Source organism: Clupea harengus, chromosome 5, assembly GCF_900700415.2.
Source record: "Clupea harengus chromosome 5, Ch_v2.0.2, whole genome shotgun sequence".
NCBI lineage: Eukaryota > Metazoa > Chordata > Actinopteri > Clupeiformes > Clupeidae > Clupea > Clupea harengus.
The window spans coordinates 10,199,401-10,313,242 of record NC_045156.1 but is presented as its reverse complement, the minus strand read 5'-3'; the positions used below and the strand labels follow the sequence as shown (position 1 = coordinate 10,313,242).

At 44.7% G+C, this 113,842-nt stretch overlaps 4 protein-coding genes across 10 annotated transcripts; 3 read left to right on the top strand and 1 right to left on the bottom strand.

Moving 5' to 3' along the window:
• Window positions 1–516: 516 nt before the first annotated feature.
• On the top strand, window positions 517–9,295 carry tnfrsf1b (tumor necrosis factor receptor superfamily, member 1B). Of its 3 annotated transcripts, none has more exons than XM_012838539.3 (10): window positions 517–667; window positions 2,972–3,050; window positions 3,319–3,444; window positions 3,665–3,817; window positions 3,908–4,001; window positions 6,155–6,393; window positions 6,570–6,626; window positions 7,179–7,256; window positions 7,688–7,710; window positions 7,963–9,295. In XM_012838539.3, exons 1-10 carry the CDS (start codon window positions 608–610, stop codon window positions 8,401–8,403), a joined length of 1,350 nt encoding a protein of 449 aa, XP_012693993.1. In that variant the 5' UTR covers window positions 517–607; the 3' UTR covers window positions 8,404–9,295. The 3 variants fall into 3 exon arrangements, with proteins under 3 accessions (XP_012693993.1, XP_031423525.1, XP_031423526.1); XM_031567666.2 differs by lacking the exon at window positions 517–667 and adding an exon at window positions 674–1,011; XM_031567665.2 differs by lacking the exon at window positions 6,570–6,626.
• A 2,134-nt stretch (window positions 9,296–11,429) lies between these two features.
• On the top strand, window positions 11,430–72,548 carry trim62.1 (tripartite motif containing 62, tandem duplicate 1). Its single transcript, XM_012838575.3, has 6 exons — window positions 11,430–11,560; window positions 12,256–12,868; window positions 45,342–45,437; window positions 56,853–57,109; window positions 60,409–60,524; window positions 71,057–72,548. Exons 2-6 carry the CDS (start codon window positions 12,461–12,463, stop codon window positions 71,605–71,607), a joined length of 1,428 nt encoding a protein of 475 aa, XP_012694029.1. The 5' UTR covers window positions 11,430–11,560; window positions 12,256–12,460; the 3' UTR covers window positions 71,608–72,548.
• Window positions 72,549–79,215: 6,667 nt separating this feature from the next.
• Window positions 79,216–86,639, bottom strand: LOC116220508. Of its 3 annotated transcripts, none has more exons than XM_031567659.2 (3): window positions 86,150–86,639; window positions 81,313–81,468; window positions 79,216–80,661 (listed from the first exon to the last, which is right to left on the bottom strand). In XM_031567659.2, exons 1-3 carry the CDS (start codon window positions 86,250–86,252, stop codon window positions 79,334–79,336), a joined length of 1,587 nt encoding a protein of 528 aa, XP_031423519.1. In that variant the 5' UTR covers window positions 86,253–86,639; the 3' UTR covers window positions 79,216–79,333. The 3 variants fall into 3 exon arrangements, with proteins under 3 accessions (XP_031423519.1, XP_031423520.1, XP_031423521.1); XM_031567660.2 differs by lacking the exon at window positions 86,150–86,639 and adding an exon at window positions 83,297–85,427; XM_031567661.2 differs by lacking the exon at window positions 86,150–86,639 and adding an exon at window positions 82,839–83,220.
• Window positions 85,077–102,991, top strand: znf362a (zinc finger protein 362a). 3 transcript variants are annotated; one of them, XM_031567663.2, is made up of 9 exons: window positions 85,077–85,163; window positions 89,629–89,693; window positions 91,476–91,722; window positions 94,099–94,221; window positions 96,797–97,082; window positions 97,596–97,820; window positions 99,272–99,350; window positions 100,041–100,199; window positions 102,609–102,991. In XM_031567663.2, exons 2-9 carry the CDS (start codon window positions 89,631–89,633, stop codon window positions 102,723–102,725), a joined length of 1,299 nt encoding a protein of 432 aa, XP_031423523.2. In that variant the 5' UTR covers window positions 85,077–85,163; window positions 89,629–89,630; the 3' UTR covers window positions 102,726–102,991. The 3 variants fall into 3 exon arrangements, with proteins under 3 accessions (XP_031423523.2, XP_031423522.2, XP_031423524.1); XM_031567662.2 differs by having other exon boundaries at window positions 96,755–97,082; XM_031567664.2 differs by lacking the exon at window positions 85,077–85,163 and adding an exon at window positions 85,440–85,865 and having other exon boundaries at window positions 96,755–97,082.
• Window positions 102,992–113,842: the final 10,851 nt, after the last annotated feature.

Below are 113,842 nucleotides of genomic sequence, written 5' to 3'. Positions count from 1 at the left end.
AATACTCTTTTCGGTCATGATATGTCGTATATCATTCAAACACACCATTTGGAAAACTGGATATTCGTTGGAGGTGAACTTTAAGTGCCATCCCAAACAAATTAGCAGTGAGTGGAAGGTTACTAGGCCCTCTATCAGCATGCCTGAGCAATTCTACATAGTTCCATGGTCTCCAAAACGTATATTAGTTAGTCATTTTAATTAAAATTAGTCTGACGTCAGTTTTTTCCGTCGAGGGCATTCTGAACTTTGCCTGTGTATCACACTCTATCCCTTCATTAAGAGTGCCCTCAGCCATAGACATATATACATGTTGTGTTATATGTTGTCCCTCGTCGCACCAACACGAGCAACACTCCAAATTTCGTTGTGTGCGAATACAATGACAATAAAGGCTTTTCTATTCGATTTCTATGCCCTCAGCACCGGCTACTACAAAACAGATTTCACTCCGTTACGAAATGGTAGTGGGGAGGATCTAGCTTGGAAAAGGCTCCTAGATTCGTTTCGGAGGAACCTGTAAGTCGAACACTTCCGGGACTTTGACAGATGACTTGTCTGTGGCTGAATCGAGTGATGGTGTTCTGTTTGTGTTTGCGATTGGAGCATGGCTTTTCAGATCTCGTGCCTGATGTTTCTTGCGGTTTTGCTCCTTGCCGAGAGTGAGGTAGGTGGCCATCCAACTCTAAAGGGAGAGCCAGATTTGCCTACGGGTTAATGTCTTTTATGTAAAGTAGACGAGTAGTTTCAGAACGTTCAGTACAAGTGATACAGCAGCTGTGTATACAGTCATTCCGTGAATACGTGTAATACGTAATTTGTATATAGGCTTACATGTTACGTGGTCCATAAACAAATATAGATGATTAGCTAGACGGGGTGTCAGTGACACATTATAGTCTTGGTGGTCTGTCAACGAGTATTAAGGGGAATCATCGTTTGCTGCTGTAACATCTTGCGGTTATAGTTTCACTTTCTTATTTTTATGAACTATACCAACCATACTTTAAGGTACGTGATGCTGTATTCCCTGCCAGACTTGAGTGGGTACAGAGTTTTGTGGTATGTGCCAAGTACAGAGACAACTTATGTAGGCTTTTTGTTGTGTCATGCTGATATCCCCCATGAGGTTTTATTTTATTTAACGGGTTGTGAATCATGCTGAAACTATTATTCAGATATTTTCAATGACTCATGCAGTGAGACCACAAGAAGCATCCTTGTGAATGATGTATTTGGTTTGACAGCTCTGAAGCAGTTCAAAATATTTAGAAAAACACTGCAAAACTTTAGTTATTATTTGACACACACGTACTTCAACAAATAATGTGCATTCCTGGGTAAGCAAAATTGTGCGTTTAGAGGACAGGAGGCATACCACACCCAGTTGTCACCTATAGAGAACATGGAATGATGAAAAGAGTGCTACCCTAGACAGGTATCATGTGATTGTGCACTCACCTTTAAATAGCTAGATGACTTGTGATGACTGAGCACTTGTATTTTATTAGACCCCGACCTTCTCTTTGCGTTTGTGATGAGACACTTAGTATGATGGCGTAGTGGTTTGAACATGGAGGTGAAACTTTTATGCGGTTCTGGTCTTGATGTTGGTTCACTGATAACAACGTGAAATAATAATTGGGTTTGTTTGATGATCCAAAACCCCTCAAGCAAAGAAGAAAAATAGCCAGGATGGAACAGAATTTTATCATCAGCCTGTGTGTGTGTATGTGTGTGTGTGTGTGTGTGTGTGTGTGTGGGGGGGGGGGGGTAGTAGTATCTCCTCTAGTCTCTTTCTCTGCTTTCACAAATTCGTGTGAGAGTGAAAGGAAGCTCTGCGGGTAAGACAGAAGGCGAGGGCAGGCCAGACCAGGCGCCGCTTGCTCGCTCACTGCAGGCCCGGAAATGTGCGAGTTCCTGGCAGCGGTGTTATCACGACACGCAAGGGGCCACTTACCAGTAACCACACCCAAAGGATTGATGCTCAGCGCTTTCACACGGCCTCCTACATATGGCTCACTGAGGTCAGGTGGACGTGAAATTCAAGTCGTTTGTGGGAAAGGAAGTAGAATGGAGGTGTTTCGGTTTTCAGTGTAGTACATGCCACTGGCCAAAAGATATTTGGGTATATACAGGATTGGAATTATGTTTGCCTAAGCTTTGACCAATCTTGCATTACATAACAAGCGTAATAATACTATTCATTTTTATGACATGCTCATGCATAGTTTCACAGTGAGTCACTTTCTCTTTGGTGTGATGGTTTCCTGGTACCACTGATATAAAACATGGACTTTCTCCAATGCCTGTTCTTAAAGACGCCCTTTTATGCTTTTATATGATTGCAAAGTTACAAGGCCCAGAGTACACGCCAAAGGGAGTAACTCTCTCCAAGAGAAACCCCTTTTCTGAACTGCCTGAAATGCCTTGGAATTCCAGCCTTTCTCATTTGTTACAAGATGATACAATCTTATAGCACATTCCTTATTGCCAAGCTGACCAATCAGAGCACACTGGGCTCCTCTGGAGGTGTGACTTAAAGACACAGGCTCTCTAATAGAGCGTTTTAGACAGAGGGTGAAAAGAGATGTACAGTACATAATGTGTGGTTTTTTTTATTTAAATAATGTGTTTTTGGAACATTGAAGCATGTAAATCTATTCTAGTAAATCTATTCTGTTCTTCCCAAAATAAAATTATGAACACTGAAAATGAGCAATGGCCAAGTCATATGTAGCTCCGTGCAGACAGGGCAGGTCAGAGAAGTGTGAATAAAGCAGAAAGATGATCTCATAGAGAATAGCTGAGGGGTTTTATAGATGGTTTATGCTGACGTAAATATAGCTGGGGAAAAACGTCCATGTTTAAGTTTTTGGTTACATTTTGTGGGTGAAACCATCCACCCACGCCATTGGTCATCAATGAAAGGGGAACTAACATGCCTCTTGTGTCCCTTTGTGGTTTGTAGGGGTATGAAGGATCTTGCGACAATGCCACACATTTTTTTGATACAGACCTGAAGATCTGCTGTGACAAGTGCCGTCCTGGTAGGTCACAGTAAACATACACCTACGTCGTCTACACCGGTGATGACCAAGTGCACTATAATCACATTGGTTTCCTCATGATGATCATGATGGCAACAATGATGATCCTCACATTTAGTAGTGCTCTGTCAAGTATATGCCGTTATATTACAGCACATACTCTTACTTTGTGGTAACTCTTCCTTTGTACCACATATCACCATGCCTACTCTGCTATATGTGTGTGTAACAGATGCTTAGTTGTGACTCCGTGTTGTTGTGGTTACAGGGTTTCATATGAAGGAAAAATGCTCCCAGCTGTCTGCTACGTTCTGTGTGGCTTGTCCTGAAGGACTGTGGTCACAGGGATACAGCTACAATAGCAACTGCCGCAGATGCACTAAGTGTCCGAATGGTAGGTGCTCCCACTCCTGATCCATATAGATGCACTGAGGCGTGTGTGTGTGTATGTGTGTGTGTGTGTGTGTGTGTGTATGTGTGTGTGTGTGTGTGTGTGTGTGTGTGTGTGTGTGTGCATGAAGACATAGACGAGTCAGGGATGAACACTTTTAACCAAAGGGGAGTGTGCGTGTGAGCAATTAAGTAATGAGCACCCATTATCTCCCCTTTGACAGACAAAGGCTTGGAGTTTGGTCAGATATGCTCAAAAACCGAAGATGCGAAGTGTGTCTGCCAGCCTGGAAAGTACTGCAGATTTGAATTCAATGAGTGTAAAGAGTGCAGAACATACAAGTCCTGCCCCAAGGGTCAGGGGGTCATCACAGCAGGTAGGGCACTAAAAAGAAATGTTATTTGCTCTTTATTATTATTAAGGCTCTTTTGGTTTTTGATCATGCTTATTTTTGCTTTCATTTCAGGGACGGCTACTTCAAATGTGAGGTGTGGTCCCTGTCCTCAAGGGACCTTTTCTGATCAGTTGTCTAGCACGCAGGAGTGCAAAGCACACTCAAAGTGAGATATCCATCCACCCTTGACACAACATGACACGCCACGACACACAAACATTGTCAAAAGCATTGTCAGAATCTTCTACTAATCACTAATGCCACCAAACACATGCACATACACAAACACATGCACACTCACACACACAAATACAAACACACTCACACACATGAATACAAACACAGTCACACACACAAACACACGCACAAACACACACACACACAAACACACACACAAACAGACACACACAATCACACACACACAATTACACACACAATCACAAACACACACACAAACACACACACACACACACACACACAATCACACTCACACACACTGCTCAGATGGGGTGGGGGGGTTATTTTACCCATTCAGAATCAAACCAAGCAATTACCCTTTTTCCCCCATGTTGGAGCACTGTCGAGAAATTTAGCGTTCATTTCCTTAAACGTTTGTGCACTCACTGACTAGTTCAACCTTCAGCGGGACTCCATTTTGAAAGGTTAACAAAAACGTCTTGTTGTTTAGTGAGTTCATGTAACTAGTTCACAGCACGACACATCACCTGCTCCCTGCTCATTCTCAGATGCTCCTGCCTCTTCTCTACTCTCCTCATCATGTGCAGCATGTGCTGAAATAAGATTGGTATTTTTAAACACTCTGCGGCAGCCAGTTTTATCGGTCAATCTTTTTCTTTAGCCGTGGGTTTCCTTTCATTTCATGTTTTGATGACAAACTGCCAGAGGGCTGGAGACTTTGCTCTTGTGATGGTGAAAGGTCTCACTACTATTACAGGTTGCACCAGCTGATGACCTAGGTTATTGGACATCTGTAAAGGCTGTGTAAAGTCTAAAGGTAGAGTCGTGCACGTGTAAAAGACGTGTGGGACTCATTTTGATCGCGGAGTGTGGGTGCGGGCTGGAAGAAACTGTATACTGAATACTGTACCTGGAACCCGTAAAGGCCCTCCTTCACACTACAACATGCGCTGTCTGTAGCCTAGTTTTATTGATATTGGGAATTTTATGTGTTTAGTTGTGATGAGTTATACCCTTTCTTTTCCCCAAACACCCCTTATAGCAGGGTTTTTTGGGATTCTGATGAGACATATTTGCTTTTATTTTTTAGCCTACTTCTAACCAGTATGCAATGTAGCTAGAGTGCGCTCTTTTTGTCCCTTGAAGGGCGGCCGTCTGAATGATTCAGAGTCTGGCATTTCAAACAGGTCGTGGAGAGAAATACGTTCTCGTCATCTCCTCTGGTTTCTCCTCTCTCTATAGATGTTGCACAGGTCAGGAGACCTCAGCCCCTTGCTAAGGGCTTATTAGTGTAAGACAACTTGTCTTCTGCTGGTAAACCATTAAAATAATTTCAGAAGACCTCCGGATGATACGTAGTCCTATGTTGTAAATTGATACCTGACACCGCTAACTGTCACTTTCGGCTCTGTCCACAAAACACATCATTGCTGTTTACAAGCACAAATGGTTAATATTAAATATTACTGCTAGCAAGCAAATATAATGTTGGCCATTACAGGTTTGTTTAGGACATTTTCACAGGGCAAATTAAATAAACGTGATTGATGTGGCAGATTCAAGAGGCAAAATAAAGTTGACCAATTTGTGTGGGCTAAGCAGAAATTTGGGTAGCCCTTCTCACCCCTGTCCGCTTCTAGATCGAGCCATACACGCACTCAGCACCTGTCCTTTGGAGTAGTGCTCACCTGTGGTTAAAAGTGTGTCCCTTACTCCTCTCGGTATCTCTTTCTCTCTCACACACACACACACACACACACACACACGCACACTCACATATACCCACACACACACTCACATGTACACACACTCACACACACACACTCACATGTACACACACTCACACACACACCCTCTCCTCCCTCACACCCACAAGTCTCTCACTCCTCCTTTGTATCTTTTCTCTTTATCTAGCTCTGTCTTTTAGTCATTCCCTCTACTTTCTTTCTTACTTGGTCTTATCTTCCTTCCCCTTTTTTGTGTGTCTCACATCAACCTCCCCGACTTCTATCTAGCTGAGTGAAACCTTTAAGTCCTTAGAGCCGGGGTCACCAACCTTTTTGAAACTGAGAGTGTGTTATTGACTTGGCCAAACGAATGAGGCTGCTTTCCTCTTTGAAGGTGTAGATCAGAGGACATCAAGCAGAATGGCAGCTCTAACTCAGACACTGTGTGCAAGACTCCTGTCCCTTCTGATCCGCCATCCGACTCAGCGCCTATACAGAAGCCGACCACCCAGTCAATCTTTGACTTCACATCATCAGCTGTTACACCGACAGCAGACTTTTCCACGACAACAGGAACACCACGTGTAGTCCCACTGCCCTCTAGTGGTAACCAAAGCCCAACTCATCCGATGGGTAAGCCCATGACTCTACCAACTCTACTTCACTCATTAGCTAGTTAGTTCACAGTTTTTTTGTATACAGCATGTGAGCTTACCAACTAACAGCCAACAGTTTTGCCTTACAAACACCAACATGCCACACTGGGCACTGACAGGTTGCTTACTGATATATTTTACACTTTTCTGCAGGTTCTCAGACCCAAAGCACAAAACTACATAATGAAGAGCCTGCATGGCTATGGCCAGGTGTGTTTACCTGTCATGAGCACATATCACCAAATTGAATTTGAGGATGTCGTAACACCTAGCCACTGTCAAAAATATTCCTTTAAAAAAAAAACTGAACATAAAAATCTGCATATCATCGTTCCAACTCATCCCCAGCTGCAATGGCTGACGTACTCACCAGCATGCTTTCTGTCTTGCACATGCATTCACTTTCGAGGAGGTGTACAAACCACACTGCCGCCCTGCACACATAGTCACACTTGCTTTAAGCAACTCATGCCAATCATGTGAAATTTTAAAGAAGAAAAGTTTATCACTGATTTATTGTCAACGATTGTCATTGTTTCAGTGCATGTGACATAGGAAAACAGAAGGTTAGGATGGACAGTGTTGGGAATGAGTCTTCAACTCAAGAATGTCTTTCTCTCTCTCTCTCTCCCTCTCTCTCTGTGGTTTTCATCCTCACATTCTCCATACTCCTTCACATTGTCTCCTCACATCTGTTCATTAACCCCTCATCCGTTCATGTATCCATTAGCCCTCTTGTTCTTGTCTTCCTTTGTATTGCAGTTGCTGTATTCGCTGCAACTTTTGCAGCTGTTGCAGCTGTTGTGATTGTTGTCTATCGGCATCTTAAAAAGAAGAGAGGTGAGTCCTTCACACCACACCTACACCATCAGCCTAATGTGAACCTTTGAAGAGGAGTGCAGTGGAAGGTCCTTCCCCTTTGAGATCCGTGAAGAGTGTGGCCGCTGTCTCAGGCTTAGCTTTCATTCCATCTTATCTGCCAAGCTTGCAGACATGGGCACATGATATCTCACACGTAACCTTTCACTGGCTTAAAACCTCAGATTGTATCACTTGAGACTTCTTAACGTATAACGTCTTTAGGCTTATTTGGAGGGTTTCGATATATGTCACAATCTTGGTAAAGACACATGTGTAAATACCCCATGTATTTTATCAGTGAAAAAAATCAATTCTTTCACACCTTCCCGTGCTTACGAGTCTTTAGAAGTTTTCACATTCTGTGAAATGTGTGTGTGTGTGGTAACAACCTGTTCAATTCTGTCCTTCAGGTTTGTCCGAAAAGAAAGCTAAAGTAAGTTTTGACTAAACCTAAGTTTCGAGTGTTAACAAGCGGAGCCAATATTTATAAACTGAAGTAATCTGGTTACAATGCTTATCACTCTCTCTCTCTCTCTCTCAACCTCTCTCTCTCTCTTCCTTCTTCCTGTGTTTGCCTGTTTCTCTTACTCACTCTCTCTTTTCATCCCTCGCTCCCTCATCTCTGCCTTATCCATCCTTTTGCATCCCTCCTTCTCACATTCCCTCACATCCTCCCCTCCCTCAGGTTGGAAATGGCTATACAATACAAGCTCTCCTCCCTCCTGAGCCCAGCCGTCCAGATCACCAGCTCCTCCTGAGCCACGGTGATGTGACTGACCCCCCCGTCTCTTCGTCAGAGAGACAAACCCCCAGCTCCAGATCCTCATCTAGGCCTAATCCTGGCCCCGCTGGGCTCTCCAGCTGCTACATGAACCAGGGCGACTTCTGTGGGGATCATCCCCAGAGTCCTATCACTCAACAGGTTGTCAATGTCAACGTCAACATCACGGCCTGTGCCGTGCCTGTCAGTCCCACTAGTACTAGCACACCCCGGCCCAACGAACGTCCAGCGGAGTCAGACAGCGAGCTGCCCCTGTCCCAGGAGGAGGTGCACATCTCTTGCCCAGATGAGCAAGGCAAGGACCATCACACGGCTGTCCCAGAGACAGGCGAGTTTGTATGCTAACGGATTGGAACTTGGAAAACAGTGTTCAGTGCCCCAAAGACTTGAGAGTAAATTGAAGAAAGTGGGTCTCCCGGTCTCCGTGAGGGACTCCGAGGGGGCACAGTGAGGTGGTGCTCTGACACGCGTTCCTCAGATAGGAGCTTATTTTGGGGTGGGCCGGACTTGTTCCACAGTATGCAGTTCTGAGAGTTAAGGCCAGTGTTTTAATGCTGTACACGTTTCGATTTAAGGGAATTTTTTTATGTTTTGAATATATTTTTATAAAAAAATGTCTGTCATATCTATTAAACTGGTTTTGTCAGTGATGGCCATTCATCAATTATCTTTTGTACTTTTGGAAAACTACATGTTAGAATACTGCGTACTGTACTGAAATTACTGATTCACCTTTTCACCACATTTTGCATTTTGAATTGTAGTGTGGTGCCACCTAGTGGTGACAATATTTACAAGTCAAACTAAACTTTTTACCTTGGGTTTTCCCTTCACGGTTTTAGGAAACACCCATGCTACTGCTGATGATGCTATACAAAATGTACAAATAATGCCCCTATTATCAGCCACCACTGAATTTAGAATACAATAGAACATATTTACCCTGCACCAAAAAAAGTTCCAACTTTGCTGTGGTGGAAAACAGGTTCTCAGTATTTGAGATAGGTGAACAAATGAGACATTTGGAATTCCAATGTTATGGGCATCACCAATAATCAAAGATAATTTGCAGTTAAAAAAAAAACATTTTAAATGGGTGGAAATGAGCTTTGTGTGATTAGGACCATAAATGATTCTTGATGAGGCTGGACTTCTAGTTATGGATGGATTCTATATACATATGTACGTAGCTGTTTCACATAGATAATTGTACGTAAATAACAATACTTTGAGAACATTTATTTTGTTACATTTGGCTTTTTTGATTTTGAAATGTATTAACTGTATTTTGCACTTTTGTTATCCATGAAAATGATTTAATGTGTATATATTCAATAAGGTCTTTCATCAATGACCTATGTTCTTATATTTTTGTACATGTAAATATAAATGGTGCATTACACATTGCCAAGTGTGATACTTTAAGTTTGATATGACAATGTTTTGGCTACCTGGAATATAAAGTAATACAGTATATAGTAGCACGCAATGAGCACATTCAGGAATAGGCTACTCTCGATCTCATACTCACAATGTTCATTTTACTGCCTTGTTGTGCCGATTAAGGCTCCTAGTGGTTGTGTTATGAAATCAGTCTTGCTCTACTGAAACACCTCAGTCCATGTCTAAAGAGGCGTTTCCTGCAGTTGCAGTTAAAGCTGCTCTTTGCTGCATGTGTATAACAGGCATTTTTAAAACGTGTCATTTCACACGACTTGGAGTGAATGAAAGTCTTGCAAACATGCAATCAATTCTGATTCAATATTAGTTTAGAGCTTCTTGGAGATGAGATGCCAGACAGCACCTTTCATTAGTTTTTGTCATTTGATAATGTTTTAATCTGCACGTGCCAGGAAGGGATCAAAATGATGACCCTTGTGTTGATCGTATTGTACACAGCACAGCGTACTTTTAGGAACAGGGGTGGTTAGTTCACAGAAATCTGTCTAGATGACAGTTACTCTGACTTGCTTTACAAGAAACTAACATCACGTTTCAGGAAAATAATTCTGACTGTCAACCACAACCTACTAACCTCTGTGCTGTTTCCACATGCACACGTACAGTTGTATTGATCTTCCTGATTTGAATGGCTGGGAGTTTTTTTAGCCTCGTTTTATTACTCCTTTATAACTCCGCTCTGATGTGATGAGATGTGATGCATAATGCTGTCTCTCATCTCTCATTGCACCTCTTCATTGAGTGTCATGTTTCATTTTGGCTGACAGCAAGAGAATTGAGGAGATGAAAAGGGACATGTTCAGGCTTGTCTCCCTCACATGATTTGATGTTTGACTTTTGAATTTCTCTTTAGCGTTTAGCTTGCTTTTTATTGGAACTCACACTCACACTCAGCATTACAAGTGGGAACATCAATGAGAAATGACAGTGTGAATTGGAGTTGTCACTTGGATGAGAGTGCAACAATACACACACACACACACACACACACACACACACATAGGTTACCCATGAACATTAGTCCTTCAAAAGAGACTGCATATGTTTATCATTGGAGGAGGACAGTAGTGACAATTACTTCTGACACCGATCTTGGTCTGTGAAAAAAGAAACAACAACCTGAGAGCTTGCGTGGAACAAAGGACCCCTTACACACTTCCAAGCAGTGTTGTTAGGATGTTGGGATTAATGTTGGGCACCTGCTCCATTTTAATCAAATTTTTACAACACTATGGGGCAACTAAAATCGGTGCATTCACATTACCAGTTTATAACAACTATGAACTCCCAAAAGGCCAAACTATGAATATTGGTGTCAAGCGACCAATCACAGTTAATTCTTCACAATTTAAACTATGGACTGTTATAAGTGTGGCCACTTATTATCACACGGTTTCAACCAAAAGTAGCTTTATTCTGCGTTGAACAGGCTCAAAATGAGAGAATCAGTGGAGACCAGGTAGAGAGAGTTATTTAAAAAAAAAAAAAATCACTTTCAAGTTACAAAACATTGGCTACTCTTTGATACGCTACATCATATATCTGACAGAAGTGGCGTGTCTACGAAGGTAGTTGCAAATGTAAGACGGTTTGAGCCACCTAGAAAATCTGAGTCTTACATTAAAGCACATATTGTAAATAAACTCGTATGTGCTTGGGAAATGAGGAAGCCTGCGCGCTTCCATTTATTTTCGTAGGGGGAGCATTTCCCTCCTGCTGATTTGCTGACATGGCAGATTGTTTTCTAAATGTGATATTTGTACTTAATTAATGATAAAAAACGTTAGTTTGACAAATGTGTAGATTTATTGTCACTCTTACCTTGCACCGTGAAGTGCTGCAAAACGCTTAGCGGTTCGTCCCACCTATTGTGTTGGTATATTAGAAATGGTTTATTCCATTGCTGTCTTTCATTCCTTCCTGGATTGACTTGGGCATTGGACAAGCTGAGTTAGTGCAGGTTGCAGGGGTGGCATGAGGAGGAGGCACATAAGTTGACCGAAATGATAATTCTGACAAGGCTCGTCAAGAATTGAAAACGGTAGGGACATTACATTTGACACATTTATTTTTCAACAATGCATGTCAGACTCGGCGTGTGTCTTTTATTATCGCCGGACAGAATAAGTGTTTACATACTAAGCTAACCAGCCTACTAGCTAATTAGTTAGCGAGATATAACATAGGCAGCTAACGATAGCTTGCTAACTGAGTGATGCCTGAGCGATTGTCAAAGCGTATAAATGGCTTTTTAAAGTTGGGCGCTGCGACGTGTGCCAGAGTGTTAACAAGCGTTATAGTCTCTGGCTCAGGCAAACCATTAGGAAAGAATGGACAAACATGGAATTCAAACCCAGAGTTCACATTCAAGTAATTTGGTCATCTAGGCACGGCTTTCCATAAAAGCTCCGCAGTCCCTATGCTGAGCGACAGTCAAGCTAATCATTCGCAAATAAACCATCTGGCTAGCGCGTTAGCGACAGCTTTAACATTAGAATACGTGATGGCAAATATTGCTTTGATAACCATATGATGTCGTAAAAAAGCCGGCTATAAAGTTATTTCATATTGAGCGTATACCTGCTGTGCTGCGCATTGTTTACAAATACACTAAGCCTGAGGTTTCAGATCCATGGATACGTGCGGTCTTGTTTTCTCTCTTTGCTTTTTGTTGAATAACATCAACGCACTTCACTCAATGCAACTAAGGTCTCTGGCTTGATGTGTGTTTCACAGAGAACAGAAGAAGGCAGAACTGAAGGAAGACACCTGGCAGCCGAGGAATTGTCACTGACAAAACTAATCAGTCCAGTCATAAACAAATGCCCCTCCCCCGACCAGTGAAGGTGAATCATTTCTATCAAGCACTTTTACCCCAAGTGAGCCCCAAACCCTTGTTGGTCAGGCATAGTTAAATGCTGCTTCCCCTACATACTTGCAAATGGCTTGCTGTCTGAAAGACGAGCTCCTGTGTTCAATCTGCCTGAGTATCTACCAAGACCCCGTCAGTTTCGGCTGCGAGCACTACTTCTGTCGCAAGTGCATCACGGAGCACTGGAGCAGGCAGGAGCATCACGTCGCCAGAGATTGCCCCGAGTGCCGGAGGACCTTCGCCGACCCGCTGCTCTCCCCGAGCCTCAAGCTCTCCAACATCGTGGAGAGGTACTCGGCCTTCCCACTGGATGCCATCCTCAATGCGCAGAGGAGCACCTACCCCTGCAAGGACCACGAGAAGGTCAAGCTCTTCTGCCTCACCGATAAGAATCTCGTGTGCTTCTTCTGCGATGAGCCTGCCTTACACGAGCAGCACCAGGTGACCACCATTGACGAGGCGTACGAGGAGCTACAGGTAGGCCGGAGTCTCTGTTTGTTACCATGGAACCAAAGGGGATGCTCACAAAACAGTCTCAAAATATGACGCCTTTTTAAGGTGTGTTTCTGTGTGTGTTTCTGTGTGTGTGTGAAACGTGAAACATTTAGTAGGATAATCTGTCAATGGTGTGGTGAGGAGACACACGTCAGTCTTTTAGCGGTCTTGGCCACCTCTGCAAATTCCTCTCTGATTGCTCAGTGGAAGATTTGGAAATCTATTTGTGCCATGGTATATTCTGAAACTGAACCCTTTCTCTTTATGGAGCTGGGATCAGCCATTCATTGAAAATGAAACCTAGTTTCCTAGCACAGCACATTTTAAGCTGAGCAATATATCAGTCAGGCATTTCCTTCCTTGTATGTATTTTATCTAAAGGGTCTGATTCTCTTCTTTGACTGCTGTTGCATTTTGAAAGTCGACTGACAAGGAGTTAGGCTATATTTCAGTGTTCACTGTGCACATATGTATGTATGTATGTATGTATGTATGTATGTAAGAATGAATGAATACAGGAAGAATGGAATGAATTAATAAATGAATGAAGGAATAAATAATAATAATTCATTTTATTTGTAACGCACTCTTCATTCAGAAGAATCTCAGAGTGCCAAATAAATAACTCGTAGTCGCACACACTTTTCATTTCTTCAAAAGGCACCCCACTCCTCACCATGACCTTTGGTGCAGCAGTGCTGTACCAGAGGTGTTGTAGGTGAGGAGACAAATTACTGACGGGAAAATGAAGGGGGAATCAGGGGGAGAATCCGTAATGCTTTATATGCTGGAGTTGTAACTGGAAGTCCTGCCCTGCAACATAAAGAGCCAAACACATTGTTGGATACGGCATAACTGGTGGTTAGACTCACCTGAACGTTCTGTTTATTTCCACCGTTACCACAGCAATAGCCATGCTGTGAAAATTGGTGCGTGCGCAGTGAACAAGTCAACACGAAGAATACAAAAAATCTTATTTGAGTAGGTGGGGGGGAATGTCCACACTGTTTATGACAGATTTAAATGTTTGTTTGACCATCCTATGTGGAGTTCGGGATCTCTCCACATTAATTTTAGATAGGAGCCTGTTGCCAAGATGGCTGCCGAGTGGCGAGACCTGTCTATAAGGACTTTGGCTGCACCCCCATGGCTGTTTCCTGAGCTGGAGCAGGGCTCTCCTCTCCTGCCGCTATCTTAACCAATGCGCTTGTTCAACACAGTGATTGCACTCAGCGCGTACACGTGAGGGCCTGATAACAGACACCACTGACAGCTCATGGAGGGCCATCTTGTTTGTGTATTGTGTGCTTATCTGAAGCATTTACAAGGGGGGCCTGCTTGGACTACCTGAGGTTTCCAATCCCCCCCCCCCCCCTCCCCGGCATCGCAGTTAGTCATTGTGGATAAGGAAATAGTTGGTAGTTTATGGCAAGCTGCATCATCGGCAAGCCCAGTTGTCTCTGTCTTGACATGTAGCTATAGCAACGGAGCAAAGAGCAGGGATTTTCAGTCTACCAACTCTATGTTGAAATGTGTTTACTCTATGGGCAAGTTCAGTTGATCCCCGGAGGTGTATTATGTAAATACAACCCCTATTTCCTCCTGTTGTTGCAAAACAGCCTCTCTTGCAAACTCATTTGCCTCGAACTTTAAGCAGCCACATAATTTGGTACTCACATGTGCACGCGCTTACACACACACACACGCACACATACACGCACACATACACACACGTTTAGTGAGCAAGACCAAAAACAGCTTTTTGAAGTGTGTGTGTGTGTGTAATCCCGATGGAGAATTAATTAGTGCAACACGCTGCAGTTGTCAGGCGATTTGTGTCGCTCTCTTTTCCAGAGGCTCCCCAGGGAGAGATTTATGAACACCCCCCAACCCCCCGTGTCCGCACCTCCACTTGCTGTGTGTTGCACAGACTCTGGGGCCAAGTACGCTGGCCAGCCGGCCGACTCGACTCTTAGCTGTCTCTATGAGACCTGACGGAAAGGCACTCCAGGCTCTCCCTCCAGAAACAAACATTCCCAAGGAGATGGGCATACTCCTGTGCCAAGGGTCTTTGGCGCACACAAGGAGCAGTTTCCCAGGAAATTCCTCAGCCACTCTTCACCGCTAATGGAACGGTTTAGCTCAAGCAAAGTGCCTTGAGCCTGTGGGGGACGCCTGGGGAGATGTGCATCGATTTCGATTTCCGAGAGCAAAAATGTAAGGAAACTTGGATGTCTGAGATTTAAAGAATATTTGTTGCTTTTCTTTGTTGAAGTCTGCATGGCTTTTGAAGTTCTCAGAAGGAGTGTTTCACATTTTTGTGTGGGTTTTTAATTTGTCGCAAGCCTGAAAGACGATGATTAGTACACTCTTGAATTAAACCGCAGATGAGAAATGCCAGCATAACCGAAATAGCCTAATTAGGTCTGCGTTTCCTCCTGCTTTCTCTGAGCACATCAGAAAATCTCCAGTTAAATAATTTAACATTATTTCCTCTCTTTACTTGCCTGTCTCTCTTTTCTTAAAGCGACATGCTTATCCTTTGATTCGTATGAAAAGGCTTCAAATTCGGTGCTTTGAAGAGACTAGTTAAACAGGTAAATGGCGTTCTCTTCAGAAGATTCTTTCTCAAACTAATGATGTTCTTGCCAGAGTCTCCCCACTCTCGGCGTCAGCGCATAATGGTCTACTTCCTGTCAGTCTTCCAGTTGCCTGCAAATACCCTAAGCCTGATGCAATTGCAGGAACCAATCTCGTCTCATTTGTGGTCACGGTGCAGCCAGGTTGGCAGTGAACCTGTCTCAATCTGCTCTCTCTGTGTGGGCATGGGCTGTAGCAGTGCTTATGGAAAATGACTTAAAGTTGCACAGGCCCACATGTCATCAGTATTACACAGCTGGGGCCCACTGAATAAGCCAGGGAGGGGGCCTGTGTGTGTGTATGTGTGTGTGTGTGTGTGTGTGCCAGGGAGGGGGCGTGTGTGTGTGTGCCAGGGAGGGGGCGTGTGTGTGTGCCAGGGAGGGGGCCTGTGTGTGTGTGTTGTGTGTGTGTGTGTGTGTGTGTGCCAGGGAGGGGGCCTATGTGTTTAAAGACGCTTACAAGTGGGTAATAACGCCAGAAAATGGAATGCCATCAGGCTGGGCACTCTAAGGAATCTCTGTTCCAGCCTACTGTGTGAGCGTTATTCGTTTATGTTCTTCCTGATGTGTGTTGTGTGTGTAGTGTTTGTGTGTGTGAGTGAGGGAGAGCGAGAGAGAGCTTGTTCTGCCCATCTAGATGCTTTAACACTCATATGTTGTTTGATGGATAATTATGTGTAGCAGCTTTGCCTTAAGGCCCAGCAGTTCTTTTGGGAGCCCCGATAGCCTTGGACGTGGCTGCGGTCAGCCCGCGGGAAGCTGGCCACTGTTAGTCCAGCCCTTCCTGTTGCAGTGGTTTTGGCTACTTCTCATCAGGGCCTCCGCGGCAGTGTGAGCTCGCCAGGGAACCAGCGTAGATCTCGTCCCCACCGTGAAGCCGACAGACAGCAGCTCCCTGCGGGCTGGTTTGGAGTGATATTCCAACAGGCATTCTCTTTCTCTCTCTCTGTGTCTCTCTCTGTCTCTCTCTCTCTCTGTGTCTCTCTCTGTCTCTCTTTCTCTCTGTGTCTCTCTCTGTCTCTCCCCTCTCTGTGTATTTCTGTCTCCCTCATATTCTCTCTCTCTTCCTCCATCTCTCTCTCTTCTTTCTCTCTTTGTCTGTCTCATGCTCATCGATCAGCTGTCTTTTTCTTGCTCCCTTGCTCTCTGTACCTGGCACACCCTTCAATCTACCCCCCCCCCCCCCCCTCTGCCTCTGCATCTCTTCCTCTCTGTTTGTTCCTGGCCTCTGCAGTCCTCTTCCCCTCCCCCCTCCATCCTGTCTTGTGTGTCTGTCTGTCAGTAATGACACCTTCTGAGACCCTGCACCTTGTCTCCCCACAGCCTGGCATGATGCGGTAATACAACCAGCTGTCAGGTGAGGAGGGGAAAAACAGCCACAGCAGAGCTCCATTCCTGCTTCATGGCCTGTAAAACAGCATCTTTGGGAAAACATGATCAATTATTCAGCAGTTTAATGCCCAATTCAGGTCATTTAATTCCTACTCGTTTTATTAATCCATGAGGTTGTTATTCTGGATCCCCCCACACCCCTCCCCCCTAAACACACACACCTACTTGCGCGCACACACACACATTTACAAGCACGTGTCAACATGTGCACATACAGAGCCAGGACAGTGGAATTGTCAATAACTCCACATTCACAGAAGGGTGGGGGTTAATTTGGGACTCTAAAAGCTGCATCCAGCTCCCACCACGCTGGGCATCCCAGCATGCTCGGCCGTGCCCAGTAAACAGTGGCTGATGGCAGCCGGTGCATGCAGAGAAGGCAGGATTTTGCCTGTTGCTGTTGCTGCTGCCTCAGGCCTGGTGGACTGGATCTGTTTGTGTAATCTCCTTAACTTTGCATGTCACTCCTGTGACCTCTGCTCCAGGATCTTGGCATTAATGGCAGAGAGCTTGCTAGGCTCTTCTGCCAACCCCGTTTTCCCTCTGCAGGTACTCACATGGGAGTGTGTGTGTGTGTGTTGAGCATTTCTAACCTTGAGCGTATGTGTATATGCCAAGACACAAACACATGCCTACACACACATATATACACATACAATCATACATAAGCTCTACACTCAAACTCTCAAAACACAGACCAGACCCCACACACACACACACACACAAACAAGTGAGTCATTCAAGTGTGTATCATTGCCAGATATGCATGCACACACACACACACACACACCATTAAATCTGAAGTATACTTCCGCGAGATTTTGTTGTAGATTCACACAACGTAAACATTCATACACGGTGATTTAGTGAGTGAGCTTGTGCGCTGAGAGACGTGTCTGCAACAGCCACATTTGTATACTTTGACACGAATGCGCACATACGCTCTGTTTGCGCAAACGCAGATGTTTTGAAGTATACTTAAGCCCTTAGACCACACACACACACACACTCACCGTATAGCCTCCCTCCATGTTTATGCATAAACACTGTGAAGGGGTAGGTGATGGCAAGAGGATTTGTGTATCCTGACTCCGGGACGCGTACGCGTGCGTGTGCTTGGGGGTGCGTGCGTTTACATTTACATTTACATTTAGCAGACGCTTTTATCCAAAGCGACTTACAATGTATACACATTTTATATTTACACTGATGGCACACTGCACATCAGGAGCAATTAGGGGTTCAGTGTCTTGCTCAAGGACGCTTCGACAGGGAATCGAACTAGCAACCTTTTGATTACTAACCGACTTCTCTACCTCCTGTACCACTGTCGCCCCCGTGCGTGCGTGTGCTTGGGGGTGCGTGCGTGCGTGTGCTTGGGGGTGCGTGCGTGTGCTTGGGGGTGCGTGCGTGCGCTTGGGGGTGCGTGCGTGCGTGTGCTTGGGGGTACGTGCGTGTGCTTGGGGGTGCGTGCGTGTGCTTGGGGGTGCGTGCGTGTGTGTGCTTGGGGGTGCGTGCGTGCGTGCGCTTGGGGGTGCATGCGCTTGGGGGTGCGTGCGTGCGCTTGGGGGTGCGTGCGTGCGTATGTGTGCTTGGGGGTGCGTGCGTGTGCTTGGGGGTGCGTGCGTGTGCTTGGGGGTGCGTGCGTGCGTGTGCTTGGGGGTGCGTGCGTGCGTGTGCTTGGGGGGTGCGTGCGTGCGTGCGTGTGCTTGGGGGTGCGTGCGTGTGCTTGGGGGTACGTGCGTGCGTGTGCTTGGGGGTGCGTGCGTGTGCTTGGGGGTGCTGGGCGAAGGGATTTTTGTACAGAAGGAACTAATGCACTCCAGAGTCCACAGGGAGATGGGTCTTTTTCTTAGCATCCATCAGCATGTCTAGACTTAGCTGATCATGCCTGTTGCTATCCAGCCTGTAGGATTCAGCCAGTCAGTCAGCCAGCCAGCCAGTGGCCTGAGCACTCATGCGCTCTCGCGTGTAAAGAGATTATTTCCTGCACCGTTTCATCACAACATAGGTTACAGGTTTAGAAGCCTGGGATGCATTTAGCCTGGGGATCCTGCAGCCTGGCGTAGACGCTCCGAATCCTCTGCCTGATGCAGTGATTTCCACTGGCTTTGGCTTTCAGTTGTTGTTATTGGTGTGTGGAATTATTTTGAGCAAGAATATGAATGCAATAAAGAACATTTTCCTGAGTTACAGTTCTTTAAAAAAATCAGTGATCAACTATGGCTATAGACATAAAGGTGAGGACAGGATTGGACAACTTTTTGTGAGCAGGGATGATTGACAGGATCTTTTATTTCAGTTCATGAAACATGGGACCAAGACCTGCCGTGTTGTGTTTAGTTTGTTCAGTGTAAAATGGTGTTCAGAGCACAGACGGATCCTAACCTTTTTTTTTGTACAGCACAGACAGTATTTGTGCTTTCATGAAAAGAAAATGTTTTCTTTCTCATGTTTCTGATGTTGACATTTTAACTAGCAGATGTAGCAATTCCCCTGCCTGTTGCGTGGCCCAATAGGAGCCAACCTGTGTCTGAACAGCCCGCTCGGCTCTCCCTTCATCGGCTCCAGTTGCGGCCAGCACGTGCTAGGCTACCTGCTGCTGTGTCTCCGCTCATTCCAGTGTCCTTGCACCGCCACCGAAGCCAATTGATACTCCGCAGTATCAGGGGGACAAGCACAGTTGCAATTGGATTCAAGGTTGTTGCGCCCTGCTGTTATTTTCCATCGCTGGTGCTTGGTGACAGCCCAGGTCTAGCAGACCAGAGGGGTGGTGTGCTTCGTTCCATGCTGAGTTCTAGTGTTCTAGTGTTCTAGTTCTAGCAGCCCAGGGAAGGGGTTCTGACTGAGGACGAGGTCATTGGGATCCAATCTGTCTCATGGCTGCATGAGCTAGGAGCGGGGGCAAGTAGGGAAAAGAGACCTCGACTGATTAAAAAAAAAAATGTGTTGAGTCGCCTGCTCGCCCCAGGAATCTGTTTCTGCTCCATTTGTCATTAGATAGTGCCTTAAAACCCCCCTTAGCTCCCCTCCAAAAAAAAGACTGCTTTGCGGCAGGGAATTATTAATTTTTTTGTTAAATTAATGTCCTCCACAAAGCAGCAGGCGACGCTTGAAACTAGCCGAGACGAGACGACAGCCCTTCTGATCTTTCAGGGCTGGCTCTTCATCACACAGACCCGCTGAGCAGATCTTGGTGTTCCTCTCGAGTGGAATCCTCTGCCTGTAGTGATGTTGGATTTTCTTGTCATAAACATTCACTTGTATAGAGGCCTTTGAAAATAGATTTGCAGTTAGTGAACAGTACAGTAGAGAACAAGTGCATAAATGCTTGTGATCCCTCTGAATAGGGCCCACGAGATTATTGAGTATTTCAGCATGAGGATTGTCGTGTGTGTGCATGCGTGTGTGGGTGTACGTGTGTGTGTGTGTCTTTGTGTAAGGGAGAAAGAGGGACCTAAGTGCACACACACACACACACACACACACGTACACCCACACACGTACGCACACAAACGACAATCCTCATGCTGCTGTGTGTGTGTGTGTGCACTAAGTGTGTGTGCACTTAGGTCCCTCTTTCTCCCTTACACAAAGACACACACACACACGTACACCCACACACGCATGCACACACACGACAATCCTCATGCTGAAATACTCAATAATCTCGTGGGCCCTATTCAGAGGGATCACAAGCATTTATGCACTTGTTCTCTACTGTACTGTTCACTAACTGCAAATCTATTTTCTATATTCCCTTACACAAAGACACACACACACACACACAACCTGCCCTTGGAGCAGTGCTCACCTGTGGTTAAAAGTGTCTCCCTTACTTCTCTCTCTCTCTCTCTCACACTCACACACACACACACACACACACACACACACACATGCACACACACACACACACACACACACACACACACACACACACTGTCTCTGCCTAGGGCTGCAGTCCTGACTCAGGCACTTTCAAGGGCAGCCGTGGCAGCTAACGCCTCTCCTGTGGCCTGGCCTCCCTCGCAGTCCTCTCTCCTCCCTCACACTCGTTCACCCACCGAAGTCTCTCGCTCCTTGCAAGTCCTCTCTCCTCCCTCACACTCGTTCTTCTCCCTGTCTTCCTGTCTTGTTCTCATTGTCCTTCTCTGATCTATTAGCCACATAACGGTGATTAGCAGGCGGCGCTACATGGCGTGGCGGTAAAAGGCTGCGTTCCCCCATTTTAGGAAATTTTAGGAAATGGCACTTTTGGTGCAACCCTGGTAGGCACTACACAAAGCTGGGTAAATTGAGGGCAGAAAAGGCTGCTTCAAAGCAACTTCTCTAATCACAAGGTGTGTGGGTGTGTGTGTGTGTGTGTGTGTGTGTGTGTGTGTGTGTGTGTGTGTGTGTGTGTGTGTGTGTGTGTGTGTGTGTGTGTGTGTGTGTGAGAGAGAGAGAGTGTGTGAACTACACCCATGGCTGTACCTTTGCCCCTGTCTTTATCAAGTCAGCGAGATTGCTGCTAGTGGAACAGGATGTGATGGGTTGTAAATGGAGATATTAACGTAGCAGAGGTCATAGTGTTTATTTTTTTGTTCTTCTTCATCTTTGTCATCTTCTGCGGCTGCTTCTTCTTCTCCTCTTCCTCCTCACTTTTTTTCACCAATGTTTGGGCGACGATCATATACTTAGATTTCCCCAATCCACGTGAAACTTGGTATGGTTGTAGGGCCACATGGCTGATGCAGATTGTATGGATTGTGTCCTAGGTAGGCGTACATTTATAATTGCATTACCTTGAGGCTAAACGTATTAATTCAAACGATGCTTTTATCAACAGGGAATTACAGTTGGTCAGAATGTGCACTCCCTGGCTGTCGAACCATTGACCATTAGCACCTTAATGTGCCAGTTGAGCTGAAGGAACACCAGGGATTTTTCTACCATCCATATCTCCTTATTTCTCTCTGACCTGCAAACACCTGTTTCTTTCAGGAGTTTTGCAGATGGAGAATGATTCATGTAAATTGGGCAAATCTAGGCAACAGCATTTTCAGTTGTTGTTCAGGCAAAGTGACATTTAGGTCAGGCAGTTAGTGTTACTAATGGAAAAACAAATCAATGTGAAGAGAAAATGTGTGGCCACACAATACATCACATGACTGTAAAGTGGGATCAACTCGGATAAACCAAGTGTTGCCAAACGTACTAAATGCTAGAGAAACCATTGTGATCGTTTGTCATTTTTGACCCATGTGACAATGAAGTTTGAAGTTCTGTTGGTGTTTTATATTTGGCATCTCGTAACCTTAGTGTCAGATGTGTAAACAACTTTATAGGTCGACGGTTTACTTTGTATTGACTAGTAATAAACGTGAAATGATCAACGATAAAACATTTATAATCAATAGTAAAGCATTGTCTGCACCGCATTCCAGATAGTGTCTTTAATGGTGCCCATCAAGAAGTTGCCCTGAATGCAGTCATCCGCAGACTTGTCTGATGCCTCTCAGATCAAAAGAAAGCCTCCGACTTAAGCACCGTCATAAATCCCAGTCTGTTAATATGGCTGCAGTCATCGGCAACATTAAATAAACACAGGAATTCAGAGCCTGCACTTCGTTCAACTGCGAGGCAGCAAAAACTCAACTCTGACACTCTATTTGTGGCCAGACACATCTCACACCCCACCCCCCTCCAAACCCCCATAATAAATCCTCTGAGTGTTTGTCTCCCGTATGCGGCTGTGTCGGATGAGGGTGTGTGTCTTCCTCAGTCCTTGAGGTAATGGAACTGCGGGGCCTGAGATTGTATTTTCTCTTTGACGCTTCCAATCCTCTGCTGTAAATCTGTGACTATGAATATTATGTCTGCCGCGTGTAGCGCTGCATAAGAAATCTGCCCCCCCCCCCTTTCCCCAAGGTAGCTGAACGCCATCGCAGTCTGAGGCCCCGTGATGAATCTCCCTCTGTGAACATGTCTTCAGCTTCCCCGCAGCGTGCGTTGGAATATAGTCTTGCCTGGGAGTATTTTGGCTGGCAAGTGCTGTAGGCCAATGAGATAGGTACGGTGGAATGGTGCCTCTCTTCAGTCTTAAGATGCCGGAGTAATAGGGCCAATGATTTTCCGTTTAAAAAAAAATGCATTTTCCGTTTCACATTTGGTGAATTCCGTTTTTTTTTCCGTTTCAGCTCATTTTGTTCACCCTGAGGTAGATTGATGGCTTAAAATGAGTGAATAACATGTGCCCTTCTTAGATTGTTGTTTGCCAGCCATCAACAGAACAGAAGACTAAACATTTTTTGTTTTAAATGCGATTGGGAAGACGAGCGCGTGAATGTGACTGAATGTGGCTTTAGCGGAGATCTGTGGGTCAACCGTTGAAAAGGGGGGCGTGGCCGGAGCAGAGTTTAGCGCAGACGTGACATTTTCTCAGTGGTTTTGTTCTTTAATTAATGTTTGTTCATCGTTGCAATCGTTGTTGTGTTTATTTGAAAGAAATATAGCCTTGCAGCCCAAAATACAGGGGAATTTGGGCGATTTGTATGAACAAAATGATGTTTCCGTTTCAAAGGTGCAATTCCGTTTCAAAGTGTTCATTCCGCGAATTCCGTCCGTTTTCCGTTATCGCGGAAAATCATTGGCCCTAGAGTAACAGCAGTGAACCTGTTATCGTGAATTTGTCTTGGCTCATAAGCAGGTCTGTGCCATCACTTGGAGCCACGTGAATCACCATGAATCACTGTGCCAGTGATTATCAGCCGCATGCCTGACAACATGAAGCAAATGCTGCATTGTCTTGAGCTCCACACAGCAGAATTGCTACTGATGGGCTTGTGACCTACAGCCAATCCATCTTGTCAGCCAATCTTGGATCCCGTCATGTCAAAGTGGCTGGATCATGGCACTGCCTGTGCAGTAATACAAACAACAGCACACCTCTGCAGTATCTGAGATTCTGTATTTGTGACTTTTAGATCCTTAAGCTTCGCAGTTGAAGCTACATTTTTGTTGGCCATGTGTCACCTTGCTGTAAATGTGTTGTTTTTTTTCTTTCTAAGGACATAATGCACAAGCTAATCTCTGCAGAAATGACATTTCAATCATCCTCGCAGCCTTGGAGCACAGGTGTTTGTAGCTTACGTGGCTCGGCTGAGAGCGAGGCTTGATCCATTCGTACCACGAAATACCCTCTGAATCTACAGCAAATGCAGGTCCATACAGGAAACGCTGCATCTGCCCGCCACCCAAGCCTTGGGGAAGCCAACCCAGCTGAGATGAGTCTGTATTTCACAGCCGCTGCGTGTTCAGCTGAGAGGGGTAAGGCTGCGGAGCTTAAGCTGGTCTTTGAGCCGACGTGTTTGGCACACGGGTGCTGGTGTGTGTGTGTGTGTGTGTGTGTGTGTGTGTGTGTGTGTGTGTGTGTGTCTGTGTTAGACCCGGTCCGAGTGCCTCACGAAGGGGACGGTTCTGCCGCAGCGCTGGCCAACTCGCAGGCTCACGCTGGGAATTAACTGAGCGCTGGAGCACTGGGGGAGCGGATTTGTGTGTCATCTCGGGCTAAGGAAAAGTAGAAGGTGCTGGCCAGGAAAAGTTAAGTCTGTAAATATGGGACTTACGCTGAGCCCTAAGCCCCCCCGGCCTCCTCTGGGCACTACGTGATGGGATCATGGCCGTCCAAGCAGAGGTTTAGCTAGGCTGGCCGGGTTTGGCTGTTTCATTTTGAGCCATCTCGCGTCCTGGGCAGGCAGTGAGGGCCTTTAGATCTCCTCTGTGCCCTTACACACACACACACACACACACACACACACACACACACACACACACACACAGCCACTAATGGCCCATCTGTTCTTGTTTGCTTTGTTTTCATGACAACGACTGCACAAAGTGGCTGCGCACTAATTGATCCCAAAAATCAGATGAGGAGGCTTAAACCTTCACCTCCTGCCTGGTTATTATGGTCTGTTCAATACTGCACGTGTGTGTTTGTCTGTGTGTGCGTTTTGTCTTTATCTCATGCATACGGGCACATGAACTCACAGAATACACATAAAATACAGTACATACTGTATACACGCAGAGATCACTCCTAACTTCTAGTCAAGTTTCAGTGTCAATAAATGGATTGTAGCTAGCTAGATGTCAACCCTCCCCTGCCGTAGAGAAGCTAGTCAGCCCGGGCCATGGAACCACTGCGGCCCTACTGCTAAAGTGGACCTGAGCCAATGAGCACCCCTAATTATCAAGTCCTCTGGCCCGTCCTCTGTCGTTTGGATGCTCTGCGCCTGTTTCCACACACACACACACACACACACACACACACACACACCTGCTGCAGCTCTTTCACAGTTAGCATGGTGGCGTGGGGTGTGTGTGTGTGTGTGTGTGTGTGTGTGTGTGTGTGTGTGTGTGTGTGTGTGTGTAGGGGGTAGCTCACACGGCTGGCTTTGGGACAGCGGCTCCTCTCCTCCGATTAGACAGGGTATTAGCGCAGATTAGCATCCATTGTTCTGTGGCCGAGCCCCAGAGCCCAGAGTGGGGCAGTAAGCTGGGCTAATTCTCCCACGCCACCGAGCGCTACGCTATGCTACGCCGCAGCGCAGGGCAGCACAGGGCCCATGGCAGAGCCAGAGGCTCATGCGCGGTTAGCGATTAGTGATTAGCTCTGTGTGATTTAATTAGACGTCCTGTTGATCAGAGGCTTCATTAGCACTCTCCTTCCCTGGAGGGACACGACGCTGACGCGATCAGGACTGATTTGAGAGTGGTAACCCAAAAAACTGAGTCACACACACACACAGGCTGTCTTTCTCTCTCCTTATCTGTGTCTTTGTTCTTCTCTCCGTGTATCAGTCCGTGGGTCTATGTCTTGTCAATTTCTGATTTATCTATCTCTCTCTCTCTCTGTCTGGGCTTAGAGTTTTAAAGGATGGCTCATCGCCATGGCAATCATACCACATCAGTCATCAGTCAGCTAACAGGCCAGAGAACCCTCATACGCACCTTAAGAAACTGGTCTCAATCTACCATTCGGGACCCTTGTACACACACATACACACACAAACACACGCACATACACACACACTCACACACACATACACACACAAAATACCACACTGAACTCCTACTTAATAATATGAATAACAATTTATTTGTTTTTCATACATAGAATGCAGCAAAGTGCTTTCTCATCAGAAGGAAAAACAGAACAATAGTGAAACGATAGAGCCAAGGGTAGATGACTCAATCCATGAGATATAAAACAGAGTATCAGCTCTGCAATTTAAAGAATTCAAAGATAAAATGCTTGGATAACATGAATAAAAACCAAATTAAAAGAATAATATGAAAGAGAATGTGTGTGTGTGTGTGTGTGAGAGAGAAACATCTAGTAGGATAATCTGTCAGTGGTCTATTAAGGAGCCACCTCTGCAAATTCCACTCTGATTGCTTAGTGGAAGATTTGGAAATCTATTTGTGCCATGGTATATTCTGAAACTGAAACTTTTCCCTTTATGGAGCTGGGATCAGCCATTCATTGAAAATTAAACCTAGTTTCCGAGCCCAGAACCAGTTTGGCATGTCAGCAACATGTCAGTCAGGCGTTTCCCTCTTTGTGTGTGTTTGTGTGTGTGTGTGTGTGTGTGTGAAAATGTCCAGAGAGTCCACCGCTGTAATACATTTTGATAGGGGGTTCTATAGTTTGGGGGCATAGTGGATAAAAGCAGCTTCCCCAGTCATGTCCTTGGGGACCTCAGGAACGTTTAAAAGACTTGCCGAAGAGAACCCCTGGGGCTCGTGACGAGACAGAACGACAGAAAATCAGTAATATAAGAGCGGGCTAAACCATTAAGAGCTTTATATACAAGTAGAAGGGTTTTAAAGTCAGTTCTAAAAGATACAGGGAGTCAGTGCAGTGCTGCTAAAACAGCGGTAATATGCTCTCTCTTCCTTGTTTTTGCTAAAAGTCGAGCAGCAGTTCTGAATTAGCTGTAGCTTTCCAAAACACTTTTTTGGAAGACCAGAGCAATAGTTCAGTCTACTCATAATAAATTGGCTTTGGGGTCAACTAAAAGTACTTCTGTTTTATCTTCGTTCAGCTTCAGAACATTTCTGTTCATTCATTGAGTGATTTGCAGACAAGCTGGTAGTCAGAAAGCACAGTGAATTCATGTCATTTGGCGTCTATATTCTTGGACACACACACACACACACACACACACACACACACACACACGGTGAACTCTCCCTGCCTGTGGGAGTGCAGTGCTAGGCTTCTTCTCTCAAACGGTGGGCATTTATCCACTATGAATTATTGAGCACCGGCAGGTCTGTGTCGGAGTCTCCTAGAACACTGCAGCCCTGGAACTCCCGTAGGAGGGATTCCACACTCCACATGAAATCTTCCACTCCCACTCTTTTTTTAGAACGGTGAATACTTTGGTCAAGGTCATCAGGATTTTTTTCTGAAGAAAAACCTTCAGCTCTTGATGCTGAGCAGTCCTTTTAAAATTGGTTTTCAGTTTCAACACTAAAGAAACCTTTTTTTTAACAGATTTTTTGAAGAAACTTTTGTCTGACAAAGACTCTTCACAATAAAGATTTCTTAATTTGTAAAAAGTAAATATCTTTAGCCATTAGCTTTTCTTTTAAAAAGAACTTATTTGAAGAACTTATTTGTGGGAGTACACTTGCAGATGTAGCCAGGCAAGGTGTAGGTGGTGTGTTTCTCACTGAATTGCTGCCTGCAGGAGCCGTAGCCGAATTAAAGCTTTTGCGTCGACAAGTCACTCCCCCAGACCTTCTGTGGTGTGCTCATACTCATGAGAATGTTCTGGAATGTGAGTCGCTCCACATGGAACATGAGGGTAGTTGCTAAGTGATCGCTCTCGGTGATGGGAATTTGTTGTTTGTGTGATTGTATTAATGCTGCTGGCAAACTTGTCTGTGTCTGTGTTTGTGTGTGTGTGCACGCGTCTGTGTGTCTTTGTGTGTGTACACACACCGGAAGGGAATTTCAGTGGTTATGTCTCAATCTGCGGATGGGATAATTGACTCCCAAGATTGATGGGGGAAAAGCAGGGAGTTGTGTTGAACATCGTGGCTATTGATTTGTTTGGATGAGGCGGAGATGGAACTGAATCAGACTGGGGTGTGTTGATTCCTCATAGTTCTGCTCCACTGCTCTCACAGAGCATCTTCCGCTACTGTGTGTGTGTGTGTGTGTGTGTGTGTGTACACCCACACAGGCAAAGACACTCTGGGCCAGTCTACCAGTGACCAATCATAAAGATTCTGCCCCAAACCAATCAGACCAAGGCCAGTGTTCTCTGTCTTTCTCTCCCTCTGCCTCTCTTAACAACCTCTCCATCTCTCTCTCTCTCTCTCTCTCTCTCTCTCTCTCTCTCTCTCTCTCTCTCTCTCTCTCTCTCTTTCTCTCCCTCTGCCTCTCTTAACAACCTCTCCATCTCTCTCTCTCTCTCTCTCTCTCTCCCCTCCCTCCCTCTTTTAACCACCTCTCCATCTCTCTCTGTCTCTCTACCTCCTCTCCCTCTCTCTCGCTCTCTCATCACTGATGTTTGCCATCTCTCTTCTTCTCTCTGTCTTGTTTGCCATCTTTATTTTACCGCATTCTCTCCGTCTCCTTGTTGTTGTCTCTGTCTTAAGCCCCTTTCACATACGAAATCCTTAACAATGCCAGATGAAAACAATCCAAAATGGAAAACGTTTTCAATCACAGCAAAGGTCCGTGTGTCTTGTCATTCATTCCCGCATGAAACAACATGTTGCTGAATACGAGGCAAGAACATCCACGAGACGCGAGGCAGTCGGCACTCTCAACAAAGATTTACAGTATGGTGACTAAAATAGAGCATTACTTCATGGCACAGTCATGGTGAGGGTCTCATGCCAGGTAACCTAGCTATCCTTGCTATCTAACGCTAGCTGCTTAGGGAGCCATCTCAACAGTTGGCAGTTGCTAGGGTGTGCTAATATGAACTAATTCATTAAACTTTTGTATATGGAGGCCAAGCTGAGTTTCTACCATTTCTTATTCTAATTGTATATGCTAAATTAATAAAACAATGAGATTTTTAAGCTAGAAACTAACAAGCCAGATAGCTAGCTTTAATTTAATTTAATTAAAGTTTGTTTAAAAGTTCAGTTTGCTGGCTAGGTAGCATTCTAGAATAGCAACTAGGCAACCTTGCAACAGACATAGCCTTAAACAAAGTTTAAGTTCTCAAAATCAGCTCATCAGTAAAAGACAAATGGCTCCACATAGACATTAAACAATCCTGAGAGAAAAAATGGGACATCGATGGGCCAATGATATCAGCGTAGTGGAGGCGGGGGGACCCCCTCCTGCTTGTCCCACTGCCATGGTTTTTGTACACCTACACCCCGCATGTCCACGCAAATACATGCACGTACAAGTACACGCACGCACAAGTACACTCACACACACACACACACACACACACGCACGCGCTCACACACACACACACACACACACACACACAGTGTTACAGGTTAGAGTGTGACAGGGCTGCAAAGGGACTTTCCTGTGTTCACTTGTAGGCCATGCTCCATAGACAGCAGATAAGTTGCTGGTGAGAAGATAATATCAGACTTTTCCAGAAGTGTGTGTGTGTGTGTGTGTGTGTGTGTGTGTGTGTGTGTGTGTGTGTGTGTGTGTGTGTGTGTGTGTGTGTGTCCATTTTCTCTCTCCATCTCTCCCAATCACTCACACACACACACACACACACACACAGAGTCTTTAGTAGGTCAGACAAAGTAGTAATACTGGCAAGCAATTAGATCGGAAAGCTGCCGAGAGAGTGAGAGAGAGAGAGAAAATGGGAGAGAGAGTTATTTGCAGCTGCAGCAAACCCAGCAAGCCAAGAGGCACCAAACAAACAGTGTCTGTAAGGTCTGTAGGCCCCAGATGCAGGGACTTGCGCTTAACATGTCTTTGTGTGTGTCTGTGTTGGTGGCTGATTTAATGTGTGGTTAGATATATGCAATTGGATGTATGTGATTGTACTTTGTGCGTTTGTAAAGGTATATGTATTGTCAGCCGTGTGTGTGTGTGTGTGGTTCATCCCATGATGCCCATCACTGTGTCTGTACAGCGAGCATTCATTTATAGGAAACAAAACTGTAACAAGTTTCCGCTTAATAATGAACAGCTGGATCCATTGTCACCTCCTGTGTGTTTGTGTGTGTGTGTTGTCTGAGTGTGTATGTGTGTGGGTGCATGCGTGTCTGTGTATTGTGTGTTTAACATGAGTGTGTGTGAGATCTCTGATGTGCTGAAGCTCCATATGGAGTCTCCACATCCTCACACCACAGGCTTGTTTTTGAAACCAGGGGTGTGCTGCTGACTATCTGCGCTTTTATTTAATCCTAAGGAGCTTTTTAAAGATGACATGCTCATACATTACAATTTTTTTTCCTCCCATAATCCCGCATTCAGAGAGAGTGTGTGTGTGTGTGTGTGTCTGTGTGTCTGTGTGTCTGTGTGTCTGTGTGTCTGTGTGAGTGTGTGTGAGTGAGTGTGTGTGAGTGAGTGAGTGTGTGTGAGTGAGTGAGTGTGTGTGTGGACGCGCGCGTGTGTGTGTGTGTGTGTGTGTGTGTGGGGGCTCGTGTGTGTGTGTGGGCGCGCGTGTGTGTTTTATTATTTATTTATTTAATTTATAACTATTTTTTTTCCCCCTTTCGCTTCTCCCAAAGGGGTCAGATTTGACACTGTGCTCTGCGTGGCTTTACACTAAATTTAGCACTGTCTGGGGCCGGGGGGGCAAAGCCACACACATTATAATCTGCTCCAGCGTGGCGTCTGAGCCCCAGCAGCCTCAGAGCGCCTGCTTCATGGGGGGCTGCCATGGCTTTGGCTCTTTATTTTGGAGAGAGAGGGAGGTTGGGGAGAGAGAGGGAGGTTTGGGAGAGAGAGGGGTTGGGGAGGGGTGGTTGGTGGGAGTTGGCAGATGTGCCACTGTGAGTGCATAGACAGATAGCAGAAGGCTGAGGTCCATCACATCGGCAGCAGTGTGTGATTGAATTGGATTGGAATGGTGATGAGGATGGTGATGGTGTTGATGATGGTAACAATGATTGTGATAATGATGATGATGGTGTTCATAGTGGAGGTGATGGTGCTGTTATGTTGAGTCATGTTGACATGTGGGCAGTTGTGCTTCTGGGTACCAGAAGAAGCCTAATAAGAATAAGTTAAACACACAAAAGTGTCCCTGCATAGCTACATATCATTATACTGTATCAATACACCTATTTTAAATCTGTGTATCCATTTTTCATCCATGTGGTGATTTTTTTAATCATCAAAAATCACATTAGAATAGCTGAATTGATTATTTAAAAAAAAAAAAAATCTCCTAATGGGTCCCCATCCTAGATCAGTGTAGGATCCATGCCTCTGAGTCAGCAGCTAGTTGGCCTGAGTCCCATACACCGGATTGACAGGCACTGATTTGTGAGAGGCGAGATAGGGGATTAGCCAATCTGAAATTCCATACTGTTATGCTATAATACCATAGACCGTGATGCCATGAAACCCAAAGGTGGAAGGGAACAGAGTAAATCCACTTCCAAAATAAAATGGCCAGTGCTTCAGGGGTCCTGAGTCATAAAGAGGAGGAGGAGGAAGATGATGAGGAAGAGTAGGTGGATGCTGACAGCAGTACCAGTGGTGATGGTGGTTGTCAGTGGGTCGGCCTCCAGAGTCAGGAGGAGGAGGATGGTGATGAAGGTGAGCATGAGTATGACCGCTTCATGGCCAGTCAGAGCAGCGGGTGGGCGGGTTGGCTAATGGACGGATGGGTGAGTGTGGGCTGATGGGTGAGGTGCTGATGGTGCAGAGCCCTCCGCAGAACACCACACACGCCACAGAACACCACATGCTGTGCTACCCCTGCCTGCACACCTCTTGTAGGTCACCTCTCTCTCTCTCTGTCTCTCTCTCCCTCTCTGTCTCTTTCTCTCTTTCTCTCTCTGTCTCTCTCGCTCTCTCTCGCTCTCTCTCTCTCTCCCATTTGCTCTCTCTTTCTCTCTCTGTCTCTCTCTCTCCCTCCCCCTCTTCATCTCTCCCAGTAAGTTGCTGAGGATGCCTGTTCTTTCTGCAGCCTCTGCTGTGAGGTGAGAGGTGATCAGCAAGGACACCTCACATCCTCTCTTCTGCTCTCTCCCTCTTTCTGTCTGTCTCTCTCTCTTTCTGTCTGTCTCTCTCTGTCTGTCTGTCTTTCTCCCGCTCCCTCTCCCATCTCCCCTTTCTCCATTTCCCCCTCCCTTCCTAACTAACCACTCAAATGCCACGGCTCAGTCCTTTTGCCCTCCTTCAGCAGTCGCCTGATTTCGCCTTTGAAAATCAGCGACTGGCAGTCAGCTTAGAGAGGCAGAGCCAGAGGCAGACATCCCGGCTCCCTGCAGGTCTGGCCCTGGCCGTGGACGCAGGCTCAGGCAAGGTGCTGGGGCTTGGCTCTGGACGCAGGCTCAGGCAAGGTGCTGGGGCTTGGCTGTGGACGCAGACTCAGGCAAGGTGCTGGGGCTTGGCTGGGAGGCAGAGCCAGCGCTCCCCTGGCTTCTCCAGGCCGTTTGGCAGGACTACATGACCTCTGCAGACCGGCGCGCCGCGTCGGCCATGTTGCTCCGCATGTTAATTAGTCAGAGCAGGACGCGACAGTGAGCCTTGGGGAGCAGAGTTAACAGCCCGCACTGGACACATACACAGTTCTAGACACACACACACACACACACACACACACACACACTCTTATTCATTCTTTATTTCCTTTTTCCTTCTCTCTCTCTCTCCCTCCTCCTCAGTGTTGTGTGTGTGTGTGTGTGTGTGTGTGTGTGTGTGTGTGTGTGGTGTGTGTGTGTGTGTGTGTGTGTGTGTGTGTGTGTGTGGTGTGTGTGTGTGTGTGTGGTGTGTGTGTGTGTGTGTGTGTGTGTGTGTGTGTGTGTGTGTGTGTGTGTGTGTGTGTGTGTGTGTGTGTGTGTGTGTGTGTGTGTGTGTGCATGCCTCTGAACTGTAATTGGATGGTGCAGGCTGGTGCTCTGCTGTGCTGGGCTCGTAGCATTCATCATGTCCATGACTTGTCCTACATTCCCTCCTTGGCTTGGGAGCATCTTTCTGACGCATCCTCTGAGGCTGTAAACCCTCATACTCTCATACAGAACTGAGCATCTTCTCATGTCATCTCTTCTCCTCCTCTCCTCTCCTCTCCTCTCTTCTCTTCTCTTCTCTTCTCCTCCTCTCCTCTCCTCTCTTCTCCTCCTCTCCTCTGTGCTTTCATTGTTTTCTCCACTGTCCTTTCCTCCCTCTCCTCTCCCCCCCCCACACACACTCCATCTCTCTCCTCCTTTCACCTTCTTATTTTCTCCCTCATTATTCTCATCAGTCTCTTCACCTCTACTCTCCTTATGTCCTTATGTCCACCCTCCTCTCCTCTGATTGTTTCCTTTCATCTCCTTTCCTCTACCTCTCCTCCCCTCCTATTCTCTCTCTCTCTCTCCTCTCCTCCTTTCCTCTCCCCTGCTTATTACCTTCTCTTTCCTCTCCTCCTCTCCATGCCTGTTGTTTTTCCACTGCCCCCCCCCCCCCCCTCTTCATCCAGTCCCCAGACGCTCCATCTGTATTTGCCCTCAGGTGTGTGTGGAAATGAATACCGATTGATTTCTATGGTGTCCATAAATGAATACCGATTGATTTCTATGGTGTCCATTAGCGCTAACTCCGTGGTAGCTCACCTGTGGAGTTGGTTAGAGCCCGCAGAACTCTCTGCTGCTTTTCTTTAAATCATTTACCCCTTCCTCTGGGAAACGGAGATCAATCAGGGCTGTGCTTCGGCAGTAGGGGGTGGACGGGGCCTGCAGAGCGATGTAGCCCACTAATGTAGTCTCTTCCAGGGGCTAGACATGAAATGAAAAGCCTCTCGCGTGTGGGAACGTTGTTTGCGTCGATCATTTTCTTATCTAATTGAAGAGACGGGAATGTTTGTTTTATTATGCTCTTCTGTGTGGCATCCTGTTTTTCACCCCTCATCTCGTCAGCCCCCCCCCCCACCCCTTCCTCTGCTCTTCTCTCTTATCTCTCTATTTCTCTCTCTCGCTCTGCTTTTCTTTTCTCTCTTGTATCCTCTCATCCGGCCATTTCTTCTTCTGAGAGAGTGCTATTTCTAGTGTTGAGATATGTTTTTTTCCTTGTAACGTGTGTGTGTGTGTGTGTGTGTGGTGTGTGTAGTGGGGTTGAGTGTGTGTTGTCTGCTGTTGATCTGTTTGAGGAGACTGATAATCCTGAGTGCTGGGTGAGAGCTTACAAGAGTCTGCTGTAGCAGTCACTTCTAATCTCCCAATCACACAACCAATCACTGCCAGCAGTTGAACACTTGCACACACACAAACGCACGCGCCAAAACACACAAACGCATGCAAATACACGCACACGCTTGCATGCACATGCTGTAGATACACACACACACACACACACACACACACACACACATTCTCACACAGAAATGGTGACATTGGTCTGTTCCTCTGCAAGTGTTCCATCATTCTGTACTCGTCACCAGTTATTTCCACACAGTCATCAAGTCACTTCTCATATTGCTCTCTTTCTCTCTGCTACACACACTCTCTCTCTCTCTGTCTCTCTGTCTCTCTCTCTCTCTCTGTCTCCCTCTCTTTCTCTCTTTCTGTAGCTCTCTCTCTTTTTCTATTTGAAAGTTTCATTTCCACCTCTTGTTCCCCTGACTGAGTTGTGCGTGTTCGTGTGTGAGTGTGTGTGTGTGTGTGTGTGTGTGTGTGTGCGTTTGCATATTTTTAGCCGGTAGCGGATCGGACACATCGCTTCTGAATAATAGAGCCGAGGGACGCCGCAATGCCTCCAGCTCTCACTGTCAGCTCCTCTGTCACATCAGCGGCCTGTTTAACCCAGCCTGAAAGATGGACAGAGAGAGAGAGAGAGAGAGAAACAGATAGAGAAGGCAGGGACAGAGGAAAGAAGAGGGGACCAAGAAATGGAGAAGGAAAGTAAGGGTAAAGGGACAGACAGAAAGCAAAAGATAAAGAGATGACGAGAGAGTAAGAGGGAGAGAGAGAGAGACGGATATCCAGAGACAGAAATAGAGGGGAGTAAAGACAGTCGGAGAAAGAGGAAGAAAACAGGACAAACAGATGGAGAGCGAGAGAGACATGAAGAGAGAGAGAGAGATGATGAGTGCAGGAGAAAGAGAGGATGAGTCATGTCCTCATGAAGGACAGAGAGGGCTGACCTCTGTCAGGATGCCTTCCCTCGGAGTGGCATTGTGTGCCCCGGCAGCCTGCAGCCTACACACCCACGCCACTGAGGAGATCACACACACACACACACACACACACACACACGCGCCACTGAGGAGATCACTGGAGCTGTTTTCCTGTTTCGGACACACACACACACACACACACACACACACACACACACACACACACACACACACACACACACACACACACACACATAATCTATCATACCGCTCTCGCACACACTCTTTCTTTTACACACAGCTACATTTGCACAATGGATTTGATTTGCATCTATCTGTATGGACACAGACACACAGGCAAAGGAGCACTGCGGTAGGCTTGTTGCAGAGCCTCGCTGCTGTAGCTGTCTACCAGTCTCCTCCCAGTCAGTGTGTCCTGCTCCATCTCCTGTGTGTCCTGCTCCATCTCCTGTGTGTCCTGCTCCATCTCCTGTGTGTCCTGCTCCATCTCCTGTGTGTCCTGCTCCATCTCCTGTCCCTCAGGGTGTCCTGCTCTATCTCCTGTCCCTCAGGGTGTCCTGCTCCATTTCCTGTCCCTCAGTGTGTCCTGCTCCATCTCCTGTTTGTCCTGCTCCATCTCCTGTCCCTCAGGGTGTCCTGCTCCATCTCCTGTCCCTCAGTGTGTCCCAGACGAACTGTCCTGCTCCCTCTCTACCTGTCTGCAAGCTCTCCTGCTTTCTACCTCAGTCCACAGCAGTTCCTGCAGCTTGTACACCATTTCCCATCTGCTTCTGTGTGCATCTGTGTGTGTGTGTGTGTGTGTGTGTGTGTGTGTGTTTGTGTGTGTGAGACACAAGGGACAAGTTCAAGCTTCAGGGGACGTGCGTGCGTGCGTGCGTGCGTGCGTGCGTGCGTGCGTGCGTGCGTGCGTGCGTGCGTGCGTGCGTGCGTGCGTGCGTGCGTGCGTGCGTGCGTGCGTGCGCGTCCGTTCTTGATGTCAGCATAAGTGTTTATTTATTCATTCACTTATTTATTAATTTGCCCAGACAGTGTGTCCTGGCATAGAAGAGTCCGACCCCCTGTGGACTTCCACTGGTAGAACCAGAGTTCACTTCGCCCTGCCCGATTGGATGCCTGTGGGAGAGTTGGCAGTGTGAGGTCATCAGATGTAGTCGGCTTGGCGTGTACCCTGGCTACACACCAAGGCTTGGTTGATTGCTGACACGGCTTTTGTACCCAATCACCATATACACACACACACACACACACCTACACACCTACACACACGCCTATGCTAGTAAAGCACCGCAGTGCCTGGATGTCCATGAGAAACCGAAGGCATATGCTCAGGTTCACAGTTTTACAATGGTGAATTACAGTGGTGGGGTGGGGGGAGGCAGATCATACTTTACCTTGTAATTGTCGACCCATAACAAAAGGTGGTTATGGGGAATTCCTAAACATTGTGCCTATGTGTCACGCAACACCAAAAAATTCCTCTCTTTGCTTTTTTGTTATTTTATTATTTCAAGTGGATAATGTTCCCTCTCCTTCGTCGTAACCGAACACCTGCGCGATTTAGGGGTGACGTCTTCATAGCCGCAGGGGTGGGGCTTTTGATGAAGTCACAATGGCTGCCTTTAACTGCCTTTAAAAAGGAGCAGAGCTCCATTCAGAGACCAGTAATGAAATCCACAAGCAGGGTTTAATTTCGTTTCATTTTCTTTTCTTTTTTTTCCCCCTCCTCCCATCCGCCATTAGCCGTGGAATGGAGCTCCTTTAACACAAGGCTCTCTGTGAGCACGAGAGAGTGGCCTAGTGGAGATTGCAGCTGGAAGGGAAGCGAACGATTACTTGGGATTGCATTCCTCGAGCTTCGGCCAACACTGACTGAGCAATGCCCCAGCGTACCCCGGAGTCGCTCGACCTTTTGGCCTCTCTGAAGAACAAACACAGCAGGAGCGAAGAGAGTGGAGACGAGCTCGCTCGCGAGGACCTGTCCTATCTTGTCGCTGGTCTCACTGATATGCTGTGGGACTCTAAACAAACACACTAATCTGTCTGTCAGTCAGATTTTCTGCACCTTTAGGTGTGTCTGTGTGTGTGTGTGTGTGTGTGTGTGTGTGTGTGTGTGTGTGTGTCTCTGTCTGTGTGTGTGTGTGTGTGTGTGTGTGTGTGGGGGTCTCTGTGTCTGTGAGTACACGTGGATGTGTGAATGTAAGTGTGTGTGAGCGCCCGGACTTGACATGCTGACACAGCGACCCCAATGTTGTAGCGCCCAGACCCATATTTCCCAGGAGGCTTTGCATGGTTGCAGTTGGGTCACTCTGAAAGAAAGCAGGAGAGAACGAGAGCGCGAGTGAGAGAGAGTGAGTGAGTGAGAGAGAGAGAGAGAGAGAGAGAGAGAGAGAAGGTGTGAAGGCCAAAGCCAGCTCCGGTTGTCTCCGCAGACCTAACCTCATCAGGAAGCGATCTGCTGACAGGGCCGTAGGCCACTGCTGGACCGTACCCCCTCATCGCTCCCGCAGTATCAAACTGCCGATAGAGTATCTCCCCCGAGGAGCTAAAACGCTCCTCCAGGCTCGAACACCGGCCAAACTTTTAATGGAAGGGAAGTGGACGGGGGTCCAGCACTTTATCACCGATCAATCGTGCCGTCTTAGAAGTCTGTGTCGACGGTGGCGGAGCATTGAGTTTGAAAGGAGATGTGTGAATGCCGATCCGCCACCTTGTTGCTGTGCAAGCTCCCCGTGTAATGATTTATTTACACTATTGATGCGTTTCCACCACCTAATATTCCACCACCGTGTTGTTTTTCCGATTTCTAAACATCTCCGATCCAGACGTTTGAAAATGTCAGCCCCTGGCTGGGTTTCAGACCAGTTTTCTTCACTTTCTGTTCTTTTCTTGTTTTTTTGCCTCTCATTCTCATTTCTTGTAATGTGAATGATTCTTGTAATGTTTCTTTGGCCCCTTAGCAGTGCTCTTCGACACATTAGAGAGGGGGAACAAAAACCCAGAAATAAAACCACCGTTGTGAACTGAACAACTGAAAAAATTGCCTCAATGATGTTCAGACGTGCCTCTGCCAGATGGATTTTGAAAGTGGAGTGAGTCATCGCCTGTGCTGCCTCTCTTGCGCTTCAAAGTCTGTGTTGTGTCCCTGTGTTTCTTCTTCTTCACCTTTGGCTAACTGAGTGGACGGATAGATGGGTACTTGGATGGATGGATTGTTGGACGGATGGATGATAGATGGCTGGTTGCTGATGACCTGACTTGCTGTGGCAGATTGGCTGTGTCCATTTACCTCGTGGCTCTATAGAGAGATTGAGATGCCGCAGGGTCTTCCGTAGAGATGACGTCCATTCTGTCCCCCCCCCCCCCGCCCCCCCTAGCAGCAACCACCCTTCACCCCACCCCACCCCAACCCTTCTCACCTTCTCTACGTCTCCTCATCCGTCACCCAAAAATCCAATCCACCATTTGACAGACTTACGACACCAGTCCAGACAAGGTTATGCTAGTGTGTATGATAGTGTCCTTGGCGGAAAAGAGCACCTCTCTGAGGCTGGTGGATTTATGTGGTGTTTGTGCAGCCATGTGGTAGTTTATTGGGGAATGAATTGTGACCCCCCCTGCCTTTCTCTCCTCTGTGAAATTAGGCAACTTGATGGTGTTTCAGCCTCCGAGGTTTCTTACGTCATGCTTACTCAGAGTGTTGACTCACTGTTTGGGGGGGGGGGGTAAGGAAAGAAGAGACATTAAAGAATGTGAGTGCTTGGAGCAAGTGTGTGTGTGTGTGTGTAAAACGAAGACTGATGATGTTTAAAGATATAAGCTGTGTTTGGTCGTGACTGCGTTGACTCACTCACACCAGTAGTTACGGGGCTGTGCCTCATCAGTGGTGGTAGTTAGGGGCTTTGACGCAAGCTGCTCAGTCTAACGAGCTCCAGCACACCACATTCACACCTTCACAGGGGCCATCATAACAGCCCATGCCTGCTGAGGAAATAAGTTGGAACTTCTTCACAGTCCTCTTGTTTGCCCTCTCCATATTGCTGTCCTCACTCTTTCCCTGCCTTTGGCTAATACTTTCCTTGTTGTTCAATCTTTTAGTCTGTCTTTCTTTTTCTTTTTCTGTGTCTGTCTATCTGTCAGAATCCCCCTCCCTCTTCTCTCCCCCCCTCCATCTATGTCTCTGTCTCTCTCTCGCGCTCTCTCTCGCTCTCTCTCTTTCTTTCTTCTTTCTCTCTCCGACTGGTACCCAGGAGCGATGATGTTGTGGACTGGCAGTGTGTTGAAATGAGTTTCAGATTCAGGAGCGTCTGTCTGTGACCTTCCTTCCCTTCGTCTGCTCACAGTCCCCGGGGAAATGTCATGTCAGACAGCGCCAGTCTGTAGGATGGACAAGTGCCCAAAAGGACTGTGTGTGTGTGTGTGTGTGTGTGTGTGTGTGTGTGTGTGAGAGAGAGAGAGATTGTGTATCTAAAGTGGAATTTGGGGGTTGTGGTTAAGCACCTGTCAATCTTCAAAGAAGAGTTGTGTGTGTCTGAGTGTGTGTTTCAGCTGTCCTATGTGTGTGTTTTTTTCTACTTGTCTGAGCATGGACTCGACATGGTGATTGGACTCGTGAACTCGAGACTTGACATGGTGTTTGTGTGGATGTGTGTTAACAGTCCTTGTGCATGTTTGAGCATGTAAATGCTTGTCAGACTGTGTTGTCTCATCTCGAGAGTGTGTGTGTGTGTGTGTGTGTACAGTAGTTGTGGGATGTTTGTTGTGTCTCTGCACTCTGCATCATCATGCTGCATTAGTGAGTATCTCATGTCAAGTGCTCTCTCTCTCTCTCTCTCTCTCTCTCTCTCTCTCTCTCTCTCCTCTCTCTTTCTCACACTCTCTTTGTCTCTCTCACTCCCTCTCACTCCCTCTCTCTCTCTCTCCCTCTCTCTATCTCCCACTCACTCCCTCTCTTTCTCTCCCTCTCTCTATCTCCCTCTCACTCACGTCAAGTGCTCTCTCTCCCTCTCCCTCTCTCTCTCTCACACTCTCTTTGTCTCTCTCAGTCCCTCTCTCTCCCTCACTCCCTCTCTCTCCCTCTCTCTCTTTCTCTCCCTCTCTCTATCTCCCACTCACTCCCTCCCTTTCTCTCCCTCTCTCTCTCTATCTCCCACTCACTCCCTCCCTTTCTCTCCCTCTCACTCACACTCTTTCTCTCTCTCTCTCTCTCTCTCCCTCCCTTGTCCGTTCTCCCTCTATTCCATTTGGAAATATCAGGAGATTATATGAAGTGTTGGTGGGGGGAAAAGGTCAGGCTAGATGAAAGGCTCATTAAAAATGAATGCTGTATAACGATCTAATAACTGTTAGCCTAGAGAAACGCCTGCTGCTAGCTGATGTGTGCGTGTGTGTGTGTGTGTGCGTGTCTTTTGAAGCAACTGCTAAGATCATACCCAGATCTCAAGCTGTGTGTGTGTGTGCGCGTGTGTGTGTGTGGACGATACATGGACATGGAAGAGGACACGGCAGAGACCAGTATAGGCTTTTCATGCGGCCAGCAGGAGTGTGCTGCTCGCCCAACTTTGTGTGTCTGTGGCCTCTCACGGGTCATCTTGCTGTGTGTGTGTGTGTGTGTGTGGCCTCTCACAGGTCGTCTTGCTGTGTCTGGCTTGGTCTCTCTGCTTTTTTCTTTTTCTCTGCTTTTTCTCTCTCGATCTTGCTCCTGTTCTCTTTAGCCACTCTCCTCCTTCTCTTTCTCCCGCTCTCGCTTTCTGTCCCTCTTCATAGCCCTTCTCTATCTGCCCTCCTCTATCTGGCCTCCTCTATCTGCCCTTCTCTATCTGCCCTCCTCTCTTCATCCCCCTCTTCTCTCTTCTCCTCCCCTTGTTTCCATCCAGTCTGAGCCAATCAGTAAGGGTCTAAAGCAGTAGCAGCAGCAGCAGCAGCATCATCAGCAGCAGCAGCAGCAGGAGGAGGAGGGGTCGGGGCAACAGCAGCAGCAGCAGCAGCCGCAGCATCAGCATCAGCTCGCTCAGGGACAAATTAAAGCGCTTGATCCCGCTGCTCTCTTATCATTAAAATGTATAGCCACGCTCCCAGTGAGTAATGGGGAGAGGGGTTTTTTCTGCTCCTCGTCCTTGGTGGAAGGAGTTGCAAAATGTGTGTTGGTGTGTGAATGTTCCGTTGCCTGTGTGTGTGTGTGTGCTTTTGTGTTATTCCGTGTGTGTTGTTGAAGAAGTGTGTGTTTGTATACCGTGTGTGTGTGTGTGTGTCTGTGTGTGTCTGTGTGAGTACACGTGGATGTGTGAATGTAAGTGTGTGTGAGCGCCTGGGCCTGTGTGTTTTTTTTGTGTGTGTGTGTGTGTGTGTGTGTGTGTGTGTGTGTCCCTCGGTTTCTCTATAGATGTACATGTTTATGGATAGATCTTGTTGAGAGGTTGACCTCTCGATACCCAACAGACTCGACCGTTAGGGAATCATCACTCCGGATGAGTTTCCTCTTAAGGTTCACAGAAACCTCGATCCCCCTTTGGGCGCCTCATCACCTTGGACCAGCGTGAGGCACAGAGAGAGTATAAACAGTTTATATGAACAGTTCCAATCTGGTTTCCGTCCCCGCCATAGCACTGAAACGGCCCTTCTGAAAATCACCAACGACATCCTTATTGCAGCTGATTCCGGTTTACTATCCATCCTCATCCTCCTTGACCTGAGTGCGGCCTTCGACACAATCTCCCACACCATCCTCCTCAACAGATTATCCTCCATCGGCATCACTGGCATCCCCCTTGACTGGTTCCACTCCTATCTCTCAGACTGCACTCAGTTCATCCAACTCAAATCCTTCCGTTCCCAACCGTCCCCTGTCTCCTCTGGTGTCCCCCAGGGCTCTGTCCTGGGTCCCCTCCTTTTCATTACTTACCTCCTTCCCCTTGGCCTTATTTTCCGTAAATTCAATATTCTTTTTCATTGCTACGCGGATGACACCCAGCTCTACCTCTCCACCAAGCCCAACTCCATTCTTCCTCCCTCATCCTTGACAGATTGCCTTTCTGCACTTCATACCTGGTTCACCTCAAACTTCCTCAAACTTAACAGTGATAAAACCGAAATCCTTTTAGTCGGTACTAAATCCACTCTACTCAAAGTTGACAGTTTTTCCCTCTCAATTGACAGCTCCATAGTTTCCCCCTCCCCCCAGGTAAAGAGTCTGGGTGTCATCGTCGACGGCTCACTCTCCTTCAAATCTCATATCAACATCTCCACCCGCACCGCCTACTTCCATCTCCGTAACATAAATCGCCTCCGTCCCTCCCTCACCCCCCACACCACCTCTATTCTTGTACATAGCCTTGTCACCTCCCGTATCGACTACTGTAATTCTCTCCTCTTTGGTCTCCCCCAGAAATCCCTCCATAAGCTCCAACTGGTCCAGAACTCAGCTGCCCGTATCATCTCCCTCACCCCCTCTTTCCACCACATCACCCCCATCCTACAGCAACTCCACTGGCTTCCAATTCACTTCCGTATCAACTTTAAAATTCTTCTTCATACTTTTAAAGCCATCCACAACCTTGCCCCTCCTTACCTGTCTGACCTCCTTCACACTGCCACCTCCACCCGCTCCCTCAGATCCTCCTCTTCCATCCACCTAACTGTCCCCTCTGCCCGGCTTACCACCATGGGGAGCAGAGCTTTCAGCCGCTCTGCTCCCAAACTCTGGAACTCACTCCCACCTGACATCCGAAACATTGACTCCTTCCCTCAGTTCAAATCCTCTCTCAAAACCCACCTTTTCAGGATTGCATTCTCACTGTAGTTGCCATGAAGTTTTTACTTGCACTTTTAATTTTAATTGTTTTGTTATTTGTTTGCTCCTGTTTTAAATTGTAAAGCGTCCTTGAGTGACATGAAAGGCGCTGTGAAATAAAATGTATTATTATTATTATTAGAGAGAAATGCATTCAAATCCATGTTTCAAGTCACGTTCTCTCAACTGTGCAAGGCCGCTGGCCTTACTGAATCTGTTAGTCATCCAGTCCTAATCTTGCACAGACTTGGCAGATCCACTGCAGATCTGGGAATGTGTCCATTTCAGAGGAAGAGGCATGATTGAAGGGATGTTTGTATGAATAACTAAGACTATGACTGACTAAGAGACACAGAATGTTGTCTTAGGTGTGGTGTGGTATGAGAGGCATCACAGACGATGGGTTTGGCAAATGACATTTCCAACATTGTCAAAAGTCCATTACTAACACAAGATGGGCTACATTTCCCCTCTGTTGGGTGTGGTTGGCAGTAGCCTTGGGCAAATGATGTCCACCGTTGTATTTACAAGTCATCAGAGTGTGACCCAATGAGTTATTTTTTTGCAGAGACGAGAAATTCATCGGAAGAGGTTTATTCAGGCACTGAATAACTTTGCCCTTGCGTGTCTCCAACCGCAGTGTGTGATGGGGGCACCATGAGGAGTTGAGGAGAGTCGCAGTTGTTTCCGTCCCTGCCGTCCGGGCATCATCATCATCATCATCATCACTCAGTCATTTGATGCGCTCGGTCGGTCTGTGTGTTCCCCTTGGCTGAGCTGAAGCTGCTCGGAGCAGGCTGGGGGGGATGTTAGACTGCCGAGTGTCAGGGGATGAGGGAGAGAGAGAGGATGAAGGCGCTGTCTTGTAAACATGGTGGGATGGGCGGGTTGTCCTGATTCTGCTGTAGGCCTTGTACTGGGGAGAGTGTGTGTGTGTGTGTGTGGGGGGGGGGGGGGGGGGGGGGGGGATGTTCAGTGGAGAAGTAGCCCCCCTCTTGTCCTGAATTTGTCAAAAGAGTGTGTGTGTCTATCAGGGAGCGTTTGTGTGTGTGTGCAAGCTAGTCAGTGCGTGCGTGCGTGCGTGCGTGCGTGCGTGCGTGCGTGCGTACGTGCGTGTGGTGTTATTGGGTAGCCCCTGTCCTGATTCTGCCAGTGGCTGCTGCCGTGGTGCTGAGGAGGCCCAGTTTCAGAGACAGGGCCGTCTCCAGAGACCTGAGTTCATCAGCGCACTTATTTATTTATTTATTTATTTATTATTTCTCTCTTCCCTCTTTCTATGAATATAGCCTCACCACCTTTCTCTCTTGCCTTCTTTCCATTCCACTCACTCTGTCTGTTCTTCCATTCCCTCTCTTTCTCTCTGTTTTTTGTCAATCCCTTTCTACCTCTTTCTTCCTCTACCTCTCTCTCCTATTGTCTCTCTTTCTCCTGCTCACACCTCTCTTGCTTTTCCTCCCCCTCCATCTCTCTCTCTCTCTCTCTCTCTCTCTCTCCCATCTTATGTTGGTGGTTTTCTTTTGCCCAGTCTTGCCTCAGCATTCTCCTGATCTGATCATCATCGTCCACATGACTTGTCGACAGTTCATCCACATCCACACAGAAACAAAAACAAGTGTTGCTGGCTTGGTTGTTTAAAAATCAAAGTAATTGTATTATCTATACTTCAAGTTTTAGCTCAACAACTAAAGAAGATTATTCTCCAAGCAATGACTCTACGAGATGAGATAAATCCTATAAATATTTTTCAACAGCAGCAAAACATGGTCTGGGCAGACAGAATTTCCCCAGTGAAGTGAAGTGAACCCACCCTGCTTGAGGTTGCTAACATTTACGTCACTTTATATCAGTCAAACCCAGAAAAGGCGTTGGCCACTGATGTTTCCAATAGATTACATTCCCCTCCTAGAAATGGAACAAATTGGCTGACAATCATGATGTGTTGTGATCACGAATTTCTATTCATGGCCACTGAGAATGTGGTGGAGGGCAAAGCTCAGCCATCACGGAAGTTGGGGCCTTGTCATCGTTTTCAGAAAGGTCCGTTTTGGCCTGTCCACGCGGGGGTTGAATTTTCACAAGTCTCCACTCTGAAACGAAAGGCCAAAAAGTGTGTGTGCGCGTGTGAATAACGTCTCAGCAGTTCAAATATTCAGTACATGTTTCTTAAGGTTACTGAGCTAAAGGTTTCTGTGTTAGATGAGACGTGCAAACTGTAAATGCTGAGTAATGTGTGAGCTTTCTTGCTGAGGGAGAAGAGAATTGTAAATGTGTGTATTGTGACGATGATGTGGAGCGTAAATGTGTGTATTGTGACGATGGTGTTGAGTGTAAATGTGTGTGTTTCTCTCTTTCAGAGGGAGATGAAGGAACAGCTGGCAACGCTGCAGGACAGCGAGAAAGGGCACACGGAGGCGCTGCAGCTGCTGCAGAGACAGCTCACAGAGACCAAGGTAACAGACACCGCACCGCTCCACGCCGCACCACTCCACACCGCATCGCACCGCTTCGCACCACACCGCACCGCGCCACACCGCACAGCAGCACGCTTACGCACACCACACCACACCACACCACACCGCTCCACCATCACACATTCACCTGTACTTCACCCCAAACTCAACAGGCACACCAACACACATTCACCTGTACCCCCCTACACAACCTCCATGCAGATCAGAACTCCCCTAGCTCCTGCAAAGACGGCGCACAGAGACCAAGGTAACACACAACACCTCTCTTCATCTCTGCCACCACCCCAACCTCCACACACACGCACACACACACACACACACACACCACACACACACACACACATACACACACCCACACACACACACACACACACACACAACCCCACTAAGACAACCTTTACACTGCCCTTCAACCTCCTCTGTAGCTGCACATTTCATTCACCCACCTCCACCAAGACCAGGATATCGGTGCACACCGCACTCCACCTTCACCTGTCTCCGACTCTACCTCCACCCATCAACAGGACCACCCCCTGCCCCTCCTGTCACCTGCAAACAAGCAGCAACCCCCCCCCCCCCTCCTGCTCTCAAACTCAGGAACTACACCATGTTCACCCTATCCCAAACCTCACCAGGAAGCCAGCCCATCCCAGATAATCTCCCAGCTTTCCCTGGGTCTCTGCTGCCTCTCAGCCAATTAGCAATGAGGCCACGTCTGCTTAGGCAGGGCAATAGGAATCAGTGACCAGAGCAGGGCCCTGGCAGGACAGGAGACAGGTGAGGAGTTGCACTGAGCGGTCAACCAGCAGCCACTCTCCTTCACAGCAGGACCGACTCACACTCTCTCTCTCCCGCTCGTTCTCTCTCTCTCTCTCTCTCTCTCTCTCTCTCCCTCTGTTTGGGTGCGATTGATGGTGAAAATTCCGACAAGCAAATTGGTTTATCGAGCAGGGCTTTAATCTTGACGCCTTGTTTTAATCAGCGCAGAGACGCTCAAGTCAATATCTCATCCCCCTACCCCTCCCCTTGCTCTCCATCTCCCTCTCCCCCCTTTCTCTTTCTTTTCATCCTTCTCCTCCTCCCCTGTTCCCTCCACTGTCTTTCTGTCCTTCTCTCTTTCTTTCTCCTCTCTTTCTCTTCAGCTCGTGCCTCCCTCCCCTCCCTCATTGTCTTGACTCCCTTTAACGCTCCTTAGCGTCTCTGAGTTATAGGGTAGGCCGGGCCTTCTGACAGGGGAGTGTGTTCAGAGTCCTTTCTGTTTGTCATCTTGGGCTTCTTTCTCCCGCCGGCAGTTTGCCCTCACAAACACCACACTGGCCAGTGGCCCCCTGTACTGCGCACACACGGCCCCAGTCTCTCACGCATGCGAACGCATGCACGCTCTCTCTCACACACACACTTACACACACACACTCTCACACACACACACACACTTACACACACACACTCTCTCACACACACACACACACACACACACACACACTCGCACTCATTATTTCTCCTGTGTTTTAATGTAACATTTATTTCAGTGGTCTTAGTTTGTTCATCTTTCAGGGCCTAGCATTAATTGTTTTCATCACCAGTTTCTTCAGTTCAGTGTTTAGTTTGGTATGTATGTGTTCTCCTGGCCTCTTCCTAAATCACCCACTACCAACCAAACCTACTCTATGACCAATGCCCTCATTTTTATTGACAATACCCATCATCGTACATTCATTGACTGGTGCTACTAGACCATCTCTTGGCTCAGTTTTCTGCATGCGTTATGGTAGTGAAATCTTCAGTTTAGAAGTGATCAGTCTCAGATTTCTGGCGGATCAATCAACAAGCTGGTAGAAGCGGTATGCAGCCAACCCTCTCCATTATAATTTAAAACAGAGCTCATGCATAATGCCATGCCCCTGACACCCACCTGAATCCATATGGAGGATGTGCAGACTGGCAATGAAAAACAGCACCAGGAAACGCCCATGATGACCCAATTGAGTTCCTGACTGGAGTGGCTTGTTATCCACACAAAATGGAGGTCGGCTGCATTTTCGATTCTGAGCAGCACGCGACTGATTAGAATTCAGAACAGTTGCAGTGAATGTGATGGAAGACTGACAGCATAGACAATGTGACCCCATTGTGACCCCCACAGTGGCACAAGGTCGTAGTATGACGAATTACACCATAGCTGGCTGGCTCATACAGCCCAGGTCACTAAAGAATGACACGGAGAGAGAGGGATTAGGATGTTGTGCAGACAGAGGTGTAGACAGTGTTGTTAAATGGAGACCTGTTTCACAGACAGCACCTGGGTTTAGTGTGTAGACTTGGCCATATAAGGCGCGTGCTGAAGGAGAAGAGAAGAGCTTGCCTCTCAGTCCCTCCAGGATTTTCGTATTTTTTTTGCTATCAAAAAGACCTGGATGTGATTCTTGTGGTGGTGGTCTCTAAAGATTTGCGAGAGATTTTGCGATTTTTGTTTCTCTGTAAACCCAATTTAAACTCCACATATACTCGAAAACAATGTAATGACAGAGAAAAAATCTGACATCAGACAGATCATTTCTCTGAACATTTTTGTCTTTTAATATTTTAATATTCTTTAATGTTTTTAATATGTTATTGTTGTTGTGTGTTCTTGCAATGGAGACATCCAAGATCACTCATTTTGGATGCGTCATCTGATTTTACAAATATCTGACCTTTCACAACCATACTTATATGGTCATCTACTTTACATTTACAGCTCTTCACAATTTCACAATTGAATACAAAACAGATTAATATAATGTGCAAGTAATTAATTTAATCTTTAATGAGATAACAGTTATAGATCCAGCTACGTCGTGAACATCAAGTGAATGTTTAATACCAGGCTAACTTGACTGCAGTCGTTGGTCCATCACACACCTGAGACCAAATGAACGGGACGCTAAGCAGTGGCAGTGCTCGAAACAGATTGCGCATAACCTTATACCACCATCAGGAGGCCAGAAGAATCAGAAATAAGTTGCAATTTAACATCAAGGCAGGTTGCAATTTAACATCTTGTCTAGTCCAATCTAAATCTAGTCCTTTAGCACTTTCACTTCAGATAAAGAAGTGGTTGTGTGTATTCCTACCTATGAACTATCCTAGCTATCTCAAGCTTAGGGAACCATCTTTACAGTTGGCAGTTGCTAGCGTGTGTTAATATGAAGTCATGTAAATATGAACTTGTGTTCAAATCTGCACAGGCACCCTGAGTGTTTCTATCGTTACCTTTTCCTATGGTAATGAGGATACTAACTTCAGCTAGATAACTAGCCATCATTTTATGCAAATGAGACTCTGCCATTTAAACAATTTAAGGTTATTTAAAACTTTCCTTAGATAGGCAACCATAGCAACCAGGTAACACCGTTAGCTGCATAGCCTGAAGCACCCATTAAAGGCAGTCTTGGGAGAGTGATGATGTAATGTTGAATAAACTGCTGTTAAGCAGTTACATGGGTGCAGTCAATAAACAAGTGTTTTTTAAATTACATAAAATACTGTAATGTAGTTTCAGAAGTCGCGGACACACAGAGTTTCAAGGTGCTGATAAATTCTAGACCAATCACATTGGTTTTGGGTGTTCGGCAGGCATAAGTTCTTCCAATCTCCCTGTTTTAGAAGATGGTTTTGGGTGTTAGGCAGGCATAAGTTCTTCCAATCTCCCTGGCGGCTGCCTCTCCTCCCCTGCCTCTCGTGCAGTTGATGGGGCCTATCGTAGTGGTCTTATCAGCCAAAGCCCTTCTCATTAGCTCTGTCCACATGCCTCACTCACCACCACCTCCTCCTCCTCCTCCTCCTCCTCACAGTAGACCGTTTCAGCCGCATCGATTTTTCCCACCACTGCTCGCCTGGAATGCTAACGAGACCCTTGTATTTATTTCATTTATTCATTTCCTGAGTAAATTGGTTTACCTACTCTCAGAAGATTTTCCGTTGTTTTTGTTTTCCTTGTTTGTGTTCCAGTGTACACAGTGTTCTGTGGTTTGGCGAAGCCCCTGTGCACTAAGTAACAAACAATTCACTGCGTGCTCCGCCTAATGAATAAACATCATTTTGATGCTGACTGCCTGGCTTGGCTAGTCAGCCTGTCTCCGTCAGGGTGGGCTGAGATTTCTTTGGGATCCAAAACACAGCTGTTTGTTTCTGCCTGTCTGCGTGTGAGGACACTCGTTCAACCTCAACTACAAAGACAGGCAGGGAGGACATGCCTGTCATACTCAGTCCTTTAAAAGGCGTACACAATATCATACATGCATATTTCTTTCTTGTTTAACAATGATTTAAGATCTCCAGCTGTCATGGTGGTCAGTCTGCCTTCGTGGAGTCAGTTGCTCAACTCTTAGTGCAGAAGTACGGTTGGTGGATGTGTGAGGAATGTCTGTGCGTGAAGTGCAAGGGTGCGCTTCCCGAAGGTGAGGGCAGTGTGATGATGTGATCGTCACTACACATGAGTATGTGCTCTGACTGCCATACCATCGAGCTTGGCTGTTTGCCGTTGCGGTCGGAGTGCATGTTCGGCACCCTGTAGACCCGGGTTCGAGTCCGGGTGGGGTGACCACGCTCTCCCTTCGCTACAGCAACACCTGAAACTTTAAAATTCTGTTTGTGGGAAAAACTCTTTTTTTTTCTCAGCAGAAGCCACAAAATGGTAACAAAACCATTATTTTTGATGCATGTCTTTTATCGCTTTGGAAAGTAACCGCATGGTAAGCCAGATTCCGCTGCGTGTCGGGGTTCAGATTCCGCTGCGTTTCAAGGTTCTGTTTGTCCTGTCTGGATTTATTTTCCTATACTGACCGGCGGACTATACATTATCCCTTACGTATGCACTGCACTTCCAGCCAGAGACTTGCACTGCCGCGGGACCTACATGTGCGCCGCGAGACTAATTTGGATTGCAGAATGCGGGCGGGAAGAAACTGATGCGAGAGAGGGAGAAAGACATGACTGATTCCCACAAAATATCAATATATGTATAAAATGAAATGAAAGTAGATTATTTGATGATTAGTTTTAAACTACAGAACTGTTGTTCCTGTTTGCAGGAGAGCAGCAAGAAATGACCAATGTTTTATATTAACAGACGCATGATTGGTGTTTTATTATGCATGGCACATTTTCATGGGAGCGGATACGAGCGCGACCAAAAAATCCAGCCCGTGTAAACGCTCACCTGTAGGATTTTGCGGGCAGGAGCGAGACAAATCGTGAAAGATGCGGCCGGCAGTGCGATCAAATATTACATAGTTTTGCGGGAGCAGAATGGGATCTATGCAGTAGCGGGTAGCTTACAGCTGTACTGTCATGTAAACAGCATCTGAGATTAGTTGCAGTTTATAGGCTGGCAGCTGTCATTTAATCTGGTAATACACTCATGCTCCCATTACTTTTTTGGAGCCAGAGACTTGTCCCCCAGAGAGGGGAGGATGCTCGCTCGCTCGCTCCCCCAGTGGCCCTCATCCTCTCTGGGGGAGGGAAACACAGACGTGGGCCAACTGAGGGAGAATATGCTGGAGCCTGGCTCTGCTGCTGATGCTCATCTCCTTATCCTCTAAACAAAGTCGGGAACATACAGACGTGCAAACACACACGCACAGAGAGAGCAACACAAACACACACACACAGAGAGAGCGAGCAACACACACATTATCTTAGTCAGAATATGCAGACATGTAGATGCACACAGACAAAGACTTGGACACACAAACCGTTAAAAACACACACACAGTCAAAAGCATCCAGGCAGACAGACAGACAGACAGACAGACAGACAGACAGACAGACAGACAGACAGACAGACACGTTCACACATTCTCAGACCAGCAGAGCAGAAAGCACTGCTGTGACTCTGTCATGTAGCTCTGCTAGCCTGGCGACCCTGTGTGGCCTGTCCTCTTCTGTGTGATGTCCCCTTCTGCCTCTCGTGTCTGATGGGCCAGACCCCCACTGGCAGATGGAGACAGGCTTTGGCCAGACACCCCAGGGAGTTGGCCGTTCACAGCACAGTCTGCTGGAGTTGACTGATGGCTTTCTAGGCTTCGATGTCCCAAGTTCCGTACCACCTTTACCTCCCCAGGAGCCGTGGGACCTAAAGGGTCTAGCGTCACCCCAAGCTCCCCAACATGCACACATCAACGCAGTACACACACACACACACACACACACACACACACACACACACACACTATCACATAGATAAACACAGTGCACACACATGTGTAACACACACACACAAAAACACACGCATCCAAAGACACGTAAACACAGTTTGGACACGCACTCAAAGATAAACAAATACACACACACACACACCTTGTTAGGAATCACCAGGTGGGCCTGCCCAAGTGTGCTGCCTCCTCTGGGAGTCTCTGAGGCGACAGGAGTAGAGGATGAATCACACTGGGAATCTGAGGATGTAAAATTAGAATGAGTAGAATGGAGGAAAACAGACATTCTTCTGTGTACAGAACTTTCTACTTCCTACTTGATATGTCCGTAATTTAGAACGGTCAACGTTGAACATCATTACGTTATTAGGGCCCCCATCATGCCCCTATCAGTTCATTTTCTTCCTCTTCTCGGTTTCACACAGAACATAGTGTAGTTCTGAGTGGGAATGTTCACACAGAACATAGTGTAGTTCTGAGTGGGAATGTTCACACAGAACATAGTGTAGTTCTGAATGGGAATGTGCATTGTTAAGTCTGAGGACCTGATTTTCACTGGCGGTACTTGAACTAACATGTACCCAGAGGTGGGTAGCAACGCACTACATTTACCCAGTTAAATGTACTTATACATTACTATAGGCTTCACACGCTTTGCTACCTTTATTTATTTTTTTCACACATGCACAGCTTGTAGCCTACAATATCGACTGCTTTGGCTACATAACCATATACTGGTTCGTTCGTCAACAGCACAGCTGTTATTGAACCAGGGCACTTGACCGTGGAAATCTATGGAAGTCAATCTCTAAAACATTAGTCTCTGAGTGGACCTCGGTGGGAAAATGGGCTGCATGGGGGTGTGCACATCATAGCACTCGATTCAGACATGACAAGAAACAACCGAGTTTAACCAGCTAATGTTGGAAAGCTTAAGATCTTATTGGCTTAATGTAATGTTACAAGCCTAGTCTCTGTCAAAAAGCTGACACTAGCCAGCATTTTAGTCCATGAGTGGTTTATTCTAAGACTGATTAACACATACAGACGTGGACAAAATTGTTGGTACCCTTACGCTAAAGGAAGAAAAAGCCACAATGGTCACTGAAATAACTTGAAACTGACAAAAATAATAAAAAATAAAATGTACTGAAAGTTAACTAATGAAAATCAGACATTGCTTTTGAATTGTGGTTCAACAGAATAATTAAAAAAAAAAGTATCTAACTGGCCTGGACAAAAATGATGGTACCCCTAGAAAAGATTGAAAATAATTTGACCATAGGGACATGTTAAACTAAGGTCCTTTAATTAGCATTACAGGTGTCTTCAAACTTGTAATCAGTCAGTCTGCCTTTTTAAAGGGTGAAAAGTAGTCACTGTGGTGTTTGGTATCATGATGTGTACCACACTGAACATGGACCACAGAAAGCTAAGGACAGGGTTGTTTCAGGAGATTAGAAAGAAAATTATAGACAAGCATGTTAAAGGTAAAGGCTATAAGACCATCTCCAAGCAGCTTGATATTCCTGTGACTACAGTTGCACATATTATTCAGAAGTTTAAGGTCCAGGGGACTGTAGCCAACCTCCCTGGATGTGGCCGCAAGAGGAAAATTGATGACAAATTGAAGAGACTGATAATACGAATGGTAACCAAAGAGCCCAGAACAACTTCCAACGAGATTAGAGGTGAACTCCAAGGTCAAGGTACATCAGTGTCAGATCGCACCATACGTCGCTGTTTGAGCCAAAGTCGACCGAGGAGGACACCACTGTTGGTTGAAAGCAAATCATATAAAAGCGAGACTGGAATTTGCCAATTTGACAAGCCACAGGGCTTCTGGGAGAATGTCCTTTGGACAGATGAGACAAAACTGGAGCTTGTCAGTTTCAAGTTATTTCAGTGACCATTGTGGGTTTTTCTTTCTTTAACGGAAGGGTACCAACAATTTTGTCCACGTCTGTAGGCCTACCCTCAGTTGAAAGGCTAGACTGCTTCAGATGTAACTTTAGCATCTCATTTGATCTGTCATTCCTTAAAGTATAGCATGACTATATAGTATAGTACTCCTAAACTCAACAGCGACTTAATAAAGACCACAAAGTAATTCCACTTAGGTCTCCCAAATGGCCAGCAGCCCTCTCTCCAGCCAACCATTTTTTTTGTATTATATTTATTATTTAAAAATTGTATATTTTGGGCATAGCCCCACATTTAAATGTAATACATACGGGTGTAAAAATCATCAAGTTACTCACAATTTGAGTAGTCATTATTTTCTACTTGAGTTATTATTATTATTATAAAGTAACAATGTTTTTTACATTAGTACAGCTTTTGCTTACTCTACCCACCTCTGCATGTACCATACAGAATATAGACCAACACTACAGTAACAATCGCACACCAGTTGCCCTGTGGGTAATTAGAAGTCACATTGTCTTTGTATGCGAGTTATGTGCACAGCTGATGCAAAATTGAGATAATGCCCATGCAACACACTCTCATAGGCTGGTAGACTGCTATCCCTCTGTTGTGCAAAATCCACCAGAACGCAGGCTTTAGGGATTTATTTTTCTCCCTGTTCCATTAGCTCATATGGCCCTTTTAAGCTGTTCTAGTCGACAGGATATCCACACATTTGCAGATATACTGCAGCAGGTGCCATTGGGATTCACGACTAAATCCGACTCTCTCTATTTGCCATTTCATTTTCCATTTCCATTTCCTTTCCCATTTCCAGTTAAGCTGGTACGTTTGTAATATAGACAGGTAGAACATGTGTTGGTAGGTATGGATATGCAGTTGTGGAAATGATGATGAGTCCAGCAGAGATTAAACATAATTGATTTATGAAACATTAAGAATCAGCGTCACCATCTGCAGACATTTTCAGCTCTGTCTCTGACCAGACTAACCACAAAATGTACAGACACTATAAAAGCCTTCTTTGAGAACTGACAAATGAGACTGGAAAAAAGAGTGGTAATAGACTTTGAGGAGAAAGCTAGATGCCTGTAATTTGGACCCCTTAGGAGGCTGGCTACTCCACCGCAGGGGGTGGGCAGCAGTGGTTGGCTTGTGAAGCTGAGCTCATGGCAACCCCCTGCAGTGCTGCTAAGTCTGGGCTTCCCTGGACTCTTAACTCGTTCTCTCCGACTCTGTGATAGATATGATTTGTCTCTTTCAAAACATCCCTGTCTGTGAGGCTTGTCGAACTTCCATTCCCTATTTCACTGGCTTTCCTTCCTTCCTTCCTTCCTTCCCTCCTAGTTCTTTTTGTCCCTCTCTTTCTCTCTGTAGTTTAAGTTTTCCACTGTGCTCTCTCTCTATATATATATATCTCTATCTCCCTCTCTCTTTCTTTCTTTCTTTCTTTCTCTCTCTCTCTCTCTCTCTCTCTCTCTCTCTCTCCTCCGCAACCTCAGGGCTCGTCGGCTCTCAGCTCGTTACTTAACGACCGGCCAACCGCCATCATCAAGACTGCCTGCTGGATTTTAATCAGCCACTGCCCTCCACCCTCCGTCCGCCCCCCTCCACCTCACACTGTCAGGCCATAGAGCTGGCCCCTGTGTCCTTAGCTGCCCGCAGGCCGTGCCATGCAGAGCCTGGGCAGATTGGGTGGTGTGACCCGCTGTGTCCCCAGCAGTATCATCAGCTGCATCACCACCACCACCATCACACCCAGGCCCCGGTAATCAACCCACCAACACTGTTCATTTGGCCACACACCAGGAAGATTGGATGCCTGGTGGTGGTTATTGGTGTGAGAGTGTGTGTGTGTGTGTGTGTGTGTGTAGGATTTGGTGTTTCTCGGTGTGCCTAGTGTAGGATTGGAGTGTGGGTCTGTGTGTGACTTTGCGTGTATAGGATTTGTGTGTGTATGAGTGAGAGAGAGTTTTAGTGATTTGAAAGCTTTTTTTTCCACCTCTTTGCACAGCTCAGCATCTGATTGAGTTTAATGATGAAGAAGAAAAAGAAATCAGATTCTCTTTTCTGATGTCTGCTCCCATAGAGACATAAAGCGAGTGAGCGAGAGGGAGCGAGCGAGAGAGAGAGCGATCGAGTGAGTGAGTGAGTGAGAGGGAGAGAGAGAAAGAGCGAGTGAGTGAGAGGGAGAGAGAGAGATAGCGAGTGAGAGAGAGAGATTTTTTGTTCTCTACTGGTGAAAGGAGTGCAGTGCATCTCTGCTAAAAAAGACCTCTCTGCTGCCCTGAAGAGCACAAGATTGTCACCTCATTTCACATAACCCCTCCTTTCCTTCTCCTGTCTACCTGTCTACCCAGTGTATCATTGACCCTCAGATGAGAAAATGTGTCTTGAAAATACACACACACACACACACACACACACACACACACACACACACACACACACACAAAGAGACGTATTCAATGATGCGTATGCCATGAATGTGTCTCCCAGTGTGTCTAATAATGGGGAATGGAATAAACCAGGTCAGGTATAAACTGTGTGAAAAACACGTGTGACAATGGCTGCAGTCTTTTTGTCCTATAAAACTTTCCTCATTGGTTTGCCTTGGCCTCATAAACATTAATTAAATTATAACTTTCCTCATTGGTTTGCTTTGGCCTCATAAACATTTATTCAATTATAACTTTCCTCGATGGTTTGCCTTGGCCTCATAAACATTTATTCAATTATAACTTTCAGTTTCCATGGTCTCTAGGATGAAGGCGAAGGTGTCTTGCAAAATGCAGTTGCTTCAACCAATCACACTGAGAGGTTGTGGCCATGCACCCCACTTGAGGTCGTACGTGCCTTGCATTTGCGAGTGAGAGGTCCGTGACCCCATGACCCCCTTGCGAGGTCGCAGCGCCCCCCCAGTTTGAAAACCACTGGCCCAACTCAAGGGGCAGTTAACGTGCAATGAAATGTCAACGGCATACACTAACAACTATTTTGCAACCAGTGACACACACACACACACACACAGACGCAGAACCAAGAAATGGGTCCATGTCAATAATGTACTCATTTTACCTCTGTTTTTATAAACCAGTGTAAGCTGGAAGTGTGGTTCCTCATGGCCATGTTGCCAGATGAGGTAATCTGTTGAAATCTTGGACAGGACTCCCACCATCAGTGAGGCATATTTACATAAGCATATTTACTCTTTTCCGTGCCCTTTTCATCACACCCTCCTCTCTCCATTCTTCCCCTCCTCTCCCGGTAGTCGTCGGCGAAGAGCCTGCGGGCGACCATCGGCGAGGCGTTCGAGCGCCTGCACCGGTTCCTGCGCGAGCGTCAAAAGAGCATGCTGGAGGAGCTGGAGATGGACACGGCGCGCACGCTCTGCGACATCGAGCACAAGATCCAGCGCTACAGCCAGCAGCTGCGCGACGTCAAGGAGGGCATCCAGATCCTGCAGGAGCGCCTTGGCGAGAGCGCCCGCCACGACTTCCTGGAAGGGGTCGCCCACACCTCAGAGAGGTAGGGGCATAAAGACACACACAATACACATGCACACACACACACACACACAATACACACACACAATACACACACACAATATACACACACACACACATACAATACACACACACACACACGTGGAACCAAGCAATGGGTCCATAATTAACGATTGAAACGGTTAATGACACGTGGGCACAGAATGCCTGTGAGGTTGATCTTTTAATGAGAGCTTATGTATAGAGCAGATACACCACAGACAGTGGCACTCAAATCATCTGTGTACGTGTGTGGGACCTGGGGGTTTACCCAAGCAAATCGTCCATAGAAAAGATTCAGAGACACTGACTGAAGGGTCTCTAAAGGCCGTCACCCTAGCCTCAGTCATCTGGATATGAGTCAGACAGGGCAGAGATGGTGCTGTGAAGAGATTGCCCATTAGTTCTTGGAAGGAAGAGATTTTTCCCCACTTTGAATTCAGTGTCCTTAAGGACCATAAACTTAATACATTTCTAACTATTGATAAAGAATATTATTGTATGTGCGCATTGTGTTACAGTCCGTACTTGGGGTTATAGTTAAAATCATGTTTAGGGATCGGGTTTGTGCTGATAATTATATGTACTGACGAAGCACATAGCATTATATAGTCCGTACGTAAGGACGTAAGGTGTAATAATAAGGACCTAGTGGAAAGTGGGTCCAGTACTTTTGAATTAGGTCTTGACTGCACACGTGAGTGTCTGGAATCTATTTTCTATTCCAGAGGTCTGGCCTAGCTAACCTCTCGATGTTCAAGCCAAAGAGACCTCAAAGGGGCAGCGAGGGGAGATATAATTGTGACATCCCATGGTAATTACACCGCTAATGAAGGCCTAGTGAAACACAGCACTAACCTCCGAGATCCGATCGTGATTATTGTTCTGCGACTAATTAAATTGTGAAACGGCAAGTGAACCACACGGATCCGATCCAGATTAGAGGTTTTTTCGTACACGCCCCAAAGCCTAATAACAGGACTGCGGTTAATCCCTGTGGATTATGCTCATCAGACTCCCGTGTGAAAGAGGAGACTTGGGCGCCTGTTTCTAATGATCATTCGTACATTAACACACTCACACAGGAAATGGTGGTGTGTGAGAGTAAAATACTCTGGGGTTGTTTATGATTGGGTGAAAGAACAGGAAGTTGTCTTATTTTTAATACATCCGATGAGTGACCAGAAGGGGGGGGGGGGGGTGTATGCGACAGAGAGGCAGGGGAAAAATATGGTGAAAGAGAGAAAAGCAAGAGAAATGGAGTGAGAAAGACAAAAAGAGTGAAAGAAAAACAAAGAGGGGAGATTGGATATAAAATTGAGAGAAAGAGGTTGAGAAAAGGGTGGAGAAGGGGATTGAGAGGCTGTGGAAGGAAGAGCAGATGACTAATATATGAGCATTGTGTTAATCAGAGAAATCTGATTCTGTTCCCCCCCCCACCAACACCAACACCGACCCCACACACCCTGCACAGGGACTACAGTGTGAGCGTGTGTGTACGTGTGTGTGTGTGTGTGTGTACGTACGTGTGTGTGTGTGTGTGTACGTGTGTTTGGGTGTTTGTGTTTGTTAGGGGTGTCACCATACCAAAAATTCAGTAGTCGGTACCAATACCAGTAAAATAACACGATTCTCGATGCCAATTTCGATACCACGGCAAAAAAAAAAAAAAGGATTTTCCATGATTCCATGTACTTGAACTTGAAACATGAACTTCTTTACTAAAATATTTGATAGCAAAATGTCATAAGACATACAAATCATGTGCAATAGAGCATATCACAACATAATAAAGTGCAATTTATGGTCATAGTGCAACAACTAGTGTCCCCAGACACATTCCAGACTTCCAGGCATCTTTTCAAAAGGTGCAAAACAAAACAGTGACTATAACAGTGACTATAACAGTGCAGCCATTCAGCTAACAAGATGAACGTGAGTTTGGGCAAAATTGCATAATTTTTCACAGCATTTCACACCCCTAAAGACTAAAGCTTCTTAAAGGACGTATTCAATACAAACTAAATCAATGTTCAGTGTGGTCGCGGCGAAATTCCAGCTGTCACTCGCAAATCGTCTTTTAGGCTACATTGAGTCTATGGCATCGAAAACAATAAATACATTGGGTAATCGTGTTTTTTCAAACCAATTGCATATTCAGTTGTAACTATATTAAATTAGGACATTCAGTGAATTTCGCTAGTTTTGACATGATGCTTGCAAGATACATGCTCTCTTTTTCTCCTTCTAACCAAGGTAGGCTATAGGCTAACGTTAAAACTACAGCATAGCTAACCTAAATTACGTACATAACATACAATGGCTTGCCCACCATCTTAAACATCATGTAACGTGTATTTCAGTATGACCGATTAAAAAAACTGAAAAAGTGCATTCTTTGGATGTTGTTAATATGAATCAAAACTCTCCTTGAATTCTTTAAACAAATCCGGATGACGGTCTTTCAGGTGCTTTGCTAAATTGGAAGTATTACCTCCTTTGGTCTGAAGAACACGGTAGCATTGTTTGGTAGGGTGACCAGACGTCCTCTTTTACCCGGACATGTTCTCTTTTCGAGACCTAAAAAATGCGTCCGGCAGGGATTCCAAAAGCGTCCGGGATTTTGCCTCGTCGGATATTTGTGTTTCTCTGGGTCTTTCACAAACTAGTTATTACGTAGTTTTGGAAAGGGTAGCCTATCTCCCTTACATTCCACCTTTTTGCGCGAGCTCTGACTGTAGAGAGGACTGCCATTGGTCAACCGCCTTCCCAGTGTTGCCAGATATGATAATTATCCTCCAAACTGAGCCTTTGATACGATACGCCATTTCCAGTCTGGCAACACTGCGCACCTGGCCGCCTCCACTAGTTTCATCGTTTACAATGGTAAATGGCATGTGAAAAACAGCTGGTATCGGCCCTCACAGTGCTTACGGTACTTAAAAAAAAATGGGCATCGTCGGTGTTTTGTTATTTTAGTACCGAAAGGTACCGTAAGTATCGGTTCTCGTGACATCCCTAGTGTTTGTGAGTCTGGATCCATCAGTACCGAGTGAGGAGAATTGGCTGCAATTTCCACAGCGTGGGCTTCAGTCAGAAAGAGGGATGAAACAGGTGGTGTGGTGGGGGGAGAAAAAGGGAGTGGAGAGGAAATGGCGAAAAACAGGAAATAGAGAAGGAAAAGGATGAAAAGGTAGGTGGTGGTGGGTAGGTGGGGGTGGGGGCAGGCTGATTCAGTGGAAATGATGCTGTTACATTTCCCTTCTCTGTGTGTGTGTCTAGAATCAAAGGCAAGATCCACGAGACCAACCTGAGCTATGAAGACTTCCCCACATCCAAATACATGGGACCACTGCAGTATACAATCTGGAAGTCCTTGTTCCAGGATATATCACCAGGTACTACACACATGCGCTTGAAAAGACACACATGCGCTTGCACACACACACACACACACACACACCCGCATTCAATTTTAAATAACCACCTTTTACAAGGCTGCAGGCTTCATGGCAATAATAGCTCATGTTCTATGAGGCAGATGCTTCCTGGAATAAGTGTCCCAATTATTTCACATATCCTGCAGCCTCCTCCAAGTGGTTTCTTCGCATTAAGAGAGCAGACAGATGATTTTATTGATTTCCTAAGGAGATTGGATTGGAGGGGTGAAGGGAGTCACACATGTGTTTGTTTGTTTGTTTGTTTGTTTGTTTGTTTGTTTGTTTGCTTCTTTGTTCGGCCTGTAACAAATCAAAAATGCCACACACCTGTTGCAAACAGGCCAGTGCCACATCCATCCTTGTGCCCGATCAGTCGCTGTCGCCCCAGCGCACTGATGCTATTGGAGGGCAGACCACTGTGTGATGGTCTTTGTCTGTGTTAAACTGGTCTGTAACATCTTGGAGGCTTCAGTTTTTTTTTACTTGATGACATTGCATCCTAAATTTGCTGATATTCTGTTTCTTAAAGCAACTTGCTTTAGGGCTTGTGGGGATCAACTAACGCTAATTATGTATGCTAAAAGATTTCTGGAGCAAACTATCTAGAGACAACCTTATTTATTTAAAACAGGATTTAGGGTGTAATGCCCATTTGTTTTTTTGGATTTTGTTTTATTAAATATCTTTGCTTCTTTTTAGCCTATTTCTAACTAAGTGTTTCTTAGTGTTTCATTTAGCTAGGGTGCTCTCTGTTTCTTGAAAGGTGGTATGTCTGAATGAATTTGAGTCTCGGGCATTTCAAACAGGTTCACTCTTTCACCACTGGTTTCCCCATCATCTTCGTGCAGTAACGATAACTACCGTAAATCCTCAAATAGTAGCCGGGGCTTTTATTTACTTAGGCTGCACAGCGCACCGGCCTGTATTTGGGGCAGGCTTGTATTAGGGGCAGGCCTTTATTTCTTACGGCTCTTCAGAATGTTCAAAAAAGTTCCGTTGATTTGAATGGGGCACCCCAACGTTAGCAGGTCTGTAATTTCTTGATATTCACCACCTCGAAAAGTTAATGACCGCTGTCATTGGCAACGGGTTTTGTGTTTCTAATTCACATCTTTCATATCATTCCGCAAGAAGTCCGTCATTTAACGTAGCGGAAAGTCATTGTAACTTGAAGTCAGCAAGTAATGGGTTGCTACGCAACACCTGGGACGTTAAAGTTCTATTATAGCCTGAAGAAAAAAAATGTCTTAGGGAAATCACGAAACGGCAACAAAATCATTAAAAAGAGGTATTTTGGAGGAATGTCTTCTATCGTTTAGGCAAGTAACTGTATAATAACAAATTCGCCTTGTAGGCTGAAACATTTCTTTTTTTTATTGCAAACAGCCATGAAATTAGCCAACAACATTAAACATGAGGAGAACATGTATTTTTGAAATGCATTCAATTCAATTGTGATGTCTGCTTTGTGCTGGACTGCTGCTGGTAGGCTACAGTAAAATAGGCTACCAGTACCTTTTTTTACCCCCGGCTTGTATACGGGGCCCGGCCTTTATTTGTCGGTATCGACCACGCCCCCGGCTACTATCTGAAGCCCGGCCTCTAATTGAATCCCGGTCTTTATTTGCGGATTTACGGTATATATGTGTTGTCACTCACACAATTAAAAACATGCCCATGGTTCATATTAAATATTACTTTCAGTTATGACGTGGAAATTACTTTCGGGTTTGATCAGGAAATTCCGGGGGGCATATGGAATAGATGTGACCGTAAACGTGTTGACTAATTTGGGTGGAAAGAGCAGAGCTTCTGCCCACTGCTTGATCGGACCTTGCCCTTGGTCATGATTTGGTGGTCTCTCTCTCTCTCTCTCTCTCTCTCTGTGTGTCCGTGCTGAGTCAGCATGCTCTCTCTTGTTTAAACACAGCCGGCTTGTTCTCCCACTCAGAACAGTCGCCTGCTCCTGTCGTCTCATCTGTCATAGAAGAGGAAGAGGGGAGGAAGAGCTCTCATGACTCTCCTTCTCTGTCCTCTTCACTGCACTGATGTCCTCTACTCTCTCCTCTCCTCTTTCTTCCTCTTCCTCGTCTTCCATCCTATTCCCTCCCTCCATCACTCTTCTCTCATCCCCTCACCTCTCCTGTTTGCCCTCACCTTCGCTCCTCCTCCTCTTCTCTCCTTGCTCCCTTCTTTCTTATCCTCTCCTCCTCTCCTTTCTCTCACCCCAGCCCCTTCTCCCTTTCTCTCCTCTCTTGTCCTCTCTCTGTCTCTCACATCTTCTCTCTATTCTTTTATTTCTTCCCTCTCCAGCACGTCCCCCTGGATCATGATTCACCCTGTGGCCCCACTCCTCTGAGAGTGGTGCTGTCGGAGATGGGAGTGTCTGACTAGAGTGAACCTGAGAGAATCGTGTCCTTCCTCCCTCTCCTCCTCTCCTCCTCTACTCCTCTCCTATCTCACTCAGCTACACCCCTTCCTCCGTCCCTCCCTCCTCATCTCTTCTCTCCTCCTCTCCTGTCCTCTCTTACACTGTCCTAATCTGTGTGTGTGTGTGTGTGTGTGTGTGTGTGTGTGTGTGTGTGTGTGTGTGTGTGTGTGTGTGTGTGTGTGTGTGTGTGTGTGTGTGTGTGTGTGTGTGTCTCTGCTGGCGTGACACCTGATCAGCAGAGAGCTTCTTTCTTCTCCTGTGACTGGCCCATTTGGCATGTAATCACATCAAATCCATCTCCGCTGGCTACTGTTACACAGTCCCCCTCTTATTCTATTCCATTAATTTCCCTCTCTTCCTCTCTCTCTCTCTCTCTCTCTCGCTCTCTCTCTCCTTCTGTCGCTTTCTCTCTCTGTTTTACAACTCTCTGTGTTTATATCTTTCTTTCCGTCCTGTTTTGTTAGTCTTGTCAGTCTCTTCCCACTCTGACCATATGTTCTGTTCTCTTTCCCTCTCCCTCTTTCTTTCTTTCTTTCTTTTTTTTTTTTCCTCACTTTTTCTGAATGTCTGTGTGCCATCTCCCTCTTTATCCTTGTTTCCTCTCCTCCTCCTCCTCCTCCCTTTCTTTCTCTATCTGTCCCTCACCCCATTCCTCTTCAGCTGTATTGGCAGGACATGGTCCGTCTCAGCTGATTTTGCCTTTGTTGCACCCTCGCTATCCAGTTACTTGGTTGTGTGTGAGTGCGCACATTTGTGTGTGTGTGTGTGTGGATCATTTGCCTGAACTCATGTGGGTGTGCTTTTGTGTGAATGCATCTGTGTGTATGTGTGCGTGCTTGTGTGGATCTATCTGATTGTTTGAATGTGTGTGTGCGTCGCTATTTGCATGAGTGTGTGATTGTGTGCATATATGTCGGTATCTCTAGTTTATGCGTACGTATGTGTGTGAGAGCGTAGAGAGAGTGTATACTCACACGTGCGTGCGTGCTTTTGTGTGAATGCATCTGTGTGTATGTGTGCGTGCTTGTGTGGATCTATCTGATTGTTTGAATGTGTGTGTGTGTCGCTATTTGCATGTGTGTGATTGTGTGCATATATGTATGTGTATATATTAGTGCTGTCAGTTTAACGCGTTATTAACGGCGTTAACGCAAACCCATTTTAACGGCGTTCATTCTTTTATCGCGCGATTAACGCAATTTTTTTTTTTTTTTTTTTTTTTTTTTTTTTTTTTTTTTTTAGATTAACGTTCATTTTGGCCTCACAAACTGTGTAGTAGGCTAACGTTACGGTTTGAGTGAATGGTGAGCGCGATACGGCGAAATGGATGATAAAAAGCTTCTGAATGGAAAGTTTACTTTTAAAAGTTGTGTTGTGCAAAAGAAGCGAGCTTCATTGTTGTCTGAAAATGTCAACAGGCAGCTGGCTGAAAGCAAAGAAGTAGTAGGCTTACCTTTTATTCGTAACCTAACTGTTACGGTTCATTGTTTCTGAAATAAGAGGCCTGACTGCTATGTTCCCAGCAAACTTGAGGGGGCCACTACAGAGTAGAGCTTTTCAGTAATGCACGATAAATGAAACGACTAATTAGTGAAATCAAAGTCCTATGCTGCAAACAGAATGGGCAATTTTAACATGGCCATTTTTTGAAGAAACATAATGGCTGACGCATAGACATGTCACAGAGCTGACTCTCCTTTTTCTGAGAGCTGTTTTGGCGGCTTATTTTTAGGCTCCATTCTCAGGCTAAGCTCCACTTCAGGCGCCTTTCTCTGAAAACGACTGCAGATTCAGGGCTATGGCTCTATGGTCCTCTCACACAGCCGGGGATACTTCTACTATGCTTTTATTCTATTTTATGTACTTTGTACTTTTTTTATCTTTTATTATGATTTTCACTCTTTTAGTATATTTTCCTTTGGTTGTTCCTTTTGCTTTTATTTTAATTGCCCCTGTGTGTGAAATGTGCTATATAGGTAAACCTTCCTTCATACTAGATACAGCGGGTAAAATAAGTATTGAACACGTCACCATTTTTCTCAGTAAAAATATTTCCAAAGGTGCTATTGACATGACATTTTCACCAGATGTTGGTAACAACCCAAGTAACCCATACATACAAAGAAAACAAATTAAATAAGTTCAGAAACTTAAGTTATGTATAATAATGTGAAATGACACAGGGGAAAAGTATTGAACACGCTTACTGATATTTATTCAATACTTTGTACAAAAGCCTTTATAGGTAATGACAGCTTCAAGACGCTTCCTGTATGGAGAAACTAGTCGTATGCATTGCTCAGGTGTGATTTTGGCCCATTCTTCCACACAGTCTTCAAATCTTGAAAGTTCCCTGGGCCTCTTCTATGATCTCTGATCTTCAGTTCTTTCCATAGATTTTCAATTGGATTCAAGTCAGGTGATTGGCTGGGCCATTCTAGCAGCTTTATTTTCTTTCTCTGAAACCAATTGAGAGTTTCCTTGGCTGTTCACTTTCTTGCTGAAATGTCCACCGTCGTTTCATCTTCATCATCCTGGTAGATGGCAGCAGATTTTTATCAAGAATGTCTTGGTAAATTTTTCCATTCATCCTTCCTTCAATTGTGTGACGTTTGCCAGTACCGTATGCTGAAAAGCAGCCCCACACCATGATGTTCCCACCTCCAAACGTCACTGTTGGGATGATGTACAGTGCCATTTGTCCTCCAAACATGGTGTGCATTATGGCATCCAAAGAGTTCAAATTTGCTCTCATCTGACCAGACTATATTCTACCAGTATTTCACAGGCTTGTCCAAATGTCGTGCTGCAAACTTTAAACGAGCTTTAACATGCTTTTTCTTCAGCAATGGAGTCTTATGTGGTGAGTGTGCATACAGGCCATGGCGGTTGAGTGCATTACTTATTGTTTTCTTCTAAACAACTGTAAATTCCAGGTATTTCTGAAGCTCTCCACTGTGGTCCTTGGCTCTTGGACAACTCTTCTGATAATTCTTTTCACTCCTCTGTCAGAAATCTTGCGAGGAGCACCTGGTCGTGGCCAGTTTATTGTGAAATGATGTTCTTTCCACTTCCGGCTTATGGTCCAAACAGTGCTCACTGGAATATTCAGAAGTTTAGAAATGCGTCTGTAACCAATGCCATCAGTATGTTTTGCAAAAAGAAGGTTACGAAGGTCTTGAGAGAGCTCTTTGCTTTTACCCATCATGAGATTTTTCTTGTGTGACACCTTGGTATTGAGACACCTTTTTATAGGCCATCAGTTGGAATATTAATTTGCACTGACAAGGGGCCGGATTGCTTTCTAATTACTGATAGATTTCAGCAGTTTTCTTGGCTTTCCATGCCTTTTTGCACTACTTTTTCCCTGTGTTATTTCACATTAATACACATAACTTAATTTCTGAATGTATTTGTGTTGGTTTCTGTGTATGTATTGATTACTTGGGTTGTTCCAACATCTGGTGAAAATGTCATGTCAATAGCACCTTTGGAAATATTATTACTGAGAAAAATGGTGACGTGTTCAATACTTATTTTACCCGCTGTATATATTATATTATATATAGTATATTTATATATTTCCAAACCGGTTTCAACAGACCCTACGGCATAGGGAGGATTCACACAGCTTCCTCGCTTTCCCGCCGCAGCCGCGGACGTTACAGCTTTGTAAGATGTGGGCAGGTATTTCTCGGCCTTGTCTGCACTTGGCCGTGATGGGTCCTAAAACTTGCCAGAGCGGCACCATTCCAGAGAGGAATGAGTCACTGTTAAAATTACATTACATGGTTTAAATGCCTCGCAGATGGCATTCCTCTGACCAGTCTTACCAGTCGTGGGCGGGCGTGAGGCAGCAGCAGGACTGGAATAAGAACTTCACACCTGATATTTCAAGGTTTCAAATCCGCGGTTTGACCTTACAGTATAATGGCAGCTTACACTCATAGACATACACAGCCACACAGCACTTGTGTTCTTTCTCAGACATATCATAGACCTCCTCCTCCATCCCCTCCAATCTGGCAGATCAGCCCACCATCAGTCAGCCCTGCCCGCTGGCAGGAAGGACCCAAGGTGCCCCGCTGAGCGCCTGAGTGAAAAAACTAGTTGCTGATCTCATTGTGTCCTTCAGACCTCCTGTCTGCATTGTCACAAAAAGAGTGTGTGGGTTGGTTTCGTAGGGGTTGGGGTTTAGGGTGTAAAAGTATTCCGTGTGTGTCTGTGTGTCTGTGTGTGTGTGTGTGTGTGTGTGTTTGTGTGGTGCCTGGTGGGTATGGCCTGTGTGTGTGTGTGTGTGTGTGTGTGTGGTGCCTGGTGGGTATTGCCAGTGTTTGTGTGTGTGGTGCCTGGTGGGTATTGCCAGTGTGTGTCTGTGTGTGTGTGTGTGTGTGTGTGTGTGTGTGTGTGTGTGTGTGTGTGTGTGTGTGTGTGTGTGTGGTGCCTGGTGGGTATTGCCAGTGTGTGTGTGTGGTGCCTGGTGGGTATTGCCAGTGTGTGTGTGTGTATGAGAGACAGTGACTGTGACAGGCCTGGCACTCGGTGTCTGGCTCTGCTGCTGTGGGGTTGCGCTTTATAGGTGTGCAGTAGAGTCTGCATACTGGCATGTGTGGGTTTATCGGATTAAATGTTGTGAGTATGTAATGTTTACGCTTTGTGGTACCTGGTGGATGTTGCCAGTGTGGTTGTGTAAGTGTGTGTATGATGTATTTCCTCTGTGTGTGTGTGTATGATGTAGTGTGTGTGTGTGTGTGTGTGTGTGTGTGTGTGTGTGTGTGTGTGTGTGTGTGTGTGTGTGTGTGTGTGTGTGTGTGTGTGTGTGTGTGTGTGTGTGTGTGTATGTATGTGTGCCATTGCATTGCCTGTGTGAGTAATGATGGATGAGTCTCAGAGTTTTATTACGTCTCACCAAGGTCCTCTGTCAGCAGCTTTGGGAACAGAGTGCCAGACTCGAGCATCCTCCTCTCTCTCGCACACACACACACACACACACACACACTCATATACACACACTCATATATACACACACACACACTCATACACACACACACACACACACTCTCTATCTGCTCTCCCCCTATGTAACATTCCCTCTCTCTCTCAAACACACACACACACACACCCCATATATGTTTTCTGTCTCTATTTCTCCTTCTGTCTCCCTCTGTCACTCAAACATCACATGTATTTATGCCCACACACTCTCTGTATGTTTTCCCTCTGTATAGTACCGAGGAAACACTCCTGCACTCCCTCTTTCTTTGTTTCTCTTTCGGAAATACACACCCATTCTCCCTCTCTCTCTCTCTCTCTCTCTCTCTCTCTCTCTTTTTTTTCACTCTCTTTTTTCACTCTCTCCCTCTCTCTCTCCCTCTCTCTCTCTCCCTCTTTCTCTTTCCCTCTCTCTCTCTCTCCCTCTCCTCTCTCTCTCCATCTCTCCCTCTCGCACTCTGTCCTCCTCTGCCTCTTTCCTGTGCTCTTTTATTTTCTGTCTCTTCATCACTTCATCACTCCTCTCCATCTATCTTAATCCCAGTAGACGTCCCTGCAGTAGACGTCCCTGCAGTAGTGTCATTGCCTCTAATGACCCCGCCCCACTAAGGCCTGCCTCTGCCACCACGTACTGCATAGCCTCCGCATGGCTGCACAGTCCCCATTCCAAACGTAATGCTTAATGGGATGTTGTTGTTGTTTCCTCTCCTTTTCTTGTGGATTTGACAACAGCTGTTTTGAATGAGCAATATGGCACCCATTCATTTCATTTTAAAACCAGTCTGCTTTTTAAAATGCTCTGCAACCCCCCACCCCCCCAACTCTGAAATCCTCTTACAGCGTTTGCCGCCTACGCTGTTTGAAAAGCCTTTATTTACAGCGTGTCGCTCTTTCTTTTGTGTTCGCGAGCATCCAGAATAAAACCGCTTCACACAGGCTTCCGCTCGCTAGAACATAGGCCTGCTCGCAATCTCGTTGGCCAAGTTCTACTTTTTCACAGGACTAAGCCTGACTAAATTGCCAAACCACAAAAAGCTTCATTGTTTGTGCTACTTCTGAGCGTTCGGGAATAGGGTGTGCTATTGTGCTGCTCTGTTATGGCTTTGACAAAAGAACATAAGTGGCACTTGTAGTTGTGACTAAAAAGACTAATTTGACCTCTTATGTTATGTGGTGGAAACGAGAGTGAGAGATGAGTTCATGGCTTAGCGTTAGCGGCAGCACTGTAAGTGGTGTTCGAAGTAGAAAACAAGTTTTACATGAAATTTGATGAACCAGCAGCCATCAGCAACAGCTCCTCAGCGGGTAGCCCAGCTGCATCAGCAACAGTGATGGGCAGAGGAGAGCTGGAAGCAACGACCTCTCTCCTCCTCTCTCCTCTCCTCTCCTTGACACACACACTTCCCAGCACAGCGGGGCGTCAGACAGCGTCAGTCTCTGCCCCTCCCTCCTAAAGTGTTTTAGGAAGGAGTGGAACATTTCCATCAGGCTATTGCATCTCTGCTCCTCCCTTGGAAAGTGTTTTTGAAAGGAGGGCGGTGTGTGTGTGTGTGGGGGGGGGGGGGCATCTCTGCCAGGCTGCTGTGGGCTGTGGGAGGGAGGAAAGTCCAGTAAATCACAGTTGGCCTGAGTGCTAAGATGCTGGCAGACGAGCCGAGGGAGCTGAGCATGCTGAGAGATCAGGATGAAAGAGACAGTTGTTGTTTTGTTGCTGTTGATGATTATGTCTCTATATCTTGTCTAATGTCCAGCTGAGAGCCAAAGGCATGTTTTTTACTCTCTTTTTTTCCCCCTCCTTCCCAGCTCATACCCTCTTAGTCTCTCATACCCCCAGCTCATACCCTCCTTCTCATACCTCAACGTCTACCCCAACACCCCCCTTCCCCACCTCACTTTTCTATGCCACATAGCTGTCTTGCCTGCTAAACTACCCCACTCTTTAGACATATCTGCTCGTCTCATATTCACCGCCCATTCTTCTCATTTGTCATTTTTTTTACCCTTCTCTTACCCAACTCCTGCCCCACCCTACTCTCTCTCTCTCTCTCTCTCTCTCTCTCTCTCTCTCTCTCTCTCTCTCTCTCTCTCTCTCTCTCTCACTCTCCTACTCTATCTCTCTTGTCTTTGCTGTACTTCATGTGGTTTAGCGGTTCAAAGCCGGAGAACATCAGTGAACATTTCTTTAGATGTACCGTTTAAAGCAGTCGCCACTTATTTGCAACTGCACAGACAAGACGGAACGAAGCAGCTGGCACTGAGGATGGGAATTAAACCAATTAAAATGAGTGAAAATATGTATGCCGTTATGGGCCCTCCCTTGTCTGATTCATCACTTGCTTGATTAAAGTTGAGAATGAGAATCTTTTATTATAGTCAGTTACATATGTAAACTGCATATTCCATGCTGGACTTGCTATTGCAGTAATTGCAAGAGTTCGTGGGGAATCTGTATATAGGGCACATGTATTCGTGATTCATGTATTCGTGATGTACAGTATGTCTGTAAACTGTGTTTCATGTTGCTCTAACTGTTTCTCCTACCTCAACCCCGAACAGTTGATCAATAGTATGATTTACAGTTAGCTGTGTAACTGTGAAATGGGTATTTGCGGGGACTAGGTGATCCATGTTGAACTTAATTCTTCGGTTAAAGCTAAATCTAAAAGTTAAACTTTACAGCTCATATTCTTAGCGCCAGGGTGCATGATGCCTGGGCCCGGCACACAGTGATTTAAACGTATTATTATTTAAAATTATTCATTACATTTTTTAATAAAAACACGCTGATGGCATGCTTGAAATATTGAACACCATGATTTATTGTTACATTAACTTGACTCTCATTCAGAAACATTCAAAATACAGGCTTGTATATGAAGTCATATCACATTAGTAGCCTAGCCAATTAACTCAGAAGATGATACTTCCAAACTTTAAGTTATCAAATGTCAAAATGAGATGGACAACATGTATTAGTCATTTAGGGGTATAAACTGTAATTACATGTTAAATTTAACATGCGTAACCTGCTGCTGCAAAAGCTGATCTTGTGTGTCTCCTCTTCTAGTCCCTGCGGCCCTGACCCTTGACCCCATCACAGCGCACCAGCGCCTCATCCTGTCGGACGACTGCACCATCGTGGCGTACGGTAACCTGCACCCACAACCGCTGCAGGACTCCCCGCGGCGCTTCGACGTGGAGGTGTCCGTGCTGGGCTCCGAGGCGTTCGGCGCCGGCCTGCACTACTGGGAGGTGATGGTGTCGGAGAAGACCCAGTGGATGATCGGCGTGGCCAACGAGACGGTCAACCGCAAGGGCAGCATCCAAATCCAGCCCAGCCGCGGCTTCTACTGCATCGTCATGCACGACGGCAACCAGTACAGCGCCTGCACCGAGCCCTGGACCCGCCTCAACGTCAAGAGCAAGCTGGAGAAGGTGGGCGTCTACCTGGACTACCCCAAGGGCCTGCTGGTCTTCTACAACGCCGACGACATGTCCTGGCTCTACACCTACCGCGAGAAGTTCCCCGCCAAGCTCTACCCTTACTTCAGTCCTGGCCAGAGCCATGCCAACGGCAAGAACGTCCAGCCGCTCCGCATCAACACCGTCCGCCTATAGACGCATCGGCACTATCCGGGGGAGTTGACCGCCTGGGGAAAAGATTGGGGAAACGAAAAGTTATGGAAAAATGTGGCGGAGAACATGTGGTGATGTTGGTTCCCCCTTCTGCTGAAGACAAAGAGATTTATTGACAAAAAGGAAAAAAAAAACTGATTATTTAAACCGTACAGGGTGCATAAAAGAAAACACAACAAATGTTCTGTCCTTTAGGTTTGATGTTTGGCGTGAGGCTTTTGGTTATGGCACCTGTATTGGTTTGTCAAAAATTGTGTGAGTGATCGTTTGCAATCTTGCCACAGTCCTTTTCCTTCAATCTCCCCAACTGCACTGCTCTGACAGTTTCCAGACAGAAACACACACACACACACACACACACACACACTCACACGATAACCACTCTCCATATAAAGGCTGGAATGCAGAAGACGATTCCTTTCATAAGTGGTCGTCTTCAAAAAAACGTGTCGCCTTTTTACTTCTTCTTCGTGCAATGGGCTTTGGTGTGTTTGTGGAGACTCTCCAGCACCACTATGCCACCCTCTGTTTTATGTTATTCTTTATTTCATTTGGCACAGTTAGCATCCTGTGCCGGTAAAGGCCAACCTGTTTATAAGTGCTTTTCATCCCCTCCCCCCTCACCCCCTCCCCTACTCCTCTCCCCACACCAGATACCCGGCCGCTCCTCCTCCTAACCCACTCCTCCCTGTGATTGGCTGGAGTGGCGTGTGTGGCTCTTTTGGTTTTTCCCCTCCTCAGGTCATGCCTTTGTACCAGAAGCAGGTGGGTGTGTTGGCTGCTGATGCTGCTGCCTTCTACCCAGCAGGACAGACAGACAAGATGTCTAGCTACAACCGTAATTGTGAATGTCAGTGTTGACGTTGGCTTGTGTGTGTGTGTGTGTGTGTGTGTGTGTAGCTTAGGGGCTTCCCATAAGTGTGTGTGTGTGTGTGTGTGTGTGTGTGTGTGTGTGTGTGTGTGTGTGTGTGTGTAGCTTAGGGGCTTCCCATAAGTGTGTGTGTGTGGCTGTGTGTGAAGCTCCCTTCAAGTGTATGGGTCTTTGTGTGCATTGCTGTGTATTTGTGTGCAAGTGAGAATTGTCTTGAATGCCATCTCAGCATATGTGTGTGTGTGTATTTGTGTGTGTGTGCATCATTCCAGTCACCTCTCCGTCTTTGCGTAAATACTCCGCAGTGAGATACAAGAGGGACACCAGGAAGGTGGTGAGCTGTTGTTATCGTTGTAATTGTTGTCGACCATTTGTTTTTCAAAACATATCACAAACCACCAGCACACCTCTTGTGAGCCTCCCCATCCCAGTACCTGTGGCTGGTCATGTGCTGCTGCTCTCATCCAGGCTTGCGGTGTACCACAGCTTGTAGCTACACCACTCCTCATACGTGCTCAGTGTGTGTTAAAGGGGTTGGGGTGGACCCATGGTGTCCCGGAGGAGCTTTAGAGGGCCGTTTAGATGCCTGTGTAATCACTGCAGTTGGAGTTTGCTGAGTTTGCAGAATTGGGTGAAAGGGTTGTTCCACTTTTTTTGGTCTCTGTAAATAGGAACTGTACCCACAATGCAACTTGATTTGGGAAGTGCCCAACAAGACCGCAGATCTGAGCCACTGGCAGTGTAGATAGAAATCCCAACATGAGCACAGAAGACAATGCCCCTGAGTGTGTGTGTGTGTGTGTGTGTGTGTGTGTGTGCGCATGCATCCCTGCTCTGTTCTCAGATGTTTGTCAGTGTGTGTGTTTGTTTCCTGAAGGCATGTTTGCCACTTCCGCAATGTAAACACTCGTTGCGCTGTTATTCTCCAAGGCTCAATTACTGAGCAGTGCTGGGCTCCTTGCCCTCTTAGGAGCCGTCTACAGCCTCAAAGCGTCACCAACACTACGGCACAGATCACATCCGGACACATCTCTCTCTCTCTCTCTCTCTCTCTCTGTCTGCCTCTCTGTCTCTGTATGTCTCTCTGTCTGTCTCTCTGTCTGTCTCTTTCTCTCTGTCTGTCTCTCTCTCTCTCTCCCTCTCTCTCTCTCCCTCTGTCTGCCTGTCTCTGTATGTCTCTCTGTCTGTCTCTCTGTCTGTCTCTTTCTCTCTGTCTCTGTCTGTCTCTGTCTGTCTGTCTCTGTCTCTGTCTGGGAGACTGATACTGGCAGAGGAAAAGCTACGGATGGGGGCAATGGAGCTGTGTGCTGGCCCTTCAACCAGATGAGCAAGTGAAGATGTAGACCCCATGCCCACTTTTTGAATCATGAATATGTGAGATCAACCAAACATGCACACAACCAACTCTCCCTATCTTTCTTTCTCCATCTCCCTCTGCCTTCACTTTCATATACGCACAGATCTTCCCTCTCTCTCACACTCACACACTCACAGAGATCAGAGTGAATGAGCCATTTCCTGGTTGTCCATGCACGTTTGTCAGTGTGTGATCTGTGTCATGTCGGTGTTTAAGTGTTGGGGCAGTGCCCTGCAGCTCTTGTTGGATGTAGTATTGCTGAACAGATGTACCCAGGACTTCTGAGGGGACTCTCATACTACAGTGGTTCCCCTGCTGTCCCTCCCATCAACTTTCTAATCTGAAACTGGGATTGATTATAGTTTTGGTGGTGGGATGTGTCATATTAAAGATGATTTGTTATTTACGCTTATGATAATGAGGATAATGATGGTGATTATGATGATGATGATGAGGATGATGACGACTATGATGATGATTGTGTCTTTGACAGCCGCTTTGCACCTATCATTGTATCAACACTCTAGTTGGCGTCTGCCTGCTAGAGATTTCATGAGAAATGTTTTAATGTATGAATAAATGATGATGATGATGAAACCAACAAGCCTCTCCTTCCTTAACTTCTTGTGGAGTTCGAATGGACACTGCAGGCTGTCGGTTGGGTCTCATCTCTAGACTCTCGATAAGTGCTTTCTATGTAAGGTGCCCAATCGATTCGTCTTGCATTGCCAGTTCACCCTGAGGGACAATCGGATTCATGTTCCCATATATAATGGATGTTTATATATATATATATAGCCCGAGTCGATCCCTAAATGACGCCCCAATTACACGCGTTTTGTCACAATTTCTCCACACGTTATCTAACCTCCCCGCTGCTGGTCTGCTGCGCGTGCTCTTGTCTTTGACATCGGATTGCTTGCTCTCTGCGGTCGCGCGGGGTAATGGAGCTAAATGCTCCCCGGGAGAGCGAGGAGCCGTTCAGGCGGAGCTGATTCCTGAGGCCCGACGTCTTTTGAAATGAAATCCCCGCGCAGTGCTACTGTGCCGTGTTATCGCAGGCAGCACTTGGTCCGGCTGGGATGAGGCGTCGAAGCGTTTCGCCTGGCAGTCGCACGCTCTCGGCAGGGACAGATCATGGTGTGGCAGCTGCGTTTTCTGTCTCACTCTCTGTGGTGTTCTATTGTAGTCATTTATCTTCTATTACATTCTCGGATCACTATCATCTTTAGTTTACCTTGGCGTGGATGTTTAGAAAATAAAATTTTAGCAATTCCTGGAACTTCTAAATCACATCCTTGGCATAGTCTATTTAAAATATCACCCTCTAAACAGAAGTAGGTCATGGCACTAGAAGGCTCTCTGTGTGAAAAATGACTTGGTCAGTTGAAGACTTATGTTACACACTGGTAAATCTATAAAAATTTTGAGAGTTGGTGAAAATTTAATGAAGTATAAATGAATTAAAGAAAAAAATTGTTTTTAAAGCAAGTGGCAAAATGGTGGGTTTGTCCGTAGGCCTAACTTAACTCACCAGTGGACCACCCGAAAACCGACGACCAATAGGCCAACAGACCACCAGCTTTTGCTGTCTGGGAAGTTTTAGCGGCATTATACTTGTTGTTATTCTATACTTTTATTGTCTCTCTTTTTTGCCACGTTTTCCTCATCTCCATCTTTTCTTTCTATTATCACCTACCGAAATGTTCAGCATGTTTCAGTCAAACCAGAGGTTACAAACACATAGGCCTACACATGGAACCAGATGGCAGATCATTCAGAAGATATACTTTTTTGATCATTCATAAGCCAGAATATTGGTCTAACGGATACAGAGTAGCCTAAGGGACCATATAACAGGTACGGGTTACCCCGTTCAGTGTCTTTTATAAAAAAGGTTACCGCACTAGACAGTCACAGCCAGTGAAAGGCACTTCAAAATGCAGCCCACCTACACAGCATTACCATGGGGCTAGATGCGCCCCCTATCATAATATTCACCTACAGAGAACAGTCAGGGAGCACTCGTATAAAAAAAAACACCAACAAAGATTTAAAGAGTGGTTTAAAAGGGCTTTGTCAGGTGTCTCAACAGCAGAAAGACCACTGAGCTTGTACCACAGCGAGCAAAGACGAGGCGAGTAATCAATTAGCAATAGAGTGCGGTGTTCCTTTCCCAACCCGCACTACCTGAGCTGCACTTGCATTTTCTGTCGCTATCTTATCTAGCTATCTTCGACAGCGGCTCAACTGTGACCGCCACAAAGCGGCTCCTAAAACCCCTCCAGCACCACACACTTGTCTCGACCCCCTTCGCTCTCTTACCCCTTCACACTCTCTTACCCCCCCCCCCCCACCACTGTTCAGTGCGCCCTATACCACACCCACAGCCAGTCAGTCACAATCAATGGTGTAGTCCAGGGTATACGCAGGTATACAGAGTATGCCCACTTATTTTTCAGTCAGCATTGCGTATACCCACTTCTCAAAACAGGGCGTTTTATCCTGTGCTGTATGGGCTGCTTAAAAAAATTGCACTTCTCCAGGGACCACTACACCACTGGTCACAATTCCCAATTCATCACAATACACAGAGGTTGCAGGTCTTGTGCTGCCAAGTTTAACAGACTGTGCCTTTCAGCGCCAGCAGTTTTGCCTCCCGTGGTCGTGTCACTGTGTCTAGCCCCCTTGAAGACAGACGTACTAGCCAGATCAAGACACTTGCTCTGAATCAAGAGACACAATTTCTCACTGTTCCTGCAAGAATTTACATTGTTCTCCTGTGGCTTCCGTTTGTATAGCGCGGAGCCAGCCATGGGTTTCATAAAGGGTGGGCCATCAGTTGCGTGTTTTGCTTTGATGCAGTTGATGAAGGAGTGTGGTGAGTGATGCAATGGAATGTAAAAGATCCCCTCAGCCATGATGGCAGGCGGCCCTGTGTGACCTTGAAGGGCGGTGGAGGTTTAATAGTAGAGGCCATGCAGACATGAATACATCTCCCTCTCTCACTCACTCACACACACACACACACACACACACACACACACACACACACACACAACAAAGACACCGTATCCTCTTTCATAAAAGCACCCTCCAAGGGGCATTCTCTCTCTCTCTCTCTCTCCCCCATGTACTTATGGCTGTTTTTAAGTCCTGTGGTGATGTTTTTTTCCCCTCTCTTTTATGGTTACTTTCTCCTCCCTGACCGGGGACATCCCTGCAGGGCTGCTGGCATGAGAGCTTGTCGCACAAAAAAGCAAATACCATGAGCAGATGCGCTCTGCACAAACATCCCTGGGCTCTAGATGGCATTCCCACGTCTACAATGTTAGAGAGGGGCCCGTGGGGGTGGAATTTAAGTCCCATTTTCTCCCCACAACACTAGCTCACTTTAGCATAGCCTCATTACATAAGAGCCTGCCATCTGTGTTTGTGATGTTCGTCTTCTTGCGTTACAACTCGAGATGCCCTTAGGAGATGATGAATAGGCCTCATTGTTTTCAGGACATTCTGAAGCTCTTCCTTATGGTGCCACCCTGTCAACTCTACCCTATTTTGAACGCGTATACGTGTCCTGATGTTCAGATAAAGGACGATTCTCCTGTCCCGCACTTGGCATAAGCTTAACACAGAGTGGGCAGCACAGATGAAGTTGTAGGCCACTTATACGGTTAATGTTTTAACTTAACTTCTACTTCCCTGGGGTAATGAGTCTGCAAAAGCCAGTTACAAAAAAGAGCAGATGCATTCAAGTCAAGACAGGAGGAAAATGCCTGTACTGTATCATGTTCCATAGGGTCCTCCTTACTTGGTAACCTGCCTTCTTGTCAGTTAGCAGGTGGATCGAGTCCAATGTGGCAATCTTCCTCTGACACATAGTTCATTTGCATCACCTGAACTCTCTGACTGTACAAATACACTGCGTTCTCTCTGGGCTTGCCTGGCCTGTATATTCACTAGTGACTCATTGGACTTTCGCAGAGGCATGAGCCTGAGCAAGTCTGAGCACTCTGTCAGCAACGATCCATCTCCTGTCATCATGATGCCCTCCGGCAGTCTCCAATAAGGGCGAGGAATCGGAGCTTTGAAGAAGCTTATAGCTCAATTATAGCCCACCACCAACACTACCACACACACCCTTCCAGCCAGCTTGAATCCATTGTCTAAAATAGCCCCCTCTCGCTTCTCTTTTCCATCCTAAGCTCATGTTTCAACGTATGTGAAACACCACATTCTTAGAGGTCCCAGAATTTGCCAGCGTGTGTCTCAGGGCTGAGCAGCTAGAGGCCGCCCTCTGGTGGTGATCTGTGTCTCTGCAGTTTACCTACATCAAAGGCCACAACCTGTGCTGCTGGAGGAGTTTAAACACGCTCCCATAACTTTGTGTAATAAATGCAGGAAGATGGAAAGCAACTATTTAGTAACTTGTGAGAACACGACTCTCTGTTTCCCCATCCCCTCTGAAGCCCTTTAAAAGTTTCAGTGTTGTTGGTTATGAAACCCTGGAATCCAATAGTTTCGGCACCTGTGACATTATCAGCACCCATTTCTCTGTAAGTCTGATCATAAATAGCGTTTTACAGTTTCTTTATTTTGTCATCCTCTCTTTTCCACTGTTTGGCCACCATGAATGCCAGTACTCATCTCTCTCTCCCTGGTGTGCAACCATGCAGAGACGGTCCCCTCTGGCACATACACTGAAAAAGGGAACTTTAGCTGGTTGTGGTTAAAAATAACTCCTCTTTTCTGTTATAAGGTGGACTAGATTGGTCTCTCAGCTGCTCACCTACTTATGAAACATCTTTAATATGTAATGACTGTAATAGTTTTAATGAATGTAATATCAAATAATTGTAATTCTTTGAATGCACACATGCACACACAAGATATGGAAAGGACGGACGAGTGGGGTCAGCTGAGTCAGTAAGTAAGAATGAGTCTTGAATTCAAAAGCATTTCACATAAATTATGAACACAGGTTTCCCAGAAAACGTAGAAATATGACATAAATGACTGATCACTTGAGTCAGGGTGTTGCTTATTCAAGGCCCCTTTTAATGACTGTATCCACAAAGCCTTATCACAGTCATTAGCCAGTCATTGCCAACACCACACGTGTGATATTTACTTTTTATTGCAATAGTGGGGACAGGCCAGCTGTCATCATTAAGTCATTTGTGTGCCCCCTGCTTTCCTTTCTGTCTTCATTAAAACACACACACTGCTTATTTTTATGTAAATGTTAAACACTGAATGAACACAGTAACACACATAGTGTTCTCTTGGACATTAACACACACACACACACTGCTCTCTCTAACATTAACAAGCAGCCACACAGAAACACACACACTTTGCTTTTTATATAAATGCACAAGCACATACACACTACTCTCTGACATCAACACACACACACACACACACACACACACACACACACACTCATGACCCCGTACACTCTGTCCTTTATCTATTCGTCACGTTGACTCTGTGTGTTTGTTGTGTGACGGTGACTGTGTGAGGACTTTCAGCCCAAACAAAACCAGGGTCTCTGTGTGGCGGATGAGCAGGACGCTGAAGCCCAGAGGCACAGGGAAGAGGCAGATAAAGACCCCCCACACAAGGCCCACTATCAGCAGGCCCCTCGGGCTGGGGGATCCCCCTGGAAAATCCCAGCTCTGGCGGCAGGGCTGGTAACACAGCTGCTGTGGGTCTGTCTGGCTCCCGCTGCTCTCTGACTGTGTTGTTGTACACGCAAAGCACATCTCCGGCATGTTTTGTCGCAGTGGCTGTGCAAGCACTAGAGATTGTTTGTTCTGGATTTGCCTAGCCACCGTCTCGGTTTCGGTCGGGGGCCCGCACCTGCCAGGCAGCGCAAAGCGCTGAGATGAAGGGCAGTTCTTCCCATGAGGAGGGGGTGGTCGGGGTTGCTCGCTGCCTTGAGGCGCGACTGTACTGAGAACACAGCACCTGCCGGATGTTGTTCCCGTGTCAACAGTAAGGGTTTGTGTCGAGACGCCACCTGTGGGATTAGCGAGTGCACAGAGCACAGGTCTTGTTTGCATTTTACCTCGGTTATCCACGTCCGAGCTGTGCTCCCTCTCCCTCTCCTTCTCCGAAGAAAGTTTTGCGCTCTCTGGGCGCACATCGGTCGCTCGCGTTTGCACTCGGCCAAGCTCCGTGCTTGACCGCTTTCTCTCCTTCCCCTCCGATGAACGTTCAGCCTTCTCTGGGCAAACGTGGTCACCGGTGGGCCTGAGACTGATGAGACGCAGGCTCCCGCAGAGCCCCAGAAGGACGGCGGCAGCAGGGAGTCCCCAGTAGGGCTCGCTGAAGTCTGGCCAGGCGGCAGAGAGCAGGCTGGGGAGACAACGCCAGAGGGAACCACCACTGCCGCCGGTGTCTCCCTCCAGGCAGAGCTCAACGCCCAGGTCCCAGTGGCGTTCAGCACGGAGCCCAGAGATGCACCACGCCAACAGGCAGCTCAGGACACAGGCGACGTGGGCCAGAGCGCCCGCAGAGGAAGCGGTCCGGTTCTGCCGCTCCGCTCTCTTAGGCTCGGCCCTGGCACTGCCCTCTTCTCCCTTCGTCTGGAAACCCTTCCCTCCACACTCTCCCTCCATCCCTCTGAGCTGGGGCCAGTGGAGATGGAATGCCATCTCCACGGCAACCAGAGGGATGATGAGCAGCATCACACCCCCGTAGGTGTGAGTGAGGAAGAGGAGGAAGCGATGGGCGATGCTGTCGGTGGAGACGGTAAAAGGCACTAGCCAGGAGCCAGACAGCCAAAGGAAAGCCAGGAACACTGCAACATCAACACGCAAGCAGAAGCACAACCTGGTCAGACTGTGCACAGAAAAGAAACATCACCTTCTACAACCATGTCAACATTCTACAACCATGTCAGCCTTACATCAGAGTTCTTACATAAAAAAACTATCAGTATATATATACATACAGTATCAGTATTGTTCAGATACTGAGAAAGACCAATGTTGAGATTCCTCTTTGGAAAGACAATTAAATGCAAATGTGAATGAATGATTGCACACAGTCATGTTAATACTCAGATCACATTCCATCTCCACCACCTCAAAGCCCCCAAGATTGGCTGTAATTTCACAGAGGCAATATCCAAAACGCTAGCTGCTGGTGTGGTGAAGAGAAGAGCAGAACTCCTCCAGTGGGGGGACATTTGGAGCATTTAAGGGGTGCTTCAGCTAATCTGCTCTTGATGGGTTCTTTGTTCTACAGCAGATTTCATCTGCAGTGGATTTTTAACTGGCAAGTTCTGTGTGGAACTGTCTTCTTTGCTTCCACATACACACACCACACAACACAACACAACACAACAGAGAAAGTATGCCTGCAAGTGTGTGAGCTAAGAATAGCAAGGGGCTGGGAGCTGAGCTAAGACGCGGGTGGAGATAAGACCAGGAGGCAGAAGGCTGCTCACCCGTGATAGCGAGGTCGGTGAAGAGCAGGAGACAGCCGCAGCACAGCCCGACGGAGCTGAGGGGTCCACGGACCATGGGGAGGCAGAGGATGCTAAAGCCCACTTTACACACACACATGGTGAGGACAGCCTCCAGCAGTCCTGCCATCACTACACCTGTGAATCGGAGCAAAACGGAACAAAACAGCAACCGAAAATGAGTGGAAACAGATATGAATGTTTAGGTGAGCCTACAAGGCAGCCAGGTGCACAAGGTGCTCTCTACGCACGCAGTGGAAGGTGCTGGTGCAACCAGGTGTGAACGTGTCTGTGTACCTGTAGTGAAAGGAGACGTGTCACTAAATATGTGATTAGCCGGCCCCTCGACATTTTCTTTTCCGTAAACAACACTTGGTATACTCTCTAATTCCGCCAAATCACATACTGGCTCTCGGCTAGAAAGAGGATTGGAGGGGAAACCTGCTAATTGGTTGTACTGGGGTCAGATTGAGGGTCAATTTAGGCAAAGAATATCTCTTCATCATCTTTATCTTCAGATTGTTTGCAACCATTTGGAGTCTGGAGGACAGTCTTAGGAACCCTACTGAAGGTAGGTACCCTGCTCAAACTTAAATGGCTGTGGTGGATTGTCAGTAACAGCTACAGGTTGGTTTGGTTCCTGGCCAGAACTTGAGGGTACCATATGGCAACGCGGTTTCCTAAAATCTTTGGTTTATGTACAATCCACAGTACCCGGGGCTGGTGTCAAAAGCACTGACAAAAAAAAGAGCGATACTCTTCCAAACCTACAAGTCCAAACCTGAACGTAGCATTTACAAGTTATTGAATTATTTAACGTTGTTCATTTGGTTAGCAAATCCATGGCAAGGCACACCTGCCCTGGATGGAAAGGCAAAACAAATGTATTTTTCCACAGCATAAACGTTCAATACATTTTAATATTTAAGGCAATGATAAATAAATTATAAGCTATGAAACTTGGGATATGTGTGTGCTTTATGTTTAAAATCGAATAGGATATTTGTACAGATGTTACAGGACCAACCTGCCTGTAATAAATCTGAAGTATGAAAGCCAGGCTTAATTAGTGTTTCTATATGAACACAGGGTTGGTGCACACACCCTCCCCCCTAGTCACCACCACCATCATCATCATCATACACACATGTACACACATTGACAAATTCATGGCATACTTTTTGGGTTCAACCACAGAATTATTCATGTTAAAAATAATTACACTGAGAGTGAAAATTATTTCAAAATAGAAATGGAAAAAAACACACACCTATAGTTAGGTTGGTGTCCCTGCCAAATACATTTAAAGTTTAACATTTGTAATACTCAACTAGTTGGACAACTAATTGGAAATTGGAAACTATTAATTGTTAGCATTTTAGACTGCTTATTCAACAATCAATGTTAAAAATGATGTCAACCCAAACAGAATTGGTGTTGTGACACCATCACATACAGAGCAGTGAGGTCATCTTTAGGAAACATTTCAAATGATCGTTTAACCTTACCCAGTTTAACCTTGCCACTCTGTTTACAATATTCCTCTGCACTGAACGTTTCCCAGGGGACCTGTTGAGCAGGTCTCAAATATTTTTGACTTATATCAGCAAGTGTGTTTGTCTCTACAAATACCCTGTTTCAAACAAAAGTCCTTTGTCTGACCGTCTCATTGTTAAACATGGCATTGTGCAAAACCACACAGCGCAATGCACATGTCAGGATTTGAAGATCGCAGTTGCAAAATGGAAAACAGGCACACAGACCACTCCTTCACAGATATTTACACAGGTCTGCTCTTTGTTTTTGCGGCATGGCATGGCTGAAGAATTACGACTTTTGCACAAACTTTGCCTCCAGCGCAGGCTGCACCAGATAAGGCTGACTGCGAGAGGAAAGCAGAGGAAGGGAGGTGCAGGAAAAGAGCGATTGGGAGCGTTAGGGAGAGTAAGGGAGCTCGCTGGCTTACCTGAGGTCCCACGCGCGCGCTCTGCTTTTAGGTGCTCTAGCTCAATGCCTCTGAGTCCTTATCTCACCTCCCCCAGCACCCCCAAAAACCTCCCACTCGGGAGACGTGTCCAAACCAAACACTCTCACCTCACCTGCGTGTGTGTGTGTGTGTGTGTCAGCACGTGCCTGACAGGAGGGTGTGCCTGCTGTGTTTGCTGAGAGATCACACACACACACAAACCGGTCCAACAGCTTTTTCTCCATGGAGAGGCCATCCTCATGTCTGCATTATCCCAACAGGTCTATCTCCTTTTCTTTCTCTCTCTCTGTCTCTCCCTTCCTTTGTACCAGTGTCACTCACTCACTAGCCAAGTACCATGTGTTTTACTCACCCTTTAGTCCCTCTCTCTATGCCTGCCAAAGGAGGCAGAGATGTCATACCAAGGGAAAGTTGTAAAACTGTCCTCAAAAGGCCCGAAACCAGCAACAAATTTACCCTAATTTCATAGTAAACTGCACAGAAGATCTTTTAGAATTTTTTATTTTACAAAAATATATCCATAGAATTGTTTTATAAAAGAATCAGCCCACATAGTGAGCTTTTTCAGTTTCTCTGCGGTCTTTCTCATTGCTGTACAAAAAAATCACAATACATACTGGTTGAAATTATGTAATAGGCAACATTCTGCCTAATCTTTCTGCCGTTTTTTTTAAGTTTGGAAAAGAAATGTCAAGTCAAACCAACATCCTCAGATTAACTGACAGCCTATGAAAAGGCACCAGTGGGATATAGTCCATGTGCCTAAAAGAAAAGAGGAACAAATACTGAAATACTGAATAAAAGTAAGAAGAGATTACAGTTCTGTGGCCAATTAATCACCAGTGCCACATCACCACCTGACTCCTGTATATTCATGGCTTTTCTGGTAATATGCCTGATCTTCACAGGAACAGCAAGGACAGCTGTTGTGACTTGCCTAGCTGAACATAAAAAAAACTGTAGACGGGGTCTAGACGCATTTTCATATTTTCACACCAAAATGCAATCCACTGCAAGCCCCTTTAAGAGAAACAACGTGTAAAGTATGTTTCCTCTTTCAATGACCGCCCTCTAGCGGCACACTCAGAGAAGCGCAGAACCACAGACCGTTCTGGCCAGATGTGGTTTTGAGTGCTAATGGATTGATTAGCCTGTGTAGTTCTAATGAAGTGTTTGAACAAATTATAACTATCCAGTCCAAACTCTAACAGGTCTATTGTAGACTAACTGATGAGAGACCATACACACAAGGTTCTATCTTACTTGACAACAACCATTTGTGAATCAACAACAGTAGCCCAAATAGCTAAAAAATTGTACATCGACCTCTTATTTTGTAATGTGCCATCAAATAGTACGCGATGAAAGCGAAGTTGGCTAGTCTACCCACAGAACACAGGAGTACCGAGGAATGCCATCTGTACCAAAGTATTTAAGAAACATGCCACATTTTCAGATGAATGCTGTGAAAAGGTGGTGCACTGATGCCATGAGCAATAGGCGAAACATTTATTGCCTTTATGCATTGTTTTTTACGCCTGCACAGTCACTGCAGCGGTACCCGACTAACACCAAAACGACTACATTGATATGTCTGACAACAGTCTGATTTTGTGCATTTGGTGTTGCCTGTAACCTACAGCTTCACATTTCCAACTGTCTAGCTTGTATTATTTTTAGTATTTCGCTTGATATTTACAGAACACTCTCATGATATACGCTGTTCGCCTGCAGCACCCAGAAGTGAACAGTAGGCGACCCGGAAGGTCTGAACTCCGACTGAAAGCAGGCAGAAAGAACATCCTAACCTTTTATAAAATATCAAAATCTGCCATCGAATTGTTGGGTACGTATGGATTCCTTCTTTTCTTCTCTTAGTTTTAGTACAGCTCGCAGACCGTTTTGTAATTTCGTCAGAGTTGTTTCCTATTCCGCTCGCTGAAAAGTTCGAATAAAAAAAAATGTAAAGCGCATGTTTTGAAAAAAAAAAAATAGCATTTTTAAGCGAATATAATACAACCATGTTACATGTTACACATCCAGAGGAACGACGAATTTTCCATGTTAGCACAGCTGGAATTTGCAACGCGACGAAACCTATCTTGCCTATTGCAATGCCATTTTGCAAGGCATGATTGTTGTAGGAAGTGTCTAGTTTTTTTTTCTCCTCCGAGCCGGGCTATTCAAACCTGCAAATCTAAGTAAACAATCATTCGAGCACTTAATGCAAATAAACGGGTGGCATATTTGCATGGGTTATGATCGACTCATTTTCGGTAGAGATTTTGTCTGCAAATTTGGGGTCTGCAGAATATGGCGTCCTGTCCTTATAAAAATAAGACGGGCTGCCATTTTTGTTTTCCTTTTGTCTGAAATTTTTAATAAAACTGTCTGAGAATGTGGGAGAGGCTACAGCGGGCAGAGATGGAGCCGAGTTTCTTAAGCGTCTAAATGTTCGCGTCTGTCTATTGCAAATCTTTAATTTGAAAAAGGAAAATATAGAAATTGGAAATAATCGCGGTGATACCGATAGAGCAAAAGCTGAAAAGTTAAGTAACTTTTATCAGTTTTGGGGAATGCATCCATTCAGTAGCCTACTTCGACAGTACAAACAATTGTTTTTTGAGTCATGTAACCATTAAGTTAACGTTACAGGTTAACTAGCATTAACATGGTAGACTATTTGTATCGTGAAGTTTAATTTTAGCAAAACTGTTAAAGGCTACAGCGTCTAAATCGCTTATGTAGTCTCCACATAGGCTTGCTGTAAACTGCTAGAGACGTGATTTAGGTTATCTAGCCTACCTAACCGAATGCTAAACCAGGTATTACCTCTGTTATGCGAATGACCTGATTTGGGTACAATTTCATGAAAATGTCCGGTCCTTTTCCATTTTGACGCTATGTTTAGTCGAAGTTGTTTAGTGTTGAGCATCCCGAAGCAGTCCAACACCTCAAGGATCTTCCCACAATACCTTGCGTTCTGATCACTTAGTTTAATCCATTAATCTCGTTCATTGACATTCTAATTACCCGTGCTTGATCCGAGAGATGTATTGCAGTGAACTGCATTGCATTGTATTGCAGGACGGTTTAGATAGGTGGATTAGCATGCACTGTAAATGACAGCTGGGGAGTGTAGGCCAAGTTTGTTTGCTGCTTAGTTGTAGGCTGATAAACGATCAGGTACACAGAATACACCAATATATCATAGCAGCATTATTATTTCTAAAATGCCAGAAAAAAAATCTAAATTACCCCCTGTGAGGTATGCTGTTTATACAGCTGCGCAGCATTCAATGCGGAGCAGATGAAGTTTAGTCTTGAAATATATCCTAGATGTTATTCATGGGTGTACTGGAGGGATTTAGTAATGGTGAACATAATTGGTAATCAGTTTTGTTGATTTAGACACTGAAAAATAATGCTTTTCAGTTTAGGATGCATAACCAAGAACAGCATTGAATCTTTGTGCACGGTCTGTTAATTCTTTCTCACTCTGTTCTCAGCTGTCTGCAAAATGTTCATTTCCACAAGTCTAATCTTTTAGAAATCTTTGTTATTTCTAACCCAAGTCTGACTTAAAAAACAGAAAAATGGGTTTGCTCTCATGCATAATGAATTCCTTTCTATGACATTGCATGCTTTGGCAGCGTCCGCCGTTCTGAAGGTTCCAAAGTCTGTTTGAATAGGGGGGCTGCATAGCACAGTTCATTTACATCAGCCAAAAAAAATAAAGATGATATGTCCAGGCCTATGAACCTAAAACCCACAAAATATTTCCCTAATGATGCCATAGGGTGTAGGTTTCACTTCCTGGAGGTAGTGAGGTGGATGTTTTTGGAGGGAAACAAGACAAAAAAAAATCTTCATTTAATCTCAAGCCTGATTGTGCATCTTGATTCTCAATGCCTTTGTTTCTGTTCATTTTAGTTCTCTGCCTCTAAAACGATGACATTTTGTAATAGATTCATTGATCTTTGATGGCATACATGTTTCTTAGGGCTATCTTTCTGGTTCCCCATCAACGGGACGACTTTAGTAGGCTAGACCTGATTCTTGTGTTAGGCCACTTGTATTCCATCTGCAGTAGGAGTGACCGTGGTTGAACTTAATTTATCAGTCTCCTAATAAATTAAGAGGACAAAATTGTGGCAGTTTTTGTGTCTGACTATCAACGCATGTATGTTGGCTTTGATAACAGTGATGTATAGAGCATTTTGCAATAAGCTATTCATGTGCTTCAGTGTTTGCTAAGGCTATATGCTACTTCAACTATAACCACAATTATGTTGAGACCCCCCTCTGCTTGTGATGTGTAGGTTAGATCACTGTTGTGTGTGTGAGACTCTATTACCTTATGTAGTTTCTAAACTAAAGGATTCTTTTCACTGACAAAATGGGAAAAAATGCCAAATTATATGATCGCTTTATATCACACTCTTTTGAAGCTAGGGATCACTGTTTTGTAAAATTTGATAGAAGCTCTTTATATTCCTTCTGTGAGGCACATTGGGTTACCTCCTGGTATGAAATGCGCCATACAAATAAAGTTTGATTTGATTTATGTTATAGGAATACTAGCAATTAAATTAGCTCTCTGTGAAATCAAAAAAATCTGGTCTCTGTTGCTGTCCTATGCTATCTGTTATCAGGAACTAATTTATTTGTTGTATCTACTCATTGTAAACCAATCACAAGAGTTCTTTGCAGTGATTGAGCTATATACAGTAGCTGTCCCTCATTTTGAAAAGCACAGCAAGTTGTCCAATAAGTGTGCATTGAGGACAGAAGGAGGGCTTGGTGCAGACCTGTGAGAGGAAGGAGATGTCTTTTCCTAAAATTCCAGCAGGATTATATTCCGCACCTTTAACATGGCCTTTAGAGGCTAGGTGTGTTTATGGTAAATTAATTAAGAGCGGTCTGTGATCAAGACGATCAAGATCAAGGCACCTCTAGGCTACGCTACAAATCAGAACCATGTTAAGGGTGTGTGCCACTTGATTTCGCCAACTGTGATCAAATCAATAATATCTTTATAATCATTTAGATGTGAGATGTTGCATGGTTTGTTACACAAACAAATTACTAATGTGTAACTAATTTGAATTGAATATGTTGTTCTACACAGTCAGCCATATTACATAGATATTGAGTCATTATTTGTCTCAAGAGGATAATGTTTTGTTTAACATTCCTTGCAGACCTCTGAACTGAAACAAAAATGCCCAATTTCTATGTGAAAGTCCCACACATTTCAAACTTCTTTTCTCAGCATGCATGCATTCTAATGGTGCCTAATGATCTTCTTACGCTTACTGTCTTACTACGGGCAGGTTCTCTTTTGGTGAATACTCACAACGTACTGGGGTTGGTTTGAACCGCTCTTAACGATTGGCCAATAAAGGGGAAGACTAAACAAGGAGTCTTGTTTTTTTTTTTTCATCCCTGTGGGACATTGTCACTCAGAAGTTTCTCTTTGAAGAAATCTTGCTGAACTTTTCATAACGTCTGCCCTCCTTCCACTTGTCCTTAGTGTTTCTCTAAACTCTTTAAAAGACAGACGGGGAGTTGCAAGTCAGGCTTGAGACACTGGGCTGCTTGTGTTTTGAACATTTTCAAGTGTGGTTGGCAAACTGCTTCTGATCGTTGAGTTAAATTATGAATGAAAGCGCATAGTCTAACTGATGTTACTGCCATTGATGAGTTGGTGGTGAACCCCTCTTCTACCGTCTTCCAGACCAAAGGGTGGAAACTCTAAACTATTTTTGTAGTTTAGTTCACCTCAAGAGCTGATTGTTCCTGTTCCTGATGCAGCACAAGAACAAAAAATACTGACCGACCGTGCCTTAGTGAAGCCGAGACTGATATTTGTTATTAGTATTGAAACAATACAGTGGGAATAACAGTGAGACCCAAGGCTAAGTCACCCTGCCCCAACTAATGCCAACGCCAACAAACTTCAACGTCCAACTCCTGCTAGATGCTGTTGAATCACGGAGTTACCCCCATTTGTGTGATGAAAAGTACAGTTTTTTTTCTCCCGCCATTCTAAATCCAGCAACAAATTAAAATGTTCAGAATGTTGAAAGGCTGCTAGGCCTGTGTAGAAAAGCCGTTTAGTTACGTAATCTGTGATACAATAATGTAACAGGACATTACACAACAATCCATAGGATAATACAGAGTAGCATCAGCAATCCTCTGGCATCATTCAATCAATAATAGCATGACACACGCCACAAATAATTGCTATCAATCAATTGAGTACAATAATCAATAATCATTGCTCCCCCGTTTGATTCTTTTAGGAATGGCGGAGCCTCGGTTTAATAACCCATATTTCTGGCCTCCACCTCCTTCCATGCCTGGGCAGGTAAGGTCATCCACAGTTTCTTTCACCTTTTCAGCAGCAGATCAAGCAAAGCATCCTGTGTCTGGTTGGGATGTGACTCATGTTGGGATGATCACGTCTGCTGAACTATCAGATTTGGGTTGATCACCAAAAATTTTACTTGCAGGAATTAGTAGGGGAGAGCGTTTAAAATCAAGAAAAACGATTTACTGAAACAATCTTCTGTTTTCTTTAGGTCATTCACTCAACACATTTGCACAAATGTAACTTTTTTCTGATTCTTTTGGTTATTCTGTGTAGCAGTAAGGGAGTAGCCGGTATTGAAAAGTAAAATGCTAAATAGGCCGCCCAAAATTTCACATACCAGTAGACAGCTTTGAGTTCCCTATTAATGTCATACATAGTTTCAGCAAGTTAGTTTTATGATATAAAAATCAGATAACATACACCACATTTTTTTTGACTGAAGTTATCTTTCTTTTCTCCAAACTATTATTTTTAGCTTAGAACAAAGGTACAGTGTATGAGCATCTCACTCACCGACGTGACTGGTTGTGGAAGTTTTAGAAATTCTTCTGTCAGATTCGCACATAGGAAGCCAGTCCCCAATATCAAAGGTTCACAAGACAGTCCGCACACAGGCAGACAGTTGATGAAGTCACAACTTGGGCTGAAGTAAACGTTAGCTGATTAAATGCCTCTGTGCCACCTCATCAGTTAGCTTTTTTATTGACTTGATGTCCTCAGGAGAGATTAATATGTCTGACTCAGAATGTGTTCTAGATTGTAATTTGGCCTTGTTTGGGAACTATGTAGACCAATGCGATAACATTATTATCATTTTTTAAATGACCTTGGTGGTTGTGTTTCAATGAATCAGAGAAGCATGCTATGTTTAAGATTGTTTAGCTATCAGTCGGTTTTATGGCTGAAAGTCTTATTTTGGCTATATCTTATTTTGGGTTATTCAACATGGCTGATAAATAAGACATTTTTGTGCCTGCTAGCATGCCATTTGTCTTTATACATGGAACTGTTAAATTACAAATGTCATAGGATGAATTCACTTCCACATCCATAATCAAGTTTCATTATCAACATCTGTTTTAGAATATGAAATAGGCAACAGCCCTGTTGTAGTCACATCAGTACTAATTGGTACTCTCTGCATGTAGCAGCTATTGTATATGATAATTTTTAAAGAGAGAGGAGGTAGATTATTTTAGCAGCAAAAGCACACAGAGAGGATGAAGCCTACTTCATTGGCTTCAGTGTCAAATGCTGTCAGCGTAGGTTAGCTTTTCCAACTTAGTTTTCAAACATGGTTCACAAGTTCAAGTTCAAGTGCTTTATTTGTCACATACACGAACATGTAGTGAATTATAAAAAAGGGTCTACGCTCCACACTGTGCAAAAATACAAAATTAAAAAAATTAAATAAGGAGAGAGTGCTGAATTAAAAAACTTAGTGAGTAACTAAATTTGAGGTCAATAGTCTCACTGCCTGTGGGTAAAAACTCCTCCTAAGTCTCTTAGTACCACACCAAAACTTCTATCTTCCATTGAATCCAGATAGTCCAGGGAAGTGGAGGCATCAGACATTGCTTCAGGCAATCATTTCTATCCTCTATTCACTTTCCTTTCAGAAGCCCTTATTTTGGGAGAAAATGTATACCACACTTAGGTACCAAAGTGTACTTGCACTGTGTCCACTGGAGGGAGCTCTAATATTTATTTCTAAGTTTCATCGAGCTACAGGCTCCTGTTTTCTCTTGTGTCACTGTGTGTATGCTCACTCGGCAGCTGGATAACCTGGTGCTCATCAACAAGATTAAAGAGCAGCTGATGGCGGAGAAGATCAGACCTCCACACCTGCCGCCCACAACCGGCGCTTCCCAGCAGCCTTTGCTGATGCAGGCCACGTCCACAGAGGCAGGGCAGCATGCGATGACAGTGCCCAAACTACAGCAGATGCCCGGCCTTCATGCCCACAGTCCCTCACAGCCTGATGTGGCCCTTCATGCCAGACCAGCCTCCAGCACTGTGGCAGGTACTATCAAAATACCAAAAATAAATACACGTGGAAAAAAGTGTTTTGCGAAAAGGCCTTAATGATCAATCAGCTTGAGCATACCCTTTAAATCGCTCCTCACAGTCCTCTAACTGTCCGTTCAGTATGTCTTAGACCTAGAAGGATGACAAATTTCTCAAACACACGTTTTGCAAACCATATGATAATTGCGCTTATGATTCATTGTACGACTGCAAAACAAGTAATAGTGTGGATGCCACATGCTCAATGGACAGGCATTAACAACGGTCACTTTTGTATGTGTAAATAAGTAAAAAAAATACTTTCCACAAGTATTATTTGTGAAATTGTTGGCCTACATTCTGTCAAACTATTTTGGCTGTCAATTTTTTTTTATGTTATGTTTTTTTATGTACTCTTAGGGGAGAGCAGGGAATGTTGTCACATTCCCCTGCAAATGATCATCTCCAGTTCAGGAGAGACAGCCTGCCAGGGCTTTGAATAGTCAACATAACACATGTAACAACATAGCCCCTGGTCACAAGAGACCACTTGCCCCTGGCTGTTGCTTTTGGCTTAATCTCAATGCCAGTGCAAAACTAAGACTCTAGGTAAAGCATCGAATCACATACAACAATCACCTCTAATCATAAAAATGTAAAAAAAAAAAAAATATTCATAAAAAACATATATTTATATATTTTTTTATTTATGCGTTTATTTGAAAGGGGACATTGTACATTGATAAACATTTCCCAAAAAAATGAAATGCACCAGAATTAGCTAGGTTAGCTAGTTTTCATCCATTGTCCCTTGGCAGGACATGACAGAGAGAGACTTTTTTAATAAAAATAAAAAAGATAAACAACAAAACAGTGCAGTTAAGATAACAAATTGTAGAAACCAGACAGACATACAAGGTAAACAACAGTTTGACAAAACAGTGCAGTTAAGATAACAAATTGTAAAAACCAGACAGACATACAAGGTGTTAGACATAAAAGGAAGTTACGGTGTGAGTAATGCAGTGGCCTAATTATGGTTGCAGGTTTGGTTATTTTGTAGGGGTGGGGTAAAAAATTGATTCTTCGATTTCTCTCGATTCTCTCTACAACGATTCTGTTTCGATTCAGAAAAGTTCATAATCGATTTTTTAATGAAAAAAAGAAATTATAATTTTTTTAAAAAAAAATTTTGAACACATCCATTTTGTGTTGAAATGCAAGCTGCATCGATTATTGCATTGTTCATTGAAAGTCATAATTGTGACAAGGAAAAGCTTTTTCTCTAATAAAAAAATAGGGAAGGTAATTCATCTGCTGATTTTCTTTAATTATCAAACACAAAGTAGGAAGTGATTTGAGACTGAGTAGCAAACTCAAATGTTTTAAAAATCGACATGCATCGATAATCGTTTTATCGGTTTAGAATTGATAATCGATAATCGGTTTAGAATCGATCATCGATAATCGGTTTAGAATCGATAATCGGTTTAGAATCAAATCGTTGACCTCTGAATCGGAATCGAATCGAATCGTGAGGTGCCAAGAGATTCCCACCCCTATTATTTTGTATCCATTTCTACATCCAAGTTTGTTTTTGAACACTGACAAACTGGCGCACGAGATGTGAGAAAAGATCATGGCATACATAAAATGTTTGGCTGCCTCTGTTAAGTATGGCCTTACATGTCTAAAATTAGCCAAGTTAAATTGAATGGTATTGGCCACCATTTTGACATGTTTTTTAAAGGTTAAATTGCAATCTAAAATGATCCCCAGATATTTAAAATCAGATACAGGTGTGAGCTTTTCTCCTTCAATAAAAACATCAGGGTACTGTGCATTTGATGATTTCTATTACATAAAATGTTGTATGCCTTCTTTTTACTTTGGAAGGGGAAAAGTGGGAAAATTGTGCTCACTTCATTGTAGAACAGTAGTTCCCAAACCTTTCATGGCTTTTATAATAGACAATAATACTAAAAAAAATTGCTCACTGCCATACTTAATTTGACCAGTACTTGATTGTTTTCAGTCCATTCTGTGCCCTCAACCCATGCCCCCCCCCCCCCCCCCTGCTGTACCTCTGTGTCCCACCAGGGGGTTCAGCCCACACTTTGGGAACCACTGCTTTAGAGTGACCTTGATTAAAAAACAAGATTTTCACTCACAAGGGTGTGTAACACTATGAAGCTATTTTAATTTTTAGATAGTTCCCCATAATTTTGGAGGAATTAACCGCGTGACACCTTACCCTTGTGACGACTTGCCCCACTCTCCCTAGATATACATATACTCATATTTTTGCTGTTTGAATTTTGATGGATTCCTGCTACATGTCAATCAATTATCCACTCATTTTAGGTTTGTCTTTGCAATTTCTCTCTAACAGGTCGAATTCTTGGTGATGTAAACTTGAATCTGGATGACAAAACGGCTCTGAAAGCCAGAGGACTATGGGAAGACTGGCATTTGCGTCAGATTATTGACCAGCCAAGGACAAACCACCTGTCAGGTGAGAATACTATCCTTGGCACCATATGTGCAGCACCTACTAAGCTCCCACACATACTTTCTAAAGATCAGCCAATCGCAGAACAGGAGGCACACTGAATAGAAACATTTATTTGGAATACATATATACGTATAAGAAGAACTGGCCCTTCACCAAGGAAAAGGCTAGTATTGTATAGAATTGAATTAAATGTAATTGATTGATTCCTGAATGGAAATGCTTACCGGTGTTAACATACAACTTGCACACATGAAACCAAACAACATACGGAATACAAAACAGAATAAAATAACACAAGACGAAACAGAAATCAAAACAACCAAACTAAATCTATCTCATTTTTCTCACTGAACGCTGTGAAAAATTACTCTGATAGCCTATTTGAGACATAAAGTAGGAGCCTGTTCCATCTCTCTGTACGAATATACATAATGTTTTCTCAGGAACATGGTATGATGTGTGGATTTGCATGAGTAAATAGTTTGACTGACCCGTGACACCCTTTTCAAGCACTCCATTATGTTCTGCCCTGCCTCATATCTATTCTAGATAAGTAACAAAGTAATTGAACTGAAAGGATACAGGGGATTTCTTGAATATAAACATATACAGTGGAGAAAATAAGTATTTCTGTCTCTGTCTCTCACTGTTAAAATGGACCTACCATTACAATTATAGATCACACATTTCTTTGCAAGTGGCCAAACTTGCGAAATCAGCAGGGGGTCAAATACTTATTTACAGCAATGAGAAATCGGTGGAGGAAAGATATCACCGTTCTTCACTATTTTAAAAGCCGTATAAGGTAACAGTGGCTGGTGTATCTTGTAGGTGTGTTACTAGGAAGGAATACTATTCAGAACAGCTGCCAAAAAAGGTGGTTACTATTTGAACACAAACAAAGGACCCTCCATCTGTAAACACTGCAAATGGACAGGGTAGCAAAAGAGAATATTACACAAATGTTTACATTTTAACAAATGTGCTTTTCATCGTGATATCAGTCGTTAACTGTCATGAACTGTGTTTCTTAACTCAAACCATTTCTGAAAACCAATCTAAATTTTGAAGAAACATTACAGAGACAATGTCAAGGCCTGCTGTTGCCTCTGTTGTAGCTTGTTTTAAGCATTTGATGTAAACGATCCATTTTAAACTGGCCAAAAGACGTAAAGAAGAAACCCCTTTTGCTTTAATTTTGATCACTTAAGTTATACTTCTGTTATATACCAGTTACTTCAACTGTTGACAAGCCCCCAACAGAAACAGACTAAATATGCAACACGGGTGGTCTGTCTGTGGCTCAGTAGTTTGCGTGACAAGCAATCCATGCAGCCTAAAGGATGATGGAAGACTACACTTAGGGAAGTAATGATGATCCCACAAATGAGTAACATATATAAAGAAAAGAATGATGGCCTGAGCATAGGACCTGGGAAATATTTAATTTCTGTAAAAATAGGTGTGGCCAAGGAACATCTACTGCATGTGAAAGATGCCTCATTGAGATACTGTTGAGTTATGTTCACAATTGAGATGAGAAAGCTTTAAATAAATACTTGTTCCAAGGAAGTGTGGAAGTTAAAAATGGCATGATAATAGGCTAGCTAATAAGAGTGTAAATTGTGGTTCTTTTTGAGAAGCTGTATTCCTGTACCTTGTTAGAGGCATGAACAAGCTTGAATGAAGACTATATATTTAGCAGTGACTTGCTTATACAAGGAAGCAGGGGGTTCATACAAATATGGATGTTTGAATAGGATCCACATTACACGTGGTTGTTTTCACAATGATCTATGGGTGACTTTAGGAATGCTTTGCTCTCCAAACATTCAGGTTTCTTTGCCAAACATTCCCTACATGACATGTTTGTACAGTCTTTGTAAAGTGTCTGGCTACCTGTAAAAGAGACAGGGTAGTTTTATTTACATAGCATCTTTTTGACATTGTTACGCCCAAACCTTTGGAGCCCTATGAGGCGAACAACACTCCACCACTGACCCAAATTAACTACAGGAAACACCTTATTAAAACCACCAAATCCTTGGGATTTATTAATATAAAGACATACACAACAACTCTAGAAACAATATCAAATCACAACATCTACACAACAAAATCCCAAGCTGAGAGGCAGCAAGACCAGCAGTCCCAAAGCTAGAAGCCTCCCCTTCTGCAGAAGGAAACTTGAGACTTTAACCTCTGCTTACTCACCTGGCCAGGTGTGTCTCATCCGGCTGTTAAACACAGCTTAAAAGATAGGGAGTAGGTGTGGTGTTACCACGAAATTTGCAATTGCCTAGTGCGTGACCTTGAACGTGTCCTCGGGAAGTATACTTAAGACGGGGCATTTGTTTGTTTACCTATTATGTTGGATATGAACTTGATGTTTGCTGGGTGGTGATTTGCGTCTTGATGGATGGAAAAGCATAGCTGTAACATTTGTTCACAAACTTGAAGAAACCAGTTTTTAAATTGTAAGTAAATACACCACAAAACTGTCTTGTAAATTTGTGAACATACTGTCCTGTAGGTTTGGCCCTGGCCTCTCGTTCATCCAATCACACATCTTCAGAGGCAATCACTCCCACTACTCCTACTTCAAGCGGCCAGATCCGATTGGGCGGGACCCCATCTCACAATGTCCTCTCAGGATTGGCCAGCAGCGCTGGCATGGAGCCAATCAAAAGTGGCGGGAGTCTGGCTGGGTTATTGGGACCACCCCCTAAAATGGATCGAGGCCGGAAAAAGATTAAGGCAGAGAACCCGTCGGGCCCTCTTTTCGTGGTTCCTTACCCAATCCTAGCATCAGGAACGGATCAACCTGTCACAATCACTGCCAAAGAAGGGAAAACATACAGGTAACAACCTATAAGATGAAGTGTGAAAGAAACTGTAGTCTGCAGTGATGTTCTACAGTTTCTACAGTCACTTTACAGTTATTGAGGTAAACAAACACAGGTCTAGCGCTGTCGGGATCATTTCCATGCAGACATTACATTATCATCATACATTATGAGCCGGTCAGTGGCGGACTTTGACACGGATGGCATTACATTGTATAGCGGTGCTACAGTTGCCAGTCATTGCATTTTAACTCAATACGTGACCAATTTCGATCGTTAATTGCCCTTCTGAAGAAGTGTCGTTTTGGTGGTGGTGGTTTATCTTATTAATGCCTTTCAGTCAATAATGGTAAATACCTCTGAACGTTGGGGTGGCCCATTCAAATCATTGGAACATTTTGCAACATTCTGATGAGCATGATAATATGGACAGCAGAGTTAAACATTATGCCATCTGTGCATCTTAAAAATGCCTCTGTGTGTGTGTGTGTGTGTGTGTCCGTGTCCATCTCTTTCTCTCTTTTGCAGGTGTAAAAGTTGCCCGCTGACGTTCTTCTCCAAGTCGGACATGCAGATCCACTCGAAGTCCCACACAGAGGCGAAGCCTCATAAATGTCCCCATTGCACCAAGTCCTTTGCCAACGCTTCCTACCTGGCTCAGCATCTCCGCATTCACCTGGGCATAAAGCCTTACCACTGCTCTTACTGTGAGAAATCCTTCCGCCAACTCTCCCATCTACAGCAGCACACCAGGTAAGAAAAGTCATACACCTGGTCATGTTCGAATCTTAACATATCTGAATAGGGTTAGTGGTACAGGGCCAGTAAAGGTAAAATATTAGCGATGGAGACTCGATTGAATATCGAGGGGTACACTAACGGCACATCCACACAGTTGCGTTGGAATGCGTTGATCCGGCAAGGTTGACGCATCCGCATTCACTTTGAATGGGGTGACGTTATCCTTTGCCGAACTGAATTGTGGCTCCGTTGGGTTCCCTTGCGTTGCGTTTCATGCGTAGCTTGCGGCAACAGTTAAAAAAAATTCAACTTTTCGAGAGGCAATGCATGCGTCAGCCAATCAAATGCCTTTCATGCATAACTGACAGCACCGGCGCTAGCTAATCAGATCGCGTTTATGCTCACGTCTGAAGAGCGGGAAGCTCAAAAAAAAAGATGGCAGACGAAACTCCGTAGATGGTCGTATTTTGCTTAGATTTTTTTTAAGTTACAGAGAAATAGACACTCTACAATGTAAAAAACCCTTTATTGTAACTGAAAAATACGTCTGATAGGATATGCTAACATTAGATAGGTGACTCAGACACCTCGTCTGAGTCACCTATCTAATGTTAGCATGCTACTACTCACAAGGTAAACAGCTTGCTAGTGGCGTGATTGGTTTGTTGACCTGTCAATCTCACTATAACGTCTCTGGTATCAACACAACCCCATGCGCCAGACTCCTCCTCCGCCATCCGTTGGATCAACGCATTCCAACGCGTACGTGTGTAAGGTGCCTATGGGTGACTGTTCTATGTGTTCTATGGAATGGAATTTGTATGGACCTGAGGCAGTGTTGCCAGTATATGGCAGTTAGGATCCTGTTGGTCCTTGGTGAATACAGTACCTTTTTAAAGTTCAGAAACTGCACTCACTGCACAAGGGGCACATTCTAGAACCTTTAACGCAGGGGTTCCAAAACCTTTTCCTGATATAATCCCACATTTGTGGTCATATTTATGGTCTGTTGAAACATCAGAATTCAAGATGTGTTTTTTCCCCAATGGTATTCCATTGGTATTTTTTATACATTAGTTAACCTTGTAGAAAGCTGTGAAAGCTTTAAAATGTCACATTTGATGTGATTGACATCCATTTTGGTTGTGTAGAAAGGCTTTTGTACGTAAACTTGTGGACTGTAATGTCACATGGGAAGTGACAGATCCATTTCGGAAAGGGTTAGAAAGGGTTTTGTAAACTCATTTAGGTAAATGCAGGTAAAGATCCAATTTACCTTTCTGTCATCCTCTGTTGGATTTTTCAAGTGTTCTTACATGTACAAAGGAGATGTATCTACTACTTTTTAAGTGCTGAAAGCCTTTAAAATATAAAAAAAATATGCATGATCATGCAAAAAAAAAAACATGTTAATTCAGGTGTACTGTTTTTGTGTGTGTGTTTGTGTGTCCACGCTGGCGCAGAATCCACACTGGCGATCGACCATATAAGTGTGCTCACCCAGGCTGTGAAAAGGCCTTCACTCAACTCTCCAACCTGCAAGTAAGACCTGCAATCCTCCTCAAACAGAGAGCCGTCATTGTTCAGCATTTTCATTTTTATTGTCACAAGGTGGAGTCTGCCTGTAGTGTAAACACATAAATAATATGCTTTCAGTCCTTTCTCAGTGTTAACTGTGCCGTGTGCTTAAAGGTACTTCCCGTGATTCTGATGAAAGGTTGTTGATGTTTGAGCTCAACAGCCAATCACTCATCACCCCTCCCTTTCCGTGCTCCGGAAAGCAACATGTTGATTGACTGGAATTATTTTCTGGCTTGGTCTGAGACATTTAGTTTGTTTCCCATTGACAGAATCAGGATTGTGTTTTTATCTGCAATGCAAACAAAATGGGCCGTCACAGGACCACGAGGAGCTGTGCGCTGAATTTGACTTAAAGTGTATAGAATTGGATTCGCGGACTGCGCCTTTTAAGTTGTGCGCTTTGTTATCAGTCCTTTCCTAGCGTCAACTTGTCCTTAACAGCACAATTGCAGTCATGGTTTTCCTCTTGCAGTGGGAGATGTCAAGGTTATGGACTAAACGCCTTGCCAAAGTCAACACTGTGTGTTTGAACTCCTCCGATCTTTTAATAAGCCGAGCTGGTGGTGGTTCAGGTCCTATAAAGTCTGTAGAAAAGGCTGCTGAGGGAGTTGTTAAACAATAAAGTAATGATGCTGTTTCTCCTGTCCACAGTCCCATCAGAGACAGCACAATAAAGACAAGCCCTACAAATGCCCCCACTGCTTCCGTGCCTACTCCGACTCAGCCTCTCTCCAGATCCACTTGTCTGCACACGCCATCAAAAATGCCAAGGCCTACGCTTGCAGCATGTGTGGCAGGGCGTACACCTCAGTAAGTACTAAAGTTACTAATCTTTCCCAGAAATTGAAGCCGGATTAAGGTGTGGGCGCTGGGTATGACGGCACATTTAGGCTTCATTGCATCAACATCCATCAGTCAGATGCTGTTCTTATCTATAGTCAGTGCGCGGTAACACGAGTTGTCCCACTTTGTTGTCTAACACTGCAGTGAGATTTAAAGTGATTGACACTTTCACATTTTCAGACCTTCCAGTAGCAGATATAGGAAGAGAAACCCTTTTTCCTGTACAGAGAAAAAGAGAAAAAAGGCTAAATTTCAATATAATGCTACCTTTTTTTAAGTAAGTTATTAATGTTTAGATTAGATTCAACTTCATTTTCATCGCAGAGTATGAGTACAAAGTCAATGAAATGCAGTGAACAGTGGAGAGTTACAATATGCAAATATTATATATGTAAATAATTTAAATACATATATGCAGAGGGGCAGTGGACAGAGTTAGAGAATGCAGAGTGTAGATGCAAGGTTGTTTGTACAGTATGAACAGCATATGCACATTGTATGAAGAGTATAAACAACATATGTCCAGTTGGTTATATGTACAGTAACATTATTTATTAGTAAAAAGTCTAGGCGGTTCAGTCTGTGCAAAATATGAATTGTGCAAATAACATGTTGAAACATGTTTGTTAAAGTAAACAGTGCAGGAATGAGTACAATGATGCTATCTGAGTGTTTGTGTGAAGTTCAGCAGAGCCACAGCCTCAGGGAAAAGACTCTTCCTGAGCTTGCTGCTGTGGAAGCAGAGGGCCCTGTCACGCATGGCAGAGGGCCCTGTCACGCATGGCAGAGGGCCCTGTCACACCTGCCAGATGGCAGAAGGGGGGAAAGTCCATGGTCAGGGTGGGAGACATCCTTGATGGGCAGCACTTGTAATAAATCTTCTCAGTGGTGGGGTTTTCACCACCCATTGGAGTGCCGTACCCCACTGAGATGCAGTTTGTGATTATGGTGCGGTGTGTGCATGGCTCCTAGCCTGCCTGAAGTCCACGATGATCTCCTTGGTCTTCTGGGTGCAAAGTGGCAGGTTGTTGTTGGCACACCACGCGGCCAGGTGCTGTACCTCATCCCTGCAGGCCGTCTCGTTGTCACCTCTGACCAGGCCTACCACCGTGGTGTCGTCTGCTGACTTGATTATGGTGTTGGAGCCATAAACAGGAACACAGTCATGGGTGAACAGGAAGTACAGAAGATGACTTAGCATGCAGCCTTGTGGCACGCCAGTGTTAGGGAGATTGTGAAGGCAGAGAAGTTGTCTAACTTAGTAGACTGGGGTCTGTTAATCAAAAAGTTCAGTTTCCAGTTGCTGAGGGATATGCTGATACTAAATTGGCTAGCTTGGAGGGGATCACAGTGTTAAATGGTGAACTGAAGTCAGTGAACCGCATTCTGACATACGAGTTGTGACTATCCAGGTGGGTGTTGACCTGTTGTGGCGGTAGGCAAATGTAGCAATTAGACAGGATTTCAAGTGTGAAGGAACCAGCCTCTCGAAGCACTTGATGCTGATGATGAGGATGAGTGCGACAAGACAGAAGTCGTTTAGGGCCGCTCTGCGCAGGCTCTAAGCACACGGCCAGGTGTTCCATCAGGGCCAGCTGCCTTCCCTTTGCAGTCAGTTTGGTTAGGGTGGAGCAAACATCTGAGGTGGAGAGTGTGAGAGGCTGCTCATTGGGTGGTAGAATATGATAGGTGAAAATTCACCCTAGTTACCTCAGGACTCCGGAGCTGCATATAAGTATATTTATTAGACAAACAACAATTGCAATCGGGCTCACTCCCAGCACAAGGCTGAAAGTGAAGCAATGATAAACACATCGCATTGTAGCTGTGTTTAGCCTGTGTGTTTTCCCTGTGCCCTTCAATCCGCTGTTTGTAGCTGTGTTTAGCCTGTGTGTTTTCCCTGTGCCCTTCAATCCGCTGTTTGTAGCTGTGTTTAGCCTGTGTGTTGGCCCCGGCTGGTCTGTAAGTCTCCCGGTCTCCCGGTCAGCCTAAAGGCTGCATCACTTGCTTTGAGGAGGAGGTGGATTTCTGTTCATCCAGGGCTTTTGGTTGCTGACATTTTTAGTTTTTTTTGTGTGTTGTCACTCTGTCCACACAACTGTTGACAGAGTGACATCACACAAAAAAAAATGTGATGTAGGACAGAGTTGATGTAAGATCTAGGTCAGATATGACATGATACAGTGCAGTATATGCATATAGTTATATTCATTTGACGGATAAAAAAGGGAATAAGAACTAATACAACCGGAGGACTGCACAGAGGCTCCTATTATTGAAACAAATGTGTCAAAATGTTTTGTGCAATATTCCTTAGTCTGTCCTCCAAGGCCACAATAAACTGACATTGTCCTCTGTCCTCCTTGTTCTCTGCAGGAGACGTACCTAATGAAGCACATGTCCAAGCACACGGTCGTAGAACATCTGGTGAGCCACCATTCCCCTCAGAGGACGGACTCACCCGGTATTCCCATACGGATCTCCCTCATCTAGTTCTCACCCACACCTAGTTCCGGTTGTCGCTCATCTGAGTTCCCACGTCTGAATCCCGTTCTCCCTCATCTGAGATCCCACGTCTGAATTCTGTTCTCCCTCGCCTGAGTTCCGGTTCTTCTGCACCTAAGTTCCGGTTCTCCCTCATCTGACTTCCAGATTTTCTCATTCCAGCTGTTCTCTGACTTCAGCTCTCCCCTCCTCTGCTATCCCACAGAGGGGCCTCTTTTGAAGGTCCACCTTTTATCACCCGTCTTCTCATGGCTAATTTCTCACGGCTTTTCTTATTTCCTTGTTTATTTTGACATCGTCTTTTTCGTTTGTTTGTTGTCTTTCTGTGTTCCTACCACAGGTAGTCTAAACATGTTTTAGCACTCTGTCTAAAAAAGAGGATAATGTAAAAAAAAAAAATAGTACTTTCCTTTCGCCAAACTCATTGAAAGGGGTAAATAGATGGACATCCAAAGATGGTTCAGCAGCACTTTCAAGCCAATCACATTGGCTCGGTTATTTTTGTTTGTTTGTTTGTTTGTTTGTCTATACTGTGTTAAGACACAAGGACCATTGACTCTGGCAGCTACACTCTGACCACATGTATTACATGACCATTTAAACACCCACTTTTTAGAGAGTTTTAGTTCCAAACGTTTCTTATAACACACTTCTATGAATGTTTTATTTTTTTCCTCATATATTAAAGTTACGTAAGCTTTAATCAATATCAAGTTGACTGTTACTTAGACCATTTTTTTGAAATACATAAACATTTTGAAAGGTGAGCTTGAGTGTGAAGGGGCACATCCTAGACTTATTATTCTTTTAGAAATTCTATTAACTACGTAGATGACGAATCATAATAGCTTTTAATTATTAGTTATCAACATACAAGTTGACTGCCAATAAAGAAAAATGTGACCTTCTCAATGTTTAAATTAGGCAACAGGCAAAGTTGAACTTTACCCATGTTCACTTACGTGCAGTGTAACTAGGCTTGTTGAGGCTTGAGTGTCGGCCCAAATATACCACTTAACCACTTACTTGAATGTGTATTTGAATGTGTTCCCAAGACTCGTGGAAATAGAGTCACAAATTAGGTTGGGCCCCAACTCCTTCACCCCCACTACACACACACACACACACACACACACACACACACACACACACACACACACACACACACACACACCAGTTGATCAGAGGATAAGCATAGATTAAAATGTACTCAGAACAACTTCGTTGCAACTTGTTACATGCAATGAGCCTGATGCTTTTGTTCTTCCGGCACAGTTATCGCTCCTGACAGGGCCTCCTCATATGTGGGTGACACACACAGTTATCGCTCCTCTTCATCTGTGGGTTACACACACAAAATGCATTGGTTAGTTAATGTGGCAATATGTCACTCTATGAACCATGGTCAGCTCATCTCCTTGTGTAGCTCCCTAGTCATAGCTACGCAGATACAGAAGATAGATACGTTAAACAGGGGATATGGCAGAAATGTGATAGCTAGCAGCACAGGAGTATTCAGTCTACATAATCCCTTTGGGTACATTAAATCGGTTACGTTTTACAACAACAGCGAACTGCACGGCTTTGAAGATGCTTGAAAAATACCAAATATTTACTTTCAACAGAAGGCACATTTATCACATTTAAAAAAAAAAATTGGCCAGTTCTCCTTTAAAAGAAGGACAAGGAATGATAATGGATGGATACTCTGACAGATGCTGTTATGGTCACCTGGGTTCATTACACACGTGTTAGCTGCCTCCTCCATTAGGCATCCTTTTTATAATCAAGTTGAAATATGCATGTTTGCTTTACACCCACAAAGAAATTAAATTTCAGTTCTGGGTGTCCCATTTAATCTGTATAGGTATCTTTATGTACAAAACCCCTTTTTTGTCACATATTTTGTTTAACCATGTCAATATATATATTAATAATTAACATTCTGTTATTTTTATACACATTTAAGCCTTAACTATAATATCATTTTATGTTATTCATTGCATTTTATATCAAAGTGTACCATATTGGTGTTGCTTTTTGTATTTGATAGCATGAGATATACTGTAAATAAACTATGAAATACTTAACTGTTAACCTGTTTTCTATAAGTGATTATATAACTAGCTATTATGAATACATTCCCATTGTCCTGCCTATTGATAACCTATGAAGTTGACTTTGACTGGTCCACAATATATACAGTCAGAGGTCAAGGCAAGAGCAGTCTTTGTGTAAAAATTAACAATGCCAAAATTAAAAGTACACAAATATGGCCTTTGCCTTGTGTGATCTATCTTCTATCTATCTAAAAAAAAAAAAACATTTACATTTAGCAGCAAGACATTTGCTGGTCTGACTCACTGGTTTCTTGCCCTCCAACATGAATGAAACATTCTATACCGTTATCAAACTTAATCTGAGTTCATTTTTGTTTGTTTGTTTCCATTTGGGTTAGTGGAGTAATATAATGACTATTTTTAGCAGATCAGCAGTATTTTGTCCAGTAAACCCATGGTACATGAAGTCACCAAATGTTCGATTGACAATTTTTTTGTAATTGTTGAGGTTTGAAAATAATAGTATTTGTGTTGTAGTAGTTTAATTGGTAACTGAATCCACCTGTTGAATTCATCCATGCTGTGCATGTCTGAATGTGGGTCCATTTAAAAGAAGCTCTTTCAAAGACATATCAAGGCTGTCAAGTGAAGTAGATTAGTTAACACGTGTCAATGTCCTTTCTTACCTTTATTGTCCAAAAGTAAGGATCTAGATGCAGAGTTGTGTCTTGACAGTGTTTTGACTCAGCTGATAATTTAATTCAATTCAATTCAATTCAATTCAATTTTATCTATATAGCGCCAGAACAATAAAATTGTCTCAAGGCGCTTTACCGAGCCCAGAGCCTGGACCCCCTTAGTGCAAGCACAATGGCAACAGGGGCAAGGAAAAACTCCCTGTTAGTCAGGAAGGAACCTTAAGCAGAACCACGGCACATAATAATAATAATAATAATAATAATTTATTTTATTTGTAATGCACTCTAAGGGGGGACCCATCTGCTTGAGGTCGGCCAATAACTCACTTCCCTGCTCATAAAATCCAGTACACTATGGACATATAAAATTAAATCGCAGCTTATAAAACCAAAACGTTGGGGGTTGGCCTTGGATCCATAGTGATACATTAAAAAAAGCACTGCAGAGAAACACCTTGTCTCCTGGTTGAACAGACCTAGGCGTCCGAGAGTCTTTTTTGTAAGAAAGGTTCCTAACTGAGTAAAATGACCCAGAAGCATCTAAGAGGCAGCCATGATAAGAGCTGGTTGAATTCTCTAAATGCTGAAGGAAAGAGGCTTCAATGCTTCCGTATCTCGTTCACGGTTATCGATCAACAAACGATCAACATGACCCACATCAATAACATCCGCCTTCATATAGTAACCTACTGTAAGTGCAGTCGGATTCCCATAGCACCGCGGTTGTCTTTTGCTAATTCCTTATGAATTCTACTTCACATCTTTCCTTGACCTCATGACATTTTCCATCAAGGTCAAGGAAAAGTTGTTTGGAAAAGACGATAGGACAGACTATATGACTGCAGCCCTAAAGTCGGCCTGCAGTTTATGCCTCAGGAACATTTTGGCCTTCCGCTGGAAAAAGAGTTGAAGAATGGAGATTGAATGACACATTGGTCCTGTTGATTTTCATTTTCCTTATACTGAACGCTGCTGCTCGTACACTCACTAGAACTAAAAAATATGAACATATCTCACCTGTACTTGCCTCTGCATTGGCTCCCTGTCAAAAGTAGAATTGATTTCAAAGTACTCCTTCTAACATACAAAGCCCTAAACGACTTGGCTCCAAACTACCTTAAGGAATTAATTGTCCCCTATTGCCCTCCAAGACCGAGATGCAGACACCCTTTCTATATTCAAATCGAGACTAAAGACATTCCTCTTTAGTGCACCCTATAGCAACAAGTAATTGCGTCAACAAACCCATCACCTGTTGGGCCAGCCAGCATAACTAAACACATACAAAAAAAAACAAATCTATAAAACTGGGCTACAGACAGCGTATGTTGTATCGTGAAGGAGGGCCTTTACGGATCCCGGGTACAGCATACGGCGTGTGTTGTGGCTGTCTCCAGGCAGTTAGGCACTGTTGTGTATCCTGACATTCTAACTAAAATCCGCATGCACCATGTCAGCCAACCTTAACTAAACATAACAAAACTAAATGCTAAATAATATTCCCATACACCTACCCAGGCAGCATCTCTCTCTCCCTCTCCTTTTATATCACATTGCTAATGCCTATATTAATACTGATAAAATGGCCATATTGCCTACTGTTAATTGACTACCTAAAAGTATCTCCTTATCTGTTTCCCAAATTGATGTCTACTAACAAAAATTTTCTCTCTCCCTTATAGCATGATCCAATTGCTGATGGATGTGGAAACATTGCTCCTCACCACCACAACTCCTCATCTACGCATATGGACAGCCAAACTCTACCCACTCACTCTGTCTTTTCTTTCTCTCCTAGTCTAGGCTATCTTCCCTATAGGACGCTGCTGTAGTCTCTACCTGTACAAACCCTCGGCCCACTGTGCACCCATCGCTACCATACTGCCGTACACTTACTCTACCCCATACCCTATGCTAGCATTTATATGCAATATATATTATTGCCACCACCGACATGTTTTTCTGTTTCTACTCTCCTTACCCCTGTAACAGTAACCCTATGAGCACAGTGTATACCAACTAAGCTGTTTTTGTATGTATCATGTATATACCACTTGATGTCTGTATACTGTATATATTATGTACATCTACCAAATCTACCAACACTTGTTGTTTCCCTTCCCCTTCTGCCACACAACCCTCCCCCATCCCTCCCTTCCTATCTCCACCCGGCAGATGGGTCCCCCCTTATGTGCCGTGGTTCTGCTTAAGGTTCCTTCCTGACTAACAGGGAGTTTTTCCTTGCCCCTGTTGCCATTGTGCTTGCACTTGCACTAAGGGGGTCCAGGCTCTGGGCTCTGTAAAGCGCCTTGAGACAATTTTATTGTACTGGCCAGTGGCGGCTCCTGGAAAAAATTCTCAGGGGGGGCAATTTTTTTTATAATGATTAAGGTACAGTAGGTACATTAAGTTAGCTGATTAACTCATACAGCAATACCTTTTTGTCCACTATTGGCAGCACACAACAGTAATATGTCCCCTCTTGCTACATAGCTAGAGTAGCAATTTACAGGTGGAAAGCTATGGAAGAAAGTTGCATCCAGGAGCCTTCATAAGCAAACATGATGTGGCTCCACATTAAATTATCCCATTTTTGGAATGGATTTACCAGATACCCGTTGAAGTAGTGTAAAGTTTAGATTTGGGTTACATTTTAGACAAAGGTTTCAATTTGAAGTAAGAGGGCGTAACCTCAGTTGACCCAAGGGAGAAAAGTGGGTGTGGTATTAGATACAGTATCGCCTTCTGATTTGTGTGGGGTCAGATGAGGGGTCAAACCCAATTGGCTATAGGGGTCAACCAAACAGGGTAAAGGTGGGAGGTCTTAGGTAACTGTTTAAATATGTTGGCGCGAGTGTATCTGGCAGATCTATTTATGGCATTCATCTCGTTATTGTGCCTTAATTACTACAGTAAATCTGTTGGAACAACACGTCCTGGGTTTGAGTTTCTGATTGTGAAAGTTGCAAAAGACTTAAAAATAGACGCAACATACATTCAATTGATATGACATGATTGGGGATTGCCAACACCTGCCTATATAAGGTCCCACAGTTGACAGTGCATGTCAGAGCAAACTCCAAGCCATGGGGCCAAAGGAGTTATCTGCAGACCTCAGAAACAGGATTGTGTCAAGGCATAGATCTGGAGAAGGGTACGGAAAAATCTCTGCAGCTTTACAGGTCCCAAAGAGCACAGTGGCCACCATCATTCGTAAATGGAAGAAGTTTGGAACCACCAAGAATTTTCCTAGACCTGGCCGCCCGGCCTCCCCAGGTGTGGACAATCGAGCTAATTGTGCCCATTCACCACCCAAAGGCTGTTGCACTGCCAATGCAAATCAAGTAGGGGTGTAGAGGGGCGTAACAACTGATAACATGGAAATGACTTGTACATGGTGCCATGGATGGTAATCATATACTGATAAGATGGAAATGACTTGTACATGGTGCCATAATGAGTCAGATGGGGGGTCAAACCCAATTGGCTATCGGGGTCAACCAAACAGGGTAAAGGTGGGAGGTGTTAGGTAACTGTTTAAATATGGGGGGGATTGTTCCATCCTTCCGTAAACAGTGCTGTGGGACGGACCACTTTTGTCATTACTAACGCAAACCCTTCATTAGCATGTGCTAAAGCCATGACCACTTGTACATGGTGCCATGGATGCCTACAGTAGGATGCTCATGTTTCTCCACGCTCTAACAACAATCAGTCTCAAACTGTTTCAGCTGTACTGAACAGCGTTTCAGTGCAGCAATAAAACTGTTTGGCAGACCTCTGACCTGAGGAGAGAATGTTCTTGTTTGGGAGGATATGTGGGAAAGCAGAGGAGAAGAATCTGTCTTAACAGGAAGCTTTGTACATAATCAGCGCATTGAACATTTTAACCGGGACTTAAATAAGAATTGCAGTCATGTTTATGCACCCATTGTTTATGAACTGGAGTCAATGAATGTGCTAGACTTGGACAATGAGACATATATTTTCTCTTCATTATGTTTACATTCCTAGAATGAATTGCACGTTGGATTAATTCAGAGGTGCATTTAACAATCATTCAATGTCCCTAGAGGGAAACCGAACCCCTCTGCAGCTTTTCACATTGGACAGCCATCTGCTGAACCTTCACAACCCAGACACTGTGTTAGAAGACATTTCTGCTGAGCCTTCTGGTGTGTGACGGACCGAGTCCAACACAAAAATATAGATTAGGGAATTCAAATTCAAAGTCCAATACAAAAAAGACATACAAAAAACATCCAAATTCAAACCTGCTAAGCCTCTAATTAACTGAGGACAACACTCAGACATACAGTACATACCTGATAAAAGACTACCCCAGCAGACACAACAAGTGAACATATAGAAAGGTGGCCAGCACCATTTATAACAAAAGGGGTATACACAAAAATCTATTAATACACACATCACAAGACACAGATCAAAGAAATAACTATGTAATTAACCATATTCCATATGGCCAAGTTCATTTATATTATCCTTACGCCCATTACAGGGAATCACCAGTCTAATTACACTGAGAACCAAATACATGTCCCCCCTGTTGCCGGCGGTGCTTCTTTGCGAACTGACAAGCTAGACGAGGACACGAACCCCCCAACAACTCAGTAATCCATTTTATCTTATGTTCAATGAGACCACGTTTGTGCGCCAACTCGGTTCAAGGAAATAAATGTTTGAAAGCCAAATTTGCGTCCTAGCCTCCTCAATTCGTGCAATCATGGGACGTCGTCACACATCGTCACCCTGCTACTTTTTTAGCTCCACTGGCTGCCTGTAGCTGCTCGCATTAAGTTAAAGTCACTTATGCTTGCTTACAGAGTGATTGCTAGTTCTGCTCCCACTTACTTAAAGCAGCACTACAGAGTTTTTGGCTTGGAGTCTGACGGTCGTGGTGCGACCGCACATGAACTGCACACTCCTGCCCCATTTTTGCACCGTTTGCACACACATGCACACACAAACACTCACACTACTGATTACAATTGGATCCACCTCATGGAGACCGCTAATTGCCTAGACTGGCAGAGGGGTCATGGAAAATGGTCTGGGCCAGGCCACCTGGATAAAGTGGTTGGTTTTACAAACCTTTCGGACATTTATTTTATTACATAGTTATCTCTTTGTTTTATGATTGGGAAGAAATGCTATGTTCGTGTCTCGGGGTCTGTCTTGTCATTGTGTATTGTTTAGTGTTTGTGTCTACCCCCCGTGTGTGAAAATGGTGCTGGCCGCCAGGTGTATATATGTTCATTGTTCTGTGTAGTTCAGGAGTCAAGTCTTGTCAGGTATGTGCATTTATGTGGACCCTTATGTTTACTGCTGATTTTTGTCCTCTACCCCATTTAGAGGCATAGCAGGTATTTTAATAGAGATTGTACTGCTGCATGTTGTCCTCTACCCCATTTAGAGGCTGAGCAGGTGATATTCCTGGAGACTGCTGCTTTTTGTCCTCTGCCTATTGAGAGGCTTAGCAGTTCTCCAGAATAATGAATGCGGAATAAACCGTTATATTTGAACCCTCACTCTGTCTCTGAGCTTTTTGGGCCAAACCCAGACATATTGACGGCAACCAAGGTTCGGTCCGTCAGAGTCCCCCCTAGCGGCTAGACCTAGTGAAACCTGTTGAAATTTGCTTTCCTCGTTTATGACAAACTAGCGAGTCAACAACTTTGCTAACACAGTCAAAAAAAGATGGCTAGCTCTGAATCGAAGTGGTATCCAAATGTGTCTTTCAGCTCTCGCCAACGAGTAAAAGCTGTTCCGATAGTGACTGTCACTACTGACGGAATTAGGAATTAACTGTTAGTTTATTAAATATATTCCATAGTCAATAATTCAATGTTTCTCATTCCTAGTGGTCATTTTAGTGTTATTTGGATTTCGTGAGGAGTTGTAAAAACTTCTCATGTGTATTCTGTTCCTGGCCTACATGAGGTGTGAGAAAGCCTTCAAAAGCTTCCTCCCTAACTAGAGACAGATAATAATTAGCATTTAGGTATCCCCCCCCCCCCCCCTAATCTTGGGAAAATATGTGCCATAGATTTTAGTCATTTCCAACAGGCAACCCACTGTGTGGAGATAAACAAATTCGAGCTTCCTTGAAGCTCCATATTTGAGTGTTCTGCCAGAAAATTGGAGTAATTCACCCGTGTTCTGAAAGACACTCCACGGACTTACTAAAAGTTCCATTCAGGCTCTAAAAAAGTCTTCACGGGCATCTGGTGCAACACAGTCGGAGCTGGGGTTGTGCATTTGTTCCACAGATCTAGATTTGCCCCTCAGATATTATTCCCAAGAGAATAGAAGTGTTTGTGTCCATAACGGGTGTTTGGAAAAGAAATCTTCAGTGTTTAATACTTTAATTTAGAGATTGTTCTAAGTTAATTTGTAAATTATTTACATTAGGTTGTGCAGATTCAGTCTTTTTGAGATGGAAAACAAAGATTCAACAACAAAGACCCTTTGAGTGTTCAGATTGCAATGGCCAGTGTGGGAAATTATATAAAACATGAAAAAATTAAAATTGAGATGATAAAAGATGGTTTTCAGCTTCCTCCCTAACTAGAGACAGATAATAATTAGCATTTAGGTATCCACCTTGCTTTCCAAGAGTTAAAAGACAGTGATTTCCCAAGGGACAGGCAGTGGAAGAGATGTAGGTGGAACTACACTCAGTGAAATCTAACTCTCTGTCCTCCTCTGGTGCGCATCATTGAAAGAATAAACCTGAATCCTTGGTTATTCATCACAATCTGACTGAGTCTCAATACATTTGGGATATAGAAATAATTCCTTTCACTACCCGATCCTAGTCGAGCATGCTCAGACACAAAGGACCGGGCGGCTCTTACAGAGCGCAGTAATTTCCTTACAGACCCCCGATGGAAATGGCGGAGAGGCCATTCTCCATATTAAAAGTAATTGTAGCAGCACAATTGTTTTCAAGCTGTTATTTTAAGGTAGAATTGTTACATAATGTTACTTTAAATCCCTCTCTACCTTTAAGGCCCTGTTTACACGGAGCCTGGATTGCCTGAATCTGGAGAGAAATGTGTCCGGGTCGACCTTTAGTTTACACGAACCGGGCAGATTGGGTCACTGAATCCCCAACCTTTTGAATCGGGTCTCCAAAGTGAGTAGATTCGAACCCGCCAGCAGATTGGTATTCGTGTAAACCCCCGATCCGCACACTTTCTAACCTGATGATGTAATTGCCCAACGTGAACGCCTCACAACCTCAGCCTGAACCCTAATTAACCCTGCTGCATCACTTCATAACAGCAACAACATAAACTAAATCGATGTTGTTAAGAAGCTGGTTAGGAAATGGATGACATTAACAAGCCACACTTTAATCTATCACTGTTTAATCTATTTGCATCAGACCATTGTTCAAAACCGTTTTTTAAAAGTGTCAGCAATAGACTATATGAGCAAATCTGACGTGAAAAGATTTTTATCATAGACGGAAGTTTCAAAACGGTAACTTACAGTGTAAGATGTACGATTCCCAGACGAGAAAACTTTCATGAATGCCAGAATTGTCCCGCAAACTTCATAAGTGAAAATTTCTTCTTAATTGCCTTCGAGAATGAGGTCCATTATTATTGCAATACACAACTTTACAATAGTTAGGAATACATTTTTGATTCACTATATCAGTAGGCTACTTTGTATGCACTCATTTCCCAATAGGCTACCGAGGCAAATTATATAGGTAGGCTACCCTCAAGGTCCGAAATTAACATCCGCCAAGCGCCAAATGCGTGTCGATTTTGCATTTGATGTGTACGTTTCGGAAGTCATCCAACACTTTGGCGGGTAACTTTTTTGCAATAAAATATCAGCATTGATGGCTTAGCGCCAGTAAGATGAATGTTACATTAGCTCTTGTCCTGTCGCTGCCCGTACACACAGCGCATAGGACCAGGCCTAATTAGTGAGGTGAAATTTCGTCTTGGGAGGGTGGTCAGAAAAATGTCATGTAGCAAGTTCAGTTGCAGTGCAGCGCCTGGCGGCTAGGAAGCTAAAGAGCTAAATAGCTAGTTAGTGGATTATTTGCCCCAGATATGTTCATGAGCAAAGTAAACAACAATCAATTGTTTATGTTGACAAAACAACTCATGTTCTACAGAAACACCATATAATTCATATCAGCATGCTAACGTTATATGTACCGTAACTTATTTGCAGCTAGCTACTATGTGATCTAATGTGTTTTCAGTTAAAGTGTTAGTAGCAAGCTAACAATAATGGTTTGAGAGCTTCAGTTAAGACCTACAATATTCTGTTTGCCCTGAGGGCATTCGTGTAGCATATA

Excerpts from the sequence above, each read along its gene's own strand:
- tnfrsf1b (XM_012838539.3), top strand. The coding sequence starts at position 608 with ATGGCTTTTCAGATCTCGTGCCTGATGTTTCTTGCGGTTTTGCTCCTT. Across the intron at positions 6,627-7,178 it reads GCCTGCATGGCTATGGCCAG|TTGCTGTATTCGCTGCAACT; the intron begins GTGTGTTTACCT and ends TTTGTATTGCAG. Across the intron at positions 7,711-7,962 it reads TGTCCGAAAAGAAAGCTAAA|GTTGGAAATGGCTATACAAT; the intron begins GTAAGTTTTGAC and ends CCCCTCCCTCAG.
- znf362a (XM_031567662.2), top strand. The coding sequence starts at position 89,631 with ATGGCGGAGCCTCGGTTTAATAACCCATATTTCTGGCCTCCACCTCCT. Across the intron at positions 94,222-96,754 it reads AAGGACAAACCACCTGTCAG|GTTTGGCCCTGGCCTCTCGT; the intron begins GTGAGAATACTA and ends ACTGTCCTGTAG. Across the intron at positions 97,083-97,595 it reads AAAGAAGGGAAAACATACAG|GTGTAAAAGTTGCCCGCTGA; the intron begins GTAACAACCTAT and ends TCTCTTTTGCAG.
- LOC116220508 (XM_031567659.2), bottom strand. The coding sequence starts at position 86,252 with ATGCTCAACACTAAACAACTTCGACTAAACATAGCGTCAAAATGGAAA. Across the intron at positions 81,469-86,149 it reads AGGTCATTCGCATAACAGAG|GTGTAGTGATGGCAGGACTG; the intron begins GTAATACCTGGT and ends TCCGATTCACAG. Across the intron at positions 80,662-81,312 it reads CACCGACCTCGCTATCACGG|TGTTCCTGGCTTTCCTTTGG; the intron begins GTGAGCAGCCTT and ends TTGATGTTGCAG.
- trim62.1 (XM_012838575.3), top strand. The coding sequence starts at position 12,461 with ATGGCTTGCTGTCTGAAAGACGAGCTCCTGTGTTCAATCTGCCTGAGT. Across the intron at positions 45,438-56,852 it reads GACAGCTCACAGAGACCAAG|TCGTCGGCGAAGAGCCTGCG; the intron begins GTAACAGACACC and ends CTCTCCCGGTAG. Across the intron at positions 60,525-71,056 it reads GTTCCAGGATATATCACCAG|TCCCTGCGGCCCTGACCCTT; the intron begins GTACTACACACA and ends CTCCTCTTCTAG.